This window comes from Girardinichthys multiradiatus, chromosome 6 (assembly GCF_021462225.1).
Source record: "Girardinichthys multiradiatus isolate DD_20200921_A chromosome 6, DD_fGirMul_XY1, whole genome shotgun sequence".
In the NCBI taxonomy this organism is placed as follows: Eukaryota; Metazoa; Chordata; class Actinopteri; order Cyprinodontiformes; family Goodeidae; genus Girardinichthys; species Girardinichthys multiradiatus.
The window spans coordinates 28,644,910-28,770,076 of NC_061799.1; the positions used below are offsets into that span (position 1 = coordinate 28,644,910).

Sequence of the window (125,167 nt, forward strand, 5' to 3'; positions counted from 1 at the left end):
TTTACAGAAATGGCAAATTATTACTGAACATGCAAAAATGTCTACATCTCAGGAAGTAAATCTATTCTTTTGAGGACAGCTGATGCATCCTTTTGTTATTTTGAATATTAAATAGATTACAAATATAAATTTAAAATAATTTGATGTTTCTATGAAATTCACTATTAAACATTTGTAGGAGCAAATGTAACATTAAGCACATTTTTTGTCAAAATTACTACAAAAAGGTTATGACGTTTTTGAGACATAACATGTGCCTCGAATGAGAAATCAAAACCTTTTGGGGGCTGCCTGCTGGCCCTATACATTTTACATTAGTTATATAAGTTATTAATATACATCTATACTTAACCAAGCTGGTTCAGCAGTTTTGAATACAACCAAATCACTTCATTTTGGTTACATACATTTCTCTGTTGCTTATAATTCATTGTGTTACAATACTATGTTGAACTTATGTTTTGGGCGGCCTCTGGACTGGAGCCATATGCTTCTGGAAGTGCTCTGGAGCTGATTGGATTCTGAAACACAGACGATCATAACAATATCAACCAAAGGGTGTGATAAAGTTGGTGAGCAGAGAACAATCCTTAGAGAGGAGTATCTGCCAGAATCTAGAATTAGCAATCAACTTAGAAAAAACCTTTGCTCCAGCATCTGTCCTAAAGTGTGTCCTTCTGATGGGAGTGGATCTTTGTCTCTAATCATATATTTATTTAGCTCAGTAAGGTAGGAGCATATTCTCATCTCGCCTGTGTGCTTAGAAAACATCAACATACCGCGCACCAATCTGTTGGCTCCTCCACCTTGGGAATGACTCCCTGATGCTCCACATGGCTCAGCTCCTCTCTAACCTTTGCTAAGACTGGAATGGAGATTTGACTGGGAGTTGAGAGGGAAAACGGCTGCCTCCCTGGTTTTAGAACAACATTGTACTCCCCTACTCCTATTTTTTTAAGTCCACTAAAGAGCTTGGAAAATTCTTGTTTTGCAGCATCAATGGAGTCTAAACAGATGTGATTCTCTCTGGTGACCAGCTGCAGTGCTATAGCAGCATGCCTAATCAGCAGTGTGCATAAATGCAGTCCAACAATAGTCTTTTAAAAAGAAACTGCTTATGTCAATCATTTAACATGGACTGCATTAAATTGGCCTCTGTTAGTAAAAAAAACCTTGGTGTTATTTTTGACCAGTACATGTAGTTTAAATCCCATGTTAAACAGGTTTCTAGGATATCTTACACTTTGCCCCGTCTCTCTCCTAGACATAGCTATTTTCTGAGCTTTTACGGTGACTAACTGTATGTGCTCTCTTTCATCCTATACTTGGGAACTGGCTCAAAGTTTAGCTGTGTTTCTTCTCCTAGATGAAGCCACTGAAGGAGCTACTACTGCCTTTTATGTTTGACTTTTCTTTCACATAGAACTTACTCCTAGATTAGCGCTTCTTTGTTGTTTTGTGTCTCTGCTCTGTTCTCTCAAACCCCCAGTCGGTCATGGCAGATGGCCCTTCATACTGAGCCTGGTTCTGCTGGAGGTTTCTTCCTTTTAAAAAGGAATTTTCCTTTCCACTGTCGCTGTCAGTATGAGGGACTGCTGTAAAGTCAATGCAAGCGACTGCCCACTATCGCTACATGCTCATCCAGGAGGCATGAATGCTGCAAGTCACTGACTTGATGCAATCTGGTGGGTTTCCTTAGATTGAAAACCTTTTAGCCAATTTGAATAAGAAACTGAATTTGACAGGATTGTTTGATAACTAGGATCAATTGGAATGGATGTGCCGGATTTGGAAACTGTATGAATCTATTGAACTGAATTTGTAAAGTGCCTTGGGGTGACGTGTTGTGAATTGGCGCAATTGAATTAACACAATTTTTTATTTCTGCACATGTCCCTTTTTATTGCAATAATTACATGTGTCCTCCTTCGCTGGACATCTGCTGCATTGTATCCTTTTCTCTTGTGGTGTTGATGCTGTTTAAACTTGGCTCACTTAAAATATGATGTTTCTGCGAACCACAAAGTAAACATCCAACCTCTTTTAAATAGTCACATAATCAAAAATAATAACAAAATATATAATAATAATAATAAACACGCTGCCCCTGATTACCAACTGACTTTTTAAGGTTTCCTCTGACGCCAAGTTTCGTTACTAAGGTTTGTGTATGTTATTTAACTGGAGGCCTGACACATGTGCACAAGATCAACTTATTACTTCAGTGAGTCTTCTTTATTTGAACTTCTCCTGCCAACAGCAACACCAGCACAAACATTCCTACTACCTATCATTTACCTGATACTACAAGCTGCAACATGTTCTACATCCAATAAGCAAAAATAACCTAACAAAGCGGGAGAGGTTCCTAAAAATTATTTAGATCAGCTCTGTTCTTCACCAGGAATAAAGCCATGGTCCAATAATCTAATTTGCTTTGTTGTCCTATTCTGTTATCAAGAACATAAGAAACAGTCAGATTATTTTCTGAATTGCATTTAAGATAAAAACAGATAGAAGTTGAAAAACTTTCATCTGGAGTGTTTCATCCTTTCCGATCATTTAAAAAAGGGATGCAGTGTTTCTATTTTATTCAATGACAGACTTATTTCTATGTAAAAGGACGAAAGGAAATTAACACTGACAGAAAAACACACATTTTGTTCACACTTAACAAATACACATACATTTTGACTTTTTGGTCAACAAGAAGATGCAAACTATAAATATCAGAGGGCGAGATATCGTGTAAAAATATTTTTGACTTTTTTAAAAACAAAAAAATAATTTTCGGCCTGATATGTCTTCTCCTAGGTCTATTTGCAGACGAAATACAGTCTAACAATAATTCAGTAGCTAAACTGATATAAGACTGTTCTAACATCTGTTTGTGGTGGAAATCACAAACAGTAAAACAGCTCTGTCAGACGCTGCAGATCATATGTAACCTTGTTCTTTATATTTTCAAAATTTGTATTTTCAATATAGAGCATGAGAAAAAGGTGCCAGTCAGAGAGCTGCATGTTGATTCTATTCTTTATTTTTTGTATTTTGTCTTTTTTTTGTTGTAATTTATTCTTTTTTTTATTTGTCTGCTATTGCAGCAGGGGCCCCTTTGCAACTGTCTATTTGGCAAATGCCAACAACTGGCCCTGCTCACACCTAAGAACAATTTAAAATACTTTAATAAACCTAGCATGTGTCACTTGGGACTGTTGGAGAAAACCAAAATACATAAGGAAAAACCACAGATGCACATGGAGAGCGTTCAAACTTTACGCTGAAATTTCTAATCTGAGATGAAGTCTAGTGATCTTCTAGCTGTGATGCTGTGATGCTGATTAGTGCTGAAGAACTAATCAGCGGAGCAACTATACATACTAAACTGTTTCATGAACAATTAAGTAATAATGAAAGTCTAAGGTGGCAACACATGCATTTGTAATCGTTGGAAAGATGTAGTTTCCATTTTATTGAATGAAATGGACAAAATTACATTCTACAATATGTCGAAGATCCCAAAAACACCCGAAACTCCACAGCGAACAACAAAAATTAAATAAAAGGATGAACATTTTGTTGTAGCTTTGTCAGTTCCCAACCAAAATATTATAGGAACTCTGGGGAGAAACACTGAGAGGGTACTGCATGCTAGAAAACCAAGAATACAGCAAACAGTCTTTATTTATTTTACTTTGAACATCTCAGAAGGTATGGATGCAGACCTCTAAGTACAACGACAGAGCGCTGCGTGGAGAATGAGGAAAAAATAAACTTATCTTTACAAAAATAAAACTAAAAGAACATGGCAGGGAATTCAAAAATTGACAGAAACACAAACCTCATTATGGAAATAATCCCCAACAAGAGGGATTGAAAAAGTCAAAAGAAAACCTGAGGTTTTTTATACTAGTGAGAACTAAAAGCAGGAGAAGCTAAAGATGGAAATTAAATCATGGTGTGAAGCACAATACAAAAGCAATTCAATAGAACATCAAGACAAGAGTGTTACATCACCATAAAATACAAAGTCTTAGCAAGAAGAACAATTTAGAACCATACCAAAAAACTAACAATGTCCATAATCCTTGACGTAAAAAGTCATAGGTCATGAAATAAAGTCTCTCGGCTGGCTACAGTAAACATTTAGAGGCTAGGATAATGCACTTTATCACAGGTGTTTTAAATAATAACCATGTGGCTTTAAGATATTTTTGCTGTCATCTTGAAACTACTTTGTGTTGCTTTTGACAGTATAACCTTTGGAAATCAAATATGTATTCTCAGTAACCATTCTCAGTGATCTGGATGTATTGTATAGTTAGTCCCAAACTGCACTGACTATGATGTTACTATGCAAAGTGGCCAAAAACGTTTTTATAACACTTGTTTTTGTAAAATTATATTGATATTCCCTCTAATTTGCCTCTGATCTGTGGATTTATTGTTGGCTCTTCACCTGAGGATACTGTGCCTTGCAAAAGAAGTACAGTACACTGCTTCAGTGTATTTTATTGGGATTTTATGAGATAGACCAGCATAAAATAGGGCATAATTGTGAAGTGGAATATGATGCAGGGCTTTGAAATAGAAATCTGAAATTTGAGCTATTTAGTAGTTATGCTGCTATACGCTTAGGCTGCTGGAAGACATAATGACCACTTTCACTCTCTTTGCCACATTCTCACACTACTCTCCAATTTTGCATTATTTGCTGTTATTTCAGCTTTTAACTTTGTTCTCTCTTTTCTCTTCCTAGAAGCTACACCTGGCCTGACTCTGTGTCTACCTGTGACACCTTTCTGGAGAGGGGCATCGTCCAAGCTTCTGCTGGCAACAACTTAATGCTCACCCTCTATCGATGATCCACATGGCCCTGTGTTAGTGTTTAGCCCTTTCTCTCTCCTAGACATGGCGATTGACTGAGCTTTACTGTAACTAAATGTATGTGCTCTCTTTCAGACTCTAACCTTGAAAACTGGCTCAGAGTTTATCTGTTCTTTCTTTGTAGGTGAAACGACTAAAGGAGCTACATCCATTAACATTTACTTTTCCTTCCCATTGAAAGTAATTCAATTCAATTCAATTCAATTCAGTTTTATTTATATAGCGCCAATTCACAACACATGTTGTCTCAAGGCACTTCACAACAGTCAGGTACATACGTTCCAATTAATCCTAACAATTGAACAGTGCAGTCGGAGTTAGCTTTTTATTCAAGTACTCCTGGATCAGTGCTTCTTTATTCTTTTTGTGTCTCTGCTCTGTTCTCTCAAACCCCCAGTCGGTCGTGGCAGATGGCCGCTCACACTGAGCCTGGTTCTGCTGGAGGTTTCTTCCTGTTAAACGGGAGTTTTTCCTCTCCACTGTCGCTACATGCATGCTCAGTATGAGGGATTGCTGCAAAATTAACGCCAGAGACTGTCCACTGTCTCTACATGCTCATCCAGGAGGAGGGAATGCTGCAAGTCACTGACTGGATGCAATCTGCTGGGTTTCCTTAGATAGAAAAACTTTTTATCCAATTTGAATAAATACCTGAATCTGACTGCACTGTTCAATGGTTACGATTAATTGAAATGTATGTACCTGACTGTTGTGAAGTGCCTTGAGACGACATGTGTTGTGAATTGGCGCTATATAAATAAAACTGAATTGAATTGAAAACTTTCCTTTTTGATAAAGCTTATTGATAGAGTCAGGGGTGTTTTTAGGGTCTCATAACATTGGGGGCTTTAGCCCAAATCCAAAATATTTTAATTTCAATAAGACAATTTATAGGTTAAAATAAGTTAAAATAATATAGGACATATTGTACCAGTTCTCTGTCTCGGCTGGTTTTAGACTGATAAAACTGAATTGAATTGAATTGAGTTATTAGTTAATGTAACAACCGTTCGCTGCAAATAAAGCTGTAACTGTCAACAACAGCTTTTTGGGATATGTCTCTACTAGCTTTACACATCGGTTTGAGCATGATTGAACCATTCTAGCATGTGAACTTTGCTCTGAACCATTTTAGTGTAAATCTGGCTGTCTTCTGGGTGTAGTTGCCCTGTTGGAAATTGAAGCTCCACCCCAGTCTCAAATCTTTTGTTGCCTCTGTTTTCTTCCAGGACTGCTCTGTATTTAGCTCCATTCATCTTGACAACAGTTGTCCTGTTTACAGATTTGTCCCATCTGAACTGTGAATCTCTACAGCTCTTCTAAGGTCACCATAGCTCCTTGGCTTCTTCTTTGATTAATGTTTATGTTTTTCAATAATATTCGCTAAAAACTGAGGCCTTATCAGAATTATAAAGACTAAGAGTAAATATCAAATAGGTAAACTCTGTGTCCTTATTAGGTGACTTCTGAAGGCAGTTGGTTACACTTAATTTTATTTAGGGATACAAGAGTAAATGGGCACTGAATAAAAATATTTGTAATACTTTATTAAATGTTTTTATTTGTGAGCCCATTTGAAAAGAATGAAACATTTTATTTCACTTTATGAGTATGCATGACTTTGCAGATCTAAGCGCTAATAATAGTTTTGCAGGTCAATGTATTGGATGTTGTCATTTTTAGAGCGATTGTTTTCCTGTCTTCTATATAATTAGAAAAAAACCCTGCCTCATGCAACAACTGCCAATAAAATTAATCCACTGATAGATTTTCAGGAAATAAAAAAGGGCTAAAAGCAAAAGTGAGCCAGGAAAAAAAACAACATTGTCACTAAACTGAAAAAGAACAAGGGACTGCAGTCGAAGCCAATTCTGTATCAGTTTCTCTTCATTTCTTTTTACTTTCCTTGGACAAGTGCCTGTTGAAAACATTGGAGTCAGCAGCAGCTCAGCTTATCATATTTTGCCACTCTGGAATGATGAGGCTGTGGGGATTTTCACTCTATAACCTTCCGAGGCTGTAAAAGACACAGCCATTTGCCTCACTGTCCCTGTATAGGTCCATCTTTTTATGGTCAACTGTGCTGCCCATCCCCCTCTGTTGGTTAACTGCCTGTCGGCAGTTGGATGAGCTGGCTGTAAACCACACCAGTTCTGCTAATTAATTTATGTCCCCTAACTGCAAGGCTGGCTCCCGTCATTGTACTGGAGTAGTTTTCAGCTGGGTGCAGAGGTGATCACTTGTGTTTTTTGGTTTGGGGCGGTATTGTAGTAGAAAGGCAAATGAAACAGCTGTGGATGGTCTTCAGCATCATATCCACTATCTATCACCTAGAGGACCATTGTGGTCCCGTCCTGTAAACGGCGCCAGTGCAAGCAGGCTGGCACATAGAGAAAGAAGAAGAGAGAGCAGAAGGAAAAAGGGGGAAGAGGGGGTAGGGTGGCTGCAGGGAGAATCTGGAGGAGAGAATGGTCGGGGAACAGGCTGGATGCCCACCTCAGCTCCTCCTGTGGGGATGGGGAGCTCTGCTGCTGTCTCAGTGCCTGTTCTCGGTGCTCTCCCAGGTCCCGGATCCTGAGGTAAGAGCCTGAAGGCACACCATGTCCTCCAACATGTTCTTCACAGAAATAGGTGCAGGTGTTTCGTTGTGTAACATAGCATCTATAAAAGTAATTAGTGCCATGTGACTGGGTGCGTAGTTGCTGTTTGTCGTCTTACTAGGAATGGGTGGTTTGGTGAAAAAACATTATTGTTTGGGCCGCCGTGGACAGCCAAAGGGTACAATTATGACAAGTCTTAGTTTAACTGTTACTTTTGTGTTCAGGTTTGAATAGAAGACAGACTATTGGATTTCCATTCTGGTCAGACATAAAAATGTATAAAAATAATGAAAAAGAATGTGCTATTTCACAGACAAAAGCAATGTTATACCATTTAAAACAAGTCAGCCATTGTAGTAGCCAAAAGTGTCCCCGTAGAAAATTAAAACCACCAATACGTAAGTATTGAAAACTTCAAAGTTATATCATATTTTACATGCTTGTATTCACAAAATACATTTTGGTGATTAAAAAATGCAACATATAACATATTTTAATTTGCCGAGTCTAACCACAAGAGCTCAAGTCTGATGTTCAGAGAATAGGTTTTTTACTGAAGATAAGAGAAAATGAAGGAAACTTCTAGAGGCAGCCCCTCCCTCTGGCTACTGAAATGCTGCCTTTATAGCTATGAAAACTAAATGACTGAAGCTCAGGCTTGTGGCAAAAACTTAGAATGCTCAAAAATATACGTTTTCAAATCTGGGCTCAGTTTGTTGCACAGTATGATGTACAGCAATAAAAACTGGGCGAAAATTTGAAAATGTTTTATTAATCAATATAATTTGTTACTGCATAGTGTAAACTGACTTCTGTATATTTACTTAGCATAAAATATAATTACTGTAAATTGTAGGCTTGAAAGTTTCATGTATTAGTCTCCAGATGATCTTATTAGAGAAACAAAGTTGTGTGTTAAAAGGGATTTTCAAACTCGCCATTAAAAATGTAGCAGAGAAACTAACCAGCAAGCAGTCATTGTCAGCAGTAATTTATGCAAGTGGTGCTTCAGTTTAGGCACCTTGAGGTCAAAATTCAAGTTTTCGTTTTATATTTTAAAATAGTTGCCCATGTAGAAGTTTTATAATAGGATTATTAATGAAAACAGGTTTTAGAAGCAGAGCTAAATATAATCAAGGCAAATCCCCTTTTAGGCAAATCTTTTTGTTTTGCGCAGCTTTGTTTGTTCAGCTTCACAGCTCTTCTTCTCTGCTTCCAAAACAGTATAAACCATCTTTTGTTTTCACAGCTTTCTTTTTGGCTCAGCCAAAATAAAACCATTAGTTGTTGCTGCTTATTTGAGTATAAATTAGTTTTTTCATTTTATATATTTTAGATTTCTTGTCTTTTCTGTTGGAGGAGTTCCCTCGTTCAGCCTAATTTATTTCCAGTGCAAAAACATGGAGTTTAACAGACTTTGAATAGAACAATTTAAACCCAAATAACATGTCAATTTTTAATCATGTCAAGGAAGTTAAAATAAAATTACCCCGATGCAGTGACTTGCAAAAAAGTTCTCACCCCCTCAAACCTTTTCACAGGTTCTCATGCTACAACCACAAATTTCATTGTAGTGTTTTAATTCCAATCCATCATATGAAAACAAAGAGTTTTGCACAATGACATAGGCCAGAAGTAGTCAAGAGGTGCTACAGAGATCCACAGCTTAAGTGAACAATCTGTTGGTAGGAAAGGTTTTAGTAGTAGACACCACTAACATGGCCTTTATGGCATGAAGAAAGTCATTCTTGAAAGAAAGCCATAAATACTTTGAGTCGTACTCTGGTTGACTCTGCCTAGGTTGACAAAAATTTAACTTTTTGGCCAATATAGACAACGCTATCTGGGAAGGAAAAATAGCACAGAATATCTCCTTAAACACGCCTTCCCCACTGTAAAACATGGTATGGTGGCATCATGCTGTGGGAATCCTTTTGTTTGGCAGGGGCAGGGAAGCTGGACAGAGTTGATGGAAAGAAAGATGGATCTAAATGGAGGGCGAAATGAAGACAAATGCAGGTCATACTTTCAATAAATAATAATAAAAATATTTTTAAAAATACCAATAATTAAAATTCAATTATCATTTTCCTTCAACTTCAGAATTACACACTTTTTTATGTTGGTTCAACAACTTTATTTCTGTTCAGTTAAGTTTAACCTGGTCATAAGATTCACAATAAACATATGCAAAGTTTAACACAACAAACATGGTTTAGGTTGGTTATTTGCTTTATATTGCCTACGCATTAAATATGTCAAAAACAGAAAAAAGGACAGTGAATTAACTACATAGAAATCTGTGGTTGGAACCACAAAGGGGTTAATACCTTTGCAATTTGTTGTTGCAATTTACCTTAAACCTAAGTGTCAAATACAACAGACAATGATCTGAAATAGTTCCCTTTAAAAAAAAGAAAAAACAACTCTGATGTGCTGCTTTTATTCCCAGTGTTCAAACCCAGCTTCCTTTTTATTTATATTTTACCTCCTCAGTTTTTTTTCAGTAAAGGTAGCAAGTATAACTCTCTATTTTTAGATCAATTACTTGCTGCTTCATAGATTAAAGTGTAGAGTTTCCACAACAACCTTGTATTGTCCAATCAAGTGATCAATATACAGCAGACAGAGGAAAATCTTCTTGATGATTTTATCAGAGAGGGTGACACTCTGCTGGTTTTGGAAGCAAAGATCATTTATCCATTTGAGAGAAAATATAATTGTTATTTCCTGAGCTCCAGCTATAGGGGTCAGGGGTGAGATGATTGTTGTGAAATGCTTACTGTGCATATAGGTAGAAAATCGTTCAGCAGCAAAGTAATATTACCAGAGATCTTTTTAGAGAACATGGAGACAGAATCTGGGAAGCAGCCAGTTTGTGGAGTCCGGTTTTAGGATTAGGTTTGTAGAAATCTGCCCTTGTTGCTACAACATGAATTAAATGTTTGCTACTTAAAATGGTTCAAATAGAATAAAGAAACACTTTGATTCTTATGTAAAATCACAGTCACTAAAAATGAACTAAGTTCATCCTTTCAACTTAAAAGGTTTTATACATACATATTATGGCAGGCTGTTTAGGAAATCATTATAAATACAGTACAGACCAAACGTTTGGACACACCTTCTCATTCAAAGAGTTGTCTTTATTTTCATGACAATGAATATTGTAACTTCACACTGAAGGCATCAACACTATGAATTAACACATGTGGAATTATATACTGAACAAAAAAGTGTGAAACAACTGAAAATATGTCTTATATTCTAGGTTCTTCAAAGTAGCCACCTTTTGCTTTGATCACTGCTCCGCACACTCTTGGCATTCTGTTGATGAGCTTCAAGAGGTAGTCACCTGAAATGGTTTTCACTTCACAGGTGTGCCCTGTCAGGTTTAATAAGTGGGATTTCATGCCTTATAAATGGGGTTGGGACCATCGGTTGTGTTGTGCAGGAGGTGGATACAGTACACAGCTGATAGTCTTACTGAATAGACTGTTAGAATTTGTATTATGGCAAGAAAAAAGCAGCTAAGTAAAGAAAAACGAGTGGCCATCATTACTTTAAGAAATGAAGGTCAGTCAGTCCGAACAACTGGGAAAACTTTGAAAGTGTCCCCAAGTGCAGTCGCAAAAACCATCAAGCGATACAAAGAAACTGGCTCACATGAGGACCGCCCCAGGAAAGGAAGACAAAGAGTCACCTCTGCTGCAGACGATAAGTTCATCCGAGTCACTAGCCTCAGAAATCGCAGGTTAACAGCAGCTCAGATTAGAGAACAGGTCAATGCCACACAGAGTTCTAGCAGCAGACACATCTCTAGACCAACTGTTAAGAGGAGACTGTGTGAATCAGGCCTTCATGGTAAAATAGCTGCTAGGAAACCACTGCTGAGGACAGGCAACAAGAAGAAGAGACTTGTTTGGGCTAAAGAACACAAGGAATGGACATTAGACCAGTGGAAATCTGTGCTTTGGTCTGATGAGTCCAAGTTTGAGATCTTTGGTTCCAACCACCGTGTCTTTGTGCGGCGCAGAAGAGGTGAACAGATGGACTCTACATGCCTGGTACTCATCGTGAAGCATGGAGGAGGAGGTGTGATGGTGTGGGGGTGCTTTGCTGGTGACACTGTTGGGGATTTATTCAAAATTGAAGGCATACTGAACCAGCATGGCTACTGCAGCATCTTGCAGCGGCATGCTATTCCATCCAGTTTGCGTTTAGTTGGACCATCATTTATTTTTCAACAGGACAATGACCCCAAACACACCTCCAGGCTGTGTAAGGGCTACTTGACCAAGAATGAGAGTGATGGGGTGCTGCGCCAGATGACCTGGCCTTCACAGTCACCGGACCTGAACCCAATCGAGATGGTTTGGGGTGAGCTGGACCGCAGAGTGAAGGCAAAAGGGCCAACAAATGCTAAGCATCTCTGGGAACTCCTTCAAGACTGTTGGAAAACCATTTCAGGTGACTACCTCTTGAAGCTCATCAACAGAATGCCAAGAGTGTGTGGAGCAGTAATCAAAGCAAAAGGTGGCTACTGTGAAGAACCTAGAATATAAGACATATTTTCAGTTGTTTCACACTGTTTTGTTCAGTATATAATTCCACATGTGTTAATTTATAGTTTTGATGCCTTCAGTGTGAAGCTACAATATTCATAGTCATGAAAATAAAGAAAACTCTTTGAATGAGAAGGTGTGTCCAAACCTTTGGTCTGTACTGTATATATATTGTCATAAATCTGAATATATTGAATGAACCTTGAATATTTGGGATGAGGTTCTGTTTATATTGAATAAAAGTCTGAATATACTGAGTATAGGTCTGAATATATGAAATCAACCTTGAATAGTGCTGAATGTGAAAAATGAGTTTGTTTTGTTATTTTTGTGCAGCTTTTACCCACACTACCCCCGAAGAAGCCTGACCCTGTCACTTCAGAGACTGTTGTTTTCTGGGGCCTGCGATTATGGCAGGTCATTGGAATCTTTTCAATGTTTGTGTTGGCTGTTGGTTAGTATGTCTTTGTTATTACAATTTCTTACTGGCTATTATTACTATTACTGACTACTATAGCTACTATTACATGTGTAACTACAATCGAATCAACAATTATTTAACCCCTCTGCAAATTAGGTTTATTGACAAAATCCTGAATTGTTCAGACATCAAATAAAGCAAAAACATTTTATATAGCTAAATACAACTAAAATTGTAGGAATTTGATCCATATTCAACACTAAAACTTATTTTTAATGACCACGGCACTCTCAGAAATATTCAGTCCCCTGTATGAAACTCTTTATAAATCCATGCATTTGGAAAGCAGGGATGTTCTCAGGCACACCTGATGTGACCAAGCAAGGATTTCATTCGTGGGTTTCAGAAAAAAAATCCACAATAATGCATAGAATTATCAGAGAGATTATTATTATCAGAGAAGAGATTATTGCTTTGCAAAACAGTAAAAATGATGCAAAACAGCAAAGACCAATGAGGTTCATAGAGATATTGTTGGAAACATAGTTTGCCGGTTTAAAGTTAAAGAGGCAGTGGCAACAACACCTAGACATAGCAAAAATAAGGAAAAGCTATCAACAGCTATCACCAAATTCCTGAGTAGGCAGGCAGTCAAAAAACCTTGAGTTTCTTCAAAGACCTGCAGGTCTACTTGGTAGCAGCAGCCACAGAGGTTTCAGTATCAATAAAAAGCACAAGCTGAACTCTGAAAGGTTCCCAGTCTAAGCTTGGTTAATGGCATACTTTTCTTTGGAGCAATGAATCAAAGCTGGAATGTTCTGGCCATACTGATTAGCCAATTGTCTGGAGGAAGAAGAATGAAGGACATGCTGAAGCGGACACCATGCCCACAATGAAGCATGGTGATGGCTGAGTGATGCTGAGGTGCTGCTTTGCTTTCTCTGGCACTGGAAACCTGCAGCATGCAGATGGCAAGATGGAGTCCTTCAAACATCAGGATATCATATGAGAAAATGTCATGCCATGTGTAAAGAACCTGAAGTTTGGGCAGAGCTTGACCTACAAACAAAACAACAATCTCAGGCATATATCAAAGTCTACCAAGACTTGGTTCCAGAAAACGTCCAGGAAGACACCAAAGGGATCAAGTCTATTGAAAATCTATGGTGACGTTCTTAAAAGGGTGCAGAATGCAGACCAAAAATATTATTGAACAGGAGGCCTTAGCCTATGAGGACTGGACTAAGATTCCTCAGGAACACTGCCAGAAGCTGGTGTCTGGCAGTTCATTTGCAGCAGGTCATGAACTGGATGCTCTACTGAGTATTAAAATTTTTTGTTATTCGGCGGTTGAATAATTTGAATACAGTCCATTTTTACAACATGGGAAGTCCTGACAAAGGCTGCAACTTTATTTCTTTTGGTTGTTGAAGAAGGTTCTCTTTAGGCTGTTCTTTTAAAATGAAACATAGTCTGAAGAAGTCATAACTCACATCTCACTATAGGATGGTACAATGTGTAGCACGTTCTTGATGTTTTAAAATAGGTTTATTAAAATGTTTTAATCATTTAGGTTCACCGTATCTGTGTTTTTGTTGCTCTTTCCTTCAGTGATCACTCTGTGCTGTATTTTCAAATGCCGGATCCCACGCACAAAAAAGGAAATCGAGGCACGGCATGCACAAAGACAGGCTGCCAAAAAATATGCCAACACATTAGAGACAGTGCCACCTCTGAATGAGCTGACTGAGGTCCCAGGATGTAAGTACCTCTCTCTAATACCAATGTAATGTCCTCATGTCAGAACTGCATCGGCAATAAAAGCAAGAGCGGGCTTTAACTTTGATGTTGACCTTAGCAGTTTATTGAAATTTTCCTTGTTCCCTTCTGTGTCCTTCTTAAGCTTCAAATGCACCAGCTTCAACATGGGAGAGAGAGAGTTAAATGCCTGATTTGACTTTCTGAAGGGCTGTTTGTATATCTACTTTGTCCGAACCGTATTTATTATTCAGTGTAATAGTTCAGGATTGTTTTACGCAAAAATATTTTAGATTTTTTTATTTTAAGTAATGTACAGTTTAAAGGGAAGAGTTGTGAATTCAAAATTGTATAAATTCCAGAAAACTCATCACTGTTTTAGTCACATTCTATATCATACTGTCCTGTTTTAATCATTTTTTTTATCTTATAAAACCTTTTTTACACATTGTTGTATTTCTCTGATGCTTTTAAAGCTCTATTCTTATAATCTTCTCTTTTCCTCTTCTTTTCTCTTTTCTTCCTCCTTTTCCCCCAGCGACCCCAGATGCTTCTGCAGTGCAGACAGTGTCTGAGCAGGTCCAGACTCAAAACCCTAACAGTAGCCCTCTCTCTGTGGCTAGGGTCAGCGAGGACCACTCCAGCTCTCTCTCTTTGCCAGAGTCGGGATGATGGATTTTTTCCTCCTTTTCTTCCACTCTTATCTTCCTGTAGACACTCCTCTTTGGCTCAATTGTTTTACAAAACACAATGTTCAGAGTAGCAACCACTCTAAAAGCACCCTTCATTCATTCATGTTTTTCTCTGCTCTTGTCTTCCTTAAAAACTACAGATATTATCTTGTAGCAAACGACAAATTAACCCAGCAGAAAATGTATCTCTTGTTCTGCTCGCTTAATGCATAACTTTTAAAATGTTGCACAACAATTTGCAGGCTTTGCTTTGTAGGGGTGTAGTCTGTATTGAAACTTTTGGACTGATTACTAAATACACATGGTGTTGCTTTTACATTAGGATTTGTTTAGAGCAGCTTGACAGTTGTAGACTTTACCCTATGTGTATGTGAGTGTGTATAAGTGTAAATACAAGGCGGTGAAAGAGTATTCTCCTCCTTCGATGTCACACTTCAGTATGAGGCAAATATAGCCCAGTTGCATACAAACTGCAGTTTCAAAATGATGATTTCATTTATTAAGAGAAAAAACTTCAAACCAACCTGGCTGTGTGCAATGAATCTTTGACAAGGCTGTGGAAGAATTTTGGCCCACTCTTCTTTGCACAATAGTTTTAACTTAACCACATTGATGGTTTTGTAAGCATAAACAGTCTGTTTAAGGGCAGGCCACAGCATCCCATGGATTGATTTAACTTCAGACTTTGACTAGGCCACTCTTAAACCTTCGTTTTTGCTTTTATGTGAGGCATTCAGAGGTGGGATTGCTGGTATACTTTGGATCATTGTCTTACTGCATAATCTAAGTGTGCTTGATCTTAAGGTCACAAAGTGATTGTCAGACATTTCCCTGGATTTTTTGTTCAAACTATCACCACCATGTTTGACTGTTGGTATGATGTTCTTCTTCCGACATGATGTGTTAGTTTTACACCAAATGAAATGGGACACACACCTTCCAAAAAGTATTTCTTTTCAGTCCACTGAACACTCTCCCCAAAGTCTTGGGAATCATTAGGATGTTTCTTTTGCAAATGTGAGATGGGATTTTGTGTTTCTTTTTAGTAAACATGGGTTTTCACTTTTGACCTCTCCCATGAATGCCACTTTTGCCCATTTTCTTTCTTATGGTTGAATTATGACTACCAACAAACAAGTGAGGTCTCCAATGGTTTAGACATTGTTTTGGATTTCTTGTGTCCTCGTGGATGAGTCAAAGGTTCCATTTAGGTGATTTATTGATTTTATAGGTCTGCAGTAATCAGAGTTTGGGATTGCTAGTGAAATTGAATTCAGCTACACAAAACTGTAGTTATATTTTAACAAAGTGGGTTGTTACTTTTTTGCACAGGACTAGATTTGCATGGATAGTTTTTTTTTTTTTCTTAGTGAATTAAATCATTATTTGAATATTGTTTTCTCTGTGATATAAAAATTTGTTTGAATATCAGTTTAGTGTGACAAAAAAGAAAAAATAGATTAAAATAAATAAATCCATTTGCACAGCAATGCATGCTGACAGAACGTTTAGGAAATTTAAAAGTTATTACTGCTATTATTTACAGAATTTCACAAATTGTGTTTTAACAAATCTGTAATTTGTGTAGAATAATTCAGTTGTGTAAATTGTGCTCTTGATGTTTATCTCAATCCAAGATTGTCTTAATGCCAAAACATTCTGAATTAGAGATGAGCAAATGCACGACATATTTCCAAAATAAACATGTAAAAGGTTTTTCTCCAAGTACCTGGGGGATGGCACACCCCAACCTTTGCTTGGCAGTGAGCCCTATAGTCCATATCATAAAGCACATGTAGTGTTCACTTTTGTATTTCATAAGCCTCTCCTCTTTAACTTTCTCAATTCTTAATCTATGTAATTTTTGAGATGAATGTTTGCATGATTTTTTTAATACATGAAAACTGAAATAGAAAACTGCCATGACACTAACCTGAATGAGTTATCATGAATGCAGCATGCCTTTTGTTAAATGTTTGTGGATGGTGTTTGTTCCTCTCCCTGTTTGTTTGTATTATTCCCATCAATATCCCTAACTCTAGGATTAGATTTGAATAAAGTAAACAATTTGATTTCACTGCTCTACAGTAAGTGTAAATATTTGTTCTGTTTCTTATGCAGGTGCCATCTGTGTTTTTTTTTAAATCTTTTTGTATGTCTAAACAATTTTACCTTCTCTGCTGATTCTGCTTTAACTTCTTTTATGGTCATGGAAATGCATTCATTAAAATGTCTCGGTTAAGATTGGCAAGAGACAAAGAATAAAAACAACATAAAGTTACTGTTGCGAGAGCCTCCACATCACTCCAATCTATATAACTAATTAGCATGTCACTGGGATGAAAGGAGGGACTGTAGCCATGATGAAATGTCGAAGATAAACACGGATTTACCACTTGATACAGTACAGACCAAAGGTTTGGACACACCTCATTCAAAGAGTTTTCTTTATTTTCATAACTATGAATATTGTAGCTTCACACTGAAGGCATCAAAACTATGAATTAACACATGTGGAATTATATACTGAACAAAACAGTGTGAAACAACTGAAAATATGTCTTATATTCTAGGTTCTTCAAAGTAGCTACCTATTGCTTTGATTACTGCTCCGCACACTCTTGGCATTCTGTTGATGAGCTTCAAGAGGTAGTCACCTGAAATGGTTTTCCAACAGTCTTGAAGGAGTTCCCAGAGATGCTTAGCACTTGTTGGCCCTTTTTGCCTTCACTCTGCGGTCCAGCTCACCCCAAACCATCTCGATTGGGTTCAGGTCCGGTGACTGTGGAGGCCAGGTCATCTGGCGCAGCACCCCATCACTCTCCTTCTTGGTCAAATAGCCCTTACACAGCCTGGAGGTGTGTTTGGGGTCATTGTCCTGTTGAAAAATAAATGATGGTCCAACTAAACGCAAATCGGATGGAATAGCATGCTGCTGAAAGATGCTGTGGTAGCCATGCTGGTTCAGTATGCCTTCAATTTTGAATAAATCCCCAACAGTGTCACCAGCAAAGCACCCCCACACCATCACACCTCCTCCTCAATGTTTCACGATGGGAACCAGGCATGCAGAGTCCATCCGTTCACCTCTTCTGCGCCACACAAAGACACGGTGGTTGGAACCAAAGATCTCAAACTTGGACTCATCAGACCAAAGCACAGATTTCCACTGGTCTAATGTCCATTCCTTGTGTTCTTTAGCCCAAACAAGTCTCTTCTGCTTGTTGCCTGTCCTCAGCAGTGGTTTCCTAGCAGCTATTTTACCATGAAGGCCTGATTCACACAGTCTCCTCTTAACAGTTGTTCTAGAGATGTGTCTGCTGCTAGAACTCTGTGTGGCATTGACCTGTTCTCTAATCTGAGCTGCTGTTAACCTGCGATTTCTGAGGCTAGTGACTCGGATGAACTTATCGTCCGCAGCAGAGGTGACTCTTGGTCTTCCTTTCCTGGGGCGGTCCTCATGTGGGCCAGTTTCTTTGTAGCACTTTATGGTTTTTGCAACTGCACTTGGGGACACTTTCAAAGTTTTCCCAGTTGTTCGGACTGACTGACCTTCATTTCTTAAAGTAATGATGGCCACTCGTTTTTCTTTACTTAGCTGCTTTTTTCTTGGCATAATACAAATTCTAACAGTCTATTCAGTAGGACTATCAGCTGTGTACTGTATCCACCTCCTGTATCCCAAACCCATTTATAAGGCATGAAATCCCACTTATTAAACCTGACAGGGCACACCTGTGAAGTGAAAACCATTTCAGGTGACTGACTACCTCTTGAAGCTCATCAACAGAATGCCAAGAGTGTGCGGAGCAGTAAACAAAGCAAAACGTGGCTACTTTGAAGAACCTTGAATATAAGACATATTTTCAGTTGTTTCACACTTTTTTGTTCAGTATATAATTCCACATGTGTTAATTCATAGTGTTGATGCCTTCAGTGTGAAGCTACAATAATCATTGTCATGAAAATAAAGAAAACTCTTTGAATGAGAAGGTGTGTCCAAACCTTTGGTCTGTACTGTATGTAGAAAAAAAGCTCCAGTGTTTTACTCTGAATGACCTTAGCAGGAAGGCAGCAAAAAAAGCAATATGTAAATGTATGCATTTTCTCCCGGATTGTGTCAAGCTGATGGTGCGCCTGAATTTAAATCAGTAACAGTGTCTGACAAGCCAGAAGAACATGTAATACAGGCTGAAAATAGTGTCACTAAATGTAAAGCAGTATCCATCTTACAATGAAACAAAATTTGTGATTGAGTTTCTCAACTCTTTTTTATTATTATTTATATTAAATAAAGAAAGGATGGCCACATTTTAGACATGTCTGCGATTCTTCAACCTTTCAAAAATGTGTGTGCTTATGTATATGGCCTTAGGTATTTAATAAGGAGAACAAGTTAAGGAGGATTGATATTTTTTATGAGAACTAGGTCCATAGCAGACTCAATATTAGACAAATCTGATGCATGAAAGTGAAAGTATAAACTGGCCTGTTAAATTGATCTTCCAACATCCTACATTAGGAAGATCTCTGAACCTCAAACATGCAAAGCAGAGAAACATATCTGGGACAGTGGAGTCAAGTTAGAAAAGTAATGAGCTTCTCCTCTCTTAGAGCCATTATATCTTACATGCATAGTCAGTGAGCAGGAAAAATGCTGTTAGTCACAAAGGTTTAGCCCTAACTACATTCCCTCTTCTCTCCTCATCTTAAGTGTTCCCCACTGAGTAAAACACTGGAACTATATAGAGTTGTGAGTGTGTGTGACCTTGATTTATCTACCTTCACCTCTTCTAAGACCTTCTTATTGCTGAGTAAAAGGTATAGGATTTCACATAAATCCATATTATTACATTCTTGACATTAAAAATGTACAAAAACCTAAATAAACTGGAGATAACTCAGAAATTTGCTTCTTGCAATGGTATTCAGAATTTCAGGAGATTAATGTAAAACTGGAGACATCCTTTCTTTATAAATAATAAATTATCCCAGACAGGAGACTCATTTTGTAATGGTGAACGAATTGGAAAGAAATTGGGGTTTCGTTTCTGCTTTAATTTCAGCACAAAGTCGACCAGGTTTTAACCCTAGTGAGATGCCAAAAATCAGACCGATAATTTAAAAAAGACAAAGAAAACATGGTAGACTTAATATAGCCCCAATTAGAGTAAAGGCCAAATATTTTAAAAACTGTTGCTGAGTAACAAAAGTACCCATGTCACCTTTGAATCTTTGGACTGGTCGAGAGGAATTTATCACCAAAGCTGCATGAGTAAAGCTTTTTCCTTTCACATGTACATATATCACTAATATTTCATTACTGAGAAAGATATATTTAGTGATCTTTATGCAGTAATTTGGACATGACTCCTTTTGTGCCTAAAATACAAATGATATAAGCTAATTTAGAGGAAAGAAGCTGTACAGTTTAGGCTATTTTAAGGGATAAATTTTGAAACTGTCTTTTTGCTGATTTTATATTAAGGAAGAGCTGAAAGTAAAGGCATGTACGGTTATAACTGGTTTGACATGTTGAAAGATTAATATGGATAAACACCAAGGATGGGTTTGTGAATTAAATGATATTAATGCACTTTATTTATAATTCATTAATTGATTAATAATTCAATAATTTATTAATCAATTCATAGACATTGTTACTATTTCCCATGCGATGCTCTTAGTGTAATATACTATGGCACAACATTTTTCTTTGAATTATACTGGGAAAGGCCCGAATTTGCTAAAAAGTCTTAACTCTTTTTTTTTCTTATTTTCTGCAGCTGCAAAAGCAGAAGAAAAGCCTATCGTTCCAACAGTGTCTGGGAAAGTGGATGCTGAAAAAGGAGACAAGAAGAGCAAGGAGGGAAGGAAAGACAAGAGTGCCAAAGACGGGAAAGGGGATGACAAGGATGCTTCTACAAAGAAGAAGGGTGAAAAGGGGGAGAAAGGAGAAAAGGGAGCAGCCAAGAAAGAAGCTGGGGAAGGAAAAGGGAAGAAGGACGACAAAGGAGAGAAGGGTGAAAAAGGAGGCAAAGCAGGGGCTAAAGGAGGGGGCAGAAAATCTCAAAAGTGAACTCTGATCCCCTTTAATCAAAGAAAAAGATAAATGGTTTATTTTTCACTCAGCAAATACTATGCTTTTCTAAAACAAAATTTGTACTTTCTATTTAAAATAAACTTAAATCAATGTCAGAAACTGTCACTTTGTTTTTGAGTAAAAGTCAGAGAAAAACAGCAGAAAATAGTAAAATTACAGATTTATTGTTTTATAATATTTACACTCATATCTACAAATGCCTTCATTACAGCAGACCGAAGAGAGGGAGGGATGTGTCCAAGCAAATACTGCCAAAATACTATAGCTTTACACAAGGCTTGAAAACTAATGCCACTTCCACTGAGTACATTTTAGCATAAATAAATGACATCAAACACACTTTTTACCTCCATAAGAGGTATTTAAAACAGTTACATTAGCTCTTTGAAAATTGGCCTGCAAATTCTGAAACACAATCATTGTATGAGGGAAAAGAAAAACAGAACAAAATGTTGTAGAAACGGAAAATAAAGTGCATAAATAAAAACAAGTATTGTTTTTGTAAATGTACTCTAAATCTTATGGACCTTTTTACACAAAGGATTTAAACAATAATCAAATTTATGTTTACATATTTTATGTAAACAATATCCACTTTGAAATTGAAAATATATATATATATATAAATATAAGTGATATTAAGTGTCATTTTCCCATGGCTTATAGGAGCTGACACTTTCTTGTCCCATTAGATCAATCAGGTGTTTTAGATCTACTAAACCTTCTGTTGTAGTTGCGACAGATGGAAGAAATAAGGTGGAAATATTTTTACATTTCCACAATGCTGGTGGTGTTGTGAATAATACTGTAAAACCCTAGAAAATTATGTTTCTCTGTCCCTCAATACAGTATGGAAATCTTGAACCTATCAGAGTCTCTCTGACTAAAACTGTTTGTTAAAACTCAAAATATTTTTTTTTATGAAAAAAATTGAAAAAATGTGCATAAACTTTGAAAAGACAATTGTTTTGTCTTTTTCTTGTGAATTTATTTGTAAATTCTCTACTAGTGTGCAATGAAATTTCATTTAACAACAGAGGTGCTGACAAACGAAGAAATTAGGAAATAATATTAGATTCTAATGTAGTTTTGTAGAACGTAAAATATGGCAGTAATGGTGGTGTGTCCTGAAACTATAAAAATGAGCTCGGATCACAAGAGTTGATATTAAAGGAAAAATCTGATTTGATGGACATACATTTCAGATCCTAATTTAAAAAACAATATCTTTATAACTAATGGAACAGGTAGGTTTTTTTTCATTTCACTATATTTTCAGGAGAATTTGTTACAATAAACAAAATGTTTGGTGTTATTATAAAAATATGAAGAAGTGTACCATGTTTTTAATGAATACCATGCCTTTTGTCTTTGGTAAAACAAGTAACATGCCCCACACTGTCAGCTATGCCAGTTAATTAGAGTTTAATGTGTTGTGGAATGTGTCAGAAAATAACTGCATGAATTTCTGTAATAAATACACCAGCTCTGTTTGGACTCTCTACAAACAATGCTGGCAATCTTGAAACTAACAGATGAGCTAAAATACAGTACAAAAATAAGGTACTGCAATGATTAACTCAAAATTAGAATGTACTTTTGATCTGTAAACACTGTGACTTGTATATGAACAAAATGAAGCAGCACAGTACTGGACCTTTGATGAAAATCAATTATCTTTCTCTTTGTATCCAGCATAAATGTCCTTTGAATTCTGGAGGATTGTAATCTTACAGATATAACTTTTACTCCACTGGAAAATAAGGCTTCCTGATTCCATCTGTGTTTTTGAAAGGGGGTCTAATATAGTAAAAACTTTATAAAAACAACTCACACCATCAATATTTATGTTCTCTTTACTCCAAACTGCACTTGATGGCCTTCATAGCTATATTCTTACTTTGGTATCCACTAAACTTTTTCAATAGAAACCTTACTCTCCTGGTGTTTTAATTAAAGTTACAAGGTACTTTATTATAAATTTAATGGAACTTATAGAGCTTAAATGCAACTTTCATGCAGCTTTCAAGAAATATATCTGTGATAAGTAACTCTCACATTATATTAACATCACACCTAAGTTCCAGGAAAATACCTAGTAAGTACCATGAAACCAAATGGAAGCCAGGAAACTATTTTAGTCACTTCATAATGCAGCAAAGTCCTAAAGTACACAGTAATTTTAATCAACGTTTCCGTAAGTACTTCATTATAAGTAACTTTATAACCCAATCCAGTTTCTTTATGTACCCAGTAAGTTTCATGGACGTTCATAGAAAGTTTCTGGAAGGTATCTGGCAAGTACTATTAAAGTTACAGGAAAGTTAAATATAGGTTACATAAATGTCACAGATAAATTCCATGATAATTACAGAAAAATTAGCACCCGGAAAGCACTCCAATGTCGGTTCCAGAACAATGACTGCTATGTTCCATAACAATTCAAGGAAAAACCTGGAAAATTCACTGAAAGCTCCTAGAATGTACTGGCTACATTATATAGAGTGACCACATTTTTTAAACTGAAAATTTGGGAACTTATACATTCATTTCAATCCTTTCTATTCCTTCTAATTCGTGGGAAAACTGATATGTCAATCAAAACAGCAGAAACCTTATAACAAATAAAAAGACAAAGAAACCATATCTTTATAAAGCTTGAATTCTAGAAATGTAGAATTTGCTGAAACGCCATTTGGAAAATTTAAAAATAGGTGTGCGACAACAAAGGACTTCAATTACCTGAGTAACATCCCTTTTACATTGACACAGATGTAAGTCAATACGGAACAAATATGACCCATGTTACAAACAAGAACGGATGCCTTAAAAATTGTACAATTTCTGACTTTTTTACATAAGTAAAAATTTGTAGAGAAGATTTCCCCAGTTTTAATGTTCAGGAAGTAAGTAAGTAAGGCTGATCTCTCATCAACCATATGAATTTACACAAAAAACCAAACATTTGCCTCATAAGCAAACAGAATACTATATAAAAACAGTCATGGCAGTGAAATCAAAGTTAAATACTTCAGCATGTTTTAGGCGTTTACAGATTCTCTGCGGCAGATGGTGAATAAAAGAGTAAAGACGATCTGCTTTAACGAACGTGGTGTCTTGATCTCTTGGATAAGATTGGAAAAGCAATAGATCCTTCTTTTTTTCCTTGAGCCTCATCAGTTTGCAATATTCTGTCTCAGTTTACAGGAGGAAAAAACGGTACTGTTGATTCATGCAGTCACCTCCATCAGACCATCCTCAGAGTGTTTATTATTATTTGTCTTTCTTTTTTTTTCATCGCTATATAAGCTGTCTGCTGGAGGTCACATGACTGTCTCCCTCTCCTCCTGCACTACAGGTGTGGGTTTCTCTTCCTCACTCGGCCGTGTATTTGTGGACTGCTCCTCTTCAGGGATGTGGAGTTCCTGTCCTGAGGAAGGCACAGAGTTCTCTGAGACTGAGCCGTTCTTTACATACCCAGGAAGGTTCCTGTGGCCGTTTACAGGCACCGGCCCCAACCTCGTGGTGAGATGGAGAGCCAGGGGTCCTCTGGCAGTTACATTGGTTACGCTAGTGTGTGATACCATTGGGCCATAGCTGTAAGTATTACTCCCACTTCGAGCTTTTCTCTTGAAGTCAAGGGCCAAGGTTCTTCTGCTCCATGACTTTTTGATCTCAGCTTGCACCTTAATGGAGAATTTATTGATTTATTAGGGAACAATCAGGGAACAATCACTGATATCTAAAAAGAAGTTTCAACGCAAAACTCTTGAACGTCTTACCTCTCCGTTGCAAAAACAGTATATGATTGCAACCAAGAAACCCTAAAAGAGAGAGTAAACTAATTCAGGCCCACTGTGTATAACCATGCAATGAACAAACACTTAATATGACATTTAAGCTGTGTAATTCAACATTTTCTTTGACATTCTTAGTCATCAGTTATCCCTGCCATTTCTACTATCTTAATTAGGATCCTATAAGAAATCAGTAACCAAACAGTGAAAAACAATTTCACAATCTGTAAGTGTTGCATGGTGATAACATTAACCTTGAGGACAGATCCCAGTCAGGTCACTCAGGTTTCTCTAGCAGAAAAAGACAATAAAGGCTCCCAAAGTGATAAAGTAGGATTTCCACAATTTCTACCTCAATGACTTTTACCTGGCAGGAGTTGAAAAGCATCTCATAGTGCATCTGTATCAACCACGGTATTCCAGAGACCTCTGTGTATGGCATGGCATTAAATATGATGTAGTGGACGCCGAACAGTGGCATCAGCACCAGTGTAGACTTCAAGAGTTTTCTGCAACAGAACATTTCAGTCTAAAGATTACTTTCAAAAGAAAAAAAAATTAAAGAACAAGAAAAGTAGGAGAAGGTTTTTAAAAGCCCATCAATCTTTGTTACTAAAGCTGCTGTCACACTTGTTTATCTCACAACATTTGTTGGCGTGAAAATGAAATTTGCATGAGTCAAAACATGAAGAAATGAAGTGTATCTTTATAAAACATCAACCCCTGTCCTATACAGCATATGAAGTAAGTGTATCATTTTTGATATGCCCTTGTTAATGTGTGTGTATTGGATAAAGGGTGTAAAATTCAGTGTGGTAGTGTTCAAGTATGTAACTTTTGCTGTTATGTTACCATATAGTTTTTTTTTTTTCCATGCTTAAAGATTGTGTAGCAATCTTGAGCCTAAAGTTTAATGGTCTATAAACAGTCTCAGAGGGCCACCAAGAAGAACAAATAATTTTGTTGCTAATTATTCAAGTGGATTTCTCCCTCTGAGTTAGGGGTCACTTTTTAAATTAAACAAAGGAGTTTATGTATCTTGGTGTCTTGCTCAAGAGTGATGGCAGGATGCAGCAGGAGATGCATAGTTGGACTGGGTCTAGTCTGCAGTAATGCAGGCATTGCTTCATCTGTTGTGGTAAATAAACAGCTGAACCAAAATGCAAAGATCTTGATTTACAGGACTTTCTACATTCCAACTCTCACGTAAGGTCATAAGATGTTGAGCGCAACAAATAAGATTCCAGATACAACCAGCTAAAATGAGCTTTCTAGGTAGAATTCAAGGGCTCTGCCTTAGGAAAAGGGAGTGGAGATCAATCATCTGGAGGGAACTCAGAGTAGAGTCATTACTCCTTTGCTTTGAAAGGAGATTGTTGAGGTTGTTTCAATGACCTCTTTTTGACATGTGATCAGGATGCATCCAGATCATCCTGGGCACTTTAGAGGTTTTCCTACTGGAAGGAGATCCCAGGTCAGATCCAGATTTCATTATTCTGTCCTGGGAATACCTTGGAATACCAGCAACACCAGGGTTGGTTTCTCGGTATTTGAAGTGTTGCTGGAGTTTTTACCACACCAGGTCTTTATCCCTCTCCATGCATTTTGGAAGCAGGTGATGTTGTGCTAGAAACCTTTGAATCTAAACACCTTCAGGATACCCCAGAATGAGCTGAAGATTGTTGCTGGGGAGAGGGATGTCTGGGTTTCTCTGTTGGACTCTTTGGTCTCACAATAGATTCTTCCATTGTTTTCCACTTATCAAAGCGAAGGACGATTGATGGATGGATTGATGGATGGATGGATGGATGGACGGACGGACGGACGGACAGATGCTTGGATGGATAGATGGATGGATGGATGGATGGATCAATAAATAATGTAATTTTCCCTTTCATGTAAGCCACTCCAAGCATTCACCATGACAATGTGAGTAATTCTTTATCAGTATAGGCAGAGCATCTGCATGGCATAGCAGGAGATACGGTGATGTTTTTATCGGGTCACTGCTGCAACTTTCGCATATTATTTATCAAAATGTTGTAGCCTGTTTAACTGGAGGTCACATTATGTATACTACAGCAACAGATGCATGGAAAGGCGAGGTTGCCATTGAAATACAAGGCAGAAATGGGATCATGTAATGGGAGTATATTATTAGTTAAGTGAGACTAGTTAAAGACGAATGTTTAATAGGTAAATAGTTTACATTTGTCAACAACAGTGTACTTTCTGAGCACAACATAAAAGGCTTTTTATTTCAAAACATTTAAGTTCTCAAAAATATGCGCTTTGTATCAGGCTCTGACTGCCTTGTATTTTGTACAAAGGATTGACCAACACATTTTAGGATCACCAAAAATCCCATAAGCTTGCCGAAAGGTGCACACTTTGCATATTAAATTACTAAAATCCCAGACATAGCCAGACATTACAGGTATTTCAAGCAAAATTGCTTTATTGCCATCATAACTTCAAAAAGAAGTATATAGCTATCTTTGCACTTTTTTGAGAGCCTTATATAATATATTTGCAAATACAGACATATTTTAAAAATAAAAATAGCATTAAAATTGGATTTTTGAACATGTTTGCTTCCATTTTAGGTGTAATAAAGGAAATAATGTGTGAAATTCCATCTTCTCTCATGAAGCACATATAATGTTTGAAGTTGGCAAACCAATCGAGATGAACAGCAATTCCAGAAAGATTCAGGAAATCAGAAGCAAATTTTTTCTGTACCTGTACTGTTGTCTGGTGTCACATCTCCCAGCATTTGTTTCTCGTAGTTTTGTCGCCAAGACTCTGATGATGTTCAAAAATAATACAAAATTAATCTGAAGAAAAAATAGAAACATAATGGTATGATTAGATGTAATTGGAAACATAATACGCTATCTGTCATTCAACAGCTGTAAATCCACAGGTGCAGTGAAGTGGTGTAATTTCCTGCACACCATGCGGATAAAGTGCAAGCTGGAAGCGTGTACTCACCACCACGGCCACCAGGATAGGCACTTGATATATCCATTTCAAATTGCCTGCACTTATATCCCAACACCTGCAGAAATAAAAAAAAAAAGATGAGAAGGTAAGGGTTCTGTCATGATTTGTGGGTATTTTTGGGTTCTTCTTCTTCTTATTATTATTATTGTTATTATTATTATTATTGATAGGTTTTGAATCATGCTTCTGTTATTTTCCTGGTCATGCTTTAGTTTTTGTCTTCTAGTTCATGTTTTGTCAAGTTTCGTTGACAAGCATTCAGTCTCCTCGTTTCACCTGGTTCTTGTTCTATATATACACATCTGTTCTGTTCATTCCTCGCGGAAACATTATGGATCACTTCACTCTGTTGTTTTGACTCATGTCAAGTTTATGCCAAGCCTGTCTTGCCTGCCTGTACATGTCTGTTTTTGCCACCACCTGCTGAAGTAAGTTTCATTCATTAAATCAGTTTATTCACCTACGGTCATGCTGCCTGTCTGTCTGCATTCAGGGGTCCTCCGCTACACTACCCTTGACAGAATGTTTCAGCAAAAATTGGACTTCGCAGACGGTAAGCATGAGAGTGGCAGTGATCGCTGGGTTCAGCAGCAGATGGAGGAGGCAATGAGACATCTGCCGGCCGATCTGGAGGTTCTGCCCTCTCCACTGCTGCTGGAGCAGATGGAGCGTGAGGCGGTTCAGCGCTGTTCTCTGCCTGCAATCCTGGTTGCGCACCCTGATCTGGCAGCAAAGCCGACGTCTTCCTCCCCCATAGGAAACGGTGGCGCGGAGCACTTTCCCATTGTTTGGACAACGAGGAGGTGGGTCCATGCCCGCTGATGTGAAGGCTGCAGCAAGTAATCCTGCGTCTTCGTCTGCCACAGCACTGTCTGCCAGGCTCGCTGCACCTCTGCCCAAGCCGTCTTCACACTCTCCAGCCCAAGATTATGTGGCGACGCCAGACGAGATGGAGGAGCGGTTAAGGTTTTATGCTCGCCAGATAAAGAGCTTCAGGAGGCCCGGTCTCCTGTATTCCTCTCCTGAGCTGATGGAGAAAATCAGGCAGATGGAGGAGGATTACTGGACAGCAATAAGGCAGTTTTACTGCCGCCCACCTCCATCCTCTCCAAGTCTCCAGAGAGCTGCTGCATCTCAGTCCACGTCATGTCTCCAGGCGGTGCTGCAGCAACTCAGCCCACGTCAGGTCTTCATAGCGCTGCTGCAGTCCAGCCCACGTCAGGTCTTCAGAGCACTGCTGCACCTCAGCCCACGCCAGGTCCTCATAGCACTGCTGCAGTCCAGCCCACGTCAGGTCTTCAGAGCACTGCTGCACCTCAGCCCACGCCAGGTCTCCATGGAGCTGCTACTGAGCAGCCCACAGCAGGTCTCCAGGAAGCTGCTGCAACTGAGCAGCCCATGCCAAGGCTCAAGAGCGCTGCTGCAGCTCAGCCGTCGCCAAAGCTCCACAAAGCAACTGCAGCTCAGCCCACGTCATGTCTCCAGAGTGCTGCCATTGTGCCACCCAAGTCTGCCTCAACCTCCTCCACACGCCGCTTAGGACGTCGGAAGAGGGATGCCTCGGCTCAGGTCATCGGGGGTCCCGGCGACGCCTCTGCTCAGGTCATCGGGGGTCCAGGCGATGCCTCGACTCAGGTCATCGGGGGTCCCAGCGTCGCCTCAGCTCCTACCCACGCCACTGAGGGTCTCGCCGACACCTCAGCCCCTGCTCAAGCCACTGAGGGTCATGGCAACGCCTCAGCCCCTGCTCAAGCCACTGAGGGTTGTGGCGATGCCTCAGCCCCTGCTTAGGCCACCGAGGGTCTCGGCAACGCATCATCCCCTGCCCACGCCACTGAGGGTCCCGGCGATGCCTCAGCTCCAGCACACGCCACTGAGAGTCTCGCCAACACCTCAGCTTCTGCTCCTGGTTTAAAGGTCGTCCAGGGGTTCAGCAAGAGACTGGTCCTCATCCTGGTTCCTGAACCCTGCAACGAGGGGTTCGAGGACGAACCGCCGCCTGATCCTGTTCCTGAGCGGTTCGAGAAGGAGCTCGTCCTCGTCTTGGAATCTGAACCCAGAGACGAAGGGTTCGACGAGGAAGCACCGCCGGATCTTGTCTCTAAGGGGTTCAAGGAGCAGCTTGTCCTTGTTCTGGCCTCCGCAGGTCCCCCAGACTCTGCATCTGTCTCCGAGGGTCCCGTCGGCGCTACATCTGTCTCCAAGGTTGCCGTTGGCTCTGCATCTGCCTCCGAGGGTCCAATCGGTGCTGCATCTGCCTCCGAGGGTCCCGTCGCCGCTGCATCTGTCTCTGAGGGATCGCCAGGCTCTGCTTCAGCCTCTGAGGGATCCCCAGGCACCGTGAAGGCCGAGCCTGACTCCATGCCTCCAGAGTTCCACCGAGTTTCTGGAGGGTCCTCTACGCTCCATCGTCGACCTCCAGACCGAGGGTCCTGTAATCTGCTCAGCCGACCTCCAGACCGTCAGTTTCTTTGTTGCCGGCCGCCAAGGTCTCTACGTCTCTAATGGCCTCCTTGTCTACGCCGCCTTCGCCGGCCGCCAAGGTCTCTACGTCTCTGTCGGCCTCCACGTCTCTGCCGCAGACTGCCAAGGTCTCTACGTCTCTGTCAGCCTCCACATCTCTGCCGCAGACCGCCAAGGTCTCTACGTGTCTGTTGGCCTCCACGTCTTTGCCGGTCTCCAGGTTCTCGTCCTCGCCTTCATCGGCACTGCTGGTCGCCACGTCTTTGCCGCCAGCCTCCACTCCTTCGCCGCCAACCGCCCAGGACTCTATGTTGCAGGTCCTGGTTGCCTGCCTGAACTTTGTGCCTGCGCGGGGCGATGTCCTGGTCGCCCGCCTGAACTTTGTCTTTAGGTTTTTGTCTATGGCCCTCCTGCTGAGACCTGCTCCGCCCGCCCTGTTCGGGTTGTCTCTAACTTCATTCGGTTCACCTGCACCTAGCATTCAGTCTCCTCATTTCACCTGGTTCTTGTTCTATATATACACATCTGTTCTGTTCATTCCTCGCGGAAACATTGTGGATCACTGCACTCTGTTGTTGTTTCAACTCATGTCAAGTTTATGCCAAGCCTGTCTTGCCTGCCTGTCTCTGTCTGTTTTTGCCACCACCTGCTGAAGTAAGTTTCATTTATTAAATCAGTTTATTAACCTACCATCATGCTGCCTGTCCGTCTGCATTCCGGGGTACTCCGCTACACTACCCCTGACAGGTTCAGGATTAAGTTAAAGATGGGTTAAGCAGGTAAGTGGATTCAGAATCTTTCTGCTCCACTCTAGTGTCTTTAACATATAAGGAGGGGCGGTTCATTAATCTGATTGAAAAATCTAACCTCACTGCACCATGCTAAAAGTAGTATCGAAGAGAATCTGTTTGTTGTTTAAAGGTAAAGTGAATAGTTACATTAATTTCAAACAGAACAAAAGAGCAAAGTGTACCGGAGTCAAATTCCTTGTTTGTATGCACGAACTTGGCAATAAAGCTGATTCTGATTCTGAATTTAGTTTCTTTCTTTTTATAATTTTTGGAAGTAAATTGTCTCTTAAGCTTTTCAAGATGCTCCCTAAACAAAAGCATGTGACCAAAATCAAAGACGTTGTCCAGCACCATCTAATTTGTGTATGGGCTATGAGATTTATTTATTTATTTAATAAATGTGGGGGGGTGGGGGTGAAACCTCTTTAGCAGAAATGCATGCTATTTAGCTTATAATTCCTGATGTAATGACCAGTGCTTGTTTCATCAAGGTTTGTGGTGTGATAAAATAACACATTTAACTGCCAAATCTATCCCAAGCCCTTTTTTAACCATCTTTGGACTACAACATACAAAGAGAATCATTAGAAATAAAGTGATGATCACTTTTCAGTAAATGTTATAAATTGTGTTTTTCTGTTTATCTACTGACAGGTAGATACATCTATTTTAGGTAAATCCATCTTAAAGGTGCCTAACATGCACAATTAATGAAAAAAAAAAATTACAGCTTTTAGTAATATTGATATGTTGTGTTGTCTCTTCAGTGAAAAGCAAATTTATTTTTGGTCTTTTAACATTTAAACTGTTAAATAAGGTTTAAGATAGACGTCAACCCCGGAGATGCTGGCCCGACTATAGAATGTGTTGAAACGGCAAGGATATTTGAATTAAAAACAGAGGCTTGTTTCTACATCATTAATCATCTGGACTTTAGTCTTACCATTAAAAGGTTTGAGAAGAATAATAGAGATATTAATTATGCAGATCACTTACTCTGTGTCGGACAGCGTGGCTCTCACACAGGCCCAGATGATCACAAACACAGCTGGTACTCCTAGGAAATTAATTAAAAACAATTGAAAATTGCTTTCATGTAATCATATTGTGAAAAGTGACCACAATCTTAAATCCGCTAATCCTGTATGAGTAGACATTGGATAGGACAGCATCCACATTGTATGCGCTGTGCTTATGTAATCTATACGCACAGTGTGTACAATGCAGGAACTGTAAAACCCACAGTCAAGCAGGGTCATTACTCACTGCTTTTGCTTTTTTATAGATCAATATCATCAAGGCATTTAATAGTGCCTCCCACAGCTTTTAACTTTCTCCTATATACAGCAGGGCAAAAAATGACTCACAAACATTTTGTACCTAATAAGATGTTTATCATAAATCCACAGTTTAACATCAGTAACAATGTGCATGCGGTGCCTGGCATAAGAGCTTTTTCACATTTGTTACATTACAAGTTTTATGTATTTTATAGAGACGTTTTTGTGATAGACCAACGCAAAGTACTGCAAAGAGATTAAAAAAAATATGTAATAAATAAAAACCTATAAAGTCCCCATTTGAATCCAGTCCCCCATACTATTTTACACCAAAATAAAAAATCCTGTCCAATCAGTGGCCTTCAAAAGCTACCTATGTTTAAGGGATCCTGGAAGAAAACTTGTTAGTCTACAAAAGACTTGAGTCTGGGTTGGAGGTTCACCTTCTAGACCTACAATGAAATGGTTTAAAATTAAAGCTTACTCTTGGTTTAAATTGGCCCAGTCAAAGTCCAGACTCAAATACAATTGATAATCTACTGCAAGACTTGAAAACCGATCCCAAATGCTCTCTATCCAAACTGAGAGAAGTTGAGATAGTTTGCAAAAAAGAAGAGACAAAACATTCTGTCTCTTAATATGGAGAGCATGTAGAGACATACCCCCAAAAACATGCCGAGGTAAGTGCTGCAAAGGGTGGTTCTACAAACCATTGACTTAGAAGGGATGAATACAAATTCATGTGGACTTTTCCAATTGTTATTTATAAAAGAATTAAAAAATCTGGTTTAATCTTATTTATCCACTTCACAATTATGCATTACCTGGTGTTGGTCTGTCACATAAAATCCTTCTGCATGGCATTCTAACTGCAAAATAAAAGAAGCCGGACTCACCCCATCCAATCAGTGTAAATCCCCAAAGATACTTTTTGTCCGAGAAAAAAGTCATAAAAATGAGACTGTGCAGGTAAAGACCTTCCACAAGGATCCAGTAGTAATTTGTCGCCAGAAAGTACATGAACAAGGTCACCACCACCTTGCAGGTAATCTATAAGAAAACAGCAGACACCGCAGAGTACATTAATCAACGTTCATAATAAAAAAAACATCCTTGTGAATTGTTTTCATGTCCCTGCTTTGCTATTATGTTTACAGATTCTGAACTGGTTTAGATCTGCTAAGAATTTAGTCAAACTCTAGAGTCTAACACTTATAGGTAATAATATTAACAGTTTGAACTTTATTAAACAACTGCAAGTAAACAAAAAGATTTATAAGAGGTGCATCATATAATCAAACATGAAATACGGCAATTGAACTGAAATTGAACTAAATTAAAACACAATCCCAATCAGCCTAAAATACACAGAATGAAGTAATTATGATAATGAATTTTGTGATCTGAACAACTCAGATGAGGGTTTTTTGTCAATTGTCCTCATGGTTAAAAACAAATGTGGCATACTGTAACATGAATTCTAATAAATTTACAGATATTTCTAAAAGTTGTTGACCACAAAATTCAAACCGAATTTTATTGTCAACATTGGGTTTTTCTCATTTAAGGTTTTATAATGCCTATTCTCTTTTCTTTCCTTACATGCTATATTTATTCTTGTTTGCCTAGCTTCATGCATCATTTAGATCTTGTCTGAATAATATTTGACAGTGCTTGCTTTCAGTCAGCTCTAGCACTCATCTGTCATGTTTACTGGCCTAGACTACAGTTACTTTTCTGCCTTCAAACACATGGGCTGCTCTTCCAACATACTGCACTTTTATAAGCATTTTAAATTCACGTTTTTGTACCTTGTTTCAGTACTACAAATAAAAATAAAATGGCTTTATTAAGTCATGGAAATAGGATTTATACGACTGTATAATGACATATTTCTTTTTTTAACAGACATATCTTACCCAGCCTGTTGTATATGAGTCTAAATTAGTCATTGTAGTGATCAGACATTATTCTGATTATTTCATTAGGATACTGCTCACTGATCCTGAACATGATCCGACTGTTTTCAGTAGCAGCTCTTGCTCTCGACATTTAATATAGCCATTTATTTCCAGGCTACAGATTCTTGTCATGAAATAATTTGTTTAGCATGTGCAATACTGCAAAAACTGAAACTGAACTAGCAAACCCTCCATTTAAGTACTCATTTAATCAATGCATCATTTTAATGTTATACATTTCTTCTAATCATTTTATTGTTTTGAAAGGTTTATGTGATACAGTCTCCTCCGCTCCTTGTGCTTTGCAAGGCATTGTAGTTCTCTTTATCCAATCCAGAGCCTTATGGAAGACAAAGGTTTCGCTATATTAAATTTATTGGCCAAGTTCTATCATTTCTAATTTACATGAAACAAGTTAAAGTTTTAAAACTAATTACCACAGGGAAACATATGGTGGAAGATGTCTCTGTGTGTGCAGGTTTGATCTATACACATTAAAAAGGGAAAACAGCGAATAAAGTTATTAACAAATGAAGCAACTGTATCTGGTTTGAAAACTGCCAGCTGTACTGCCAGCATGTGAGCTGGTCCCAGATCTCAAGAGTGAGTTAGTCATCAATCGATTTGAATCAAAGTGAGGTCAAATCTAAACATGGTATGCATATGTTGAAAATTATAACAAACTTTTCAAAGAAAAAGCACAATTAAACTTTATATACATCATATCCCGGTTTTACACATTAATCTGTTTTCCAAGTACATTAATAGAACTGAACTGAATTACTCATGGGCAAATTCCCTGTTTATTAGATCAACAGGCAAATGCAACATCCTTGATCAAACGTGTATGAAGTGGAGTAAAAGTTAGAGACGTGTGATATGTAGCAACAATCCAGATCACAAAGTCTGGGTGGGTGTGGTGTGTGCATCTTTTCCAACAGGTTTGCTACATGAGGCTAAACTAAGACTCATTCTGCTTCATTTGAGCTTGAATCTCAAAGGACGTGTGTCACTGACTACAGACAAAATCAGTGCAAATCCTCACTGTGAATTGTTTTTAGGCTGATTTAGATAAAGACATTTATTTTTAGGTGGACAGTAAGCTTTGGATTTTTAAAGGTCACGATGGTTAATTACTGGTTATTCTATCCAAATATGGATAATTCAGCTCTTTGTTTGAGTAAGAACAGGCCGGTATGACCGGCTACATACTGATATCTGAACTTGTTTGAAATAACAAGATGAATATTAGTTTTTGAGCTAAAGTGTTATAACCAGTGTTTTCTTTTAGGTGTTTATGCATGCCCATGCACAGCTGCATTATTGCAAAAATATGAATGCGTGTGTACTCGAGAGCACACAGGTGTGGTGATGGTGGGGGGTGGGCAGATTTTTGTCATTGGGTTGGGAACCACTGGATTAAGACACTGATTTAACAGATTATGAGCTGACTGGTTTATGAACCTTAATATGATGTAGCTTTCCAAAGCTAGGGCATTCTTGTTGCGAGGCTACAGTGCTAACAACTGTACAATCATGCAGCCTGAACCTTTTCATAATTTAGTTTTGACATAAAATTCAAAATGTATTTTGGGTCTGTGATTTAGAAGAAATATGGAAAAGATCAGTTTCTGTTTTAATTTGGATTATATTCACAATTTTTCAATGATGCTTCGAATGAATGAATACAACAAACCAAAACACATACATAAAAAAAAAACTTTGAAGCTTCTGTAGTTCGTATTGGTTTAGTTAAACAAGAGAAAAGTTGTGACCTGTAAGGATATATTACACAAATGTTTGTATATTAAAGTAACCATGAAAAGTAAACAGTCATTTCCCATTTTCTAGCTTTACTCTGAAAGGAGAAGCCAAGTGCTGAGCTTAGTGAAAACTTGGCAGGGTGATAGGCAGTCCAGTTAAGAGTTTTCTCTGGTACCGGAAAAGCTGTTGAATTTTAGTCCATGTATCACTTCCACAACATGCAAAACTCTAATGCACACTGCTAATCGAATTATCTGTGCATGCAAACAAGAGATATCTCTCAGCTGATCACATATGAATTGGAATACTTTTTGACAGTGCATGTAACATGAAACAGTTTCTGTGTTCTTGCATTTCCTGAAGGCCACAGATTCACAGAGTTAACTTACAAACTGTGGTTTGCTGGCAGGTGGGGCTTCAGTAATGGACTTGAGGTCCTCCACTGTGACTCTCTCCATGTTCTCTAAATCAGATCCAGAGTAGAGGACTATATCTTTCACAAATATGCTGGTAGCTCGTAGCATGTAGGACACAAATAAGTGCATGTGGATGTAGTTTCTGGTGCAGTGCAACCGCCTGGAGATGAAAAAAGTATCAGCAAGGTCAAAACACTGATTTACTAAAAGAAAACACTTTGCAAAGTTTTATAAAAATGTGCGTTAGTGTTTTAATGGCCACGACCACATGCATATAAACTAAGCTCATTCTAATTAGAGCCAGAGGAATTCTGAGCTGACTATAACACATTCTTCACTTTTATGAAAAACACACAGTTATCAGATCGCCATGTTCAAATTAAAGTGCAAGCATGTGTGGAGCAGTTGGGAAAGTATGCAAATTTTATCAGTCCCAAATTCTTTCAGAACATCCTAAACATTCCCTGTGGCTTGACCTTTGGCGTCACGATCTGCTGGGCTCAATTTTCTGGGTCAATAGACTTAAAGGTTAAGTTATTACAGTAAAAAAAAATGGTAAAGATAATATTTACTGAATTTTACTGGTGCCATAAATGTTAAGGCTTCACTTCTTCCGGAGACAGAAATGAAGCTGCTACTTTCCACAATCAGCTCCGTCCACTAAATGTCATTAATGAGCTGACAAGGTGCCCTTAGAGAACTATTGATTCAGGAAAAACCAATCTAGCACACATATCCCAGGAGAAAAAAACCCTGAACGCAAGTGCTAATGTAAAATATCCCTTTGCTCCCTCTGGAAAATGTTTATGAGCACTCCTTTCTAAAAGCTCATGTGTTGAAGGGGAGACATGGCACTTTGGAGCCCAGTGCCAGAATGTCAGATGGACCCCTGGGATAACTTATTAAACTCATTTGGCACATATATTTCCTGGTGCCAGTTGGAAGCATTCCTAAAACCTTTCTGACTGACTGCAGGTACTGTAAGTTATGTCGGTGGGCGCATTAGTAGTAAACAGGGTCTTTACATCGATTCTTGATACTCCCTGTGCCCCACAAAATAAGCAAATACTGACCAATCTGCTCTGCGTGAAACAAAATGGTCCAAATTCAACCCAGCAGCAGGCTTTTTCTCCATTTCAGAAATTAGTTTTTAGGCAGAATGACTAAGATAAGCTATAGAGCCTTGCAAAAGTATTGATTTAAACTTTTTTTTTTTTACCATAGGCTTTAATGTGTTTTATAGGGATTTTATGGGATAGACCAAAAATGTAGTGCACAAATGTTAACTAGATCAAAAACTATACATGGTTTTGTTTACATAGAAAATTCTGTAATAGCCCCCTTTTACTCAGATACACCTAAATTGAATCCTGTGCAAACAATTGCTAGTCAGTTCACCTGTGTGTAGTTTAATCTCAGTGTAAAACACTGCTGTTTTGTTAAGGCATCAGGGGTTTGTTAGTGAAACATTGATAAACTAGTAGCATCATTAAGACCGAGGAACACACCAGACAGGTCAGGGAGAAAGCTATGAAGAAGTTTAAAGCGTTGGACAATAAAACTTTCAACTGCTCAATGAGCCCTTGATCAATATATCATCAGAAAATGGAAGATTTCACCAACCTACCAAGACCTTGCCATCCACCTAATCTGACAGACCCAAAAGGCCCATGGTAATTTGAATTGAAGGAGCTACAGAGATCCAAAGCTCAGGAGGAGAGTCAGTCAAAAGCAAAGTTGTGGAAGAAATTGCTCTAGTGAGATGATACAAAAGTTAAACTCTGCACTACAAACAAACTCTGTGTTGCAGTAAACCAATACTGCAAATCACCCTGATAACACTGTCCCTATGGTGAAACATGGCAACATTATGCTCTGAGAAAGGTTGTGCTTGGCAGGGAAATGGGTGCTGGATGGAGCTAGATACAGAGCAAAATTGGGGAAAAAATCTGTCAGAGGCAGCAAAAGAATTGAGCTGGGGTTTGTACTACTTTCCAGTAGGACAATAACCCAAAGCATACAACCAGAGATACAAAAGTCTAGATTAAATTATTTTAAATGTGTTGGTTAATAAATGGTGTAGTCAAAGACCAGACCTAAATCTAATTGTGAATCTGTGTCAAGACTTGTAAATTGATTCACAGACACTCTCTGTCATATCTGACAGAGCTTGAGCTATTTTGGAAACATGAAAGTGCGAAAAATATTAGGGTTAAGATGTGTTTATGTCTGTAATAAGATGGCTTTAAAGTACTGATTCAGGTAGGCTTTGCAACTGCATGGAACTCTTTTCAGATTTTTAGTTGTAAAAAAAACCTACTGAAATGAATGTATCGTTATTCCTACTTTTACAGTTTCTGTTTTAGTTTGTGTGATTTTATTACATAAAATCCAAATGAAACACAATTAAGTTTGTGGATGTAATGTGATGAAATTAGAAAAAGTCCAGAAGGTGTGAATGCTTACAGTGCTAGGCGCTCTTTAGTAGCACGATTTAGAAGCAAGATTGTTTTCTACCTTCTTCCTATATTATGAGGATTTATTTTTATAGTGCAAATTCAAAATCCTAAGATTAGAAACCCAAAACCAGCATGAAAGTAAAACAGGATCTAAATGTCAGGCAATGAGGAACGCATTAATGCAACCCTGGAGGTAGTCGGTTCCTCAAAGGTAGTCATATCACTGTCTGTTTAAAGTCAAAGCAAAAGTCAAAGGTAATGTTTAATACAGTTTGCATGCTTAATCCAGTTATTATGATGCAAAATATGCAGCAATAAGTGATTTCCTATTGATGGAAAACTGATTTTTGAAATGATACAGGTCCTTTTAACCATCATCTTGACATTTATGTGCTCTTTGCGTAATTATAAAAAAACCACTAACTATTATTAAACATTTAAGTCTTCCTGTTGATCCAGCCTTAGTTTCTCACCTGGTGTCAAAATCTGTCCCACTGGAGCAACTCAGGTTAAAAGGATAAAAGGAAGCAACAGAGCAGACTCACCGAAAATATCCTAGGATGACAACAGCCACCATAAGTGATCCAAAAGAGATGGAGTACCCAACAGTATAGATGATGTACAAACGGTGGAAAACCTCCTGTTAAAGTCAAATAACATGTTAAAACGTCAACACATCACCAAGTGGGTATAAACACAGATAATGAGATTCATATGTCTGTTCCGTTTTTAAATGCTGAATTATTGGAGATTTTGACTCAAAAGATTTAAAAAAATGCATTTTCTTTTCTAAATAATGCCACTCATACTGTGTGGTAAATATCATAAAAAGAAGGTGGCACACAAGTACAACACAGCATTACTAAATCCAAGTCATGTGTCAAGATTTCACTGAAATAAAAGAATGGTGTAACTAAAGAAATAGCCCAAGCTTCTAAGTCTACAATACTCAATACAAGTACTATTTAGTTAATTTAATTTTCTTTTCTTTAATTTTGAATATCATTTACATATTCTCAACATTACTTAGGCAAGTTAAATAACTTTTTTTTCTTATGAAACATATATATACAGTACAGACCAAAAGTTTGGACACACCTTCTCATTCAAAGAGTTTTCTTTATTTTCATGACTATGAATATTGTAGCTTCACACTGAAGGCATCGAAACTATTAATTAACACATGTGGAATTATATACTGAACAAAAAAGTGTGAAACAACTGAAAATATGTCTTATATTCTAGGTTCTTCAAAGTAGCCACCTTTTGCTTTGATTTCTGCTCCGCACACTCTTGGCATTCTGTTGATGAGCTTCAAGAGGTAGTCACCTGAAATGGTTTTCCAACAGTCTTGAAGGAGTTCCCAGAGATGCTTAGCACTTGTTGGCCCTTTTGCCTTCACTCTGCGGTCCAGCTCGCCCCAAACCATCTCGATTGGGTTCAGGTCCGGTGACTGTGGAGGCCAGGTCATCTGGCGCAGGACCCCATCACTCTCCTTCTTGGTCAAATAGCCCTTACACAGCCTGGAGGTGTGTTTGGGGTGACTTTTTTGTTCAGTATATAATTCCACATGTGTTAATTCATAGTTTTGATGCCTTCAGTGTGAATCTACAATGTTCATAGTCATGAAAATAAAGAAAACTCTTTGAATGAGAAGGTGTGTCCAAAGCTTTGGTCTGTACTGTATATATATATATATATATATATATATATATATATATATATATATATATATACATATATATATATATATATACATATATATATATATATATATATATATATATATATATATATTTTTGTTTTTGTTTTTTTGTTTTTTTTGTTATTGCAGGGTTCCCCAGTACCACCATAATGATATTGTTTTTAAACAGTAGTAAAATCAATCCAACATTTTTTTAGGTTGTGTAGTTTTTAGGAAATTAATAAATTACAATTTGAAGAGAATAAAAGCCTGACTACCTCAGATTATTTTGGACAAGTTGAGAATCCACACAGCATAAACACAACAGTTCTAACATACCATGAACCAATGCACATGTGTGCCACTGCTACAGAATCACAACTTCAAGGCACGGTTATTTATAAAGCACCATTCATACACAGGGTAGTTCAAAGTGTTTTTCAGGAAAAAAAAAAAAAAAAGCTTAGGTAAAGAGATAAATACAACAAATGCATAAAAAAACATGAACTAAGCATTGCATAAAAACATAAAAACATGAGACACAGTCCCATAAAATGAAAAAAAAATAATTACACTTGGCAGGGAGAGTACCCCGTAAACTGATCCTGTACAAAACGCTCTTTACGTCAATATGCTCAGGGGCCAATGAACGTCTTATAAACTGTACTGCTGTTATCATTTAGAATCAGGGCCTTATGCCAGGAAAAACGTGTGTCTCAGTTGTGGCAAGGGTCTGCGGTATGGCAGCTTTTTCTGTGCATGCTTCCCTCTTAGCATATTTATTTCTTATTAACTACTGGAAGTGCTCCTTGGGGAAAATGTCGACTCTTGGAGTCATTAAAGGGACAGCTGTATGGTGCTGTTTAGAGGCAAAAATGGATTAGAATCAAAGTTTAGCGAATCCAAAAAGCGTCTTCGGTTTAAAAGTTTGAAGGTTAAATTTTAAAGGAATCGTGAGTAACGCAAATAATATTAGGGGTATTAACTGCTATAGGAACAGTTTCATTATAGATGCAATAGCATCTAATATGTGGCAAAATGAGGCTAATGAAGAAAAAGCGAAAAACATACTTTACAATAAGTATGTAACAGATTTGATGCTTTTGCATCTTTATTGCTCTACGTCCTCATTACAACATGAGGACATGGACAAAATTTCCAGAAAAATGTTCAGCTTTCTATGATATACTTTCATAATACACAACAAAATGGTCACATCAATAGCAAACATCTGAATATTATCTCAACATATTCTGTAATTATTGCTTTCCTTCAACCATTATGGTAGAAAGAGCCAAAAATAACCACAAGTTAAAAATATGTCAGGCCTCAGATTTTCAATAAGGAAAAAAAAGTGCAGCAGGGCCAGAAATGCATCCATGGACTTACTTTGCTAATACTCTTTTTTATCTAGCTGCAGCGAAAGAAGATTAGTAATGACATAACAACAACAATAATGAAGGTAGATTTTTAAAGATTTGGTTATTATCCCCATGATCAAAGTGCGATCCATAAGGCTTCCAGATCTATGTCCCACCTACACAATGCTGGATATTATATTAAATGTAAGCATCTACACTGGGATTTCAATTGAAAACACTGTAAAACCTATTGACATTAACTATATCAGAATGTAGTTCTCTAAAGCAGTGCTATGCTAATGATTTCCCCAAAGCAATTGTAGCTTGTGTTTTCCTGACACTGATTACCTATCCTCTTAGTATTTAACTTATTCAGGTTACAATTGTAGCTTAATGGAAACAAGACAATACAGATGTGGAAAGCCTCATATAAAGCCTGTTTTTGAGGTTTCAAGCAAAGAAAGCCAACTTGAGCATGAGCAAGTCATAGCTTCTATATCATCATTTTTAATAATCTCTGGGTATCCAGTCCACATAAATACAACACAAACTGAGATTGAAAAAAAACAAAACTCTGGTTGAGTGTTGAAGGTAGATGCAAATGGCTCAGAAAATCTCAGTTCTGTTAAAAGTTCAGTAGTAATTTGTTTGGCCTAAAGATTGTTTCTGAAAATGTGGAACCCGAAACTGATATAAAAGGATAGTCGTGTTTAAAAGAGGGAATATTTATGGTAGTTTTTCAGCATCAACTGCTTTTGTACCAGTTTGAGTCAGGTGTCAAAGAAGAAATAAGACAGCAAAATGTTAGTCAACTGGTTTTGAATTGAAATTGTATATTTTAAATTTCGTATTGAAATGAATGTAACATTGCTTTCTTTATTTAAAAAGGAATTTAGCTAATTATAAAAAGCACACTGCCACCCTTTGATTATCTTTAGTCATCCTCTTAACTTAAAACTCATAACATCATAGATTTTTTACACTGCATGTTAATTAAAAATGCATATTGCAAATGTGTTACTCATTTCAAAGGAATTATAATTATATATTTTCATTGTGTTATTGAAAATGCCTGTAATGTCTTAAGTTTGACAGTTTAGCCAGGTGGTGCATTTTGTCTGACTTTTCCTCATAATTAGAAGGAACACTGTGTAACTTTGTCAAAGAACATGTAAACAGAAAAGAGAAGGGTCCCACCTTTTCATGGTTATAGTTGTTAATGTAAAGGAATTTTGCACATTCACTATAATTGGCCCATGTTTTGTTGACTGAGGCAAGCTCCCACGTTCCATTGTTGTCACACCGACGGTATGCCAGTCCTACATACCAGGAAGACGAGAAAAACCCCCATCAGGTTTTAATTAAAGATTCAAGCTGCATAATCAAACAAGTCTCACAAGAGAAAAATTAAAAAAATTCAGTACACAAGTTTAAAAATCGGGGTGCAAAATGTAGTATAAGCTAGTGTTTTACCTTTTTGTTTTGTTTAGGGCAGTGGTTGAAGCCAGCAGAAAGCCATAAACAGTCATGTGAAGACAATAGGACATCCAATAATGGCCTGTATGTTATTTTAACATAGCTTGATATATGGATATTATATATCAATTTCGCCAATACTGACAAATTCAAGTAATATAAATAAACAATTAAGACCCTTAAATATACATTTTAAATACCCTTGGAATTTTTCTGTAAAATGTAGTAAAAAGCTATTTCTAATGATGAATAGCATTTTAAAGGATGTTTGCCCTGTTTATACCACAGACAATTAATTTGGGATGTTCCTGACTGTTGAAATTAGCTTTTAGGTCTGGTAATGCTCCTATTCCACACAGCCTCAAAAAACAAATCACCAGGACTTGCTAAATTTTGGGAGTCCTAGTTGAATCGTAAAAGGGTCCTGAATTCGTAACTGATTCGTATTTTAATCTTAGTCAGTTCTTGCAATTCTTAATTGTGCTTAATAGGAGCTATTTTATCGAATTTCAACTAGGTAAAGCCAAAACTCCCACTTGAGAAATTCTGAATAGAGCATTTTTACAGAAAAAGAAGGTTTTTCATATATTTATAGGTTTTTGTATATTTTTGGCTTAATTACTGCTCTGAGTGGGTTGTTCTTGAGATAGTTGATGATTATTTCAATAACCGAATAATAATGATTATTCTTATTGTTTCAGCCCTAACACTGACCATGTAATACTGATGAAATGCAGTTTCAAACTGAGACCTAATATCAGCAAAGAATTATTGGTCTTCATGAAAAATTCTTATATGGAAACGCTTATTATTTTGAACATAATCATTTTGCGTATTACTTACTCACTACACTGTATCTGGATCTTTGTAAATGTACCAAGTCCAATGTTTGAACATGTTTCCTGAAACTGCTGTTTTGTGCTTTAGATCAACATAGCAGTTACACATTTTCTAGTAAGGTTGCATCCTTTCAGTTGTAAAAGTATAAAAGGGCAGTCTTACTCCAGAATCTGCAATAAATAATTTAAAAACTACTGTAACTGCTATATTTTGTGCTGTAGCTATTAGACAATAGGGAGTAAATTAGACTGAATTGGTCAATACAGACTAATTTCAGGATGTGATAGGTGTTATTTACTTGTAAATTAGCAAAAGGGTTTTCTGGGTATGATTTAATGAAATGAAACAAGGATCACGACTCTTTACTATATCCAGACCCAGTCCTACCTATATGGTTGAAGTCATAAATATAGTCTGGACATGATGTGGACACAAGGTTTCCAGGAGGTCCTTCAGGCCAGCACACAATGCCATCCCACTCAGGGGAACAAAAGCCATCTGCAGAGACAAAAACAACATTGACTTTTTAAAAAATAAGACCTCAAAGGGCTCCTCTCTTATGATTTCAATTTCATAATGAATCTCAACTAGCATTCAGAAGAGCAGTGCTGTTAGTTTTTAAGGGTTGTGTTGTCCTTTAAAAAAGTAGGTCAGTTGTTCAACCCATGTGTTTATGTAAATTAGCTCTTAGAAGTAACCATGTAATTTGCGGTGAGTATGACAGGAAATAAGACAATTTTTTGTTTTGTCAAAAGAAAGTACGATGCACTCACACCACTTTCCATTTGTTGCAACGTAATCAAGGCTGGAAATAATTGAATCTCCCGGCATGTTGACAACAAGGTGCCAATTGAATGCAGTGTGTTTGTTAAGGGTTGATTGTTAGTTGCTCCCAAGTTTCCATAAGTGCTTTATTGTTTTAAGAATCATGCAGGCTTTCTGTTGTATGAAAATGGTTTTAGTATGGATCGCATTTATAAGATTTTCTGCAAAACTGGCTGCATTATAGCGCTTTAAGTGGGCTATTGTGGATTAACTAAAGTACTATGTGGCATAGGTTACTTCTAGGTCTATCTATTTAAACAACTATTGATAGATGGTTTGATAAATAGATGGTGTGATGATCCCAGGCTTTAACAGTAGGAGCAACATTCTTTTTTCCACAAAGCAGTAGCAAAATTCCCTCTCAAGCCTTGGCATTTCGGTTGTCTTATTGAAAACATCTGACCACTCTGACCACTAATAAGTAGCTGTACATAAAACTTAAAGGTTCCTGTCTTTGCAGCAGATCCATTATTTTCTCATTCCTTGAGTAAGTTGCAAAGAAGCATGTGACGCTACAGCGACTTGCATTATATTCGCTTGTCACCAAGAGCATGAAATTAAAGGGTAGACTCTGTGGAGCTGCCTGATTCCTGCAGATCTCTGGTGGGAGAGAAAAGGAGTTTAGTTTCAAAAATCAAGTTGACCACACATCCTGGGAGTAAAAGTAGAAAAGCGGCTTTCCTTTTGCCATAGGTTTTATTACCATAAAGACCACCTACTTACAGGCTTAAATTAAACACCAAACACACACAAGTGTGCAATTTCCCGTAAATGTCTTGACCACGTTTTAAATATAAACGTGACTATGAGGGAGCCTAGGCATTAGTGATGTCACTGGGGGTTTTAGAAAGTTTTCTTTCCCCCCTCAACCCATTTGATTCCAAGCTGCAGATGTCAAAACACATTTTGCATTTTCTACTCATACATATGAACTTTTATAATGATCCCCGGTGTTGTTCTACACCAAAAACCACAAGCTTCAGGGCTTAGCTATTTTCACACTGGCAAGGTCTGAGGATTTGGACCCACATCCCTCCACTGTCCTCCCCTGGCAAACCTCAGTGCTCCCCCTCAAGGAAAACATTGTCTCAGCAATGTACTGATGACTTTTGTCTATTTAAAGAATCCAAATCAAGAAAAATCCTATCAAAACATTACAAACAAATGCAGGAAAAGAGCAAACATACTGTGGGTTACAGAAGCATTCTAACCCATTCATTTTTTTCAAATATTTTCACGTTGCAACCACAAACTAGGAATTTACGTGACCAACACAAAGCAACAATAAAGAATGGAAATTAACATGGTAGTCAACAATTTTTTATTTGTTTTAATTAAACAATTTTTATGAATAAAAAATCTGAAAAGTGTGGTGTGCAATGTATTGTTTTGCTTCAATTATAGTTTTCTAACAGTTATCATCTTGAGACAAAAATCTTGGCCCAATCTTCTTCTAGATTTGCTCAAACTGAGTCAGATTAGATGGAAAGTGTCTGTGAACACCAGATTTCTAGTCTTTTCACAAATATCTATTTGAATTTACATCTGGATCATTTTAACACATGGATATCATTTAATCTAAACCGTTCCAATGTCGGTTTAGCTGTGTTGTTATCCTATTGGAAGATGAACCTGTGATCCAGTCTCAAGTTTTTTGCAGGAGGCTCCTGCAAGATTATCCTATATTTATCCTGTAATATTTATTCTGTAATAATTAATCTTCCCATCAACTCTGACCAACTTCCCCATCCAAGAACAGCTTCCACTCAGCGAGATGCCACCCCAACATGTCACTGTGGTGACATGTTGGGGTGGCATTTTTGATTATGGACTGGTTAGGGCTGTGTGAGATGCTCAAATCTTGGAACATTGTTTTTAAACCCAACACAATCTTGCTATAAACTTCTATGCAACTTTATACCTGACCTGTATGTTATGCTCCTTGGTGTTCATGGTGGTGTTTTTTCACTAATGTTCTCTGACAAACCTCTGAGGCCTTCACAGAACAGCTGAATTTATACTAATATACTTTACACTTTGGCTGGACTGGATTTTATTTAGGGTGATCAAAGTAAAGGGGGGTGACTACAGTTCGATGCCCCCATTTTCAGATTTTTATAGCTGAATCAATCTGAAAACCATGTATTATTTTCTTTTTGTTTCACATGCCTTTGTGTCGGTCTATCACCATCAACCCCAATAAAATACATTAAAGTCTGTGGTCATAACATGACTAAACATGAACAAGTTTAAATAGTATGAATCCTTTTTGCAAGGCACTTTATTTGTAATAAACAGAAGTTGGAAAACCAAAATCTAGTGATAACCTCTTTCAGGGATTAAAAAAGAAAGATCCAAGCAGACGAATTCTATGTGAAAGCCTTTGGGACCAGAAGGGCCACAAAGAATCATGGCTAGATAAGCCATCAACAGATTAAAGAACCAGCACATATTAAGAAATCCTGAAAGTGGATAGAAAAGGCTGTACTAATAGACATAATGGAGGCAATAACCTTAGCACATAAACAGGCTGAACCTAAGAAGATCAATTGAGATCTCTGCCCATAGGAGGGAAATCCTGGGATCAGCGTAGATAGTAAGTACAGCCCTCACATTCCCAGAAATCTGATAGAAAACTCTGAAGTTCAGGGGAGAAAATCATTTCCAAATGTTGAGTGCTAGTACTTACTCAGGTCATCACAAAGTAAAAGCAATGTTTTTATCAGAAGATCTTACACGTCTACATAACTTTGTACTACAAAATCAGAGGGTAGATTTTCCCTGCTTTCCACTTTACATAATTAGAAACAAAAAAAAGAAAAAGACAGATGTGGCTTTTAAAATCAAATGAAGCAAAGTCAGAGCAATTCATAAACCATTACCTTAAAATAAAATCCAATCAAGTACTTGAAGCGAGCATGTAGTTTGTGTTCATCCAGGCAGATGCCACAAGCTGGTCAGATAAATGTTTTCCCCTTCATTAAGGTAAAATGTTTAGGCTAATTTATTTGATTGTTTTGTAATTGAACTGACATGTTCAACCTTTCAAAAGAGGTCAAAAGACATGCTAGATGAATCACAGTGTAGCACAAATTATATATAAATATATCTATACATATAGCTTTTATATTTCATTTTCATGTTGACTGAGTGATGCTTTATGTTCCCTGCTGCTTTATTTAGTCCTGAAGCTGCCTTCTGCCTGCCTGCTTGCATTTGATGTCAAGATGTCAAATTTTCAGAGTCAGAATTTGATGTAAACTTCATTAAAACAAGGATCCATCCTGTTTTGTGTCTATGGTTCAGGCTGTTGGTGGTGGTTTAATGGTGTTTGGGAGTATTGATGTTGACCATGTCATGTCATGGTCACAAAACTCAATCCAATAGAGTACCTGCTGTTAATCAGGAGATTTGCATAATGGCTGTGCAGTCGACAAATCTGCAGCAACTGTGTGATGCTGTCTTGTTAATATGGACCAAATCCAATATACATAGTTTGGTTCATTTAGTACTCTGGCATTTTGTCTTCTGTTAAGGTCAGATCTGAAGTTGCTATATTCACAACAAATGTTTCTAGACATATGGGATATGTTTATAGCTTTAATATAATCCAGCAGGAGTCATTTCTGTGCTGTAAACTGTGGCTCTAAGTACTATAATGGACTGCACTTATATGTCTTTTAACTTAGGTTTTTCTAGTAGTCTCACGCAAACACATCAATTGAGAGAGACATGACATTACATGCATGATATGCAGGAATAATCCATATAGCCATCCATTGTCTATATCTGCTTATCCTTGCAGGATTGCCATGGGGTTGGTGCCTATCTCTAGCAGTCACTGGGTGAGAGGTGGGTACATCCTGCACAAGTCACCAGTCCATTATAGGCAACACGGGACAAAGAACCGAGCATGTACACACTCACTCCTAAGGTCAATTTTGAGAGAGAAAATTGATTTAACATGCATATTCTTGGACTGTCGGAGGAAGCTAAGGTAACTGGTGAGAAACCAAGCACGCATAGGAAGAACATGCAAACTCTATGCCAAATGATCCCAGGCTGGGATTTGAACCCAGGACACAAACGTCTATGCCCTAGATGCAATATCAATTTTCAGTGAATTCTGTGTTTAGCACACAAGTATCAAATTCTTTGCAAGAAAACAAAAGGTTCCCATAAACTTAAATTTATTTATTTAAATAGTTAAATAAACTGACATGTGCAATCTTTGTCAATATTGTGCAAAAATTGTCCATTCTGATTTAATGTTACCCTGTAGCTTGTTCTTAAGTTGGTATTTACAAGTAGTGTTATACTGGAGGGTGGTAACAGGCATACATTACTTGAAATGCCACAGTAGATTAAGAACATTGGTGTTCAGATGATAAGCAAACTCTGATCAAAGAAAGTTTGTATTTGACTGATTTATTTTGTCTTGATATCAGGTGTGGGCATCTTCATACACTTATAAGAAGCTCTTCACAACTTCTGGTACTCCTTGTAAAGATGGGTGCCAGGGGAATGCTGGGCATATTGACCCTCTGCTACTGTACATACATATTGTATATACCTTTCATATCCAATAATTTAATAAACTCGAATTACAAAATACATAAAGTTGGAAATGTATTTGAAGTAGATTTTTTTTCAATTTTGTATGTAACAAAACATGAGTTGGTTTAAAGGACTAAGCAAAAGATGTTCTTCGACTGCTAAGGTTCTCAGAGTAAGCATGTCTTTAGCTTTTTTTAATCTAATATGAGATTTATGGACTTTTATCAAAACTATCAAATGTTGGGTAATATTCTGGAAGGAATGTGACCACAGGGAAGAGTCAACAATAGCTTTTGTTTTTTTTGTTGTTGTTGTTTTTAGCCTGGTATGTTTTTAATTATGTGTTTCATTTACAAAGGGTATCATTTGGAGGGTCAAAGAATTTAATGCCGACCTCATTGTTCTGGGGTTGCAAAAAAAAATATTACAAATGACTTGGTTGCAGAACCCTCAATCCTCATTAAACAATCAACTGAGAATAATACAGTAACCACAGATGCCGTAGATGATGGCGTCTGGTGGAAAACGGGAATGTCTGGACGCCCGTAAATATACAAATACACCGGAGGATCAGCTTCCATTCCAGTTTCAGGAGAGACAGTGGGAGGACAAAGCAGACAAGGGGATAACTTTCTATAAATCGTAAAACTCCTGAGAAAGTTCTAAGATGACTTGTGGACAGAAATATATTGGTAAAAGTTAACCTAATCCAAAAATATTTGTCAGTCAAATTGAAGTGAGTTTAGATTGACACACCAACATATCACTTTAAGAGGAATCTTTTAGGAGGAAACGTTTTTATATATGCCTTCACATAGTAACAGGCCATCAAAAACCAAGATAGCCTCTTTGTACTGTCAGTTATGATATTTGTAACTCCAAATTAAGTTTTCTTCATTGGACAGATCTCAGTTACAAAAGCACTTTTGTACAAACAAGCTTATTTGGGAAGCCCGCTTTTAGTGGAAAGTCTTGAACAGTCTGCTGAGTGTAAACCTGCTCAGGATCACCATCTTTTGAGACATTTCAAAGTCGAAAGAGAGAAAACCCAAAGTAAATGTTTATCACGTCTTTTTTGAACATGAAGAATGACTGAAAATCATTTCTACTTTGAACTTTCAAACTCTATCTGAAATGGAGCATAACAATGTTTGAAACTGTGGGCAGCCTGTTTCAATACTGCCACTAGGTAGGATTTTTTTTAAATCAAATCACTAATCACGAAAACAAATTTCTAAAAACTGTTGTAAAATGTCACTAAAATATAGTTTATTTAACTCATTTTTAATTGAGCTGTTCAGTCTCAATTTTCTCACGTACACACAGTGTAACAACAAAGCCACTGAGACATCAGATTCTTTTCTAAATAAATGTTACAGTTTTAGACATGTTGCACCCCACTTTTCTTAGTAGCCTCTAAACAGATTTAGCGGTATAGCTAACAGTATGAATAACCCACCCAGGCACTAACTTTAACAGGAAAAAAGCAACACTTTATATTTAAGTTAAAGCCCTTTTGATTAGGAAAATATTAGTACCAGCAGATATTTAGATGTAGAAATTTGGATCTGAGCCCAAAAGCATCTCTAAGTGTATCATGGTTAACATACTCACTGAAAGATCACAAAGCCAGAAGCAAAAAGTCAAACTCTACTCACCAGGTACCTTTCTCCTTAACTTGATGTTTTCCTCACATTTTCTTTTAGCCATGAGCAACAGGCCAATTTGCTCGTCTGTTGTCAGCACATCATCTGCATTAACCTGCAAAAGAGAGCAAAAACCTTAACAGTGAATAGTACTGTTGTGCAAAAGACCCGGTGTCAGCCAGGTACAAAACCCTGTTGTTGATTATAACTTCTAGAAGAAATATAAAGGATTTATTTCAAACTATTTTTAGGAACAAAAAAATTACAGCAAACCAAAAAACTGTATTCAAATCATTTAGCAATTCTGAACCCATGTTTTTTCTTGTGGGAAAGTGAGTGACTTCAGGTGCTGTTATGGAGACCACAAACACCTAAATTTGACCTTTCCCACATATGCGGCGGTTCTTTTCAAATATTTTCAAAATATCCTTGACAAACCTCTTTGTCAAGCCACACAAGCTTCCTTCCCTTGGCATCCCTGAATCTTCAAAATGCATCAATGTTTTTATGACCCTGAGCTACAGTTTTGCTGAAAAGAAATATTGTTTATATGCCTAGGCAAGAAAAGTTTATTTGTATAGCACATTTCAACAACAAGCCAATTCAATGCTCTTTATATGATGAAAAATGTACATTGCAGTTGCAAAAAACATAAAAAGTACATTGCAGTGGCATGATAAAGGAAAGTAGGGAAAAGATGGACTACAGATTGAAATGAATGATGTTTCAGCTAAAAGATTAATAAGAAAAATCAAAAGCAACTCTAAACAAATGCTTTTTCATTTCGTGGCACTAGTGGCCTTTATTTTGTAAGATAACCACCAGGAAATGGGGTGGAGAGAGAGAGGGGAAGACATGCAGCGAACCACACAGGCCAGGACTCAAACCCGTGACGGCAATGTCGAGGACTGTAGTCTGTGTATATGGGTTGCACTCCTTACCCCTGTGCCACGGCCGTGCCCAACGAATGGGTTTTTAACCTTGATTTAATAGAACTCAGACATTCAGCATTTTTGCAGTTTTCTGGAAGTTTTCTGGAAGCTTAGTATTTCTTTTTTGAATTACCTCATTTTATAATTTAGTAAAGCATTTTTAAAAAATCCATGATGAATTACCTCTAAACAGCAACTAAAGTTAAACTCTGATGTGAGTGGGAGTCTAGTTGGTGCAAACCACGGGACCATGTACAGAGGTCTTAGACCTCAATGCAGCCATTAAGGTTTCGAGTCCGGCCTGGTGACCTCTGCTGCATGCCGTTTCCCTCTCTCGCCACCTCATTTCCTGTCGTTCAACTTAAAAAAAATAAAGGCCACTAGTGCCACAAAAAAAAAAACTGAAGTGAGTCTTTTTATTTGACAATTACATGAAACCTTGAATGGAAACCGTTGTAAAATTTTATCTGCAATAAAAGGTGTTTACATTTTTCTTTTCTGCGTACTTTCTTGGCAAAATGTAACTGTTGCCTTGTAGCAAGAGGGGCCAAATCCCAAATACTTTTGCTACAAACTAAATCAGAACCTTGAGCCTCTCAATTTAATTGAATTTGACAAAACCACAGCTGGTGCTGGAAACTGACAGTCCCACCTGCTGAGAGAGAATTGGAGCTAGGGATGGGCAATTATATAATTGCTTATTATTATCGGGAAAAAATGTCATCGGGATAAGATTGGGAGTTATCTTGGTAATGGTAAACTCTAACTGGTGATGTTTACAAACCCAAAAAAGTAAGTTTGGGGTTGTTACTTTTTTTTCACTGTTGGCTCCATTAGAGAATAAATACATATCAATTATATTGATGTTAATCTTTAAAAATATGATTCAAGGCGATAATTAGAGCATTCAGCTGCCTTTTTACAGTAGCTTAATTTAATAATAGGTATGTTTTCTGAATAACAGTGTTTGTGTTTCTGGGGCTGACTGTGTGACATAAAGTTCTACAATCTAATAAAAAAAAAAGATTTAAAAATAAAAATATTCCAATCAAATATAATATTATTGCAATAAATACTAAGAAATATCACGATAAATCTTGAGGTCTTGAAGCCTGTATTTGTTTCTGTGTTTGATGACATAAAGAATAAATATAAAACAAAAAAATAAGACTGACTGTTCCTCTTGAATAAACAGTAGTCGCATGCTGTTTGTAGCTGTTTGCGTTGTGGTTGCTGTGTCTACTGTTTCTCCTTGTGCATGATGAAAGTCAAAACTGACAACATGTATTCTAAAAGCTTTTTCACAGTTTATCTATTTCCAGCTTTTTAGCTGTGTATTAGCAACTGACGTGGAGCCTCAGGTGTGGTTTTCCAGTCAAGGAAACATTTTTCATTCTAATGGGTTACACAGTGACTGGCTGTTTGCTCGCGGATCACTTGTAGGCAGTGACAAATGTGACTGTTTTGAAGGCGGCAACATTTATTTTTAACAGAGCGTGACAAGAAAGGTTGAAGTAAAAACATAAAAATGCTCACCCAGTGCAGACGATTAAAGGACAGATCAGGACACATGAGTTAACTTTTCAATGTTGCCATTTAAAGACTTTTTATTGTGTTTTGGACCCCAATGCAACACATTTACACACAGTGCAATTAAACTGACAAACATCTGCAATGCATCTAGTTCCTAGGGAAGTGGTCCAAAGGCATTTAGAGCAAACGTACAGTTTTTAATGTTAAAAAAAATAAACTATGCCTTCACTCATTTAAAAAAAAGAGTTCAATTATGGATATGAAAATCGCTTGGTTCTTAATATTTAGAATGCTAAACAAGGATCAGAAAACTAAACAAACAATGAAGGATAACCTCTTAATGTGTATTGCAGATATATTAAAGTCAGATTTATTTATAATATGGCATATGTTAAACTAAACACACACAAGGTTGAAAGTTTGTTGCAGATCTTTGTAGATCTAGGAACTGAACTTTTTGCCCATCCTTCTCTGCATAACAGCTAAAACACAGATTGAATGGAGAGTAGCTGTAAACATTAACTTTCAAGGCCTGCCCCAGATTCTCAGTTTGATCTCGATGCATAACACATGAATATGCTTTTATCAAACCCATTCCATTGTAGTTCTCGCTGTATTTTTAGGGTGATCATCCTGCTGGAAGAAGAACCCATTGCCCGCCTCTCTTGTGCCGGCTTTAAAAGGTTTTCCCCCATGATCTAGCTGCATACATTTTCCCATCAACTCTGACCACTTCCCTGGTCTTTCAAAACAAAAGTATCCCCACAACATGATGCTCCCACCACCATGTTTTAGGGTGGGAATTAGTGTTCGGGTTATAGGCAATGCTAGTTTCCCATACATAGAGATTTGCATGTAGACCAAAAAATATGATTTTGGTCTCTTTTGACCATAGTTTCTGGAAACAGCGGTTTACATACATTGTTGCTAATACAACTGCCCGGTTTCTTCTTCTGCATGTTTGCTGTGTTCCCTACATGGCTTACAAGGGCATCTTACAGCTTTCTTTCAAAAATAGCATTTTTCTTGCTACTGTTCTATAAAGGACAGTTTTGCTGAGTGCATTACTGATAGTTGTCCTGTGAACTGAGTCTCCCAAATGAGCTATGGATCTCTGCAGTTAATCTAGAACAATGTTCTATGATATATCTAAAGCTAAGCTTTATAACCTAATCAAGCTTTATTGTCCACAATTCTCCTAACCTGTCTGGTGTGTTCCTTGGTCTTTTTTAGGCCTAGGCCAGTATGAGAACTTTTTTTGAAAACTGCAAAAATACCAAGCCCTTGAGGGTTTTCTCCATACAAACCCACAATACCTCAATCCATCAATATTTTCATTGCTTTCAGTACAGAAATAAGGATGTCCAGTCTGGGAGCTGAATAAGGCTACAGAATGAAGACGTTTATGGATTTGCATGGTAAACAACCACAGATGGAACATTTGACCACAGGCGAACAAGGATAGATACAACCCGTTTACTAGACTAATTATGCCAATATAGAATATTCCACTGACAGCTCAGGAGACATTAACACTATTTTCATCTCAGTAACATTACTTTAGGTGAAAGTTCAGTCAATTTATGAGCAGTTAGTGATAGTGAAATCATTCTTGATCCCCTCTCTTTATTTGTAATACATATTTTACTGACTAGCAGATTCAACTTTTTTGGGAACTAACAAAAACTAAAATCAGGGCCTTGGAATCAATGTTTATTTTCTTTTTCTAAAAACTGGATTTGTTTTATTTTCCCTCCAACATGAAAATTTACGAGTATCATTTACAATTTCAAGAGGAGAATCCTGGATAATAAGTGTGCCCCCAGGTTATATCTGAAAACTATTCCTCCTCCGCTGGCCAGAGGCCAAACCTCCAAGGCAAACACAACTTTTACGGGGAGAAACATGAACATTCTTATTTACTGCATTTGATTCAAAAAACAGTCTTCTTTTTGTTGACCGCTCTTGGGTTTGTGCCAGTTTAAAAAAAAAAAAAGAAGAGAAAATACACATCATATATCTGTGTGTTTTCCATCAACAGTCTCTGGAATAAAAACCACAAGTTTGTGTTTCTCTATACAAACTGCAGTGTGGGGACTTCAACTGCAATTCTCTGCAAGAATATAAGGCAGAAGAGAGAACTGTATTCAGGCTGCTCTGTCTGTGTTTTACCACGTAAGCTTAATACCTAATTTATAAAATAAAGTGAAGGTACATGTGGGTAGCGTTTGGTGGGGGGTTGTAGAGTGAATGTAAAGTTAACAGCTTCACTGTACATTTGCTAATTTCAAAATAAATTGAAAGGATGAAAGAAGATTTTCTTTTAACTGAACGCTAAAAATGAAGTCATATGGATAGGCGCCATTCAAACGCCAAGCAGAGACATTGGGTTTCTGCTACATTGCAAGCAAACCCTCATAATGGATAGACTTTTACTTTTCCTTTCTTGTTCTTCTTTTCTTTTCTTTTTTTTATAAAAAGTCGTGGTTAACCAGAGTCATTTCCTGAAATGCTGAGCAGTGAATCAGAGATTTAAATGCTTTTTGAGGTAAATTTTCTGTAGAACACAAACAAAATCTTGATAATGGAAGAAAGTTGAAGTGGACCACAAAAACTGCAGACTTATGAAATAATTACCTACAACCAACAGGGATCTCTGTGTTTCTTAACAGGGAACCGAAGGCACAAAAGCCTTCAGGAAAATATTATTGCTATTTGTGATAAAATATAATACTTAGATGTAGTGCCATCTTCTCAATCTTCTTTTAACAGGGGTTTAATACTGGATGAAAGTCCCACTATGCTTTAAATGAGCTACACGACCAATTAGAACGTGGCTGGATTGAACATATTTGGGGAACTCTTTAGTTATGAAAGCAGTCCTGATTAGGGATGGGTACCTTTCACATCTGAACCGATATGGTACCGATACCCGGTACCTGGGAATCGATACCGGTACTCAGTGGTACTAGTTTTCGGTGCTTTTGTGTGTGTTAATGTGGTAATAAATGTTAATTCCTTTAATAATAAAATCTCAGAAATTTTCAATTTAACATATTTATTTGTTAATACTCGTACTCGTACTCGTCGTCTTCCACTTATCCGGGACCGGGTCGCGGGGGCAGCAGACTCAGCAGAGACGCCCAGACGTCCCTCTCTCCAGACACCTCCTCCAGTTCCTCCAGGGGGAGCCCAAGGCGTTCCCAGGCCAGCCGAGAGACATAGTCCCTCCAGTGTGTCCTGGGCCATCCCCTGGGACGTGCCTGAAACACCTCCCGAGGAAGGCGTCCAGGAGGCATCCGGTATAAATGCCCGAGCCACCTCAACTGGCTCCTCTCAATGTGGAGGAGCAGCGGCTCTACTCCGAGCCCCTCCCGGATGGCCGAGCTCCTCACCCTATCTCTAAGGGAGTGCCCGGCCACCCTCCGGAGGAAGCTCATTTCAGCCGCTTGTATCCGGGATCTCGTTCTTTCGGTCATGACCCAAAGTTCATGGCCATAGGTGAGGGTAGGAACGTAGACCGACCGTTAAATTGAGAACTTTGCTTTTCGGCTCAGCTCTCTCTTCACCACAACGGACCGGCACAGTGCCCCCATTACTGTGGCAGGCACCCAGATCCATCTGTCAATCTCCCGCTCGATTCCTCCCTCACTCGTAAACAAGACCCCGAGATACTTAAACTCCTCCACTTGAGGCAGGAACTCCCCTCCAACCTGAAGAGGACAAGCCACCCTTTTTCGGTCGAGAACCATAGCCTCGGACTTGGAGGAGCTGATCTTCATCCCAGCCGCTTCACACTCGGCTGCGAACCGCCACAGCGCATGCTGTAGGTCTTGGCTAGAGGGGGCCAGCAGGACCACGTCATCCGCAAAAAGAAGAGACGAAATCCACTGGTCCCCAAACCAGACCCCCTCCGGCCCTTGGCTGCGTCTAGAAATCCTGTCCATAAAAGTTATGAACAGGACCGGTGACAAAGGGCAGCCCTGCCGGAGTCCAACATGCACCGGGAACAGGTCCGACTTAGTGCCGGCAATGCGGACCAAACTCCTGCTCCGCTTGTACAGGGACCGGATGGCCCCTAATAAAGGGCCCCCGATTCCATACTCCTGGAGCACCCCCCACAGGGCATCACGAGGGACACAGTCGAATGCCTTCTCCAGGTCCACAAAACACATGTGAACCGGTTCGCCAAACTCCCATGAACCCTCGAGCACCCTGTAGAGGGTATAGAGCTGGTCCAGTGTTCCACGGCCGGGACGAAAACCACACTGCTCCTCCTGAAGCCGAGGTTCGACTATCGGTCGGACTCTCCTCTCCAATACCCTGGCGTAGGCCTTACCAGGGAGGCTGAGGAGTGTGATCCCCCTGTAGTTGGAACACACCCTCCGGTCCCCCTTCTTATGAAGGGGGACCACCACCCCAGTCTGCCAGTCCAGAGGCACTGTCCCCGACCGCCACGCAATGTTGAAGAGGCGTGTCAACCATGACAGCCCTACAACATCCAGAGACTTGAGGTACTCAGGGCGGATCTCATCCACCCCCGAAGCCTTGCCACTGTGGAGCTTTTTAACCACCTCGGTGACTTCAGCCCGGGTGATGAAAGAGTCCAACCCCGAGTCCCCAGTCTCTGTTTCCACCACGGAATATATGTTTGATGTCGTAGCAAGGCCTTCTTCTAGTGTGAAAGCATCCATCCATCCTTTTACAATAATTCAACATGGGGTCAAAGGAACAGGCCTAAGTGGGAAACCCAGACCACGTTCCCACTTTTGACGTTTTTCTGCTTATTCTGGCTAATCCCAATGTGTTCCTAGGGTCAGAAGGACTGGGTGTGCCCTGGGGCTCCCCCTTGTGATGTGTGCATGAAAAGTCTCCAAAGGAAAGCACATAGGACACATCCTAATCAGATGTCCAAACCACCTCCTTTAGATGTGGCAAAACAGCAGCTCCAGTTGAAGGAGTCCTCTCCTTATCTCCTTATGTTTAGGAAGCTCATTTTAGCTGATCATATTTGGGATCTTGTCCTTTCGGCAATGATCCACATCTCATGCCCAGAGGTGAAGTTTAAAACGTAAATGGACCAGTAAATTGACGGCTCTTTTTTCAATACAGCAGGCCAGAGCACAATTTGAATTACAATAGGCGAGGACTCAATCTGCATCTCTCGCTCCATTCTACCACCACACATGTCACTTGTGTGTATATGTACATTTAAAAATATATTTTTATTCCCATTTATTATATAAAATTTAAAAAAATAAAAATCTTCACTGAGAGCAAAGCGTACCGGACTCAAATTCCTCCTTTGTGTGGACAAACTTGGCAATAAAGCTGATTCTCATTCTGAACAGTAATGGAGAGTCTTGAACTCCTTCACTTGAGGCAGAGACGGATCTCTGACCCAGAGGGAGCAATTATAATATGGTTCTAGGTTGGTGAATGCACCCTAAAGAATTAATAGAGATTCACTCTCTATACAGATGAGACAGTTAAGGTAATAGCTTTGTTTAAAAGGGTAACCAAATCTGTTAGCACAAATCAGTGGATAGTCAAAATAGTAGCTGAGCTTTAAATTATATCTTCAGTGCCCTTATTTAAAATGAGCAAATCATGGTTCAATTAGAACCTGCGCTCACAAAAATGTACATGAGATGCACAAAAATATTGTCTCACTGAATAAATGTCGATTTTAAGCTCTAATTTATTGATTATCTTTTTGCAAATCTTGTGAATTTGACACTGGGGTAGGTAATACATAAGAACCTTGAAACATTTCTGGCAAAATAAGGGTGTCTAAAAAATGTCAAAATGAAAAACATAATTTAAAGAAATTTAGGAACATATGTGAAACAGTGGTTAAGACAATAAGAAAGGAAATCTTGTAGTCCATTTTTAGGTTCATAAACAAAGCTTAAAAACACTTGAAAAGCGCACCAACGAATCAATTACTTTTAATTCGCTGTGCATCGCTTTTTTCCCTTAATAAATTAAATCATAATTTGAAAACAAGATTTTTTTATTTATTCTAGTAATCTTTGTCAGATAGTTAAATGTTTTGGATGAGCCAAAGCATTTAGGTAAAAAAAAAAAAAACCTGCATGGAGGCAAATGATTTTTCACAACACTATAGACAGACTTACAGATGGGGACAAATTGTCCCTGTTCAAGACAATGTACACGGCTATAAGCCGTGTACATGGAAGTTTTGTAGCCACTACAGACAGTTTGTCAGTGTGGGTATAAAACTGGGGTGGGAATCATGATTGTAATGAAATGTTTTGTGGATATTGGGTGAAAATTAAAGAAAAATATTAAAACATCTACAGAACGACTAAAACTGTACTAGTATGAAAGGGCAAATGCATGAATGTTCACCAATTGTTCAGTGGGGACAAGTTTTTACGGTGAACTCAGCTGTAAAGTTGAGATTTTATTTTCCAGATCACACTTCATCACATGTATGATAAATAATTGTCCAATAATATTTACTCTGGTCACCAGGAAGAGCTTATTTTATGCAAACAGCTGAATGTTTGCTATATGTGCTTCTTTTGGTCATCTGCCATTCTTTACACCATAAGCTAACATTCACTTCCTCGTTGTTGGCATGCTTTCAAAGTTCTGTCCCAAGGGGGTTTGGAGTTTCCTGTGTTTCTTTTTCTTTCGAAAATTGTCAGGACTAGTAAATTACAACTTTGCTGAATCTACTTTTTAACCGTCTGTCCATTATTAGGAAAAAACATGAATATGTTACTTTTGACATTTGTACCACATGAATGTTTTAGCGGATGAGGTCCCTGGATATTCTAACTCTATGAGTCAGTGCCACTCCTCTTCAACTGTGCAATTTACATTTGATGATAAAAACCACAAACCACAAGACTGGTTGTCCTTTGGAAATGCCTCCAAACCACATTCTGACTTGAAGCAGCATTTAGCTCCTAATTATACCCTGCTTTGGTCGTAAGCCTGAAGAACAGCACTTTTGTCCCAGATGGAAACATTGTGTGTGTGTGTGTATGTGTGTGTGTATGCGTGCGTGCATGCTTTTGTGAGGCAGCGGACAAGGCACTCAGCTTTGACTGTGCTGTTCCCTAAAATTATAAGAGGATAATTTTTGCATTATGTAAGCAAGTAAGGGCTGTCGATCCCATACGGCAGGCCAAATGCAACGTTTTCATCAAAAGCTTAAAACTACAAGTGATTATGTGAATCAAATGCGAATCAAATGCTTTGGACATTTTAAAGAATATTAATGAATTCACCAAACCAACTAATAATACAGATAACGGGTTATTAGGTTTCAATGTCAGGACCACAAATTTTAATTAACCCAAGTGCATGCGTGAAATACAGTGCTTTGCAAAAGTACACAAGCTTCCGCTCCCGCCTCTCTGCCTGCTCAGACGCTTTTCTCCTAAGCTCCCTGCTTGCTTGCATTCTTTTACTCCTAACTTTTTATCTCTTAGCCAAAATTACGGAAATATTGGACTAAAACTACTTCTTACCAGCGACTCCCAAGGATTATTATTATTTTTATTTTATTTTTATTTTTTTTCTAAAGGATTTTGATGTTTATAATCGAACTCGAAAGAAGGACAAGTTGACGCCAGCTAATCAGCACAAAATGCCTCCCTTCACCACAGAGGACTTCGACAAACTTTTACAGAAATTGGTTGTTTTGGAGATGAAAATCCATCGACTAGAAGTGAATGTGGAGGTGAATATGGGACATGATTCAACTCTGCCTGTGATCCCAAACAGTGACAGCCAGCTCAACGACTCAGCCGCCAATCGGAACACTGAGAATAAACCTACCTGCAGACCCCCCTGGCATGTTTTAGGGGCATGCCCAAAAAATCAAGGTGGACGACTCAATGGAAGATCTCAGCAATTAAATAAATTAGAATGGCCAGAATTACAGAGAAATGCCCCCGTTTCCCTTGGGAAAAGGAGACTTTGACAGCGAGTTGCTGTCACAACAACTGATAGGAGTGAGACAGCTGGAAATAATGGAATTCCCCTCCAAAACAGATTTGCCCCACTACAGAATGAAAACCAGGAAAATTATCCATCTTCTGAGAACAATAAAAGGTTTGAGAACTACCTTCAGTCTAAACAGTCTTCTCCTAAATTGCCAGAGAAAGAGTGCCCCACTGGACGAAGAACCCTAATAGTGGGCAACACAGCTGTGGATGGGATTAAAAACTTCTGCAACAAGAAAAACACAGAAGTTATGATTGGTACCAGTAACGTGGTGTCCAATATCTCAGAGAATATTCTTGCAATCACAGAAAAGCACCCGTCTCTAGAAAACCTTATTATACACTGTGGAGCCATGGATGACGTGGCTAAGAAAAAATCAGAAGGATTGAAGGAGGATTTCACTCGTCTTCTGAATATTGTTGGAGGTCTCAATTTCAAGGTGTTTCTCAGCGGACCCTTTGGACCGATTTTCTGTGGAGATGAGATTTTTTTGAGACTTCTGATGATTAATAAGTGGTTGAAAAAAAGATGTGCTACTACATCTGTGAACTTCATTGACAACTTTAATATTTGTTGGAGAAAAAAGACAACTCTTTAAGCAAGATGGTTTCTGTTTGAACAAGTCAGGAGCCAGACGTCTCACATCTAATCTCTTCTAGTCAGTAAATAATCTGCCAGCAGCTTCGACCTTCAGCAGAGAACATGGAGTATCAACAACAATGATGACGCTGCCTCCAACAGCTCCAGCAGAAACAACCGGCCAGTTGGCTGAGAAAGAGAAGTCATCACAAAAGGTCTCCCCGTCGAAATCCACAGGAGAGATGGACCCCCCCGTTATACCCCCCTCCCCCAAAACCCAGACCCAGACCGACGTCCCGGTAAACCTCCCTCACCCCAGACGCCGACCCAGACTGCACAGAACTCTCCCATCTCCCCACTGAGCCTGCTTTTTGCTTAAAATCGGGACATATTCTCCATTCAACACCCCCCGTGGCCGAGGCCCTGCTACTGAACCAACATGTTCCAAATGCCACAGAGCCCCAACACCTCCTAATCAGGACCTTCAAATCACTTCTCTGTGATACAGTCTGGGCCACAGTGGTAACTCTATCAGAATTGAGCATGTCCAGGAAAAACCTGGGCCCCTAATAGAAGATAGTTGTAAAATCTCTGTGCTTATACGTGACAGAAAGAACAAAGCCAAAAGAATAAGAGATGGTAATAAACAATCAAAAAAGCCATAAACCGTCAGGTACAACCAGACACAGAGTTAATATCAGCAACTAAGTCATATAAACTGGCGTTATTAAACATTAGATCTCTGTCAGGAAAATCCTTTTTAATCAATGACTTCATTACTGACCACGATCTTGATGTTATGTTTTTAACAGAAACATGGTTACATGAATTTAATGAAGCTCCCATTCTGATATACTCGACGCCTCCGAATTACAATTTTCTTTCTGAGAGCAGACAGCAAAGAAAAGGTGGAGAAGTGGCCACTTTGTTTAAAGATTTATTAAAGTGTAAAAAAATATTTCTGGGCAAATTTGACTCTTTTGAATATTTGGCTCTCCAGGTAAAGAGAACGGTGTTCTTGATTATTTACAGGCCTCCTAAGTCCAAAACAAACTTTTTCAGTGATTTTGATGAGCTTTTATCTGTGATATATGTTGATTATGACTGTTTAATTACTGTGGGAGACATTCACATGGACAATCCTGAAGACAGAAGGGCAATAGATCAATGTGACACTCTTAGAAATTTTGGTTTGACTCAACATGCAAACGCACAAGCAGGGACATATTTTGGACTTGATCATCACTAAGGGTCTAAACATTTCCAAGGTGTCTGTAACTGATGTTGCCCTATCTGACCACTTTTCTGTTATTTTTGAAAGCATCATCTGCAATGACTCAGTTTGCCAAAAAGACATGATAAGAGAACGCATCTGTAAGGATGATGCTGTTGAAACCATTAACCAGATTTACTCTTCTACCTCCACTTTGCCATGTATCACTGTAGATGAGCTGGTAGAAAACTTTCATTCTAAAATATCGGACATCATTGATTCAATTGCTCCAATTAAAGTCGTTTCTGGGAAGAAAATGTTTCCGTGGAGAAGTGTTCCACCAGTCAGAAGTGAAAAAAAGGAGTGTCGAAAAGCTGAACGCAGGTGGCGAAAGACTGGACTCCAGGTTCACTATATTATCTATAAAGAGAGACTATACAGATATAACCTACAACTGAAAAATGGAAGGGAATCTTTCTTTTCTGAGATCATCAGCAAAAACATAAACAATGCTCGTGCATTATTTGCCACGGTCGACAGGTTAACAAACCCTCCTGTAACTATAGCATCTGAACTCCACTCTACCAGGGCCAGCAATGAATTTGCTAAATTCTTTACTGAAAAAACCCAAAAGATCAGAGAGGCAGTCAGCACATCCACATCAACTCCAGTACCAATGTTGTCTCCAACTAAAACTGATTTTGACAAAATTTCCCAATTTCACCAAATAAACTACAAAAACTTAGAAGACATCGTACAGCAACTAAGCTCTTCTTCCTGCTGTCTCGATCTTTTACCCACAGCTTTCCTTAAGAAAGCTTTGCCTCTAATAACATCAGATTTAACTCAAATAATAAACACGTCCCTTTTGTCAGGTGTTTTCCCATAGGCCCTGGAAACAGCAATAAACAAACCTTTACTGAAAAAGAGAAACTTGGACAAGCTGCTACGGCAGAACTACAGACCTATATCAAACCTCCCCTTCATCAGTAAGATTATTGAAAAAGCCGAGTTTCAACAGTTAAACAACTTCCTAACAACGACCAACCGCTTTGATGTCTTCCAGTCAGGCTTCCTGCTCACCACAGTACAGAGACTGCTCTTGTCAAGGTGTTCAATGACATCCGTACAAATGCAGACTGTGGAAGAACCACAGTGCTGGTATTATTGGACCTTAGTGCAGCGTTCGACACTGTTGATCACTCAATTTTATTAGAGCGCCTGGAAAACTGGGTCGGCCTTTCTGGTACAGCACTCAATTGGTTTAAATCCTATTTGAAGGACAGGGACTTTTTTGTGTCAGTAGGTAACTTTAAATCAGAGACCACAAAAATCACAAGTGGCGTTCCCCAAGGGTCCATCTTAGGGCCCCTCCTATTCAATATCTACATGCTCCCCCTAACTCAGATTTTAATAAACAACAACATAAGTTATCATAACTATGCAGATGACACACAGCTATACGTTACGATGTCACCAGGTGACTGTGAACCCATTCAAGTGCTGGGTAAATGCTTAAAAGAAATCAATGCATGGATGTGCCAAAATTTTCTTCAGCTGAATCAAAACAAAACTGAAGTAATAATCTTTGGACCAAAGGAAGAGCGGTTAAAAGTTAGCACACAGCTTCAGTTAATACAGCTAGAAACCACCAATCAGGCTCAAAACCTGGGTGTAGTGATGGACTCAGACCTGAAACTTCAGAGGCACATAAAGACAGTAACAAGGTCGGCCTTCTATCACCTAAAGAACATCTCCAGGATTAAAGGACTAATGTCTCAGCAGGACCTTGAAAAACTAATTTATGCGTTCATCTTTAGTAGAATTGATTACTGCAAGGGTGTCTTCACAGGTCTGCCTAAAAAGTCGATCAGACAGCTGCAGTTGATCGACTCCTCACTAGAACTAAGAAAGTGGAGCACATCACCTTGGTTCTAAAGTCCCTTAACTGGCTCCCTGTAGCTCAGAGAATAGACTTTAAAATACTTCTGTTAGTCTATAAATCACTGATGGCTTAGCACCAAAATACATTTCAGACTTGTTGTCAGTGTATCAAACACCCAGACCTCTCAGGTCTTCTGGCTCAAATCTACTCTTATGGAGTAGATTTGAGTTATGCAAAATAGAGCTTGAGCTTGCAAAATAGATTTTAGTTATGCACTCCACAAATCTGGTCTTCACGACTTGCAAGCAGCAAAAATAAAGCCAGAAGAAGCTCTGTTTCTAGCTTGCCACAAGTCATTTAGGGGTCACTGCAAACACTTAAAGAAAGTGGTCTGGTCAAATGAGACCAGAATTAAAAGTTTGGTCCTGCATAGAAAACACACAAATAAGAGGAGCTTCTATCTGCTGCTTGCCGGTTTCAACTCAAAATGGAGCGAGTCACAGTGCTTTATTCATGGAAAGCCGAACAACGACGCCGCTGTCAACGTCCCTGGGTTCACCAGAGGCGGAACCAGTTTGGAGAGTACCACCACCTACTCCAGGAGCAGCGTCTAGATCATGGTCCCTTTCAGCCATACTTCCATCTATCCAGGACCCAGTTTGAGGAACTGCTGCCCCTCGTTGGGGGACGAATCAACCTCCGGGACACCAACTACAGGCGCTGTATCCCCGCTGCAGAATGCCTGTTCATCTGTCTTCGGGAAGTAAATAAATTTCAGCTCAATAGATTAACAGCCAAATTGTACTGTCCAAATCTAAATATAATAAACATTTATGTGCCTACACATATGGATGAGGACTGCCAAAATACACCAAGTATTAGCTGATATGACAAAAGATTGTAGCATGGTAACCATAAGTATTGAATAATTATGTAATAACGGCTGATCGGCAACCTAGGAATCAGGCTTGCTGACATATGCATCAGAAAATTAAATACTTATGAATAAAATATAATTTCCTACATGGACATAGATGTACCCAGAGCAACTGCTGTGAGTTTCATACTTGTATGACAACTTTTGTGCTGAAAAGAGGGCTATAGATACGAGGTGCTATAGAGGCGTTACTCGCAGGTTTTGCTTCGCTCTATTCACCCTAATTGCGCCGCTCGCATCGCATGCTTCACATCCGTCGCGGGTTTCGCTTCACTCTCGCTTCGCTCCGTCGGTCCATTTGCGACGCGTTTTCCATAGGTTTAACATGTACAGGGGTTGGACAATGAAACTGAAACACCTGTCCTTTTAGTGTGGGAGGTTTCATGGCTGAATTGGACCAGCCTGGTAGCCAGTCTTCATTGATTGCACATTGCACCAGTAAGAGCAGAGTGTGAAGGTTCAATTAGCAGGGTAAGAGCACAGTTTTGCTGAAAATATTGAAATGCACACAACATTGTGGGTGACATACCAGAGTTCAAAAGAGGACAAATTGGTTGGTGCGCGTCTTGCTGGCGCATCTGTGACCAAGACAGCAAATCTTTGTGATGTATCAAGAGCCACGGTATCCAGGGACGAACCACATCCAACAGGATTAACTATGGACGCAAGAGGAAGCTGTCTGAAAGGGATGTTGCTAACCCGGATTGTATCCAAAAAACATAAAACCACGGCTGCCCAAATCACGGCAGAATTAAATGTGCACCTCAACTCTCCTGTTTCCACCAGAACTGTCCGTCGGGAGCTCCACAGGGTCAATATACACGGCCGGGCTGCTATAGCCAAACCTTTGGTCACTCATGCCAATGCCAAACGTCGGTTTCAATGGTGCAAGGAGCGCAAATCTTGGGCTGTGGACAATGTGAAACATGTATTGTTCTCTGATGAGTCCACTTTTACTGTTTTCCCCACATCCGGGAGAGTTACGGTGTGGAGAAGCCCCAAAGAAGCGTACCACCCAGACTGTTGCATGCCCAGAGTGAAGCATGGGGGTGGATCAGTGATGGTTTGGGCTGCCATATCATGGCATTCCCTTGGCCCAATACTTGTGCTAGATGGGCGCGTCACTGCCAAGGACTACCGAACCATTCTTGAGGACCATGTGCATCCAAAGGTTCTAACATTGTATCCTGAAGGCGGTGGCGTGTATCAGGATGACAATGCACCAATACACACAGCAAGACTGGTGAAAGATTGGTTTGATGAACATGAAAGTGAAGTTGAACATCTCCCATGGCCTGCACAGTCACCAGATCTAAATATTATTGAGCCACTTTGGGGTGTTTTGGAGGAGCGAGTCAGGAAGCGTTTTCCTCCACCAGTATCACGTAGTGACCTGGCCACTATCCTGCAAGAAGAATGGCTTAAAATCCCTCTGACCACTGTGCAGGACTTGTATATGTCATTCCCAAGACGAATTGACGCTACATTGGTCGCAAAAGGAGGCCCTACACCATACTAATAAATTATTGTGGTCTAAAACCAGGTGTTTCAGTTTCATTGTCCAACCCCTGTATATCGCTCGTTCCTGTCGCGTCATTCGTGTTCGGTCGGAACGCACCTTTAGGAACAGTGAAACGTTGTAGAGTTGATGGCAAGATGAACAGCACTAAATACAGACTGAGGCAGATGATCAATTCTAAACACACGGTTTGAGCTATGATGAAATGGTTTCGATCAAAGCACATTCGTGTGTTACAATGGCCCAGTCAAAGTCCACAGCTAAATCCAATAGATCATCTGTGTTAGGATTTGAAAAAAATACTACTCACAGATGATTCACATCTAACCAGATGAAGCTTGAGCTATTTTGCAAAGAAGATTGGGCAAAACCTTTTACTCTAGACTTGCAAAGCTGGTAGAGCATATCCTGAAATTCAGGGCGGGTGTAATTTTGGCAAATGGTTCTACAAAATATTGACTCAGGGGAGCTAAAATGCATGCCACACTTTTCAGATTTTTTTTTTGTAAAAAAACCCAAATCACATAAAATGTTCCCTCTTATTTTACATTGATTGTACCCGTTTGTTTTAATCCATCACATGAAACCCCCAAAAAGTTGGAATTTGTGGTTGAAACGTAACAGTGGACATTTTTTCAAGGCACTGTATTAGAATTAAAAGTATGAAAAAGGAAGCAATATGAAGAACCAGTTAAAAAGCTTTTTCATTCTTAATGGGGGAGTATTTTGGTAAGCAATTAGACACAGCGTCTATGTCCTGCACAATATATAATGGGAGGGATACTCACGATAGCAATCAGTAGATCAAAAACAGTTACTCATTATAGTGAAACATCAACTTAAAAGCTCATTTCAGTTGCACCAGAGCCTCTGTTTCTCAACTAGGTCATAGTTGTGTATTTGCAGCATTAGAGGTATATGATACCCTCATAGCTTGTCACCTCTTGACAATATCAGTAGCAATCCTCTCTTCGACAGCAACTGGTTAAAAATATTTAAACAAAGATTCACAAATTATTTTATCTCGAAAATAATTTTTCCATTTGCAATAGATAATTTAGTGTTGAATCCTAAAGAGGATGCATTTTATACTTAGTTTCAGTACACACTCTCTTGTTAAATATAAAATATTCTTATAATATATTAAGATGTTTTTTAATTGTACCATAGAGCTGTAAAAACATGAGCTACTACAAGCGACAACATAAAATAGATGAGAATAAAGAAAGTAAGACCCCACAATATTTATGATTGGAGAAGACAATTTTTAAAGGAATCCAACAATTTAAAATAAGACTAAGTAATATAATTATTCTGGCAAACTCATTTTAAGAATCTAAAAGCTTTCTCAAGGCATTTGTTGATTTTTGTATTTTGGAATAGATGAAGGTGAACTGTATGTAAGGTCACCTATTTTAGCAGCTCAGATGAGCTGTCTCCTGTGTTTGCATTCACTTTTATCAACCTCTCTACCGTCATTGCAAATGTTTCACTAAGCTCTTACTTATAAAGGCAAAACCATGTGGCGTACAATCCTGACACACAGTTAGCAAAGCAGCTACTTCCCTGCATGGATTATTCAGTTTAAAATTTTATTTTGACATGACAAAATATGGGTCACTGATAACAACTGAATGCAAATCATTCTGAGACCATTCGGCATACAAGTCTCTTAACCTATTCAGTCCTTGACGTCCTTGTGTTGCACCATGTCAATAAAGCTAATAATATGACACATTTTGGACCAACTGAGAAAATTAAGACAGAAAGTATTTTATCAAATTTAACAAAAAGCCAAAACAACAAACCGAAGAGAGATATTAAGACAAAATAAGCTATGATGATGATAGTTAGGCTCAATATAGCAATCAATGATGAAAACACTGAAACATTAAAAGGTGGAACATGTAGAGGACAGCACTCCAATCAGTCCTCTCTCTAATGTTAAGTCAAGAGAAATCAAGTCTCCCAGTCTGCTAGAACAAGGACACTCTTTATAAAACCCCTGATTGTGACTGCCTACCAAATAAAGCCACTGCATTCTAGACTAATTAGGCACAAGACAATTATTCAAGGTGTTTCTCACTAGCTGCTAATATTGCAGCCCTCTCTTTTGTGCATTGAAGAGGGTGCTGAATGTCTGCCTTGTGCAAATGGTCACCTTGACTCTAGTTCCTATGAGAAAAGACATTCCATGTCAAAAAAAGGTAAGTAAACATGGAGACAGTGATAAAAACATTTGCTAAAAATTACAGAAAGGAATAAGAAATATTTGACATACCAAACGACATACCCAAAATAAATTGAATATATCTCTAGAACTACAAGGTTTATTTGATTTGTTCTGGTACCCAAATAAAGTTAAGACTCCAAATAATACTCTAGGGGTCTAAAAATAAACACTAATGTTCCTGAGAGAGATTAAATGAATATGGAACACAGCAGTAAATCAAAAAAAAAAAAATTATGTGATGTGAAAATCCCTGACAATCGCTGACATGATGTTGCTGCAATCCAAAACAAGCAAACCAATGTAAAGGATCTGACCAATAGGGAGGTATCCTTGTGGTTTTTAGTATAACAATGACCATCAATGGTACCTTTTGTGTGGTACCTTGTGACGACATTGTTGTAAATAAGCGCCGTTTAACTAAATAATCTGAACTGAAACTATCTGTGTAGTTATGCTGCTATAGGCTTAGGCTGCTGGAGGACATAATGACCACTTTCACCCTCTTCGCTACATTCTCACACTACTCTCCAATTTTGCATTATTTGCTGTTATTTCAGCTTTTAACTTTGTTCTCTCTTTTCTCTTCCTAGAAGCTACACCTGGTCTGACTCTGTGTCTACCTGTGACACCTTTCTGGAGAGGGGCATCGCCCACGCTTCTGGCAACAAATGCTCACCCTCTACCGACAATAGATGTCTTGTTGGCGCCGAAGATGGTCGCCTCGGCGTGTTGGTGCGCATTGTTTTGTACCCGGAGCTCTGCAAACCTGTTGTGAGGACGACAAGGAAGTGAGGCTATGGAGAATCTCCAGGCGTGTTTAGGCTGTACAGACTGGGTTGTGTTCAGGACTACTACCAACAGTCTGGACGAGTACACAGAGGCTGTGACTTCCTACATCAGCTTCTGTGAGGACAGCTGTGTACCATCATGCACCAGGGTGAGTTACAACAACGACAAACCCTGGTTCACAGCCAAACTCAGAAGGTTAAGACTGGATAAGGAAGAGGCCTTCAGGAGTGGGGACAAAGACATATACAGAGAGGCGAAGTACAAGTTTGGCAAGGCAGTGAAAGAGGCCAAACGACTGTACTCTGAAAAGCTCCAAAACCAGTTCCCAGCCAACGACTCTGCGTCTGTCTGGAAAGGGCTCAGGCAGATCAACAACGACAACCCGAAAGCCCCCCACTCCATCAACGACCGACACCTCGCCAACGACCTGAACGAGTTCTACTGCCGCTTTGAAAGACAAAGGGACAGTCCTGCAACCATCCCCCATGACACCCCCCAACAGCTGCAGCCACAATCCACCACCCCCACCTCCCCAACCTCAAGAGGGACCCTGGCACCTCCAACCCCCACCCTGAAGTTCCCCCCCACCAGCCCCCTACCCACGCCGGGGACGGCTCTTTCCATCCAGGAGAGGGACGTCAACAAACTCTTCAGGAGACAGAACCCCTGGAAAGCTGCTGGACTGGATTCTGTCTCACCAGCCAGCCTGAAGCACTGCGCTGATCAGCTGTCTCCAGTCTTCACAGACATTTTTAACACCTCACTGGAGACATGTCATGTGCCAGCCTGCTTCAAGTCCTCCACCATCGTCCCTGTTCCCAAGAAGCCAAGGACCACAGGGCTTAATGACTTCAGACCCGTCGCCCTGACCTCTGTGGTGATGAAGTCCTTTGAGCGCCTTGTGCTCTCACACCTAAAAGACATCACCGACCCCCTCCTGGACCCCCTGCAGTTTGCCTACAGAGCCAACAGGTCTGTAGATGATTCAGTCAACCTAGCCCTTCACTTCATCCTCCGGCACCTGGACTCCACAGGAACCTACGCCAGGATCCTGTTTGTGGATTTCAGCTCTGCCTTCAACACCATCCTACCAGCTCTGCTCCAGGAGAAGCTCTCCCAACTGAGTGTGCCCGACTCCACCTGTAGGTGGATCACAGACTTCCTGTCTGACAGGAAGCAGCACGTGAGGCTGGGGAAGCACGTCTCTGACTCCCTGACCATCAGCACCGGTTCTCCCCAAGGCTGTGTTCTCTCTCCTCTGCTCTTCTCCCTGTACACCAACAGCTGCACCTCCAGTCACCAGTCTGTCAAGCTTCTGAAGTTTGCGGACGACACCACTCTGATCGGACTCATCTATGATGGTGACGAGTCCGCGTACAGATGGGAGGTGGACCATCTGTTGGACTGGTGCAGCCAGAACAACCTTGAGCTCAACGCTCTAAAGACAGTGGAGATGGTTGTGGACTTCAGGCAGAACCCAGCCCCACCTGCCCCCATCACCCTCTGTGACTCCACAATTGACACTGTGGAATCTTTCCGCTTCCTGGGAACCATCATCTCCCAGGATCTCAAGTGGGAGCCAAACATCAGCTCCCTCATCAAGAAAGCCAAGCAGAGGATGTTCTTCCTGCGGCAGCTGAAGAAATTCAACCTGCCAAAGACTATGATGGTGCACTTCTACACAGCCATCATTGAGTCCATCCTCACCTCCTCCATCACCATCTGGTATGCCGCTGCTACAGCCAAGGATAAGGGCAGGCTGCAGTGTGTCATTCGGTCTGCTGAGAAGGTGATTGGCTACAGTCTACTGTCGCTCCAGGAACTGTACAACTCCAGGACCCTGAAGCGGGCAGGGAAGATTCTGGCTGATCCCTCCCACCCCGGTCACAGACTCTTTGAGACTCTCCCCTCTGCGGTCCATCCGGACCAAAACCTCACGCCACAAGAACAGTTTTTTCCCATCTGCCACCAGCCTGGTTAACAAAGCCCGGAAACCACATTGACATTCTCCCTTTCCCCCACACCCCCCCTTTTTTGCTGACAGGACACCTGTAACCTGTAACTCTATGCGTTACATTAACGCTCAGCTTGGACTCCTGCTTTACTTGCACTGCCATAATTGCACACTGATCACCTGCACTGTTGTACTGCTCTCGCACCCAATACTGCTCTATATTTACTCTCACTCACTTAAAACTGTGCACTTATATTTATATTATATTGTAGATATGTTTATACTGTTTAATTTGTATTGTATTGCACCAACTATGCCAAAACAAATTCCTTGTATGTCCAAAAACGTACTTGGCAATAAAGCTTTTCTGATTCTGATTCTGATGATCCACATGGCTCTGTCTTTTCACTTTTCACTTTTAGCCCTTTCTCTCTCCTAGACATGGCAATTGACTGAGCTTTACTGTAACTAATTATATGTGCTCTTTTTCAGACTCTAACCTTGAAAAATGGCTCAGAGTTTATCTGTTCTTTCTTTCTAGGTGAAACGACTAAAGGAGCTACATCCATTAACATTTACTTTTCCTTCCCATAGAAAGTACTCCTGGATCAGTGCTGCTTTGTTCTCTTTGTGTCTCTGCTCTGTTCTCTCAAATCCCCAGTCGGTCGTGGCAGATGGCTGCTCACAATGAGCCTGGTTCTGCTGTAGGTTTCTTCCTGTGAAAAGGGAGTTTCTCCTCTCCACTGTCGCTACATGAATGCTCAGTATGAGGGATTTCTGCAAAGTCAACGCCAGTGACTGTCCACTGTCTCTACATGCTCATCCGGGAGGAGGGAATGCTGCAAGTCACTGACTGGATGCAATCTGTTGGGTTTCCTTAGACAGAAAAACATTTTATCCAATTTGAATAAATAACTGAATCTGACTGCACTATTCAATGGTTAGTTATTAATTGGAATGTATGTACCTGACTGTTGTGAAGTGCCTTGAGATGACATGTGTTGTGAATTGGCGCTATATAAATAAACTGAATTCAATTGAATTCAATAGCTGCACCAAAAGCCATTCAATAAAAGTGAAGCATATTCATTTTAGAGAGGCATCAGTTGATAAAAGTCCAGTTGAACCTTCTAAATTAGCCATTTCGGCACCTTTTGGCACCATGTCTGCAGAAGAACCGAAAAACAGACTCACTCCACTCCTCTGCAGAGTAAAACCTCCTGTTTTTGACTTCCATTACTCTCTTAAGATGTAAAAGATGATAAAATAAGAATGAAAATGCTGCGAAAATACTTACATAATACGTTCAAAATATGTACATTTTCCTTTTAGCTCAAATAATCAGGTTTCTGATGTGTCATCATTTCTATGTTGACGATTTTCAGCTCTATGGTTCTTTTAAGTCAACTGTAGTTGTCCTCCTTGATGAACGTTTGAAATAGTATCAGACAGAACCCGTTTTTTTCAGCTAAGAAATATTTCTAAGCTTGAAACTCTGGTGTAAAAAGTTGAATTAGAGATGATTATTCCTGCTTTTATTTAATCTCGTCTTGATTACTGAAATGGCCGTTTTTCTAACTAACCGTCTCCAGTCAGTTCAGAAGGCTGCTTCCAGGCTTTTAACCAATACATGAAAGAGACAGCACATTATTTTAGTTTTAAACACTGGTTACCAGTATGTCTTAGAATCCATATTAAAATTTCAGTCTTCACTTTTTGAACCCTGTGTGGTCAATCCCTTGACCTTCTAGAGCCCTGCAAATCTTCTCGTAGCCTGAGATCCTCCAGTCAAAGGCCGAATCCACGAACGCATTTTGAGACCAGAGGGGACAGAGCCTTTACAGGGATGTCCCCCATATTGTGGAATATGTTGCCTCCATTTTTGTGCTGTCTCCATTCTGCTGATTCTTTTAAGCAGCAGCTGAAGACTCGCTTTTAACTAATTGTATGCTGCATAATGTTGCATGTATGCATTGTGGTTTTTGACCTGTGAAAGGTGTGATATAAATAAAGTTTACTTTGCTAAAAATAAGTCCCATTATGATTTTTAGCCAACCCAGGCTCACACATGGCAATTTCAGATTCAGTTTGGTCCTTCATCGCAGAAAATATCTAACAGACTTTATTACCTAGGTAACCAACCAACCTAGGCTAAGCCTCTTCCCCTGTATCACAACAGCAGCTGTAGCATTTGAATGTGAAACATCTCCTGGGTGCAGTCAGAGCTTGAAAAAAATTCTCCCGATGGACTGAACTATACAATACCTTTACCTTAGAAACACGACTGCAGTTGAGCTCCTTTGAAATATCTTTTTTCAAAGCACCCAGAATATAGAGCTGTTTTACAAAATAATCTATGACATGCATTATAGTAATAGCAGGTTTATTTTTACTTTACTACTTCTCTTTTGTAACCTTTTTGTGTTTTAGGAATTACAACGTGTGAACATTTTTTTATGTGACATTTCCCTGTGAACACCCTTCGGGGAAGAAATCTCTTGTTTCACTGAGATGCTTTTTGCCTCACAAAGGAAAAATAAATGAAATTTCAACCAAAGCTTGCAGACCTCTTTAATACATACGAAACATTACTCTGTCAAAATATGTTGTATTAAACCCCCTCAAATGAACTTACTAAGATATTTCTGGATCATAGCCCAGGCAACATTTATGACAGATCATCAAGTGCATTTTAAGATTTAATTGAATAAAATTGTATGCACACAGACAGGGATGAAGATGGTGAGGCATTTTTGTGTGTGAAGAAATCACAAGCAGACGTAAGCTGAACTGGACGCAGTGCACTCAACTGAGAAGACTGCAGCTGACCTGTCAGGACAAGCTTTCCACTTCCCTCTTACACCAAGGTCACTGGTGCTGCTGTGTTTAAACCACGTTACTGTTTGACTGGAAATGACTAAAAACCTTGGGTAAAAGGAAGAGTCTATAGATAAACAATATGCACAGCAAAGAAAAATTAAGCACTTAAACTGCAACAACAAAGCAGCTTTAATTATTTCAAATCTAAATTTATTTTCGACTACCACAGTTCTGCTGCCACTCTATTTAAAACTGTTAAAATAGAGGCAAATATGTGAAATAAGAAATATTTATGAATAATAAAGTTTAACTGGAGTCATTGTGATGTTAATTTTGAAAATTATTTTATTTTGTCAATAGAAATAAAAGAGGGACAAAGAGGTATTTAAGTCTAATTTATTTATTTATTCATTTCACATTTAATCAACCAAAATATCCCTTGAGATTACCCTTGCTTTTTTCTGGTTTGGGATTTAAGTTATAGAATCTAAACAACCGAGTTTGAAGGAAGTGGGACACAAATAAATAATATCACTATATTTAACAAGGTTAAAAAATGCAGCCTAAACAAGTTTTTTCCTGACCATATAAAATAGAACCTATTTTAAGATAAAAAGCCAATTTAACAATCTGGTTTTTGTTACTAAATGTTCAAAATGAACTGTTAAAGTCAGTCAAGAAATCAGCCAAACGCCCTGATTTGTAGTTGCATTAAATGAAATGCTAACTTTCTAAGATTTCTATATAAGAATTGAGTTTTAGTTTCTGAAAACAACACATTTCTAGTAAGCATATTCCTATATTATTTTTGTAGTTTTTGTACCAAACCCCCAACAGTCAAGTGCCATTTAACTTTAATAAAAATTATATGTATTCCTTTTTAAAAGGATTTTTTGAGGAACAGTCAATAATGCAAAACCTACCAAATATAGTACATATTTATAGCTAAAAAGAGATTAAAAAAGGAATTTGAGAGTTTTAAAAAATCGGAGACATTCATGTGTTTTTTCAAGACAATCCATAATGTGATCTCTGTTAGTGACGTTATTTTAAAATGGTCCACGTAAAACATGTTAATAGCATTGTTGTAGAATATTTATATTATAGAAAAACAAAACTCGGTCACTTTGCTATCCTTTGTGCAATAAATGTATTCAGGTTTCACTCAAATAAAATCTATATTTTGTAGCCAATCAGTTTATATTTTTGGGAGTGGAATTTGGATATAAATGTAACAAATTAACCACTAGCTCTTGCTTAAATGTTGAAAGTAGAATCTTGATTGGTCCCGCTTTCATTAAGAAAACTCCAAAAATAGGTTGCAGCTTTTACATTTTACATGCCTGCTCCAGTTGGAGAGGCACATCATAACATAAACAATAAAACTGGGTACATCTATTAATTTATAAAAATCTACATTTAAAACCCTGCTATAAATATACAATTATGTGTTACATTTAAATAGACCATATCTCTGACTTTGATTTTGTTTAGTTTGCTTGATTGAACACAATAAACAACATTCATGTGAACTGATACTAATACCAACAAACTCCACAACTGAGCCAATTAAATAATGCTCTTGTGTCCATAAGGCATTAACCTCTTGATTATTAAGTAAGCCTAGAGTAGCTTAGTTTCAGTGGTTAAACTAAAAATTCAAGGTAGTTTTTCCATCATACCACACTAATAACTACTACTCCAGTCTGAAACATCACACTAACAAGGTACCAGGAACAAAAATGGAAAATCAGCCAAAATGTGAAACAATTTAAATAAATCCAAATCATATTTCTAAATCTCAGTCTGAAGCAATAGTGTACATCTGAAACAAACATCTCTAATCTCCCTTGACTTTGACATGGACATATTTAGATTTTGTGCCTATTGGCTTGAGCTTCAAATGCAGTGAAGTTAACATTTGCACGTAATCTGAATGAAAAGTGGGAAGAGATTTCCACTGGACTGTAAACATTTCTCCTCTATTACTGGTAAGTCTGTGAAAAGCACCCTTAAAGCCCACAAGCCTCAAAGTTTTGCAGTGAAACCAATAAGGTTCTTTTTCAGAAATCCGGCTTCCTCTCCGGTAAAAGCAATGCAACTGGACAGCACTGCTGGCCAGAGTTTGAGCTGGATCCAAATTATGCAAACAACTAGGTCACATGTGTGAAATACTACTCTTCCTGACCACCAAAATTAAAGGACTGATTCAGACTGCTGTCCAAAACTATATTCCTATCGCATTTAAAAAACTGAAAGGAAACAACTGAAAGTTTACTGTTTGAATACTGGAAATGCAATCTGCGCTTTAACAATGGAGGGGCCAGACCTGCATTGAAGAGGATTTTCACACATCAACTTGAACTGAGCAGCTCTGAAATTCCAACCATGAAGATTTCAGCTCAGTACTGATAAAAACATTATCCCACAAAAGACACAAACTCATCACAGGCAATAAGTCAATGTGTCACTAAATGTTTGAGTTTGGTGTAATCCATTTGTTATATGCATAACAATTTATGACTCCATCATATTATTACACTGAATGCATCAAAGACACGACTTCACATTATTAAAGGATCACTGTGGAAGAAAAGGCATATTTGTATTATGAAACAAATTGATAAAAATGATTTTCCTTTATCTCACAAACTAATAACTACAAACAAAATCCACTTTTAGATTAGTAATCTGTCACTCATTTAAAATGTGACCCGATCATTATGAACAAAATGAAAAGCTTGAGATGAGGTTTATGATTGAAAAGGGCAGATGGGGTTTATTAAAACCTCCCTGCATGATTAAAACCTGGATCCTTTGTTGAGTTGCGATGATGCAGAATCCAAATGAACACAGAAACAATGTAAGCTGTTTTTTATAGCCAAATATAGGTGTTAAGGGCACAAAATCAATAGCAAAATGACAAAAGAAAAAGAAAGGCCTAAAATGCAGCCTACCAGCATATTAGATGCTGATGTTCTAAAGGTAAAGGACTATCATCTGTTTTTCAGTGAGGTTGAGTTACACATTCTTCAAGTGGAAAAGTTAAGGGAAAAAATAGCAGAGGTCATGGTAAGTTAAGAAAACAAACTCCTTCCTAAGTCAAACATGGCAAAGGTATAACCTTAGCATGCAAGTGAAATAGAAGCCTCCCTTTACTAACACAAGTAACTACAAGTCAGACACACAGGCCCCATGAAAACTGAGCGCCATGTCACTCAATACAAAAATGACAACAGGGCAGAGAAATGTGCGTTTGTAAGAAAAACTTTGAGAAATGTAACAAATCAGTGGTGATTTAAGGTAGTCTTTCTGTTACTGTAAAGCTCTGCAGTGTGTGTAAAGGAAGCTTTCCCACAGTTTGCATCTGTGAGCTGAATCCCACGCTGATCCGAGGAAAATTCAAGCAAACATGTAAACTGACCTGTGACGACAGCGAGTGACTCACAGTCCACAGCGACATGCGAGGCTGCCGTGAGAGTTCACACCTTCTTATACCTAAAAATCTACAACACATGCTACAGTAGCGAACCACAAAAACGGATGTCTCAGATGTGCAAACCACATAATTTCATTAGGGTACGAATTATTACCATCTGTGCAGAAAGGCGGTAAGGTCTCTTAAATCTTTCCACTTTTTATGCCTCAATTGACTTCCATTTCCTCTCAAACTGTCCAGTGCCATCACACAAAGCTCTCAAAGGTGAAGGCTGCAAACATATAATTTCTGTTGTTTTTCAATGACTTTAAGATGTGACCTTTCACCCAAACAGAGAATGCAGAAAAAACTAAGCTGCCTGTGTCTTTACAAGCAATATTATTATCTTACAAAGTATTCTCCTTCAATGAAATATGATTCTTGCAAATGGTGGGGATAAAAGCATCATTTCTGTGAGGTTAATGACAGCTAAGAGAGGTAAGTACCACTTCAGTCACAGTAGTGAAAATTAACATACAAAATTGACTAATTTTGGCTTAGCAATCAGCCTTTACTTAACTAATGGGTTACCAACCAAAAACAACAGTATTAAGGAAAAACAGGTCCTGCTTCAAAATATTTGTAAAAGATTACAATTGTGTCACTCAAAATGAAATAAAATTATATATATATATATATATATATATATATATATATATATATATATATATATATATATATGGCACTGTATCACACAAAGATGATTTTAGCATTAATCTGGCTCAGTTTCCAAGAACTTGGGTGAATGTATTGCAAACAGAAATTCTTGAATTGAGCAAAGAACAACAAAGTACATCACATCTTGTCTGAGTATCAGTATTTTAAGGAAAACTGTGGCTTGGAGTGTTTGGCTGATGAAATATGATTTCCAGTATGTCAAAGTCTTTCAAATGTTTCTACATTTGAAGGCCTTTTGTACAGATTTCACTTCTTACACAGAACACTCTGTGGATGAACTCTGCGGATGAACACGTTTTCTCTTGGTATTGTAGATGACAGGACTTAGTTTTTATTAAACTAGAGGAAAGGGGATGGTTGCTACTAGAAGTATGGAAGCAAATCGTTACCATATTTCAAATGAAAAAGCATTTCAGAAATGCTTTTTCATTTTAAGAATGTGGCTGCATTGTTTGACTCATAAATTAAATTAGTTATCAATAATCCTATTTGCATTTTAATTTTCTTCTTCAAGACTGCTCATTCTTTCACTTAATTAAAATGAAAAAGAAAAAGACATTTGAGATTTATTTTTCAAAATGTACCCCAGCAAATAGATACCAAAATTCAATTTGAAATGTAAAATTTGAAAATGAAAAAGCATTTCCAGAAATGCTTTTTCCTTTTAAGAATGTGGCTGCATTGTTTGACTCATAAATGAAATTAGTAATCAATAATCCTATTTGCATTTGCATTTTCTTCTTCAAGACTGCTCATTCCTTCACTAAATTAAAATGAAAAAGACATTTGAGATTTATTTTTTAAAATATGCCCCAGCAAATAGATACCAGAAATCAATTTGAAATTTAAAATTTAAAAATGAAAAAGCATTTCCAGAAATGCTTTTTCATTTTAAGAATGTGGCTGCATTGTTTGACTCATAAATGAAATTAGTTATCAATAATCCTATTTGCATTTTAATTTTCTTCTTCAAGACTGCTCATTCTTTCACTTAATTAAAATGAAAAAGAAAAAGACATTTGAGATTTATTTTTCAAAATGTACCCCAGCAAATAGATACCAAAATTCAATTTGAAATGTAAAATTGAAAATGAAAAAGCATTTCCAGAAATGCTTTTACATTTTAAGAATGTGGCTGCATTGTTTGATTCATAAATGAAATTAGTAATCAATCATCCTATTTGCATTTGCATTTTCTTCTTCATGACTGCACATTTTATGCTATAATCAAAAAGAAAACAAAGCAGACATTGCTTTTTCGTTTTCGTGGTCTGCCCGCAAAGTACTGCCCAGAACTCGAAAACGAAAAAGCATTCCGAGCTGCGGGCGCAGAAGAGTGACGTCAGCAGCCGCTCTTCCTCAGCTCCCTGCTGACCGAGCTACCCATCTTGTTCGGTGGGAGGCGCTGTGGACGTCTGCATTGCATTACATTGCAAACGTGCTGAGAAATTGATTGAATTGCAGCAGGGCCGTGCTCAATTTGTGGCAGTGGCAGGCAGAACTGGTAGTTCCGCCACAGCTCCACAGTTCTGGTGGCAGCTTCGGTGGCAGGCTGCCACCGAAGCTGCCACCGGAACTGCCACAGCCTGCCGAAGGGTGGCACGGGATTCCGCGAGGATGCCAGAAGGTGCCAGACCGGCCGTAAAAGCTTGCCAATGCGGTTGCCGCTGTTTTTGTGGAAGCTGATGCTGATTATTGGCAAATGGGTTGTCATTATTGTTATAGCCTGTTACCTTTACATAATGATTTCATTATTGATTATTATTTAATAAACAGCTTTAGACCCATAACATAAGGTGATTGTATTTACTTGACATGGAAAATAAATAGCACTATGTGTATGTGTGATGTGTTGAAAGGATGACGATTTATTGCACAAACAGCCGGTTTATTATAGAGCATGAGCGGCTATTCTGAATCGTCACTCACAGAAAAATATAAATAAATGCTTAAAAACAAGCTGGATGTCCCAGGCCATGAGGATGCCACCGGAACTACCAGTTCTGCCTGCCACTGCCACAAATTGAGCTCGGCCCTGCTGCAATTCAATCAATTTCTCGGCACGTTTGCAATGTAATGCACTGCAGACGTCCACAGCGCCTCCCACCGAACAAGATGGGTAGCTCGGTCAGCAGGGAGCTGAGGAAGAGCGGCTGCTGACGTCACTCTTCTGCGCCCGCAGCTCGGAATGCTTTTTCGTTTTCGAGTTCTGGGCAGTACTTTGCGGGCAGACCACGAAAACGAAAAAGCAATGTCTGCTTTGTTTTCTTTTTGATTATAGCATAAAATGTGCAGTCATGAAGAAGAAAATGCAAATGCAAATAGGATGATTGATTACTAATTTCATTTATGAATCAAACAATGCAGCCACATTCTTAAAATGTAAAAGCATTTCTGGAAATGCTTTTTCATTTTCAATTTTACATTTCAAATTGAATTTTGGTATCTATTTGCTGGGGTACATTTTGAAAAATAAATCTCAAATGTCTTTTTCTTTTTCATTTTAATTAAGTGAAAGAATGAGCAGTCTTGAAGAAGAAAATTAAAATGCAAATAGGATTATTGATAACTAATTTCATTTATGAGTCAAACAATGCAGCCACATTCTTAAAATGAAAAAGCATTTCTGAAAATGCTTTTTCATTTGAAATATGGTAACGATTTGCTTCCATACTAGAAGGGTTGTAACGACATTCAATAGTCACAATATGTCCTGTTAAAGAAACGTTGTCTAGTTATGGACAATATAAGACTTTGTATGGTAAAGTAAGTGTACATGAATCTTTATGTTGCTGCATGTCATACAATAAATAAAACAGTTGGCACTGACAGAAAGCTCCAAAGGCAATGCTAATTGTTAGCCAGCTGGTGAATTTTTGAAGATTTCATATGAGAGGCATAATGACTTTAAAAATGCAACAAAATATTTTTCAAATGTGATTTAATTTAGCCCAGGAATAAAGTGGGTGCTTTTTTCTTGACAGCCTTTATCTGTATTTGAAACTCTTATTTTGAAGTAAAAAAGAAAGTTGCTGATATGTTTGATAATACTGACATTCTGTCGCTGGCCAACAGCGCTACATAAGCACTGAAAACATATTCAACACTTTTTTGCAATTTGTGTGGCAGCATTTCTAATATCCACATGAGATGAGATTTTAGCCATATTTTGGGGAAAATTAAAGGCTAATTAATACCTCCTAGTTCGCTTTATCAACCGCAAAGCCCGTGTGACATACATTTTAACATTTGTACCTGCCCACTAGGGTCCGCCAGGGGTCAGACATGTGCCTGCAGCCCAGATTTTTTGGACTGTGTTGGCTATATACACTGGCAATGACAATAATAGCTGGAGTCAGAGGGTAGGGCCAAACACACAGGAGATAACAAAAACAACAGGTCACACCATGAGCAGCAGAAGAAAAAAAATAATGAATCATGTTTTAAAAAAAGAAAGTAATGGGTGATCTGCTCTTTGTCCATTTTATTGACAATTTATCCTTCAGAGGCAAAAGGATACAAAAACTAAATTTAAATGAAAAATCACTTTTTTTCTTTATGGTCCATTTCTTCATCTCTTTTGTGCAGAGTGTAAACCAGCGCATTCAGTGCCCTCTATAAGGCTGCAGAGAAAACTACTTTTCTTAGTCGAACGTTGTTGTTTAGCTCAACTAAAAAAAAGTTATGAATAGGGACGTTATTCACAAGGACCAAGTGGCTTGCATACAGGGATATACAGAGGCATGTCAAACCCTTAAGAACCACAATTTTTTGTTTTCACAAATAAAGTAAATATTTTATAAACCACAAAAATGCTTAAAATAACTTCTGTAACATGCTAAGTTTTTAAGTAAAAGACCGATTGGTCTCAGGATTTCAGATTTTCAACCAGAGGTACTGAAATGCAGTCCTGCTTCAATAAAAAAAAAAAAAAAAACTTGAAATGGTGAATGAAAGCAGTTTGAGTAACCATAAAAAAAAGAACTGACTGACCGACAGACAAGTTACAAGCTATTTGTTATTACTGAGAGTAGCCTACTAAGGCTAGCTAACAGATAGCCAACAAGAACATTGTTAAGCACCTCAGGAGCTTAACAATGTTAAACTAAAGGGTTATTTCACAGTTCACTAATTATAAAACTTTAACTTTTTAATTCTACACTTAACAAATATAATTTAAATCCATTTGTGAATGAAAATACTCTATTGCTCTCTATAGCTAAAATCCAATCTGATCTAGTTCCTATGATCCCAACACTGTGCATCAACTGGATGTATTGTTACACCCCCAGTTACTAGCATAGCCAATGTCCCCGAAATACTATATGAAGACTGGCACTTGCCCAAATGTTGAAATGATCTGCACTTAGTGACTGTTATTGAAACTGGCAAACAGTTAGGTTAACTTTAAATAAATATGGCCGGGGGTAGTGCAAAACTATCGTGCTGGTGTCACAGCTATGGCAAATCACTTGTAATGCTGTAATCAACATTTGACATTTGAAAGTTCACTGACTAAAATGGAAGGAATACGGATCAACTTAAGAATGGAAGAGGAAAAAAATCTCCTTAAGCCAACATAAGGTCCATGCTGGTAACTGGGAGAGGACAGAAGAGGGCCAGCAGTCTCACAAGCAGAACTAAGAATTCAAGAAATAGCATAATTGGTTCAGTGCCACTGACAGGTTTCCTGTCAGACGCTCCTCCTGACAGCGATGCTGCACCAGGCCCTATTAATCTCTACAACCCTCAACACAGACAGCAATCCATTCCAAAGTATAGAACAGTCCCAAGCCCCACCAGCTATACATTTACAGACACAACACTTACTGAAGGTACATTTTACATTATTGATGATGGAGATAGTGAAAACACTGTAAACCTAACAGCTATAATAGCTTTTTACCTACCTGAACACAGCCTCAACCATACAGTTTCTTGACCAAACTTTTTTCTGTTTAAAATAAAATCTCAGGTAAGACAAAAACTTTGCAACTAACTAAAACACACCATGCCTGACCAGTCATTAATGATAGCCTTTTGAAAAATACCTGTTTTATGACATTAGAGGGTGCTAAAATGATCACCGCAGATGATGTTTCTGAGAATGTAAAAACATACAATATCTATGGCCCTAAAGATATATGATCAAAAATGTTGTTTATTTAGATGCAGATCAGATGTTAATTATTGATAAGTTAAACATTTTTATTTTTTGATCCCGAGAAGATAATATTTTATCAAAAGATACTCTCCTCAGTAAGGACTGTTGTTTAGAACTCTTGTTTCTCTCTGTTTGTCAAACAAAGTATTTAAAAAATATATTGTTCTTTTCTTTTTGGCTAGATAATGAGACATAACACAAGTCTCCTAAAATCCAGTTCTGACTTGGAATCAGGCCTGATGACATGTGCTTTTCTTCCAGAAGTTGCCAGCTCCCAGTAGAACTGTCTAAGAGTCTGAGATAGACAAAAGGAACACACGAATAAGAACAACCCAAGCCAATCATACTTTCAAAGCTAAATGTGGTTAAACAATTTTGAAAATAAAAATTGTTTTGGTCAATGGTATCGTTTTTCTGAACATTTGGAGCACATTTGATTAACTGGACAACCATGGGGCAATTGCAAGATAATATCAGTTTTGCAAACTACCCATGTTATTTTGGACAGGACTGTCAAAAAAAGTCAGTTTTAGGGTTTTGAGGTGTTGATGATCAGGCGTTTACAAGGTAATAAAATTAATTTAATCTAACATCAGTGGTTCAAAGCTCCACACCACCGTCAATATGCATTTAATCAAAGATGAAGAAAAAATAAAAAAGTTGATGAAAAACTAAGTACCCAAAAACATTAAATACATGCCAAATATGTAAAACCCTGAAATTAAAGGAGTTGTTCTTTCTGATTAACATTAATAGACAGTTATCATGTGGAAAAGTGTATAGCAAAACCAACTGAAAGCACATTTATTGGCTGTATGAATTTTAAGAAGTTAAAATTGAGGACCATGTGCTTATATTGTTAAAAAATAAATATCCGGAGGGACTATGATCTTTTAAGATTTAAGACATAAGCCCCCTAAGAGAAAAAACAAAAATAAAGGAAATAGTAGTCAGAGGTGAGTTGAGAAACTGGGAGCACAGGAATTTGGCTGGTTTCAGTAGTTCAAGTTTTATTTATAGATTTGAGGGGTAACGAAGGCATACACTCTGAGCTGAATGGTTGGTGATTTTAAAGCAAAACAGGTTCAGTAAATGATTGCCAGAAGCTACTTTGGGGATCAAAACACATCATTATCTTTGCTTTAATACGAGCCAGCTTCAACATTTAAAGTCTAATATGTTTTGGCCTTCTTCTACCTTTTAAATGGCTCTGCCTATACAGACATGGACTCAATGAGACAACTGAAGGTGACCTTTGATATCAGACAGACATAAAGAGCATATTGCTCAAAACATATAAGTGCCAGACTGGTTCTCCCAGAAGCTTGAATGGACTGAGATCTGGTTTCTAAATCAACGTAATGATCTCTTTCTGGTTAGTCAAAAGAAAAAGCCTTTATTAGCAATCTTTGTTTGTGACACTGTGTACAGGTCCTTCTCAAAATATTAGCATATTGTGATAAAGTTCATTATTTTCCATAATGTAATGATGAAAATTTTACGTTCATATATTTTAGATTCATTGCACACTAACTGAAATATTTCAGGTCTTTTATTGTCTTAATACGGATGATTTTGGCATACAGCTCATGAAAACCCAAAATTCCTATCTCACAAAATTAGCATATTTCATCCGACCAATAAAAGAAAAGTGTTTTTAATACAAAAAACGTCAACCTTCAAATAATCATGTACAGTTATGCACTGTACATGATTGAGTGTTGGGTCTTGAGTCTCTCAACGTTCTCTTCACAATATCTCAAAGATTCTCTATGGGGTTCAGGTCAGGAGAGTTGGCAGGCCAATTGAGCACAGTGATACCATGGTCAGTAAACCATTTACCAGTGGTTTTGGCACTGTGAGCAGGTGCCAGGTCGTGCTGAAAAATGAAATCTTCATCTCCATAAAGCTTTTCAGCAGATGGAAGCATGAAGTGCTCCAAAATCTCCTGATAGCTAGCTGCATTGACCCTGCCCTTGATAAAACACAGTGGACCAACACCAGCAGCTGACACGGCACCCCAGACCATCACTGACTGTGGGTACTTGACACTGGACTTCTGGCATTTTGGCATTTCCTTCTCCCCAGTCTTCCTCCAGACTCTGGCACCTTGATTTCCAAATGACATGCAGAATTTGCTTTCATCCGAAAAAAGTACTTTGGACCACTGAGCAACAGTCCAGTGCTGCTTCTCTGTAGCCCAGGTCAGGCGCTTCTGCCGCTGTTTCTGGTTCAAAAGTGGCTTGACCTGGGGAATGCGGCACCTGTAGCCCATTTCCTGCACACGCCTGTGCACGGTGGCTCTGGATGTTTCTACTCCAGACTCAGTCCACTGCTTCCGCAGGTCTCCCAAGGTCTGGAATCGGCCCTTCTCAACAATCTTCCTCAGGGTCCGGTCACCTCTTCTCGTTGTGCAGCGTTTTCTGCCACACTTTTTCCTTCCCACAGACTTCCCACTTAGGTGGCTTGATACAGCACTCTGGGAACAGCCTATTCGTTCAGAAATTTATTTCTGTGTCTTACCCTCTTGCTTGAGGGTGTCAATAGTGGCCTTCTGGACAGCAGTCAGGTCGGCAGTCTTACCCATGATTGGGGTTTTGAGTGATGAACCAGGCTGGGAGTTTTAAAGGCCTCAGAAATCTTTTGCAGGTGTTTAGAGTTAACTCGTTGATTCAGATGATTAGGTTCATAGCTCGTTTAGAGACCCTTTTAATGATATGCTAATTTTGTGAGATAGGAATTTGGGGTTTTCATGAGCTGTATGCCAAAATCATCCGTATTAAGACAATAAAAGACCTGAAATATTTCAGTTAGTGTGCAATGAATCTAAAATATATGAATGTTAAATTTTCATCATGACATTATGGAAAATAATGAACTTTATCACAATATGCTAATATTTTGAGAAGGACCTGTATTGTATTACCAAAGAGATCAGTGTTATTTGGTCATACTTTTGGCATGAAGGGTTGGTCACCAAAAATGTTTACTGTACATGTACAGTGTAGAGAATTTGTCTGCTTTGACCCATCTTAAATTGCAAATTGCAGTGAGTCTAGCCTATGATGTCCTTTAGATACTTCAACACCAGACACTCAAGGGATTTCATGACCACAGAAGTCAGGGTGACAGGTCTGTAGTCGTTTAACTCAATGATAGTGCATTTCTTTCGGAATGGGATAATGGTGGAAGTACATAAAGCATTGTTTAAAAAGCTCATTTGTTTCGGTGTTTGGTTAAAAAGGGCTAACTTAAGCAGGTTAAAAACTAACTGGCTTAAATGACAGTACATGATATTGATAACAATGAAAAGGCTTGAACTCCTTTTTAATTTACATTAATAAATTACGTCTTAGTAGATGGGAGAAATACAACATCCCTGCAGTCATATAGGCCAATATAAACACTCATCCCATGGAGATTCTCAGTGAAAAAGCAGTGACACAAATACTGAGACTAATGTAATTTTCTACTCTGAGTACTACTCTCATGCTTATAGGACCACTGGAACCCCAATCCACCATTTTAATGGCCTGAATTTATAACCACCTTCTGCTCTACGCAGAAGCATGTGATCCTTGTGTTAGAGGAAACCTTTTTTTTCTATCCATCTTTTCTTGTGGGTGTTGTAGTTTAATACACAGTAGCTCCTTGTTATGGAGGCTACATAGAAACACATTCACACTGTGATTAGAAAAAATGGGAACATTTCTACATAATCATCCATTTATGAGAATGCATACATATATATACATTATATATTTGTAACAAATTGTCAAAATGAAAGATGAAAAATAAAAAGATTTTTAATTGTTATGTAAGGTATATATTTAAAACTTAAGCTCTCTTTTATCAAATGAAAAAAAATTAAAAGGAGCATTTAGTTTCATGTTTACAAGGCATTTTGATGTACCCAACTTACTGTGGGCTTTGCTCCTAACCTCTAGCAAGAGTGATTGAGAAAAATGACAAGTGTGCAAAACATTGTTTTTGATATGTTTCTAACTCAGGATTACCTGCATGGAAATCGGATACCCCACAGTCTGATTTCTAGCTCTCCACCTCCTTATACCTCCATCTCCTTATATCCTTATATTTTACTGTACATTTCTGAGTCTCTACTTTGAAAGTGCAAGTAAACATGGACATGTTACCAGTTTCTAGGTCCACTGAGGTTTTAAAAAGCTACATGTTGAAAAAAAGTCAAGGTTTCTGTCATTTTGTTCCTAAAATTTACAGTCCTTTTAGTGACATTGCAGAGAAAACAATTTTCTCTGGCTATGTTAAAAATAGAGTAGCACACTGCAGCCCCTCCCCATCTGTTGCTGGCTGAAAGAAAACTCCAACAATTTATTTTTTGACAGATTTAGGAAAAAACTGATTTCTTTATTGGGGAATATTTCTGATCACATAAATTGAAGACAGTCATTGTGAAGAATTAAAAAAAAGCCACCCATGAAACTAACTTAGTTTATGCATCAAAGTCAACATACTAATGGATAAATCTTTTAATATTTTATAGATTTTTTGCAGTAGTAGAGTACCTGTTGCTCAGTGACATCTGTCGAGAGTTTGGACCCATGGCCCACACCTGCTAGGTAAATCTAGGGGATCTGTTATCATATATAAACTTCAAGCACAGCCATGTTTTAATCAGCACACTTCACAGCTTGTAATATATAATATTTGTGTTACACTTAGATGTCTTGACAGATGTCACTGAATAATCTGCATGCAGGTTTGCAAAATGGAGTGCACAGTTTATCAAATCCTGCAGACGAATTGCAGAAACTGAGCGCATAGTTAGGTAGATAGGTAAAGTGTGAGCACGGACACTTTCTGAGCTCCGTAATATCGCTATAGTTGAAGTCAGAACCTTTTAAAGGAGCTGAACCAGTGTTGAAGAAAAACTTCACTTTGATTGGGGATTTGATAAATTAGGCCTACAAACAAAATAACTTCTGAGAAATTATCCCTGCATTTACCATGTTTTATTGATTTAATGTTAAAAATGAATAATTTAAGCAACTTTGGCTTGGTTTTACATCCACCATAAAAACTGCCTTTAAATGACAAAAACTAACCTTGTTTTACTCATTAAACATAAGACATACAGTATAGACCAAAAGTTTGGACACACCTTCTCATTCAAAGAGCTTTCTTTTTTTCATGACTTTGAATATTGTAGCTTCACACTGAAGGCATCAAAACTATGAATTAACACATGTGGAATTATATACTGAACAAAAAAGTGTGAAACAACTGAAAATATGTCTTATATTCTAGGTTCTTCAATGTAGCCACCTTTTGTTTTGATTACTGCTCCACACACTCTTGGCATTCTGTTGATGAGCTTCAGAGGTAGTCACCTGAAATCGTTTTCCAACAGTCTTTAAGGAGTTCCCAGAGATGCTTAGCACTTGTTGGCCCTTTTCCCTTCACTCTGCGGTCCAGCTCACCCCAAACCATCTCCATTGGGTTCAGATCCGGTGACTGTGGAGGCCAGGTCATCTGGCGCAGCACCCCATCACTCTCCTTCTTGGTCAAATAGCCCTTACACAGCCTGGAGGTGTGTTTGGGGTCATTGTCCTGTAGAAAAATAAATGATGGTCCAACTAAATGCAAATCGGGTGGAATAGCATGCTGCTGCAAGATGCTGTGGTAGCCATGCTGGTTCAGTATGCCTTCAATTTTGAATAAATCCCCAACAGTGTCACCAGCAATGTACCCCTACACCATCACACCTCCTCCTCCATGCTTCACGGTGAGTACCAGGCATGTAGAGTCCATCCGTTCACCTCTTCTGCGCCACACAAAGACACGGTGGTTGGAACCAAAGATCTCAAACTTGGACTCATCAGACCAAAGCACAGATTTCCACTGGTCTAATGTCCATTCCTTGTGTTCTTTAGCCCAAACAAGTCTCTTCTGCTTATTGCCTGTCCTCAGCAGTGGTTTCCTAGCAGCCTGAAGGCCTGATTCACACAGTTTCCTCTTAACAGTTGGTCTAGAGATGTGTCTGCTGCTAGAACTCTGTGTGGCATTGACCTGTTCTCTAATCTGAGCTGCTGTTAACCTGCGATTTCTGAGGCTGGTGACTCGGATGAACTTATTGTCTGCAGCAGAGGTGACTCTTGGTCTTCCTTTCCTGGGGCGGTCCTCATGTGAGCCAGTTTCTTTGTAGCGCTTGATGGTTTTTGTGACTGCACTTGGGGACACTTTCAAAGTTTTCCCAATTGTTCGGACTGACTGACCTTCATTTCTTAAAGTAATGATGGCCACTCGTTTTTCTTTACTTAGCTGTTTTTTTCTTGCCATAATACAAATTCTAACAGTCTATTCAGTAGGACTATCAGCTGTGTACTGTATCCACCTCCTGCACAACACAACTGATGGTCCCAACCCCATTTATAAGGCTTGAAATCCCATTTATTAAACCTGACAGGGCACACCTGTGAAGTGAAAACCATTTCAGGTGACTACATCTTGAAGCTCATCAACAGAATGCCAAGAGTGTGGGGAGCAGAAATCAAAGCAAAAGGTGGCTACTTTGAAGAACCTAGAATATAAGACATATTTTCAGTTGTTTCACACTTTTTTGTTCAGTAAATAATTCCACGTGTTAATTCATAGTTTTGATGCCTTCAGTGTGAAGCTACAATATTCATAGTCATGAAAATAAAAAAAACTCTTTGAATGAGAAGGTGTGTCCAAACTTTTGGTCTGTACTGTATATAAAAAATGATTTTAGTCAAGAAAAAAGACACCCTACCCCCTAATAGCTAGTGTAACTATCTTTAGCCGATATGCTTTCAGTGAGACAATTCTTATAGCCATCTACTGGTCTCTTACATCAGTGTGAGGTAGGCTGGTACCACCCCTGACTTTCACCTGTGAGATTTTTTAGCAGTTTCTTACAAACACAGCCCATTCCAAGTCACCCCACAGCATCTCAATGAGATGAAAATCTTGGCTTTGCCTCAGCCCAGAACTTTCCATTTGTTAATTCTCAGCCAGTCAAAGCTGTTTTGGGTCATTGTTATGTTGCAGGGTCCAGTTCTGCTACAGCATTAGTTTTCTTTTGCAGATTGTCTAACATCACCCTCTGATACACGGCAGAATTCATTAGGGATTCTATGATGATGAGCTGGCCAGGTCCTGCTGCAGTAAAGCATCCACTTAAAGCATTACACTCATAGCTCTTTGCTTCATATAGGTTTCTTTCTTGCCCACCTCCCATGAACATTAAACTAGTCTCTTTCTGCTATTGAAAACATGCACTTTCATTTCAACAGCAGCAAGACCCTGCTGTAGGCCCCATTAGGGGCCCCATTAGGGGCCTACAACATTTTAGGGTTTTGGAGACTACATCCAGCATCTTGCAGTCTGCTCTCAGGATGAACTTGCTTAGACATTCAAACCTAGACATGTTTGCAGTTGTTTTGATTGTCCTCCACTTGTAGATTATTTTCCAAACGGTGGAATGGCTGACTTAAAAAACCTCTATTACCAGTCCCAAAAACTGCAAAAACTTTCTTTATAAAGGACCCAGGCAGCTTTTTTCAATCTTAATTTAATTCAATTCAAAAATACTTTATTACTGTGGTGTTAACTTCACAAGTCAGGAGCAAACCAAGCTACCAATAAGGTTTAAACTTGGCAACTCCTCCCTCAAAATACTGAATAACAATGTCATAACCATGTGCCCCCGTTGTGATATGTATATGATTATTTTTAGTCATTTAATTGGTTTGTGCAAATTAATTCCGTCGTCGTCGTCTTCTGCTTTATCTGGGACCGGGTCGTGGGGGCAGCAGACTCAGCAGAGACACCCAGACATCCCTCTCCCTAGACACCTCCTCCAGGGGGAGCCCAAGAGGTTCCCAGGCCAGCCGAGAGACATAGTCCCTCCAGCGTGTCCTGGGCCGTCCCCTGGGCCTCCTCCCGGTGGGACGTGCCTGAAACACCTCCCGAGGAAGGCGTCAAAGAGGAGCCACCTCAACTGGCTCCTCTCGATGTGGAGGAGCAGCAGCTCTACTCCGAGCCCCTCCCGGATGGCCGAGCTCCTCATCCTATTTCTAAGGGAGTGCCCGGCCACCCTACGGACGAATCTCATTTCAGCCGCTTGTATCCGGGATCTCGTTCTTTCGGTCATGACCCAAAGTTCATGGCCATAGGTGAGGGCAGGAACGTAGACCGACCGGTAAATCGACAGCTTCGCTTTTCGGCTCCGCTCTCTCTTCACCACAGCGGACCGGCACAGCACCCCCATTACTGCGGCAGGCACCCAGATCCATCTGTCAATCTCCCGCTCGATTCCTCCCTCACTCGTAAACAAGACCCCGAGATACTTAAACTCCTCCACTTGAGGCAGGAACTCCCCTCCAACCTGAAGAGGACAAGCCACCCTTTTTCGGTCGAGAACCATGGCCTCGGACTTGGAGGAGCTGATCTTCATCCCAGCCGCTTCACACTCGGCTGCGAATCGCCCCAGCACATGCTGTAGGACTTGGCCAGAGGGGGACAGCAGGACCACGTCATCTGCGGGAAGAAGAGACAAAATCCTCTGGTCCCCAAACCCGACCCGCTCCGGCCCTTGGAAAATCCTTAGAAATCCTGTCCATAAAAGTTATGAACAGGACCGGTGACAAAGTGCAGCCCTGCCGGAGTCCAACATGCACCGGGAACAGGTCCGACTTAGTGCCGGCAATGTGCACCAAACTCCTGCTCCGCTTGCAAAGAAACCGGATGGCCCCTAACAAAAGGGCGCCCGATTCCATACTCCTGGAGCACCCCCCACAGGGCATCACGGGGGACACAGTCGAATGCTTTTTCCAGGTCCACAAAACAGATGTGGACCGGTTGGGCAAACTCCCATGAACCCTCGAGTACCCTGTAGAGGGTATAGAGCTGCTCCAGTGTTCCATGGCCGGGACAAAAACCCCACTGCTCCTCCTGAAGTCGAGGTTCGACTATCGGCCGGACTCTCCTCTCCAATACCCTGGCGTAGGACTTACCAGGGAGACTGAGGAGTGTGATCCCCTGTAGTTGGAACACACCCTCCGGTCACCCTTCTTATGAAGGGGGACCACCACCCCAGTCTGCCATGCCGGAGGCACTGTCCCCGACCGCCACGCAACGTTGAAGAGGCATGTCAACCATGACAACCCCACAACATCCAGAGAGTTGAGGCACTTAGGGTGGATCTCATCCACCCCCAAAGCCCTGCCACCGCGGAGCTTTTTAACCACCTTGGTGACTTCAGCCTGGGTGATAAAAGAGTCTAACCCCGAGTCCCCAGCCTCTGTTCCCACCAGGGAATGCGTTATGGCAGGATTGAGGAGATCCTCGAAGTACTCCTTCCACCGGCCGATAATGTCCCAAGTCGAGGTCAGCAGCCTCCCACCCCCACTGTAAAAAGTGCTGGCGAACCACTGCTTCTCCCTCTTGAGGCGCCGGACGGTTTGCCAGAATCGCTTCGAGGCCAACCGGTAGTCCTTCTCCATGGCCTCACCGAACTCCTCCCAGGCCGGGCCGCGGCACGCTTGGCCTCACGGTACCTGTCAGCCGCCTCAGGAGTCCCACAAGACAACCACAGCCGATAGGACTCCTTCTTCAGCTTGACAGCATCCCTTACTGCCGGTGTCCACCACCGGGTTCGGGGATTGCTGCCGTGACAGGCACCGCAGACCTTATTGCCGCAGCTATGGGCAGCAGCATCGACAATACAGGTCCTTCTCAAAATATTAGCATATTGTGATTAAGTTCATTATTTTCTATAATGTAATGATGAAAATTTAACATTCATATATTTTAGATTCATTGCACACTAACTGAAATATTTCAGGTCTTTTATTGTCTTAATACGGATGATTTTGGCATACAGCTCATGAAAACCCAAATTTCCTATCTCACAAAATTAGCATATTTCATCCGACAAATAAAAGAAAAGTGTTTTTAATACAAAAAACGTCAACCTTCAAATAATCATGTACAGTTATGCACTCAATACTTGGTCGGGAAGAAATGACTGCTTCAATGCGGCGTGGCATGGAGGCAATCAGCCTGTGGCACTGATTAGGTCTTATGGAGGCCCAGGATGCTTCGATAGCGGCCTTTAGCTCATCCAGAGTGTTGGGTCTTGAGTCTCTCAACGTTCTCTTCACAATATCCCACAGATTCTCTATGGGGTTCAGGTCAGGAGAGTTGGCAGGCCAATTGAGCACAGTGATACCATGGTCAGTAAACCATTTACCAGTGGTTTTGGCACTGTGAGCAGGTGCCAGGTCGTGCTGAAAAATGAAATCTTCATCTCCATAAAGCTTTTCAGCAGATGAAAGCATGAAGTGCTCCAAAATCTCCTGATAGCTAGCTGCATTGACCCTGCCCTTGATAAAACACAGTGGACCAACACCAGCAGCTGACACGGCACCCCAGACCATCACTGACTGTGGGTACTTGACACTGGACTTCTGGCATTTTGGCATTTCCTTCTCCCCAGTCTTCCTCCAGACTCTGGCACCTTGATTTCCGAATGACATGCAGAATTTGCTTTCATCCGAAAAAAGTACTTTGGACCACTGAGCAACAGTCCAGTGCTGCTTCTCTGTAGCCCAGGTCAGGCGCTTCTGCCACTGTTTCTGGTTCAAAAGTGGCTTGACCTGGGGAATGCGGCATCTGTAGCCCATTTCCTGCACACGCCTGTGCACGGTGGCTCTGGATGTTTCTACTCCAGACTCAGTCCACTGCTTCCGCAGTTCCCCCAAGGTCTGGAATCGGCCCTTCTCCACAATCTTCCTCAGTGTCCGGTCACCTCTTCTCGTTGTGCAGCGTTTTCTGCCACACTTTTTCCTTCCCACAGACTTCCCACTGAGTTGCCTTGATACAGCACTCTGGGAACAGCCTATTCGTTCAGAAATTTCTTTCTGTGTCTTACCCTCTTGCTTGAGGGTGTCAATAGTGGCCTTCTGGACAGCAGTCAGGTCGGCAGTCTTACCCATGATTGGGGTTTTGAGTGATGAACCAGGCTGGGAGTTTTAAAGGCCTCAGGAATCTTTTGCAGGTGTTTAGAGTTAACTCGTTGATTCAGATGATTAGGTTCATAGCTTGTTTAGAGACACTTTTAATGATATGCTAATTTTGTGAGATAGGATTTTTGGGTTTTCATGAGCTGTATGCCAAAATCATCCGTATTAAGACAATAAAAGACTTGAAATATTTCAGTTAGTGTGCAATGAATCTAAAATATATGAATGTTAAATTTTCATCATGACATTATGGAAAATAATGAACTTTATCACAATATGCTAATATTTTAAGAAGGACCTGTATATGCGGAGAACATGGTCCACTCAGACTCTATGTCTCCAACATCCCCCGGGATCTAGTCAAAGCTCTCCCGGAGGTGGGAGTTGAATACATCCCTGGCCGAGGGCTCTGCCAGACATTCCCAGCAGACCCTCACTATGAGCTTGGGCCTGCCAAGTCTGTCCGGCTTTCTCCTCTTCCAACGGATCCAACTCACCACCAGGTGGTGATCAGTGGACAGCTAAGCCCCTCTCTTCACCCGAGTGTCCAAAACATGCGGCCGAAGGTCTGATGATACGACAACAAAGTCGATCATTGACCTCCTGCCTAGAGTGTCCTGGTGCCAAGTGCACTTATGGACACCCTTATGTTTGAACATGGTGTTCATTATGGACAATCCGTGACTTGCACAGAAGTCCAATAACAAAACACAACTCGGATTCAGATCGGGGAGGCCATTCTTCCCGATCACGCCTCTCCAGGTGTCACCGTAGCTTCCCATGTGGGCGTTGCAGTCCCCCAGCAGAATAATGGAGTCCCCGGGATGGGCATTATCCAGCACCCCCGACAGGGACGCCAAGAAGGCCCGGTACTCCACACTACCGCTCGGCCCGTAGGCCGAAACGACAGTCAGAGACCTATCCCCAACTTGAAGGTGCAGGGATGCGACCCTCTCATCCACTGGGGTAAACCCCAACACAAGACGGCTGAGCTGGGGGGCATCAAGCAAACCCACACCAGAGTATAAGAGAGTCCAGTCCCTCTCAAGGAGATGGGTTCCAGAGCCCACGCTGTGCATGGGGGGCGAGCCCGACTATATATTTAGTCGATATCTCTCGATAGCTCCTTCCCCCTGGGCCACGGACGAAGGTGGAGACCTCGGCGGTCCAATCCCCAGATGCTTAGGCTGGCTCCAGGGACATGGAATGCAAATTAATTCCTCACCAGAAAAATATTTTTTTATTACATTTAAAAGACATTTTACATTTTATTTACACTACTTGAAATGTTCCATTTTGGTAAAGTTAATAATAAATATCCATATGTCCAAATATGTCAGAAAAATAAAGGCTGTCCAAAGGTGTCCTAATTTGTTCATATAGTCATATGAACTATTTAATTCTAAATTGTAAAACTACATCTTTACTCCAAAACGTTATATTAGTTAATGTTTATTGGAAAAATATGTTTGGAAATTTAATAACTGCATGTTAATTAAATAATTAATAATATTATAATTCAAATTAAGAATAAATGACATGGAATTAAATAAGCACCCAGATTCGTACATTGCTTTTTTTCTTCCTGTTTGAGTAATTGTACTGAAACAAAAACAACCAGGACCAATCAAGAGAGGCAATCAGACAGACTGTAGTCTCAGCTGTTTCATCTACATCACTCAGTGAGAAGCAGACTTAGGGAATACATTAATTAGAATATTTCATTTTGTACCCCTTCAGACACACTCACATACTGCACACAAACACACACAAGTGGGAAAAAATTTGCATTCTTCATACTGGATATCAGTCAAAAAGGCATGTAAAAAGGTTTTAGTATGAAAGCCCATTTTACAAATCCACTGGCAGTTCATTTTAAATTAGTGAGAAAATATCTGTTGACCCTAATTACCAGAGACAGATTGAAAAGAGATTATCCAGCACTGTAATCTGCATTATAAAACTCTGTTGGGGAAAATCTGACGGAGATGAATGCAGCTGTATGGAAAGGTTATTATGAGAAGCACAGATATACACATTTTAAAGGCATTTAAATAGCTGCGTTGGAACAGAAAAGGTTCTTTGTGTTCCATTTTCTTGTTGCATTCATTATGATAAAGCTGCAGGAAACAAGCATGATCCTGTGGTATAAAACTGATCATGTCTATCAGCATCAACTGTGCTTTTATATGGGAATAGTGTAAGTTCTTTTTTTTTTATCAGCAATACAATTCCAGTTTCACTTATTTTTGAATCATTCAAAAAATTTGGAAGACAAATGAGCAAAGAAGATAAAAATAACGTTTTTCTGTCCCAGACGCACAGTGAAACATGAAATTATTTGCTACTACATTTTGTCCATGCAGCCCTGACACAATACTTGTCTGCAGCGAGCAGGCACGAATCCACTCTGAGAATCCAGACACATGCAAGTCATCACGGAGGAAAACACAGTCATGAGGTAGAAATTAAATCCCCAATAAGGTTTCCTGAAAGCCCTGCTTCCTCCTAATAAATGTAATAATAGCGCGAGGCAGCCTGTCACACCGAACAAAGGTGCTGTGAGCTAATGCTTGGTCTGTCGGCTGTCACGGCCGCTTGCCTGCTGAGGTGTAAAATACAATAATGGTTACTCCACTACTTGTGTCGGTTAATTTAGATAGATATGCTGAATGTGGAAAACCCAATAATGTCAGAATGTTTCCCCCGTGTTTAGATTTCTGCATGAAATCTGTGGATTTTTCTCACTTCAGTACAGAGCCTCTGGAAGGTATGATCTTGAAATTTAACAAGTGGATGTTTCAACTTGAAAAGCCCCATTTCTGCTTTCAAAAGCCAGACCTTCCACTCTAAGTTTAGATGGCCACAACTTATTTTTTTTAGGGTGGAGGGAAAGACTGAGCAAACACCTAACATAAAAATGGGTAAACATCATTCACAGACAGTGCTTTTGGCGACTAAATGTTGAATCAGCTATAAATACAGTTTCATTTTAATTGTTTTCTTCTGCCATCTATGCCACTGAGCCCCGAGGTCCACTGTGGCACAGTGATGGACCACATCACTGGGAAAATGCACTGTACCTCAGAGCCTGGGCAAACTGCCTGTTGAATGCACAACAGCTTCAGCCAAAATACACAAAACCAACAGTGTGCTGCTCTGCCTGCACAGTGTGTGCATGTGCAGCAGGCTTTATAGATACAGCTATGACAATATTTAAAAAAGAATTTATAAGTAACAGTATTCTGTGTTAAAGTAAACTACCCAACTGTGAATCTAGACAGCAGGAGAAATCAAGCATTTTGACAATTCCAGTTCAGTCAGGTGAGAGCTTCAAAACAATCTGGTGCCTCCTTCACTTAATGTAAGAGAAATAAAACTCTCAATGGAACAAGAGTGTGATCACTAGGCATAGGAAGGTATATATTCTCACAGTATAATCTTACGTAGAAATACCACAGTTTGACTCTGTCACTGTGTTTAACGACAATTTTTAACAGTAATCGATAACATAATGTAATTGCTTTATGTTTGAAAAGAAAAAGCAAGTTATTCCAACCGCTGTTGAAATATTGCAACATATTGATTTTTCAGACCACAACAAGAAAATAATACCCATAACACTCTTTTATGTTTTTTTAATTATTATTTTAATGTGTATGCTTCAGATAAAATAAAGAAGAAACACCCACTAAACCTATATGTTGCAGTGGTGCTAAGCTTAGCTGGTTCAAATACTCAGGTTATCTACTCAGATAGCTAGCCTGCAGTGAGCTGCCTAACAGACATGCCGCCATAGTTTCAACACTGCAGTTTTAAAGCAGGGTTACCTTTATGACCGCTAAAAGGATAAGTAGCTAGCGTGGATTATATCTTCATCATTGCAACGGTCCTCAAAGTTGATAAGCAAGAAAACATTGGAAAGTAAGAAAGATCAGTTTTACTCTGTGTCTAAAAGCACTTTAGGTTGCTCAAGGCAAAATAAAAGTTGAGTTGAGTTAGTAGGTATGATTTGACAAAATAATGTAAATCTAAAATAAATTACACATGAGATTTCAGTATAGTTTAAACATATATTGTCATTGTTGATGAAAATACATTGAAAGATAAGCACTTGTGTCACAAACTGTGCTTGACTTTAGTAAGTGCTTACAGGGGTAGTGGCCCAGGGCTCTGAAGTTTTGGGGGTCCATCCAATATTAGAGATTTTAATAAAATAATAATTTACACAGAATTTTATTTGAAAAGAAAACATATAATTCCATATCAGATTATGTGTTTTAATGTGTTGGGTTTTCATAGAAATAACTACTGCATTAACTTTTTAAAAACAATTAGGTCATAGCCTCTGACCAGATGTAGCAACAGCAAGCTTTAGCCACATGCTTCATGCCTACTTTATTTATGGTGTATTTCAGTGACTGTCTTAAATTCCAACATACAGTAGAAGCCTGGCATACTAACTATAACATGTTGTGTGTTTTTTTGTATGGATGAAGATCCATCCATCTCCTATATCCACTTCTTTTGTACAGGGTCACGGGGTAGCTGGTGCCTATCTCCAGCGGTCTATGGGTGAGAGGCGGGTACAGCCTGGACGGGTCGCTGGTTGATCACAGGGCAACACAGAGAAACACAGGACAAACCACCATGCACACACCCATTAATACCTAAGGGTTACTTAGAGAGACCAATTAACCTAACAGTCATGTTTTTGGAGGAGGAAGCTGGAGAAAAACCCAAGCATCCACAGGGGGGAAATGCAAACTCCATGCAAAAACACCCCTGTGGGGAGTCAAATCCAGGACCTTCTTTCTGCAAGGCAACAGTGCAACCAACTGTGCCATTGTGCAACCCTAGTTGGTGATATTTTCTAGAAATAACACAGTACTTTAAATGGAACTTTCAGAAAATACAAATACAAAGGTATTCTGGGCAACGCTCATTTTTCATGTGCAGAAGACCAATAAACCCTAAAGTTGATGTGTACTGAACTATTAGTCTATTTTAATTGGATGTGTAAAAGAACTTGTTTACGTATGGCACCAAAACTGGCTCTAGCCCAGAGGCCCACAATCTCCTAAATACGGCCGTAGACACCAGTACAACAACTGTTGAAGTAGGAAGAAATGAAAAGGCAAAACATTAAGTGTGTTTGGAGGGATTAGTTTGTAACTTCTATGTCACACAGTTTACACTGTTGATTCAACTGTCTGTAGCACAGGCTCAGTTAATGAAAATGAAGTCATATGAGCAAAAAGCCAATTTCCTTTTTTTATTTTGTGGAAAGGGACTTTAACTAAACACCTAATCATATTGGTGAAATTTACTAGAAATCAAGGCCAATGACAACACTAGTGTTATATGGCTGTCTACTTAAACCTTCCCTAAAATCTAGATAAATGTTCCTCAACATTCCCCATGCAAAACACAAGGAGAATTGCAATAGTTGATAGTTTGCCTTCTCTGTGTTTAGACAGGCTGTCATTGGACAGAGGAACCACATCTGGACCTCGAAGCTTCACATGTGCAACATCACAGCAAAATGACGCTAATAATGCTTAAGACAAATAAATGACTGACTTACCAGGCACAGACTGCTGAGGAGTGAGATGAGAAGAAAGTCCAGATTATGGAGCTGCAGAGAAGATCCCATCCCTGGCCCTAAGGCAACTCTGCCTCCAAAAGTGAGAGTCCTTCAAACAAGCAGCTGATGAAGCTCGAAAAGCAATTATTTAATCTTCTTAACTCTCTTCAAAGTGGAGCGTGATGCGTCTTTTCACTCCATCTGGCCCGTGGACGCTCCTGGCGGCTTATGAAATCATAACTCTGTAATCGTCCGCTCTGCCTTCGATTTAATTTCCTATAATCTACTATATGGTCTCCGCATCTGTCTTTTTTCTTAGCTTTTTTTCTCTTCAGAAATTACATCCACATGTCAGAACTATTTATGTCGCTCGCTCTCTCTGCGGTGGGAAGTTCAAATGATTCTTTGTAGGAAAGAAACCAACGCTGTATTTTTAGGTCTTTTTAAATGTACCCGCAGACTAAGTTAAACACTTCAGTATGGAGCTCTGTGCCTTCTGGTTTCTTCCAGTTTGCTCTCCCGGATCAGACACAAATATAAATAAATAAATAAATAAATAAATAGAATTTAAAAAAGCTCCAATTGTGTCACTCCATCACCAGTGTCTGCAGTATTTCACAACTTCGCTCCCTTTGACTCATGTCACCATGAACGCTTTCATTCAGCGTAGTAATCACAGACAGGCTTTACTTTTTTTTTTTTTTTTTAAGTAAATATTAACGATGTTATGACAGGAGCAAAGAGTGAAATTTAAAACTATTAGTATAAATGTGTTTAATCTGCGTGTTTAGACTCAACAGATGTACGTCTGCGCCTCGCTTCCCTTCGTTTCCTCCCTCCCAAAATGATCCAAATCATGTGTTATTTGCAGAAAACGTGTAGAGCTCTAATTAAAAGCGTTGCACTCTAACAGAAAACTGAATGTATGAAACTCCCAAACGGGGCTCTGTTTACTAAGAGGAGAAAGAAACACCAGCTTAGACTCAAGAATCTCTACTTACTATCGAGAGAACAGAGAAATCACCTTAACGGACAGAAAATTCGCAAAACCGCCTGAGTGATTGTTATGTTTTTGCGCAGAGTCAACGCAAAAAAGTTGAAGTTTCTCGTGTTAGGAAGCGTCTCCAGTCCAGATGTGGCAAATCGGCAGGTCGTGCTCAGTAGTGAGTGTGGGGATGGAAAAGGGAAAGCGAGGTGGGGGCTGGAAGGAGGCAGGTAGGGTGGAGCGTGAAAGTCGCTCATTGGTGCGCTCGCTCTTACGTTGGAATAAACCACGACTCCCCAAATGACATATTTTCTCACTCTTAAAACAAACTCTACATTCAGCAGATCGCAGGGCTGTTGCCAAACCGCTTTTTCCCCCTGCAGTCTCTCAAAAGTTGCATCCAGTTGGATTGGGTTACAGTAACATAATGCAGCGGATGAGGCACCATATGATGATGAATTCTAATAGACGTAAGAACTGTAGGCTCCTTTAACAACGTTTTAACGTTTGCAAATAGATGAAAGAGAATCTACTATGCAATGATTCAAAACCACTCTGTTATAATGCGTTACCATTATTTAAAGCAATTGTGGAAAGGTTTAGTTGCCCAAACCAGACGTGAAGTTGAAGGTTTGTATGTGTCATAATGAGCCATTTTAAACATTTGAATCGGAAAGAGGTTTCTAATTAAAAATCTAAAAAGCATATTATGCATTAAAACCTACTTTACTCTTATATCTTTAAAGAAAATCCAGTGCATCTAACTGCCTTCAGAATACCCCAAATTAGCAAATAGAGATCACATACTGTATGTGTAAACTCTTTGCAAATATATGAATGCCTTATTGGAGAACAGTAGTTAAAAATCTTATTGAGACTCTTCAATCCATCATCCAAAAATAGAAGGACGTTGGCTCTTGTACAGCATAGGACCCAAACCACTGGGTCATGGATGGTACTGGTTCATGAGTTGTTTGACACCAGGCTGCAGAAAGAAAAATACACATCTTATGTAATGTCTGTGGTATTTACAATCAAACCATGAGAGAAATATTATCTTGAAAAACCAGACTGCACTTCCACTAAGGATGATATAATAGGTCCTCAGGTCAGATGAGATGAACACCGAACCTTTTGGCCAACGTGCAAAATGCTATGTGCTTGAAAACCAACACGGCACAACACCCTAAACGCACCATCTCAACACTAAAACATGGTGGTGGCAGCATGGTGCTATGGGGATGGTGTTCTTCAACAGTAACAGGGAGGCCAATCAGATTGGATGGAAAGATGAATGGAGGTAAATACGGGATAATCCTTGACAAAAACCTCTTAGAAGCTGGAAAAGACTTATGGCTGAGGCAGAGGTTCATGTTCCAGCAGGATAACGACCTTACACAGACGTCCTGAGCTGCAATAGAATGATTTAGATCAAAGGTTCCCAAAGTTAGAGATGGGACACAATTTGGGGTCAAGACTGTTTTGATATTCCTTTAAGAAATAAACTAAATAACAACAATAATAAGTTGGTAGCAGTTGGTAGCACTGTTGCCTTGCAGCAAGAAGGTCCTGGGTTTGACAACCTGCCGGGGTTCTCTCTGCATTGAGTTTGCATGTTCTCCCTGTGCATGCTTAGGTTCTCTCCAGCTACTCCGGCTTCCTCCAACAGTCCAAAAACATGCCTGTTGGGTTATTTGATATTTGTAGATTTCCCTTTGGTGTGACTGAGTATGTGCATGGTTGTTTGTCCTGTAAGTCTCTGTGTTGCCCTGTGATGGGTTGGCAACCTATCTAGGGTATACCCCGCCTCCTGGCCATAGACTGCTGGAGATAGGCATCAGCTTCCCGCCACCTTAGGTAGAATAAGAAAACATAAATGAAGGACACCATCCCCACAGTCAATTATAGGTTATAAATAAACTGAATTTAAATTAAATTGAAGAACAGAGGTGGAAACATTATGCCTTGAGACAGTTTTTTCTGCTAAGGATGAGTCAGTGGACAAGGCCATGCACCATATTATCTCAGGCAAAAATCTTTCTCCTTCAGCTAGAACGAGGAAGAGAGGTCACAGGTCGGTCTTCCAGTATGAAAAAGACCAGAAAATATACTACCGAGGCATTAAATGAGTGGCTAAAGAAGAAACACGTTAATGTCCTGGAGGGGCCTAGCCAGCCCCAGCTTTTTACCTGAAGTGCTTAAATAGCTTTTTAGCTTTGTTGACACTAAAAAAGAAGTTTTAATCCAACCACCATGCAACCTCTTAAATATATTTTACTGTTTGTAGCTGGACCCCACCTGTGTCATTAGAAACTGAATGAGGTGTTTTGTACTAAATCTCAGAGTTTAGCAATGTGTTAGCAGAGTACAGACTCAGTATACATCCCTGAGGGATGCCTGTTTTAATTTGATGCAGTTTTTTGCTGTTGTGTCTTAATACTGTTTTAGTTAGCTGTGGGCTGATGTGAAGTCAACGTACTGGACTGCGGTCTAACCGTATTTCTTCAGGAGAAGGAAATACAGTTACATAATTTTGCTGGCCAGGAATGCAAACCATAGAGGGTCCAGAGAAGGTGTGAGGCCAGGTTACTGTTCTCAGTACGTTATTAAAACAAACAAGGCAAACTGTGTTGGAACAATATCCTGCTGGTGAGATATCATAAAGATATTTTGCAGTTCTTGTTACTCAGCAGCAGAAGATTTTAAGGTCTGGCCCAAAATATTATTTGTGCTGTTTCTTTGCATGGGTTTAGTTCAGTATCCTCATATAATCTGTGCACAGTCTCATCACCTATTCTCCATCAGAGTTCTGGCTTTCTTCCCTGGTATGTTATTCAGAGCTTTGGTAATTAAGCACTTTGTAAAATATCGTACAAATACTTCAAAGTTCTGACTGACTGTTAATTTGCCATGCAGAAGATGATGACCCAAAATGCCTCCGTGTGAAACTTGAAATAATATCCAGATGATAAACAGAGAGAAACTGTGCTCATGAGATCTCCACTTAATTTTTAATTTGTATACAGGGGTCTGTCTTCTTCTTTTTCCTGTTTTCTTTTAATAGGTTTCTCTAAAAGGTTAAACATGCCTTTAAGTTAATTACTGCAGCTTCATGCAGCTCCTGCCTTCACCATAATGTTTGTCACAGACACACAGTGCTTCTGATCCTTGACATCCATCTGGCATGATTAATATCCACCAGCCCAAACTGTCTGCGTTGTAAGGAACCATGCACTGCACCGACAGCAGTCTATATATCTCTATCTGTCTTATCCCCAATACATTATAATTTATTATCTTTCTCATATTATCAATCATTGTTCTATTTCAGATGCTTGGCAATTTATAGCTGTTTCAGGCAACAAACCACATCAGTGCGTATTATCAAGAGGCAGATTTTAAACGAATGCAGGAGTATACGAGATGATTATTACCTGACCCATTTGTGTCAAGTAGGGATAATTTTCCTAGACAGAGTATGGAAAGCTGTCATCATAACCTCAATTCCATCCACATTCTTTGTTTCTTGCATTTTTATCACCGAAATAATAAGAATCAGATGTCAGTGTGCATAATTGGCTGTCTTCCAGAAGGTTTGACCCAGGCTCATGTCAAGACAGCCGAAACACTTGGGAGATGAATTTATTCTCTGCTTCATCTGCTGCCATTTGTGCTAATTTGAGATGACTTTCACCATATTTTGGCAGCATTAGCTCATCACTGTTGGTCTCTGTATATACGTCTATCTGGTTCTACTGGTCCCTTTGCATGGCAAACTTCTCATTTTTTGTGCAAACTTGTCCAACTTTAAAACAATTGTATTTCTAGTGGACGATGTGTGTGCTTCATGCTATGGTTCATTTAAACATTTAATTGTTTATTTTGCAAATTTGTATTTTTTTATCTAAAGTTAATCCCTTTTCATAACCCAAACAACCAAATTAATTACACTGATATTAAAAACATAGAACAGATTACACTATCCTAACATGTTCCTCTGCCAAAGTGAGCCCAGAATTTGATTTAAGATGACTTTTCCTTCCTCTCTCATTTTTTTTTCTTTTCCATTTACTCTCCTTATGATTTATAGTCTGAAAATTTCATGAAGGCTATGGTCAATACCTGCCCTTTGTCTTAAAACAAGTCCAGAAACACCTCATGGGGAGCTATTTTCAGCTGGATTCAGGTCAACTCATCTTCTCAATAAACTTGTGTTGTTTAGACACATCCCCCACTCAGGTCTCTCCAAGGTGCTTTAGAAATAGAGTAAAGGAACAAATGTCATCAAAACGTTGGCTTTCTAGAACACATATGCGGTGTTCCCATCATTGTCATTGGGATTGTGTGAATAAATCAGAATATCTAGAAAAATAATCTATTTTTAGGAATTTGTAAAACATTCTTCTCAAACTAGAAGTGAATGTAACATTTGATGATTTAAGGAAGACATATAAAGAAAAAACACAAATAAACAAGAAATCTGTAAGAATATGAAGATGAACGTGGGAATGGAAAGTGTTATTGTTCATGTACAGTACAGACCAAAAGTTTGGACACACCTTCTCATTCCAAGTCTTCTTTATTTTCATGACAATGAATATTGTAGCTTCACACTGAAGGCATCAAAACTATGAATTAACACATGTGGAATTATATACTGAACAAAAAAGTGTGAAACAACTGAAAATATGTCTTATATTCTAGGTTCTTCAAAGTAGCCACCTTTTGCTTTGATTACTGCTCCACACACTCTTAGCATTCTGTTGATGGGCTTCAAGAGGTAGTCACCTGAAATGGTTTTCCAACAGTCTTGAAGTTTTCAAAGTTTTCCCAATTGTTCGGACTGACTGACCTTCATTTCTTAAAGTAATGATGGCCACTCGTTTTTCTTTACTTAGCTGCTTTTTTCTTGCCATAATACAAATTCTAACAGTCTATTCAGTAGGACTATCAGCTGTGTACTGTATCCACCTCCTGCACAACACAACTGATGGTCCCAACCCCATTTATAAGGCTTGAAATCCCACTTATTAAACCTGACAGGGCACACCTGTGAAGTGAAAACCATTTCAGGTGACTACCTCTTGAAGCTCATCAACAGAATGCCAAGAGTGTGCGGAGCAGTAATCAAAGCAAAAGGTGGCTACTCTGAAGAACCTAGAATATAAGACCTATTTTAAGTTGTTTCACAGTTTTGTGTTCAGTATATAATTCCACATGTGTTAATTAATAGTTTTGATGCCTTCAGTGTGAAGCTACAATATTCAAAGTCATGAAAATAAAGAAAACTCTTTCAATGAGAAGGTGTGTCCAAACTTTTGGTCTGTACTGTATGTTAACTAACTCATACATGAGAATACACATCACAGTATGCTTCATTTCAAAGCTCATTCTCTGCACTGTGAAGATCATGTATGATGCAGAACACATCATAATCAATTGGCATGTGGTAACAAACCTAAAGGTTTGTACAAATATTTACAGTATCTCACAAAGGTAAGCACACCCCTCGCATTTTGTAAATATTTTATTGTATCTTTCCACGGAAGAACAATGAAAATATGACATTTTGATAAGTATATAAACCAGTCAGTGTAGAACTTGTGTAACAGTATAAATTTGCTGTCCTATCAAAAATGTCCAAAAATGTTACAATTGTGCCCAAAGTGTCGATATTTTGTGTGGCCACTTTTGTTTTCCAGCACTGCCTTAACTCTCTTGGGCTAGGGGCCATGAAAACATTGTAATCACTGCAGAGAGGCATCCCGCTGCTCTGCTGAGTTAATAGAAATCCCTCCAGATGATCAAACATAAAATAAATATTTTCTTTTTCCATTTTGACCTTTGATACCATGAGTGCAAAGACATGGAAAATTAAGTATTTTGGGCTGATATCAAACTAAGGTGCAGATAGTTTCATAAAAGGCTGCCTTGAAGGCGTTACAAAAAATCTGTGGTGATTCAACAGGAATCCATATGTTTAGTTCATTCTATTTTTTCCCAAGATGAGTATGTATTTAAGTTTAGGAAAAACATCATGACTTAAATAAGATATTATGGGCAGAACCACAGTTCTCAGCTTCATAGTTAATTTTAACCAGAGGAGGGCAGCATGATTCATGTGTTCTCTTGGCTGCTTCACAGCAAAGATGCTTACAGGGTTTAACAAAGATCAGAAGACTGACATCTTGAGTAAGTATTGATTAAACCTGTTCCGTGTTATTTCTCAGACTGCTATATTTGACTCATGAATACTGTTTAGTTTTAAATAACAGTGAAGATACTTTTGATGATGGAGGTTTGTTGTAAACACCTCATAACAACTGTACTTAAAAACATGTAAATTGGGATTCTGGTAATGTGCTCATCATCAGTGGTGGTTTTTCCATGAATGGCGCCTTGAGCAAGCACCTCCTTCTGCCCCTAGACACACAACCTACCCGCCTGCCTGCCAACAAAACATTTTCTACAAATGGTCAAATAAAAACTAGACTTTCTCAAACTCCAACCCTTAAGGGCCAGGATCAAGAAACGTTTGGATATGTCTCTGGTCCTGTGAACTGCTAATCTCCTAATATTTTGGGTTAGGTGTGTTGAAGAAAAAACACATTTATAGGCAAACTTTGAGACTCTTTCTCTAAAAACAGAACCAGCCCTTCAATTTAGTGCAGAATCAGAAACAACTTCAGTGTCATCATCCACCAGCCCCCCCCAAAAAATCTATTTAAGGATGTTATTTTTATAAACTGAATTATTGCCAAGAAACACAGCCTGTGGTAAGCGCCTTCAAGCTGCCATGGTTTCTGCCTAAGCTTTGCAGACTGGGTCCTACAATAAGTCTTAGTTGGATAGGTGACAGTTTAATTACACGCTCCCTCTCTACGGTACACTCACTAACTTGTGCAGCTGACAACACGCTGACCACATCAAACAGGAATTCATCTGGTGTTTCAACTACAGCACAAATGTTAACCCTGGCATAGACAACCTGTATCCTGAGCTCTTGTGAATGATTTCTGTGGAGCGGTGTCATCCTGATTGTAGAGAATTTTATAGAGTTAAATCCTCTAAATGTTAAATCAATAATGAGAATGTTGAAGTTTTGAATCAATATTCACACCCAGCATTAAAACTATCCAACAGAATATCCTGACTTAAGTTGCTCCACTGTACTCTGCCCATTATTTTTCCTCTAGAGCTGTCTCTATAGCACATTCAGTCATTCATAGACACAACTCCTCAGAAGCCATACATATTCAGACTGAGACTTTCTCTTAAAAACAAAATTATGAAATTTTGGAGGATGTATTAGAAGAAATCTCTTGCTATTTTGGGGTAGTTATTTAAGAGCAGTGTATTTATCCAGGGTCCGTTCAGCTGCACTCAAGGTCGTCTAATGTTGGAATAACAATTGGCTTTGTGCACAGGTTGGAGGCCCTCCAAGCAACATACCACCTGAACAACAGACCAAAGCTAAAATAGCAAACTGCACAGGTCTTAGATGTTTTAGGATCTTGATGTTATGCGGCTGGTCGTGTTGTAAATTGTTGCTGCAGCCTATCAGTGATGGACATCTCAACAGAAGACGGGGTTGACAGTGACCTATGCAAGCTTAACTCCTTTTTATACTCAGATTGACATAAAATGTTTCCATCTATATCTTAGTTTCAGTTATCACAAGCCAGTTTAGTCATCTGTTTCTTTCCAGAAAATGAGGAACCACCTTTGGCAATGAGTCAAAATTTATTTAAAATGTATTTATGTAGGGATAATTTCAGAATGTCTCATGGCATATTTAGCTTAAGACAGACTGGACCACAAACAGTGCAGAGGAGATAAAACAGGAGCAATTGTTATTTGATCAGTGTGTACATGTCTGTCTGTGTGTGTGTGTGTGTGTGTGTGTGTGTGTGTGTGTGTGTGTGTGTGTGTTCTTGTATGTGCTGCTGAGTGAGAACTACGTTTTGCATTTTTATCGCAAAGTGAGGACATTTTGACAAAGTGAGGACATTTTCCTGTATATGTGTGTTTGTGTTTGTGAATTTGATTTAAAGTATCATTTTCTGTATTTGTTATGATTTGGGGTTGTTTGGTTTCTGCTTTTGTCTTATATGTTTCTCACAGTTTTTGAATCATGCTTCTGTTTATTATTTTCCTGGTCATGCTTTAGTTTTTGTCTTCTAGTTCATGTTTTGTCAAGTTTGGTTTTTGGATCTGGTAATACTTTAGTTTCATGTTTTTCTAGTTTCTGTTAGTTTGTATTCAAGAGTCTGTTTTGCTCCTGCCACGTTCTGTTCTGTCTGTCAATTATCTTTATTCGGTTCACCTGCTCCAAGCTAATCTGTCTCCTTGCTCCACCTGGTTCACACTCCATGTATACACATCTGTTCAGTTATCATTGCGGAAACATTTCAGTTCATGTCACCTGTGTCCTGTTCGTCATGCCAAGCCTGTCTTGCCAGCCTGCCCATGTCTGTTTTTGCCTGTCTTGCCTGCCCGTTTATTGTTTTGGTTCCTGCCTCTTCTTTTGAGTGAGTTTTTTGTTATGATATCTTCTTTGCTTACCGTCATGCTGCCTGCTTGTCTGCATTCTGGGGTCCTTCATTGTACCACGCCTAACAGTATTGATTGGTGATAATGGTTTAGTGCCATCTTTGTCAACATCAAAAGGTAGTAATGAAACAAAAACTGTCTAAGGCAATCAGGAAATCAACTTTATTATAAGTAATATAGTTGATTTACATTGTCTGGTTTGTTGAATGTTTTTGTATGTTTTGTTTTTTGCATTTGTTTATGCATTACAGTTTGAGTTTTCCACAGCATAATCAATTTTACATATGCAAGAGAGATTTGAGTTTTTTTTTTCTAGAAGCAGTCTTGAATGTTTACAAACTTATTGCCATAAATACCATATAGTATTAATCCTTGATGTGTGCAAGTACTGCACACATCAAGGATTAACAAAAATTATTTGTTTGTCCAAATTTATTTAGCAATACAACTCATTCTGACAGTGAAGTTGCCTGCTGAATGGTTCAATCCTTATACAGCAACTGCAAAAAAAGATCATTATTATCTTGGTCTTACCTGCTGTTAGGAATATGAATTGAGATGTCCAGCTGTGATTCAAAGGAATTAACCACTATGGATGATATGTTTAAGATGTAAAGCACATAATTCATTATTTATAAACCTGTGCTCACTGAAAAGTTTTATTAAGTTACAGATTTGTTGATACGTTTTTAAAACTTTGTAAAGGCAGTATAAAATTTAATGCCAAAAAAACGGCATTTGAGTTACTGATATGAAAAATATTTATAATGACACAAGTCTTTGTAAATACTTCTAGATTGATGACTGGTGTTAGGTGGAATAAGCAGAAAAACAATGCTTTGGCAAAGTATTTAATTTCAGAGTTTGTCACTTTACAACCAAAACTCCACAGTATTTTATTGGGAATTTATGGGATAGATCAACAGATAGAAGGGCATAATTGTGAAATTGAAAGAAAATAATACATTGATTTCAAAAGGTTTTACAAGTAAAAAGCTGTAAAGTGTGTCATGCATTTGTATTTAGCCCCCTTTTACAGAAACCCCTTTTTTGCAGTCACATCTGTAAGTATTTTGGTATGTCTAGTCTAGTTCACTGTTCCTTGTAAAACAGCTCAGTTTGAATGAAGAGAATCTGTGACTAGCAGTTTTCAGATTTTGTCACAAAGCCTCAATTACAATTACTGGAGGGCTTTATCAGTTAATGCCGGGCCACATGAATATGATTTGATCTAAACCGTTCCAATGCATCATTGTATGTTAATGGTTGCTTTCCTGCTAGGGTTGAACCTCTGCCCAAGACTCAAGTCTTTTGCATTGCATATACAGGTCCTTCTCAAAAAATTAGCATATTGTGATTAAGTTCATTATTTTCCATAATGTCATGATGAAAATTTAACATTCATATATTTTAGATTCATTGCACACTAACTGAAATATTTCAGGTCTTTTATTGTCTTAATAGGGATGATTTTGGCATACAGCTCATGAAAACCCAAAATTCCTATCTCACAAAATTAGCATATTTCATCCGACCAATAAAAGAAAAGTGTTTTTAATACAAAAAACGTCAACCTTCAAATAATCATGTACAGTTATGCACTCAATACTTGGTTGGGAATCCTTTTGCAGAAATGACTGCTTCAATGCGGCGTGGCATGGAGGCAATCAGCCTGTGGCACTGCTGAGGTCTTATGGAGGCCCAGGATGCTTCGATAGCGGCCTTTAGCTCATCCAGAGTATTGGGTCTTGAGTCTCTCAACGTTCTCTTCACAATATCCCACAGATTCTCTATGGGGTTCAGGTCAGGAGCAGGTGCCAGGTCGTGCTGAAAAATGAAATCTTCATCTCCATAAAGCTTTTCAGCAGATGGAAGCATGAAGTGCTCCAAAATCTCCTGATAGCTAGCTGCATTGACCCTGCCCTTGATAAAACACAGTGGACCAATACCAGCAGCTGACACGGCACCCCAGACCATCACTGACTGTGGGTACTTGACACTGGACTTCTGGCATTTTGGCATTTCCTTCTCCCCAGTCTTCCTCCAGACTCTGGCACCTTGATTTCCGAATGACATGCAGAATTTGCTTTCATCCAAAAAAAGTACTTTGGACCACTGAGCAACAGTCCAGTGCTGCTTCTCTGTAGCCCAGGTCAGGCGCTTCTGCCGCTGTTTCTGGTTCAAAAGTGGCTTGACCTGGGGAATGCGGCATCTCTAGCCCATTTCCTGCACACGCCTGTGCACGGTGGCTCTGGATGTTTCTACTCCAGACTCAGTCCACTGCTTCCGCAGGTCCCCCAAGGTCTGGAATCGGCCCTTCTCCACAATCTTCCTCAGGGTCCGGTCACCTCTTCTCGTTGTGCAGCGTTTTCTGCCACACTTTTTCCTTCCCACAGACGTCCCACTGAGGTGCCTTGATACAGCACTCTGGGAGCAGCCTATTCGTTCAGAAATTTCTTTCTGTGTCTTACCCTCTTGCTTGAGGGTGTCAATAGTGGCCTTCTGGACAGCAGTCAGGTCGGCAGTCTTACCCATGATTGGGGTTTTGAGTGATGAACCAGGCTGGGAGTTTTAAAGACCTCAGGAATCTTTTGCAGGTGTTTAGAGTTAACTCGTTGATTCAGATGATTAGGTTCATAGCTCGTTTAGAGACCCTTTTAATGATATGCTAATTTTGTGAGATAGGAATTTTGGGTTTTCATGAGCTGTATGCCAAAATCATCCGTATTAAGACAATAAAAGACCTGAAATATTTCAGTTAGTGTGCAATGAATCTAAAATATATGAATGTTAAAGTTTCATCATGACATTATGGAAAATAATAAACTTTATCACAATATGCTAATTTTTTGAGAAGGACCTGTAGGCCAAAAAGTTAAATGTTGGTGTCATCTGACCAGAGCACCTTCTTCCACATGTTTTCTGTTTCCCCTATGTGGATTGTGGCAAATTACAAACTGGATTGCTTCTGGCTTCCTTCCAACAATGTTTTTCTTCCTCCCACTCTGGCACTAAGGGAATATTTGTGGAGTGCATGGCTAATAGATCCAGTCCAGTCGACAGATTCTTCCATCTGAGCTGTGCATCTTTGCACCTCCTTCAGAGTACCTATGAACAATTTTGCTGCTTTCTGATTTATGGCCACCAATACAGGCCTGTTTATTTAGGTGGACATCCATCATGCTGTCATATTTGAATGATTATTCTAACATTGCTTTGTGAAATGTTCAAAGCTTGGGATGTTGTTTTATAACCTAACCCAGATTTAACCCTTTCTAAAACTTTATCTCCGACCTGTCTGCTGTTCCTAGGACTTTATGATCCTGTTTGTTCTCCATTAGTTTCTTCCTCTTATGCCTTCACAGAACAGCTGTATTTATACTGAAAAACAAATTGCCACATGTGGATTCTATTTAGTATGTGGGTAAGTTCTCATGGCAATTACTTGAACTGGATTTTATCTAGGGGTGTCAGAATAACAGCGGCTATATACAAATGCATGCTTCATTTGTAGAATAAATCTTTTAATTTAGCTTTTTAAATCCTCTTTTCAAGTGTCTGCTACTTTATGTTGATCTATTACACTAAATCCCAAAAAAATATATTGGAGTCTGTGTAAAAAATCACAATGAACCCTTTGTGAGGGACTGTGACAAGTGAGTGTGATTTGAAATTATTGGGAAAATTGAAGAAGATACACACAAAGGAGATTTATCAGATATTGTTTTTTTTTCTAAACATGCTGACATGTAGCTGGATCCTCGTGTAAGTATGTGAGTGCATTGTATCAAGGGCTGTTGGTAGCCCCCGAAAGTAATATGTTAACTAGAACTTGTCATTTCTGAAAACCATAAGAGCTATGAAGTCAATATAGATGGGATGCTTGACCCTTATTATTCAACGCTCCAGTGAATCAGCATTTTGATTAAATGTTTGTTGAATTATTCTTACTTATATCATCTTTAATCCATAACAACAAAAACATTAGGCACTTTTTTCACTTGAGTTGTAATGATGACTCCACAAAGATAACATTATAAACTTTTATTATTTCGTCACTAGGCCTTTGAGTGGCTGGTTTGAGGGTCTAAAGGCTGAGATCAGATCGATTTAAATTTGAGCCCTGTAAATCCCTGTCATCATATGAGATAAACAACCATCATCATAAAGACTTGTGAATAACCTTCTCTCACTTGAAAGTTTTAATGGTAATCAAGAATAATTGCCATTCATCATTTTTCATTGTGGGTGAAGGAACTTGAAAAACCTTTCTCTCGTGTTCGACAATCATCGTTTTCTTCATCCCATCCTTGCTAGTAACTGCCACACTTCATCGAACAAGGTCAGTGGTTGAAGATCTGTGAATATACATGAGGTCTCACTTGTGCTGATTAAAATAGCCTGTTTAATAGAAGGTTGTTGTCCTGGGATTTCAACTAATATAATTTTCCATACACACACAGATTGTGTGTGTGTGTGACACACACACACACACACACACACGCACACACACACACACACACACACACACACACACACACACACACACACACACTCAGAGCAGAGAACAACAGACGTTTGTCCTAAATAGAAGCACAAAGCCATATCCTTTTATAGTCCTCTCCCTGTTGTTCGCTGCCTGGCTGGGCACGGAAGGGGGGTGGAGGTGACACCTGTGGCCAGAGGATAAAGAGGGGACCTAATCGCCCACCTCTGTCCACAGTGACCAGCATTTTGATGCACAGTCAGTCCTGAGTGCTTCTAGAAATGGCCCCTAAGAAGAAGGAAGAGCCAAAGCCTGCTGCACCAGCGGCCCCCAAGCCCCCAGAACCTGAGCGCCCTAAGACTCCTGAGTTTGACCCGGCATCAGTGACGGTAAAACAATATAATTTAGCAAAGCCATATGATTTGTTTGGTTTAGCTTAGAATTACGTTGATTTATTTAGACAAAATAATGTTTCCAATCAAGTTCAATCAGAGACCTCAAATGATCTAAACTTGGTGGTGCGAGCCTAACATTTTACTGCAGCTAATTATTCTCAGCTCTTTAATTTCACATCATTGCAAAATTTCTTGGAAATTACAAATGCACATTACCAAATAAGAGATATTAGAGGGAGCTGTAAGCTTGTCTCAGTGTCAGGCACAGAGGCAGACTAACTAGTGCATTAAACACCATTGCAAGTTTACTTTTTGCTGACTTGGCCCCTTTCTGAGAAGGGGAATGTTTTTTTCAGGTCAAGCAAGCTGATGTGTTACAATAGAGTGTGGTTAAAGCCACAAAATATTACTTTTTTATTATTTCTGTGAATAGCAGACCACCCATGCTATTTGTAAGAGGGGAAGAGAGTTGAAAAATTGGGAAGAAGGAAAAATATAGATAATTATAGCCATCTCCGTCTATCCTGAAACATGCTTAGATAAGGTTTGGATGGTGTTTTCTCAAAGTGTCCCGGAGAGTTCGTGGTTTGAGGTTTTGTAGAAATCCAGACATTAAATAGAGACTTGATGAATCTTACAGAAGGTCAAAATGTACATAATGTTTAGAAAGTAAGAAATAATAGAGAAACAAGAGTTTATTTTAGAGATGAATATCTCATTGAAAAGCTATTCAGCTTTAATGATTATTTTATGTCGGGCAGGATTTTTAAATTTTTATATTTACAAGTGTATGGCTCTGCAGTCTTACTTTATATTAATCCTGAGTTGTAAAAATTTACCCTTTCTCAAGCTGAAAAAATCTTTCAATTAACAGAAACAGAATATATCTCTGAATTGTATACCAAAACAAATTTATAATTTATTTAGAAAAAATATATAGAATTTTAAACATCAAAAAGATGTTTAAAACAACAAAAAGCTGCACCTAAAAATATATTTAAATGAGGTCCACTGTAGCACAGGAGTCCACGTGGTAAGGATGGGCTGAAGGATCCAAGGTCACTTATAAACTACGCCCTGCAGTCAGAATGGATGTCCTGTTTCTCAGGTTATTAGAATAACATGAAAATGGGTCAGAATCATGATGTTTAAGTTTGTCTTTTTCTGTATTTTTCTTTGTATCTGTACTTTTAATTTTTTATTTAATTTTTTTGCCATTGAGAAACAAAAATTACTTTTAGACTTTGAGAGCTTAATTGCAAACAGTTTTATTTTGAAAGTGCAGCGAAAAACAAAAAAAAAAGTTATTTTTATTCAGTTGATCTGATGGTTTTTATATCAGGAAAGGTTTTTTACAGAAACAAGCCTTTGTCATCTTATTTTATGATTGATAGGTTGGCAGGCAGATAACAATGACTTCATGTTACAAAAAACGTCATGTAAGAAAAAGTATGTTTCGCCTGAATTATATTGGCAAATACAAAAATGCTTACTTTTATTGTCATTTTAACTCTTTTACATTGTGGTCATTATTAAAAGCCACTGTTAAGGCGTAATGTATGGAGTAGCGAAAGAGCGTGTGACCCATAAACCGAGGCTTCAGTACTCGACACCGGCTGTCCGGAGGTTCAATCCCAATCCCGGGTACTTATGCTGCATGTCTTTCCCCTCTCTCCACCCCACTTCCTGTCTGCCTGCTTTGGAAAAATAACAAAGAAAAAGGCCACCAGTGCCCACTCTTTACCACCAAATGCACCCAAAAATAGGCTCAAATGAAGCCAGCAGTAGTGTCCAGATACAGTGTGATAAGAATAGGGCAATTAGATCCAAGGTCAAGAACGATGAACTTATCAGGTCAGCATGTTGGAATAAGACAAAAAAAGAGCCAGGTTAATTATGCAGACGTTTCTGTTTTGTTTAGTTTTTTTTAATAACATTTTTCTTTGCTGCTCTGAATGATCAGTGTCTTCTAATTGCTCTGTTTGGTTTGTCTTTTCCCAGCTGGAATTCACCCCGGAACAACTCGAGGGTGAGGCTTTAGAAGGCTGCTGCATTTATTCTTTGTGTTGCACGGGCTGTGAGCTATTTATAGAGAGAATGAATGGTTGTATGCACACCACACTCCTCAGGGTGTGAGAAACATTTAGCAACAGCTGTTGATTCTCCAGATTTAAAACATGCTATTGCTGTGTTTTTTTTATTATAACTTACAATTTCAGTCAGTGTCCTCTGAAATATGAAGTGCATGTCAGTCAATACAGAGTGGAACCTTTCAGGGAAGCTGCAGTACTTCCTTTAATCTGAGGCATGCCATTATAGATAAGTGCTTTAGAAAGACCTGCACATGCTCGCCGATGACACAGAAATTAGTTTAAAAAAATCTGAAAGAATGTTAACTGTTCTTTCTGTTTACAGACTTCAAAGATGCTTTCCAGCTGTTTGACCGAACACCAAACAACGAGATGAAAATAACTTACGCCCAATGTGGCGACCTGATCAGGGCTTTGGGCCAGAATCCCACTAATATAGAGATCATGTATGTCCTTGGGAAGCCCAAAGCTGAAGGTTGGTTGTATGACAATCTAAGTTATTCTGATCTTGGATCAGATTGGTGATAGTCATCCATTTTTTCACCACTGCCAGCTAGTTTAAAAGTCTTTAATGTTGAGAAATTAACCCCAGTCTCAGTGATTATTAAAGTCAAATAAATCTGAAGCATGAATCATATTAAGTAAAAAAAAAAAAATGCATTCATAAAGAAGAATAGTGGATCCCTTGTTGATTAATTATAAAATAAATAACAAACTATGAAATTCTAACGGCGTCTATTATTAATCAAGTTTTTTTCCTTACAGATTAAGCTAAAGTCAAACAGGAAGTCCAATAAACTAATAAAGAAAGCAAACCATAACAAAACAAACAGTTTCTATTAAACTTCGCTTGTTGTCTGGGAGTTAGAATGGGTCAGGACCTCTTTTCTATTAGAACTAAACTGATTATAACCCTGAAAGTTATACAGTATCTCTTTATTTCTTAGATGTTAGGAGGACGGTTATTTTGAGTAGTAAATTGGAGCTTTGATACCTAACAGCACGTTTTGAGGGAAAAAGAAAGGAACTCAAAATTGTGGAACTGGCCCAGAACTTTACGAATAAAACATTATAAGCTATCATCTATTCTGTTCAATGAAGTTACTTCCACTGAAAGCTTTGCTTACCCTTCTGTCTCTCTCCTGGCTGTACAGTGCTGCTTTTGCTCAAGCAGTTGTTCTGTCTGCCTGGAGGTCACTTCTTAAAAGGATAGTGGGGCTGGCCTCTTCTGGTACTGGGTTTTTGGATATTTGGTAGCTTTCACATTGGATTCAGGACCAGTTGACCTGTTAAAGGAAGTTACCAGGTTATGCTGAGCAAGTCAGTGGAGAATGATAAATAAAACAAAACTCTAAAGTTAGAAAGAACTACTAAAGTTAGAAAGACTTAGCATAAAATGCCATAGAAACATTTCTCACAACCACAGCTCCTAAGTTCAGCTTGTGAACTAAAGTGAGCAGGAAAGCCAACTATCTATGTTAATGAAAGACCAAAATTAATGGTTATTTCACACATCATCCAAAAGTCACCTCGAACAGACATCTCTCTCCCCTTTTTTTTAATACTTTCAACAGATATGCAGACCAAAATGCTTGACTTTGACCAGTTCCTCCCAATTTACCAACACATCTGCAAGGCCAAGGACCGTGGGACATTTGAAGACTTTGTTGAAGGTTTGAGGGTGTTTGACAAGGAGGGGAATGGCACAGTGATGGGTGCTGAGCTCAGACATGTGCTGGCAACGCTGGGTGAGTCGAACCCTCCAAGCGTGAGCTGATTTCATAAGACAGTGGCAATAATGATGCACACTCAGCTGATGGTGTTGTTGCTTTCAGGTGAGAAGATGAGAGAGGACGAAGTGGAGCAGCTAATGCAAAACCAAGAAGATGCTAATGGCTGTATAAACTATGAAGCTTTTGTAAAGTACATCATGGCATCATAAAATAACTGTTTGTGCCTTAATGTGATTTTAGTGCTACATCACAAAAAAACAAAAAAACAATAAGAGTCAGAAACAAGTTTTTCTTCACTGGTAAACAAGGTGTTTGCCACCTTCTAAACAGAAGTTGTCTACATTTCTGTAAATCCCATCTTGTACAATTTTCATTCTCATGTGTCATGGAAGATAAACTCATAAAAGCTTCTTCTCATTTTCTAAGGCTCCTCAAGCTGATGCTGTGCAGCTCTGTAAATGTTTTAGATCACGGTACATGAATACACTTGTTTTCATTGTGTCATGTGTTTCAAAGTTGCAGCTTTTTATGACTGATGCACCACTTTGACAGAGAACAGTCTGTTGTTTTTAAAAACATGTTTAGCTCTAATTAGAGAGGTAAAAATAAAAAAAAGAAATAATAAATGATTGTCCAGAAATAGGGCTTATATTTTAGCATTTCTTAAGTGTCACAAGGAAATGATTCAACTGTCCCAAAATAAGTAAATTTTATAAATAAATGTTTACCAAATTTCCTGTACACAAATAGTCAAAGTCAGGAAGACAAATGTTCTTAGCAAATCTGATTCTGAACTTTTTTGTATTAAATACAAACATCTATAAGAACATTTTAAAAAAAAACATTTCTATTTTATAACAAAAAACTGAAGCACATTTATTGAAGATTTTTGACGCCCATCTTTTCAATAAAATTGCAAAACTGTTAATTAATCATTATTAATTATATCTATTATTCTTTGATTTATTATTCTTTTATTTTATTTTCATTGTTTTCAGGTAAAAAAAAAACAACGAAATTATCCAAAGCACGTTTAGTAAAGATTTTTAAGGCCCTTTTTTAGCCAACACTTTAACCAGCATATTATAAAGTGAAATATACAGTTGCATTGTTTATTTCAGGATAATACTGTTGTTGTTATTATTATCCCACTTTTTTTTTTATCATCATTTATGTATTTTTACTCATTCAATGCACATTGTGAAAAGCAGTGAGCCACCTTTCTAACCAGAAGAGGGAGGTGTTGATCAACATTTCAGTTTTTCTCTAAAAGGCAATATGTTAACATTGAGGGATTTAAATTTTTTTTTTATAAAAACATAGCTTAGATTATTATAGATTAAACATACAACTGAGACTTGACAACCACTTACACTGAGAAGTGTAAGGGGTTATCCTACTAATTTCACATTACTTCAGAGGATGCAATAATATTAAACTTTATTTAGAAATTGTATATACACACATGCAAATGCAAATGAATTACTTAAAAATCACACAGTGTGGTTTTCTAGATTTTTGTTTTAGATTCAGTCACTCACAGTTGAAGAGTACCTATAAAAATGATTAAAACTTGGACTGTAAACCTGTAAAATCGATAGTGTATGAAATACTTGCTCTCCTCACTGTGTGTGTGTGTATGCGTGTGTGTATATATATATATATATATATATATATATATACATATGATGATGTTTCCACCTCCATGATTCATAGTAGGGATGGTGTTCTTGGGGTTGTACTCATCCTTCTTCCTCCAAACACAGCGAGTAGAGTTTAGACCAAAAAGCTCTATTTTTGTCTCATAAGACCACATGATGTTCTCCCATTCCTCCTCTGGATCATCCAGATGGTCACTGGCAAACTTCAGACGTGCCTGGACATGTGCTGGTTTGACTAGGGGGACGTTGCGTGCGCTGCAGGATTTTAATCCATGACGGCGTAGTGTGTTACTAATGGTCTTCTTTGAGACTGTGGTCCCAGCTCTATACATTCTCTTTCATTGACTAGATCTTGCATGGCGCCCCAGAACGAGGAAGATTGACCATCATCTTCAACTTCTTCCATTTTCTTATAATTGCGGCAACCGTTGTTGCCTTCTCACCAAACTGCCTGGCTATTTTCCCGTAGCCCATCCCAGCCTTGCGATGTTCTACTATTTAATCCCTGAGGTCCTTACACAGCTGTCTGGTGTTGGCCATTGTGGAGAAGTTAGAGTTTGTTTGTTTGATTGAGTGTGTGGACAGGTGTCTTTTATACAGATAACGAGTTCAAACAGGAGCAGTTAATACAGGTAATGAGTGGAGAACAGGAGGGCTTCTTAAAGAAGAACGAACGCCTGTGAGAGCCAGGATTCTTACTCATGCAATAAAATGCTAATTAAAATCACACAATGTGATTTTCTGGATTTTTGTTATATACATATATATATATATATATATATATATATATATATATAGGCAAAAAATCTCGTCCTTTTCATGTTGTACTAGGGAATTTGCATCTGAAATTATATTAATCAGGGGTGTTTTATGGAGAATGGCTGCTTAAATTTTGAGGCTGTCTGTGGAAAATATGAGTTTAATCTAAGTGCAAAGAGAGGCTCTGTGTTTGTTAAATAAGCCTTTCCCCAAGGTAAAAAATATTGTAAGAATACTTTTGCTTAAGATGCAATAAAAGTGCTCAAGTTTTTCCAGAATGCTCAGCCCCAGCAACTTTCATTTTCATTATTTTCAATACTAATTTTGTTTGGTTTTGTATTAAAATGCAAAAAACATGGCAAAATAGATAGGTCCAAAATTATGTTTTGGCTGACATGTAGGCTGTGACCTATGAAATATTTTCTATGTACTAGCCCAAATGACGAAATAACTGCTTAAACTCATGTGGCTCACCTTATCCTGTGGTTGTCAGTCCTCAATGCTTTTGGCTGGGATTTGATTCTTGGCCTGCATTATTTATTGCTCTCTATTTGACACCCTTTATGTCTAGAAACTGATTTAAAAAAAATGGCATTAATGCCATAAAATTGTTAAAAGCAAAAAAGATGCATAAACCCACAAGATCTACTGTTTTTTTCAACAAAATCCGCCTTAACCAGCATTAAGATATATTATTATCCCGCCTATTTTGTTTCTCACCCCATCTTCCACCATTCCGTTTGCATCTGCTGTGTTGGAAGAAAGTAGGTAGATGACGTTAGCAAGCAGGTGAACGGGCAGACAACATAAAAGCAAAAACAGTACAGTCAGGGTCTGAACAAAATGAGAGGTATGACGATATGATGAGGAGTTGGTGGGAAGTCCAGAGACGATGGACCTGCATGGTGGTGAGTACATAGATGATCCACAGCTGTGTAGGGTCAGTCTGCCAAGAATCCAGCACTACACGCCTAAAGAGCCCCACAGAGAGAGAAAGCGACGGCCAGGCAACACTGACATAAACAAATAGTGAAAAGGGCAAAATAAACAAAGCAGAAAAGACCACCTACTGCTAGAGGAGAAAATTAAAATTTTTATTTAGCTATGATACTGCAAACTTGCAGTCAGTTTAAAATTTTTAATTTCAAGATTTGGGGGGGATTTTTCTAGGAGAAGGCTTACAGAATCAGAATATAATGACTGCATGATTATATGGTAAATGGTAAATGGCTTGCACTTGTATAACGCTTTATCAAGTCCAAGGACCCCAAAGCGCTTTGCACTACAGTCAGTCATCCACCCATTCATTCACACATTCACACACTGACAGTGGTAGACTACACTGTAGTTACAACTGCCCCGGGGCACACTGCCTGAAGCTGAGCTGACATACAATCAGCGCCATCGGGCCCACTGACCACAATCAGCAGGCAAGGCTGAGACGGACGGAGTGGGGCTTCGAACTGGCCACCTGAACCACCGTCGCATTATATGATTCCTATGAAATAACACACACTGTAAATAACTCCAGATGTTGCATTTGTTGCCTTAAAATTTCTAACATCTATGTTTGAAACTATAAATCAATAATCTTGTCAATACTTCTGAGCTATTTTCAAAACAACAAAAAATACAAGACAATTACCTTGAACTTTGGCTAGTTTATTCCAAAATTCTTCTTTCTGTGAATCCACGCTTTTGTTGATTTACAATAATACTTGGATCCACTGTCATGCTGAAAAATAAAACCACTCTTAATCTTCAGCTTTATAACACTCCCCTAAACGTTTTGCGTCAAAACTGACTGGTATTTGGAATTCTTCGTGGTTTCATCATAGCTTGACACAAAGTCCAGTTTAGGAATCTCAAACTCAAGGCTAGGTTCCTGCAACCTTCCGATATGTCTCTGTTTCAATACACCTGACTTGATTAATTAGGTCTTTAGCAGAGCTCTGTAGAGCTGGACTGCACACTATAAAGACAATTTTGTCAGTTTATTCAGGTATGTAGCAGGGACATAAGTAAAAGTTGCAGAAACCTGGCCTCAAAGAACTTGAGTTTAAGACTTCTGGTTTTGTTCCATGTGAGAAAATGTCACCCTGAAGCACATTCCTGCCACCACCATATTTTACTGTGGGTATACTTTTCTTTTGGTGAGGCCTAGTGTTGTTTTTCCTTCAGACCTACCTATTGTTATTGTTGCTCAAAGATTTGGTTCCTTATGCCCATAACACATTCATCTACAAGGTTTTAGGAGACTGTAGCCAGGCTTGGATGCTTTTTTGGAAGAAAACACTTCTGCCTTCCTTCTGTCCATATGTTGCTTTTGTGGCTTTAAATTCCTTCCACTTAACATTTTAATCTACAGTCTTGAGTCTTTTATTTGCTCATCACACTTTGGAAATGCTTTGTGATGGGCCAAGGACATAATGTGTCATAATATCTCATAAAGCTCATACATGGAATTATGTTGGATCAAAAAAGGCATTAAGATTGTGGACTTCTTTTAAAATTCTTTTATAACCTAAATAGATATTAATCTTCTATTAACTTAAAATTCTTTAAGAATATTTCATGCAAATTAAAGTGTAGGCTCATTCTTTAAAAAAGTAATTACATCTGTTGGCTAGTCTGTGTGAGAATTTGAGCACTTTTGCAGGCCAGATGCTTTTAGCAGCCCCTCAGGTTGCTTTGTCTTGGGCCAGCTCTGTCATGATTTGAGGGTGTTTTGGTTTATGTTTGGGTTTTAGTTATTCTTCTAGTTTACGTTTTGGATCTTGTTTCTGTTTATTTTCCTGGCGGTGCTTTAGTTTCTTATTATTGTTCATGTTCTTTACAT

General features: G+C 38.8%; 3 protein-coding genes across 4 annotated transcripts; 2 read left to right on the top strand and 1 right to left on the bottom strand.

The window, feature by feature from the left end:
- Positions 1-6,873: 6,873 nt before the first annotated feature.
- tmie (transmembrane inner ear) lies at positions 6,874-21,853 on the top strand. Of its 2 annotated transcripts, XM_047368970.1 has the most exons (5): positions 7,334-7,466; positions 9,433-9,506; positions 12,389-12,506; positions 14,085-14,234; positions 20,710-21,853. In XM_047368970.1, exons 2-5 carry the CDS (start codon positions 9,501-9,503, stop codon positions 21,000-21,002), a joined length of 567 nt encoding a protein of 188 aa, XP_047224926.1. In that variant the 5' UTR covers positions 7,334-7,466; positions 9,433-9,500; the 3' UTR covers positions 21,003-21,853. The 2 variants fall into 2 exon arrangements, with proteins under 2 accessions (XP_047224925.1, XP_047224926.1); XM_047368969.1 differs by lacking the exon at positions 9,433-9,506 and having other exon boundaries at positions 6,874-7,466.
- pth1r (parathyroid hormone 1 receptor) lies at positions 21,170-102,826 on the bottom strand. The gene is made up of 13 exons (XM_047368968.1): positions 101,667-102,826; positions 51,365-51,467; positions 44,712-44,822; positions 43,206-43,327; positions 39,509-39,603; positions 36,478-36,664; positions 33,260-33,413; positions 32,080-32,140; positions 27,818-27,884; positions 27,566-27,660; positions 25,191-25,332; positions 24,809-24,850; positions 21,170-24,712 (listed from the first exon to the last, which is right to left on the bottom strand). Exons 1-13 carry the CDS (start codon positions 101,733-101,735, stop codon positions 24,350-24,352), a joined length of 1,611 nt encoding a protein of 536 aa, XP_047224924.1. The 5' UTR covers positions 101,736-102,826; the 3' UTR covers positions 21,170-24,349.
- A 13,084-nt stretch (positions 102,827-115,910) lies between these two features.
- Positions 115,911-120,409, top strand: myl13 (myosin, light chain 13). Its single transcript, XM_047368297.1, has 5 exons — positions 115,911-116,079; positions 118,087-118,114; positions 118,501-118,650; positions 119,750-119,923; positions 120,011-120,409. The coding sequence occupies exons 1-5, from the start codon at positions 115,972-115,974 to the stop codon at positions 120,115-120,117; spliced, it is 567 nt and encodes a 188-aa protein (XP_047224253.1). The 5' UTR covers positions 115,911-115,971; the 3' UTR covers positions 120,118-120,409.
- The last annotated feature ends 4,758 nt before the right edge of the window (positions 120,410-125,167 follow it).

Excerpts from the sequence above, each read along its gene's own strand:
- myl13 (XM_047368297.1), top strand. The coding sequence starts at position 115,972 with ATGGCCCCTAAGAAGAAGGAAGAGCCAAAGCCTGCTGCACCAGCGGCC. Across the intron at positions 116,080-118,086 it reads TTGACCCGGCATCAGTGACG|CTGGAATTCACCCCGGAACA; the intron begins GTAAAACAATAT and ends GTCTTTTCCCAG. Across the intron at positions 118,651-119,749 it reads TGGGAAGCCCAAAGCTGAAG|ATATGCAGACCAAAATGCTT; the intron begins GTTGGTTGTATG and ends TACTTTCAACAG.
- pth1r (XM_047368968.1), bottom strand. The coding sequence starts at position 101,735 with ATGGGATCTTCTCTGCAGCTCCATAATCTGGACTTTCTTCTCATCTCA. Across the intron at positions 44,823-51,364 it reads GTTAAGGAGAAAGGTACCTG|ATGGCTTTTGTTCCCCTGAG; the intron begins GTGAGTAGAGTT and ends TTGTCTCTGCAG. Across the intron at positions 24,851-25,190 it reads TGCTTTTCAACTCCTGCCAG|GGTTTCTTGGTTGCAATCAT; the intron begins GTAAAAGTCATT and ends TCTCTCTTTTAG.
- tmie (XM_047368969.1), top strand. The coding sequence starts at position 7,356 with ATGGTCGGGGAACAGGCTGGATGCCCACCTCAGCTCCTCCTGTGGGGA. Across the intron at positions 7,467-12,388 it reads CCCAGGTCCCGGATCCTGAG|CTTTTACCCACACTACCCCC; the intron begins GTAAGAGCCTGA and ends ATTTTTGTGCAG. Across the intron at positions 14,235-20,709 it reads GCTGACTGAGGTCCCAGGAT|CTGCAAAAGCAGAAGAAAAG; the intron begins GTAAGTACCTCT and ends TATTTTCTGCAG.